This window comes from Cucumis sativus, chromosome 1 (genome assembly GCF_000004075.3).
Source record: "Cucumis sativus cultivar 9930 chromosome 1, Cucumber_9930_V3, whole genome shotgun sequence".
Classification (NCBI taxonomy): domain Eukaryota; kingdom Viridiplantae; phylum Streptophyta; class Magnoliopsida; order Cucurbitales; family Cucurbitaceae; genus Cucumis; species Cucumis sativus.
Window position 1 is genome coordinate 25,300,051 of NC_026655.2, and position 131,539 is coordinate 25,431,589.

The window sequence follows — 131,539 nt, forward strand, 5'->3', positions numbered from 1 at the left end:
AAAAAACAATAGTCTTTATAAAAAACACGATCGATCGAGTTATTTCTCTCACTGCCAACTAGGTATATATCATGTTTCGAATCTCATATTTTTATAACAAAATAACATAACACGTATGTTTAATAATATCAATTATCCAAACGTGTCAATACGAGCATAACTCAATTATTAACATAAAGTATAGACTTTTGAGAAGTGTTCGTCGAATTCGAGTAATTAGCTCTCAAATACAATTACACAGTACAGTAGTAATTAAAGAAAAGTAAGTAATATAAATGTAGGAAGAGAGACAGCAAAAAAGAAAAGGGAGACATAAAGTTATAGAAGACATTATTTGATGCCATAGATGATGGAGAAAAAAAGTAGGGAGGAAGGTTGCATGAAAATGAACCAACAAAATGAAGAAATGTGTTTATGCAAATTTGCAACTTTCAACTCTCTAGAGAATGACCAAAGTATACAAATTAAATATCCACTTTTTGAAAATAAAAAAATGAAATAAAATAATCCAATAAAGAGAATGAATAGCAATAAAGATGTTTTGTAATCATCACAAAGGTGACAAATTTCATGCAACTATTCATCTATATATATATGTGTATGTATATATATATATAATATTTTATATGAATGTGTTTTTTTTCTTTTTCTCTCTCTCTTTTTATTTCAATTCCTTTCATCTTCTCTTTTTCTTTTTTGTCACTTTTCTTTGGTGAAAGGGTCAATATTTATATCGGGTTCGGTCAGGGATCCGAAAAGGAAAATGGGTTTATTTGTGGTTTATCAATTCGGTCGGGTTATTTTTTAGAGACCCACGAGAAGAAATATATATGTATATATATATATAAGTATGAACTTTGACGTGGGTTTCAATTCAACAAGTTTGAAAGTTTTTTTTGAAGTACCAATGATGAGGGATATATGATGAATTTTGTGTTGGGTTTTTCGATCGAACTATCCGTGACCGTGGAGATTCGGGTTGTTAGGGTCGGGCCAAAACGATGAATACTTCATCCATTGATCTGTCTCTCGACCACTTGGCATGGATGATTCCTGTTGATCCAAAAACATAGACTTTCGTTAAACAAATATTCAGTGTTAGACAAAAAGTATACACATCAAATGATTCGTGTGAGAAAACATCACAAAATAATTCCAATGACCAATTTTAACCCATTGAAAAACTCACTCATTTTAATTTGTTAATATTTTTTTTATTCACCTTATAAACTTCTCATAATATTATTGTTTTACTAACACAACCAATACAAAAGAAAAAACACAAACTTTTAAGCAAACAATTGTTGGGTTGAGGATTCATCCTCATGCATAAATTATCGTTGAGCTTAAAATTCACTTTAAAAAATAAGAAAAACTTATAATAACGTAAAAAAGAAAAACATGCGACACTAGGAAGACTTTGTTTTCTATTCGTTCATATTTATATTTTCAAAGTGTTCAATTCTAGTCTATAACGACTATGTAGTAGATTACTATTGTTTTTTTTTTAAAATGTCTTATAAATATCGAAAACATAATACACATACTATATTATACTTTTGCATGAAAATTATTATTCTTATCTAACCAATTTAGTAAAGAATTAACTATAAGATGCTAAATTTAACATTATCGTAAATACAATAGACTAAAATGATAACATTTAACAAAATTAGATATATAAAAGTAAAACTTATAAATGATACTATATTTCTTTTTGTTTTTTTCCTTTAATTTTCTTTCGGTTCTTTCGAAACAAGCTTTGTCTTTCTAGGTTTTTGCATGTTCTATAAATAATGAAATAAAAAGAAAAAGGCAGTGGGGTTCATCAAATTCAGAGTCAATAAAGTAATAACTAAAGAAAAGAAAAGAAAAAAAAAGGACAAAATAATTATATTGTCATCTATTTAATTTACAACAACATTTTGATCTTTATGCTTCCACAAGCTAATGTTCTGAATCTAGTTTTTATACTCATTTTTTAACTCAAACATTTCAATGATATATTAACCTAATGTCTTCCTTCATAAAAATTGTAATTAACATCTATATCTTTAATAAAATCTTAAATTTAATTAGTCTCTCAAACTTATTATTTATTATAATTGAATAATAAAAAGTTTTTAAAAAATCAACTGTAACGAAACAAACAACAGAGATTGAAATTAAGATTTCTTAAAAGTAAAGAAACTATAAAATCAAAAGTTTAGAATGTATATGCACCTAACATAATTATTTATTAACTTAACAAAATTATTTTAAATAAAAAACTTTTGAAAATATTTACAAATATAACAAAATATATATCACAATCTATATATGTTAGATTATAATAAACTATGATAGGTTTTTATTAGTTTATTTTGGTTTGTCGCGGTTCATTTAGTGATATTTTGATTCATTTTACTGTAATTAAAAATAAATTCTTAAACTTTATCATTATTATTATTCAACCAATTTTAATAATAAAAGAGTTGGACCAATATTTCACATTTATGGATAGTAGAAAAATAAATAACTAGAATGCATTGATATGTACATCCCATTCTCTTTGCACACATAGAAACTAAACTAAAATATTTCAAGAAAAGTAAAGTTGCCACCTCGAGATATATAATGCATGTATCTAAGTTTTAAACTAAAGCACAGAGGTTAAAATGATATGTATATGTATATGTGTGTGTGTATATATATATATATATAGATAATTTATATATATTAATATTGTAATGGTAAAAAAGAAATAGTAGAAGTAATAATGATGTATATAGATAGAGAGACTCACAGGTTGGTGTTTGATGGAAGAAGAAGTGCAACCCATGATGAGTTCTTCCAAGCCTGATGCTGACCTTCCTCCCATTTTATGATGTTCACTTTCACCTTCTTCTTGCTGCTCCTGCTCCTGCCCATTTTAATACAGACATTTATCATTATCTTAATCATTATTATCATTATTATTATTCTTCTTTTTCTTTTTAATTCAATTAACTACAACCTAATCTAATTAATTAATTATATCTTAATTCCTTATTCATTTTGACAAGACACTTCCATGTCTTTTGTTGCCCCTTTTCTCCCCCCAGCCTAAACTTCTCTTCCTCCATTTCTCAACTCTTACTCAAACTCAATAACTCTAAATTAAATGTCTAGGTTTCAAAATGTATTACACTTTTGAGTTTAATTAGGTTGGTCCTATCAATTACATATTGATTGTTAATATCTATTAATTATTTTAAAATAATAATGAAGTGATGTATTATGATATTAATTTTAATAGAAAGAAAACAATATAGTAAAGAAACTTAATTAAATTATAAACTATTTTTAATCAATCAATAGGCATAGCATTATAGGTGAAAAGTGAATGTTTAGTGTGAAAAAGGAGACTAAAATTGAAGGAGTAATTGTATAACATTTAGAAAATAAATCCAAAATTTATAGATTAAGAAAGAATTAAATGATTTTATGATTAGTAAGGTTGAAATGTCCTTTTAAAAGATGAAGTTGACTACACAGAGAAATTCCCACACCCTTTATCTTTATAGTGTTTGTATATATTATTCTTTTTTAATCTTTCCACGTTAATAATGGAAAAAAGCTATTCAACAAATGAACCAACTTTCAAAGGTTTTAGTTTCAACAACAACTTCATTTATGACATTTTATCCCTTCTCCCTTTTCCATGTAACTGAAAATACCTTCCAAAATTCAATCTTTCTCGAGAAATGTACTCAAAACCCACCAAAAACAAAAACACACACCCACATGCAAAATATTATTCTATTTCAATAATCCTCTTTCTCGTATAAGACCATATATCCAAAATCAAATGTGTGTACCGTACCTGATGAAAGGGTTGATTTTGGAGGATGATCGGAGAGTGATGATGATGATACGAGTCGTGATCGAGAAGAAGAAGAGGAGGAGGTGAGATGACGATGCTGGAGATTTGATGAGTCGGATTTGTGACGTGGAAGGTTGTGGTTGGTAGATGATGGTTAACAACTGAATGATGATGATGGTCATCGTGGGCCACCACAAGCTGATGATGATGATGATGATGATGATGATGATCTAGAGTTGCTGCTCTTTGATGACGGTGGTCTCGCAACTCAAACTCACCGCTACCACCTCTTCCATCCTTTGAACCTATTTTCCTTTCTGTTGAACCCTCCTCCATCCCCACCTGTGTGTACCATCACAAAATTTCATCAACAGTTCAACTATATGTTTTAGTCTCATCTAATTATGTTATTATTTGCCTTAACAAGTTCTACTTGATTAATCAGCTAGAATATAACTTAGACTCGTTATCCAAAGTCACTATTTTGAGAATCCAAAATCATTTAATTTCAAATGAGCAGACGCATATTTTCAAGTGATTTTGATGTGAAAATGAATAACCTCATCAAATGTTGTTCTAAATGGGACAAACCCAAAATGGTCAGATTTGAGATGTTGAATATCCAACGAACTAAAGCTAGAAATTGAACATCCAACACCGGTTGTGGCCGCCGGAGACACGTCGTCAGCCTGAGTCATAGAAGAACAACTCCCTGTCGTCACAGCACTCGTCTCCCGTCGACTCAAATTTGAAACGTCGAAACTTCCCTCGGCAGCGGCCATACTTCTCTCCGACCAATTGCACTGCCTTGGCTGTGTTTGATAAAATATCTTAGAAACCACAAGCTCCCCTTCTTTCTCTTCCTCATGCTGACCCAAATGATATTGATGCATCACCCAGTTCGTCTTTTCTGGCTTCCTATTCTTCCCAAAATTTGTATAAAGAACCAATATTTTCTTACACCCTTTTTGCTTCCCATTCGCCATCACCGGCCTCGTCTTTCCCGTCTTATGCCACCGTGTCTCCCCACCTTGTAAATCGCACTCCGTTTGTATCTTCCTCCGCTTTCTCGTCCCCGTCGTATATGCCTTCGATGGCCTATGAAAGAAATGCCTACTCAATCCATCTCGAGTAACTCCTACACATAATCAAATCCACACAATGTGATTAACAGTTTCACAAACAGTACTACATGTCGTACAAAATGGGGTTTTGTTAAAAGAGGAAAAAAGAAATTAAAATCAAAGTTAGGTTGACTTAGGTGTAACAAGAAACTGTCTTTTTATATACCTGAAAACCTAACTACATTGAATAATGCAAAAAAAAAGAAAAAAGAAAAATTAACCTGGAAGTTTCTCAGGATGGGTATAACAAATTCCATCTTCTCCTTCTATTGTGGGAATAAATTCATCAATCAAAGGATGAGATTTCATATCTTTTGATTTAACTTTAGCTTCTAGATGTTCTATCAATTCTTGATCTGTTGGATCAAATTTCACTCCTGCTGGTAAACCTACCCAATCCTGCCAAAAATTACAAAAAGAAGAAGAAGAAGAAAAAACCCATTTTGTAATTAAATAGAAATTAAAGCCCTTTACAGTAAATATCCAAAAAATTTAAAGAAAGAAAAGAAAGAAAGAAAAAGAAAACAGTACCGGCCTTCCTTCAAGCTTATGTCCACAACCAGGACAGTGCTTAGATCCACACATCTGATGTTGTTCAAGCTTTGCATCTAATAAAGAATCCGATCCCCCGCCGCTTCCGCCACCGCTACCGCCGCTACCGATGACGGTTGGGTTAACAATTTTAGTATTATTATTTCTCATGATACCTCAATTACTTGAGCTGTGGTTTCCCAAATCCTATCATCCTAAGAGTACGACATCAGAACTCTTCCTAAGTTTTAAATCAATATAATATGATATAGTTTTTTGATCTTTTTCAAAAAGAGAAATTGATGAAGACGAAGAAGAAGAGGAGAGAAACTGAAAAAAGGGAACAAATATAATTTATTTAAATGAAAATGAAAAGAAATGGAAGAACTAAGAAGAAGGAGAGAAGATGATGAGGAAAAAAAGAAAAAGGAGGGTTTTGCTGTTAATTCAACATACAAATCCACCGACCCTTTATCTTCTCTATGTTCAAAATTTTCAACAAAAAAAAAAAAAATTAGACACAAAAAGATAGAAAGTAAGAAGAAATTAATTATGAAAAAAGGGGAAATAATAAATAAATAAATAAATGAATAAATAAATAAAATAAAGTTTCTCTCTCCTCCCTATCTCTCTCTCTCTCTCTCTAGATACCCTTTTGTTTGAGCCTTGACTACAAAAGAAAACAAAAACAGAAAAAAAGAGCTTCTCACAGCTGTTGCTAATATATATATATATATTCACACATACACATACACACTTTTCTTGTATATACCTTAGTATAAATATTAAGGTTAATTACATTAGGTTAAAATATATTTTGGCGTGTCTATACTTTTATTCTTTTACCCAATTTCTAATGTATTGTATTTGTATATTTTGACTTTAAGATATATATTTTCTATTAGATGGAGAAACATAATTACACTGTATTTTTTATTGCATGAAAATTATTATTATTTATATATATATATATGAATTTTCGTTTCATTTATTTTTTAACTTTTAAATAAATTTTAAAATTAATATTTGTAGTTTGTTTATTACAACAATCGTCCGATAATGGATCGATTAAACCTCTTATAACTTAAACTTCTAAAGTTCACTTATGGTTATCTTTTACCTAGTGTATTTTCTTGCATGGAAGTTAAATTGTGATTAGATTTAGGGTTTGACGAGGATATATAATATGGACGTGTCAATGTAGTTGATGTAAGGTCTATTCCTTACTAATAAAAACAAGAAGATTTGTCAAAAATAGTAAATTTGACAAAATATTTATAATATATAGCAAAATTTTAGATTCTATCGATAATAAATATTGATAGATAGTGATAAAAGTCTATCTATTTTTATCATTGATAGAATCTAAAATTTTGCTATAAATATTTTAATTTATTTTACTATATTAAATAATGCCCGTGGAAATAATAATTTCGAATAAGTAAGTTTAACAATAAACAATACACAATTGTGTCTTAATTAATGAATGGATTAAAATACTAAAATATAGAAAGATATGTTTTTAGTAATTATTATTATGTATTGTTATTATAATGAAGTATACAACTTTGGTTTGCTTTTTGATAGCCAAAGACTGCGGTTGAATAAAGACCATATTGTATATAAAAAAAATGTATAAGAATACACAAAATCACATTAAATTAAACATCACATGTTTGTAGTTTTAAGATTAAAGTTAGAGAATATACATATATAACTTTAATAAAAGTTTTATTCGAATCAAGACGTTGGTTTTATTTGTCCAACACTCAGATGCAAAAATGGTTCAAACTAAGCTAAAGTAAATAAATAAAAATATGCTCATACCATATGCATAATATACGAAATTGGAATTAAAGTTTGAAAACTTTAATTTATACAACTTTAAAAACACAAAGTATTTTTTATTCAAATTCAATTCTAATGATTATGAGATATATTCTTGAACATAAACGGTTAGTTTTTCTTTTTCTTTTTCTGTCTTTTTTTTTCTTTTTTTTTTTTTGTTACTATGATGTGCTGTGAAAATTTGAATTAAACTCCAATTTATTAGATATAAATTATTGAAGCAAATTAATTATTACGAATCAACTAAGATATGTTATTGATCAAAAGATTAGGAGTTGATTTTAATAACAACTGTAAGTGAGGAACATACATGACAAACGAATTACGAAAAATAAAAAATAGATAAGTTACGAGCAAGAGATGAAGAGTGGTAGCTTTAACATCTTTCCAAGTCGTTAATTTTAATTTCAAATAATTATTTCTTGACGATTGTTTCTCACTTTTGAAACAACCAACAAATGATAATTTGAGAGATTTGAACGTATCAAGAACTTTCTCTAAGATAATTAAAGATTGACATTGGAAAAATCATTCATCGAGAGACATTAAATTATATATATCATGTTTTTTTTTAAACCTATGAATGTATATATATCTTAACCATAAGAATAGGCTCGTGTAAACTAAGTAACTAAAACCCTATTTACATTGAAAAAAATATGAGAAAATATTGAATATGTTATTTAATACTCGAATCATGACCAAACACCAAATCTCACACTAAATTTTATTTACGATTTCGAACTTAATTAGGGTTTAGAGGAATGTTATATATAAACCCACTAATTCCTTTGACACATATATTACAAATGTAACGTTGGTAAACCACATAAACTTCTATTGAATTTATTTTTCTTAATTTTGATGATCGATTTCATCTCTATCGTAACAACGAAAACTGTCTGCTATTTGTTAAGAGGTATAAATGAAGGTAAAGTAAAGTAAAGAAGTAGAAATAGAGAGTATATACATATATGTATGAAAACAATAATTAAAATGGAAATGAGTGTAGATATATAGGAATTATAATGGTGGGTTTTATTGTATTGAAGAGAGAGTGAATTATTTAAGAGAAGTGAGAGAAGTGGATATGTTTTGATGGGGTTTGAGCTGGACATGAATGATGAAGAAGATAGGTTGCTTCATAGGAAAGGGAAATGAAATGAGGAGGATGGCAAATAGTACATTAGAAACTTAGAAATGGACCACCACCAAAGTACCCCTTCTCTAATTAATTACAGCTGATTAAAAACCCTAAAAAGCACCTATGGAAACTTGGACCAGAAGCACACACACACATATCCATTAACTCTTTTACTTAATTAGGGTTTTATATTTTATAGCCTTCCTATTAGGTTAAAAAAACACACAAACATTTTTGTCTAATTCCCAACTTTTCCATACGTACCTTCCAATTTAATTACTTCTTCGTACTTTTTCTTCTAACGGTTAATTAATTAGTCTCCATTATGTCGAAGTAATTTATAGTATAAACGATATTATGTAAGAACTTTTCCGTGTACTTTGATCAATAAATCTTAAATTTAGTCTCTCAAATCTTATTTCATACAAAATATGAATAGGTTGATTTTTATAGAAATTGAATAAGCTCAAAATTCGAGAAACGAAAATAGTACTTTAACCTAATTTTTTTTACGATAACAACTACCACCATCATTATTATTCCAAATAATGAAACAGAGAGAAAATGAACATTTACTTAAAGATTAGTACCCAAAAGTACATGTGTTTCAACATTAATTTTTCCTTTAATAAAATTTAGAATAATTAAGTTGTTCTATTTTTCTTTTTCAAATGGATTAGAGTAATTAAGTGGGGCCATTTGTAAGAGATCTTCTTAATTTGTCTATAGAAAGAAATTAAAATGTGAAAGAAAGAAAGAAAAGTAAAAAAAAAAAATTAAAAAAAAAATGATAAGATGATGGCTAGGCTTCACGTTTTGTTCTCACATTCTCATTCAACAATATAGGAACCAAATGATGGGATTGAGAAGGCTCCACTTTCCACCAACCTCTCTCTCCCCTTTCAACAATTCCTATTCTAAAAATCACCTTTCAAACTCTTCACCTTAATTCATTCAATCTTTCATATTCTTTATACGAGAGTTTTAAATTTTCAAACACAATACTACCTAGTCTACTTTTAATTAAAATTCGAACATAAACAAGTAGATCTAGCTCGGTTGAAGTCTATCACCGATAAATCTTACTATATATTTGCAATTCTTTAAAAATTATATTGTTGTACACTTGATTAATATAAGCCTAAAAAGTGCTACCTCTTACAATTACTCTTGACAAAACAAGGGTTTTTCGATACCTAGTGAGATATGATTAAGTTCAACGAATCGGTACTTTAGATGAATTGAAATTTGATTGATACATCAAAGATCCTATATATATAGTCAATTAGTGATTTTGTATATATTTAATTTGATTGATGACTAGTCTCAATTTCTCCGCTTCACAATTTATAATGATGTAGTTGTTATATATATTAATAAATATCGTTTTGTTCTAGATTAATTATAAAGTTGGTTCAATTTTATTCATTTTATCTTTAATAAGTTGTTAAATTGATTTTTTCTTTTTATAAAAAAATAATTTAACTAAAAATTATGACAACTACTGTAAAAGACCTTCTAAATCATTTACCAAAAGAAAAGGATTTAATTTTTCTTTTTCTTTTTTGAATTAAAGAGGAAGAAAAGAAAAGAAATTTATTTTATTACAAATTAAAATTTACGGGAGAATTTTGGAATGTTCTTCTTTTCCTCTTCTTCTTCTTTTTCCTTTTTTTCCTTTTTCGTTTAATTTGGAGATGCAAAGGAAGCTAACGACTCAATTTAATTTTTGTGCATTTTTCTTTGTAAAGAGGCTTTTTGTTACATTAGATCTTATGATATATATAGAGATTGAACTATATAAATCATTTATAAACACCTTGATGTTGTTATAACTCATAACACTTTCTTTTGAGTGTGGGGTTATTCCTTCTTCCTTTTTTTTAAAAAAAAAATCCAATTTTGTGAATAAACTTTTAAATGTGAATTTCACTAAAATGATTAAGCTTTGAGTCTTGCTTCATTTAGTCTAATATATATTTTCAAACATCAAACTACCTTTTTGTAATTTGAATGAATCTTAAATTAGTATTCATCAATATCTTTTAATCTTTATCTACGTTTCAGAAAATAAAAGAAATAGTAATAGTGATTTTGAATTTAAAAGAGGGTAGGAAAATTAGTTTAAATGATAAAATTCATAAAAATAATAAAAATATCACTCTTTATGAGTGATGATAAATTGCAATAGACATACTACTATCGCGATATAAATTAACAATACGTTTACCACGATTCATTATTCATAGAAAGTAAAATTTTGTTATTTGGAAAAACTTTGATTTATTTTAACTTTGACGAGAGATGACTATACATATATGGAATAATTAATTTCTTTTCTAAAAAAAGGTTTACAATGAGGTGGTACAATTTCTCTCATTCTTTTCGATTACATTAAAATTTAAATTCAATTTTTTTTTTAAAATATTTTGAATTCGTTACAATGATTTAGGACAACACCCTCAAAACCTATTCAAAGATGTGCAATATAAAATTTTCTAACCTTGTGGTGTCTCGTGGACGACGTATATACAACTAATACACGGTTAATAAATCACGTTTATCTATATGTCAATCGATTGTCTATACGTTCTTTTTATTGGTTTGGTAACAAGGGTGGTGGTGTGTATTTATGTCATAAAGTATATATAAATTAAATGAATAAAAGGGAAACAAAAATTGATGAGTAAAGGAAAGTCAAAAAAATGAGATATGACAACTTAGGTGGGACGAAAATGTTGCTCCTACTAGATTGATCAATTTCTTTTTAACATTAATGAAAACGTCGTTCCCCTACCTATTCATTAATATTATTGTTCTCAAAATAAAATCCAACCAAATTTTTTTCTCGTCCCCAACCTACAACTACACATCTTTCTATCCTATAATCTCTCTCTCTTCATTTTTATTTTTCTGAATTATTCTCCATTTTGTCTACAATTTATCCCATTTTCTACTCCAATATAATACTAATTTCTAAACATTTATATTAAAAATCAACCATGATATCACGACATTCATACCTTATTTCTACTCATTTACTCATATACACATGCGTATGTATGTCTAATTATTATTAGTTTTATTTATTTCTTTCATATGTATCAATAATCTTTTTTCTAGTTCTTTCACAAAAGTTTGAAATTTACGTGACATTGCTAGTTTTTTTAGTATAATTAACGTCGTTAATACATTCATATTTTTGATATATTTGTGTTAGTTGGATGATGTTTTTTTAGTCAAACATGATTTTTTTTAAGTAGAAAGAGGTAAAGTAATAGCTTCATAGTTGTTTTAGGTTTAAGTCTCATGTTTAATAGAAGTTCTAAAACAACTAATTATGAATTAAAAATTGTTTTGATGTTAGTTAGAATAATAGGGAATGAAAAGGTATTGGTCATGTTTAATAGTTTCAATCTTGGTTTATTAATTAATGAAAAGAAAATAAAACTCTATTGAAGTATTATTATTAATTTTAAGTATTTTAATAGATATTTTTTTCCTTAGTTGTGAGATAATATATTTAAAACAAAACGTTTTAATTACTATGTAAACTATAATTTTTAGGTTTGATTAATTCATTTCTTAGATTATAGTTTCTCTTTTATATATATATATATAATTTATAGACATATACCTTCAACGCTCAAATTACATTTAATGTTTATTTAAGAAAGTATTTAATTTGATTTTAATTGTATGAAAAAAAAGAAAAAATAATAATAATAATTGGTGTGTAAAATGGAGAGATGGGCTATTTGTTATTGATTAATAGTGCAATATTATTGGTCACATTTAATTTAATTGTAACATTTAAATTGTTGTCTTTGGTTGTTGGAAGGATAAATTCATAATATTCTGCCATTGTTTCTAATAAATAGGTTGGTTTTTGGGACTCATTTTGTAAAAGTTATTGTAATATTATTCATTTCATTTTGTATATTTATAAATATATTCATGAGTTAGTTTTTACTCTATGTCCGTAAAAACATTTTTCACGTTATTCTTATTTATCTTAATATTTTTAACAGTTTTATATTTTATGAAATTGCTAGATAAACGACTTAGAAATCGAAGAGAAAGTATCAAATGATTCGTTTTTTAAAAAAAGAACGTTGAATGAGCATTTGTTGATGTTAATTTGGGTGAAATTACAAAAATATACTTATGTGCGGATGCATAGTAGCATTTTGCTCTTGCTCTTTCTTTTTTTCTCACTCACAAATCTCTATGTTCTCTATATCTCTTGGTCTCTCTTCCTCTCATTGTTGTTTTGTTTCTTTCTCACCATTTCCTCTCGCTCACAAAATTACTCTTTCTTGCATTACTCTTTGCACATTGGAGTTGGGTTGCTCAAAAGCAACTCGATGTGTGAATTTGTTGTGCTAAGGAGGAATACGAAGTACAGAGGAGAAGAATATCTAGAGAAGAAGACGACAACACACAAAGAAAGAAAAAAAGAGAGAGGGATAAAGATGTGTTGGAAAAAAAAAAAAAAGGTAATACCGTAACTTCACGTGGTCATATCATCAACAAATTAAGCAAAGGGTCGACTGACATTTTTTTCAAAAGCGGGGTTTAGGGTTTAACCCTCAAACGGTAACTCTAATTATCTTTTATCTTCTAGACTCAAATCTAATTAAACTTTTTATGTGATAAAAATTGTTACATCTTACCTTAATTTTAAAGTGTTGTCGTATTCTCACATAAATTTTTATAATAATAATATAATTACTATTAATCTAATAATATTAATATTTAGTTCAAAACATGGGAGAGAAAGAAATTGTCAAAATTAACCTTACTTGCTAAATTATATAACTCAATAAACATAGCTCTCGTGTATTATCAACTTTGAAGTTAGATGTTTGATATTTCATTTTCGAGTATTTAAATCAATGACTTTACAAAATGTAAAAAAAAAACATGAACATTATTACTCAATATGTATAAAAGTTGCAATTTGAGTTCAGATTACGATTTCGATTTTTCCATCTACACACGGTAAAGAAATGTATTATTCTAATGAAGGAAAAAAAATTGATATGATATTTGAAAAGTCATAGAAATTAGATAACAAAGAAAAAAACTAATAATTATGGAGCGAAATCTAATTTGTTGATTGAGAATATAATATAAAATAATATTAAAGTGAATATAAACAATAAAAATGTATCGTAGTTCAAATTTCTCACCATCTTTGATAGGGAATGAAGAGTTGCATTTAATAAAATTCAGTTTGTTCTCTACTTTTGTGGCTTTAACTACTAAATAGAAAAGACCCAAATGAATTATATATATATATAAATGTCATATATTACATCATTATATATTAATTTAAGATCTTTATAATGATTCTATGCATGTGACATTAACTATATATCAATTAATATACTACTAGACCATTATTTTATTTATCAACCTTATAGCTTCCATATATAATTGAAATGTTATTTAATTTCAAACTTTGTATATGGACTCATCAAATATTTATGCCAAATTAAAGATGTATATATAAAAATGAAATAAATAAAATAAAAAGAAATTGAAATTCTAAGCTCTCTGCCATTGGATAAAATATTCTGAGAATAATATAATTACTTTCCAATGGTTCTTTATTTGAATTTCTGTGTGTTTATATGTATATATATATTAATCATCTTTTTGAGAAATTCTCCAACTTTTAAACTAATACATATGTTTGGAATAATTCACTTTATGTGCTATATTTACATTCAATTTGTAGCATTATTCTTCATTTTATTTTAGCATTATTCAGATTCTAACAATCAAACCATGTTTTAAAAAGAAAAAGAAATTTAAGTGTGGTCGAAAAAAATGAGAATAATATCTTATATGTCTTAAATCTACGAACTATAAAATATACTTTCTATATATATATAAGTATAATTAGACATTTGCTTTTATTTTTCAAATTTATTTCTAAGAACTATTGCTTGAGTTGACTTTAAATTATTCATACAATCATGTTTATTTTGTTTATTTTCTTTTTTTTTAAAATTTTTTAAAAAAATACTTTTAATATTGTTATGATTATTGTTCATATAAAGAAAAAAAAGAGAACTATGTATTTGAGATATTTTGAAGATAACCAAAAGTTGATTTATGTTGATTAGAGAATATATATTTCAATTCGTTGAAATTATTATACATTGTGATAATTGTGGATTTTATTACAATCGATTTTATACATTTATAATTTAAAAGATGGTATCACAAATATAGTTAATTCTCCAGCTTTCGAACTTTATATATATATTTTTATTTCTCTTAATGTCACAACGTACAATTGTTTTGAGTTTTGAGTTAAACAAACTTAATTTTGTAGTTTTTATGATTGAGCCACTATTTAATTTTAGAGTTTCTATGATCGAGTCATCGATAAAAAAAATACATGAATTTTTTTAAAATTTTTCTTAACCTTACTTCCATGTATGCGAGTTAGAACGTTACAAGAATCCATCCTATGAAATCTAGATTTCATGTTTTCACACTTTTCTATTAAATTTTGTTCTTTTATGATTTTAACGTTGTTTTGTTGATCTTGATTATATTCCAACTCTTCAATCAGATCCGAATGTGTAAAGAAAGAAGAGTATGGATGTTGACAATTACATGCAATGGTTGTTGTTTGTATGAAATGAATATCTATTTTATTTGATCATTTTGGAAAGATACAAACTTAAATATAATAAGTGAGAATGAATACATGTATGTCAATGGTTTTTTTCTCTTTGATTTTTGGGAAAAAGAAACTATATTTGCTCGCGCTTCTTTTGAATTATCGATGGAAGAGCCCAAAATTCTCATGGGGCCAGATTGGAGTGCAGGCCGAAGATCACGACATTGTCTTTAATCTAGCCTTCAAATTCCAGTGCTTTGTGTGATCAGACTTGAAGAAGGACATGGCAGAGCATAAGAATATTTTCCCACATGCCACCAAAAATTGCAGCACAAACCCAGCCAAATTATTCCATATTCTTCTGATGAAAATGCCAGGTAAACCCTCGACATGCTTACTAAAATGCAGCATATTCTCATTCGTTATCTTATAGAGAACGTCGATAAGTGGGTGTAGTGGGGAGCTTGGTACTTACAAACGGCTGCTTCCTTTTTGCCCATCCATCAGATGTTTGATAAAATGGCTGAATCATTTTTCAGACGTACTGGTTCCTCTGCCGATGGTATTCTTTCTTATATATTCATATTCCCTTTTATGTTTTTGCTTCTGCATCATCACCCATTTGAATATTCCATCATGTCTGAACATATTTATACATATGGAATGAAAATAAGTTATCTGCAATTTTACAGTCAATTCCCATGGTGGGGTTTATCCTATTGTCTGGTTTCTTCAAGAGGAAGAACAATGCGCTTTCCTTTGTCAAGAAGGCCCTCAGGTTTCTAAAGGTGCCCAAAAAGGTTGCTTTTTCTTTTCCTCCCAACATTCAAGATCACTTGAAATTGTAGTGCTATTGACATTTTCTAAAAGGATTTCCTCTAACTTCTGACTTTTTATTTCTTATGTTCTCTGTGCTCCTTTTATGGTGGGTTTGGTTTTCAACTTCCAATCTAATCATTCCTTCATTCCTTTAAGTCTTAAAGAATATAAATTAATTAAAAAAAATTCTTTAATGTGCCTTTCCCATAATCTAGGTGTCTTAAACAAGGATGGTCCACCAGAAGCTTCGAGTACTAGAAAAACTCATTCCCATCAATGGTAAAATTGGACTCAAAAGACCAGCACTTGATGTTTTGTCTCCGACATTTCTACACCAAACATGGCCATGGAACTATTAGATCACTGGAATGATGACTATGAAGGGATCATCATTAATTCAGAGAGCCTACCCTCCAAGCATCTCTCTTCCAATTGAGACTCAAGGTCTGAAAAAGAAAAAAAGTAGTGTTTCTTTTTCTTTTTAATACCATGGTGTCCCTAAACAAGTTCTTTCCCATGCAGTGGAGAAAAGGGATGTGGCTCAAACTTAGATACAGAGCAGGCTGAACTAGTTTCTGTGGCTATTAACGTGAGATATTAACTGTTATATTGATTTCACGTCATTTCGCTGTAAAAGAAATGGCATCAGATTTCCAATATGACCTTCCATGGCTATTATGAGATATTCTAGTGTTGTAATTTTCAGGAAGGGTTCAACTATCATCATGCTGAAGCAGGATATGTCATGCTCACTTACTGGATTCCTGATTTGCCCTCCATGCTTCCTTCTGGCCCCTCCCATCATATTGGTGTTGCAACATTCCCATCAATGACAACAAGGGGGTACCTTTTTTCTTCTTTACATCTCATTTTCTCTCTCTGGTTAAAAGAATAAGATCCTCTTATATCCTTATTGCTATGATATATTATCATTCACTTTAGATAGTAAGCATTTAGTTCATGAGTGTTAACCCTTGAATCTATGTAGTTTGAAAGTGAAAAGCTTAAATTGGTCTAGCACATGTTTGACTTTGGATTTTATAGAAGTATAAATATCTCAAGTCTCAATTTGTCTACCAACTTCTAAGTGATAGGTCTCATATGTCTAGTCTCAATTTGTTTGACTATGTAGTATGCTCACCTACCCCAAATTCCCAACTTCTAAGTGATAGGTCTCATATGTCTCTTTAGGACTAAAATACTAACGAATTTGCTTTTGAACGATATCAATACATATACCACACACGTTGCTCATATTTGTAAACTATGAGCCTATATACCTTCTAGTTTAAGCACTTTCTCTTGCAATATGTTCGATAAAAATGTTCTTACAACTTTCTATGTATTTAAAACATACTTTAAGTAGTTGTTATGCTAGTTGGTTTGACTTGGCTTGAGTGGGCTCTTTTAGCCCAACCCACGTTCGGCCCACTGGCTTTGAGAACTGGTGACTTCATTTAGCAAGTCAGTGGGTTTCTCTTCGACTCTTTCATATTTGGTTGGTTGTTCTACATTCTAAAGTATGCCCATTAATTACTAATAGCTTTGTTTTCTATTAATATATTTTGAAGATTTTCAGACAATCACTTAAAATCACTTTCTAGTAATTCATCTTTAAAGTGTTCCTAAAACAATAGAAAGAACACCTTTGAAAGATGCTGTACTAAACACACTTGTAAAGCAGTAATGTTCCTTAACATATTCCTCAACTTACTAAAAACATACTTTAAGTAGTCGGTTCTATCATATTCAAAATCACTATACTATAATATCATTTTCTGAGAATTGCTTGTTTGATGATGTGCCCAACAATTATGCATATGACCTCTTTGTCGCGAGTCAAGCAATTTGATGCAACTCAAAACATACTGTGAATGCCTTCTCTTCTTTATCACTACTTTATCTTTAATCAGGCTCTAAATTTTCAGATGGATTCAATGTTCTTGCTTCTTGGGAATTGCGTTCAGGTATGGGTTCCTTCATTTATTGCCAAATTATGTTCTGTTATTAGAAAAATATCAAATTATCAGACTATCATTCAGGAATTGCAAAAGAAGGAAATTTGAATTGCTTTATTATGTCGGTTGGGGCTTGTGTGACACACAGATCCTTGCATGCATTTTTGTCCATTAGTTTTAGTTTTAGTCCTTCTAACGTACATTATACTTCATTCTTAGTCCTGGTTGTGGAAAAAATATATTGTTTCAAGTAATTTAAAATGTAATCTATCATACATAAATCATATCTAGATTATCACTTCGATGATAAGAAATAAAGTGTATGCGTAGGAGTATTTTAAAAGAATATAGACTTATTTATTCCTTTTATAGGCAATCTAACTTTTTTCCTCACTTTTCTGAGTTCTATTCACATTAGGGAATAGATAATGGATGTAATGCCTGATTTTGGAGATAAATGAATGAACGAGGATTGCAAGTTAACAAAGGCTTAAACGAATTGATAGCTACCTGTAAATCCTCTACCAACAAGGTGTATGTTTTTTGTTTATGGCTCAATAATAAGAACTTCAAAGTAAACCTAGGGAGAGGAATAAGCAAGTTGGGAGGATTCAAGACAAACAAGGATGGGAGTGTGAAGAAATTCGGATTCCAAATCTTGATACAAGGTGTTAGAATTGACATCTATATTAACAGAGTAATTATTCAAATAGGTCACAGATTTAGGTATTAAAACTATATTAAACCAACCAAATAAACTACACAAGAAAAGTATTAGTGAAATTAATTTGAATGATGAAGCAAGATAAGGAAACTGAAGGGGATGATGATTAGTGAGGGTTTTTTTTGTAGAACCAATGGATGGGCTTTTGATGAGTTTATTAGTATGAAGCCACCAGTTTTAGGAAGAAGACTAGATTTTCATAGCCGCCCATGAGGGCCACTACACTGGATTCCTGGCCCATTATCTCCTTTCCAAGTTGGACCTAAGAATTTCTTCTTAGCTTAAATCATAAAAGAAATTTCATTTGTTATCTTAGTTGAGAATTCGTGTTTTTTTTAGGACTATTCTAACTTTCACATCAATATTTAACATAATTGATTTTTGAAATTGTAAACAAAATATTTTTTTAATTATCAAATACCAAATTTGTTATATAATTTATAACTTCCATAATTATTTTCACATTTATAGTTGTATTTATTATTAGAATGTCATTTTAACGTGGATATACTTATAATAGGGTATAAATTCTTATATAGTATGGTAATAATATGTTTATTATTTCTATAAATTAACTCTTTTCAATTTCATAATCAACCCAAAACTATTTTTCAGAGATGTTAAATTTCTCTAATCATTATTTCATTTTGATTTACCGATTTCGTTCTTCCTTCTTCCTTCTTCCCTCGTGATTTCCTTACGAAATATCTGGTTAGTTGTGTTTTTTCTTCTTATTGTTCATTCTGTTGGTCTTTTAGCTATTATTTTGGGTTCTTCGTCTTCTAGTTCATTTCAAACCGACATCTATTTAGATGGAGACATTTTTTTTATATAAATATAAATGTCTAAGATAGATTCCACCTTCAAACTTAAGATACATGACATATTTTCAACATAAGCTTTGTTGAAACAGTCATCTCTATTAGAGGCAACTTTCAATATGTTACAACTAAATCAGACAAGGGGGTTTTGATTTTGCACTGCGTAATTGAAGATTGTTTATTGTCGCTATGTGCTTCTTGTTGTTTCATGGGATAAGACATTATCGGTTCTTACTAGGTTCAATTATGAACATAATGTTCCTTTAACAGATCATAGATCACAGATAGGCTACTTTTTCTAATTAAGTACTTAATAAAAAAATAAAATAAGTTTAGCTGGTTCGAAGTTGTCCACATATATAGTCCACTACATTTGTTTTGAGCATGATTTAAGTATTAGTTACCAAAAAGCATAGTGTGCGCGTGAGACGCATTTGATGAAGTTAGAGGATCTCCAAAAGACTCTTACAAGATGTTACCAAAGTTTGCTTACATGCTGAACTCAACAACCCATGTATACCTTTAATAACATTCTTATATAAGAAATAACCATGATAACCATCACAGTCCTCATGGTTATTCCAATCTGTGATATTTTTTTCTTGAACTGTTGCAGTACTCTCATCTTTCAGAAGTTTTTTCAGGCCTTCAACCTCCACAGAAGGTTTGTCTAGATTCATGTTCAATGTTTTATTCTTGGCCAGCATTATTTCCAAATTAGGAAGTACTTAGAAATTTGAACATTAATATCCTCAGCTTCTTTTGAGCATTATCCTTTTTCAAATTTTCTAGTTTCACATTCATAGAACGTGCTTCGTTCCATGAACTCTTCTTCAGAAAACATGCCCTTGAATTCAAAGCATGAAATAAATACGTATATGAATACAATATATTGTGGTATATTATAATCAATGCTCGTTTTCCAAATAACAAATGCACCAAAATGCATCATTAAAACTTTTGGACCCCTACTGATTATAGATTTTAACTTTATACCCATTACACCAATTATTTTTAAAAGTTTTGAATGCATGACTACAATTTAATTTCACTTCAATAGTTATATTGAGAATAATTAATTTAATCCAGGACTTCCACAAAAAAAAAGAGTATATATATAATCCTAAAACCATACCATAATTTATTATACACTTTCATGTACTAATTTGTAATGCATATGTACATGTAGATATACATTACATTACATTTTGCCATTTTAATACAAAACTTAGATAAAGAATAAAATCCAAAGAGAGTCGGTGTCAGTCCCAACTTAAAGAAGGCAACTTCCACGAACTCCACGTGGTTTTCCTCTATCACCTATCACACTTTGACACGTGAACTCTGATGTCATTTACACTTTTTGGCCAACTCGATTCTTTCACCAACTGACGTGGCTGCTTGGACTTACCAATACACCCATCTTTATTTTATATATATAATACATTTCATTATACTCAAACTTGTAAATGACTTTTTGATTTCTTACATACATATATATATATTATTTCATACAATAGACTTTGTTAAATTAAAAAGATGTACTATATTTTATATGATTTTCTAAAACAATAATCAAACAAAAAATTAACATAAAATAAGTTTATATCTAGGGGCTTTTTCAAAAACAATAATAAAATTTGAGTATCTAAATATATTCTCAATAAAATCTTGAAAAATTGTTTAAATTAAAAGTAGAAAGACGAAAGTAAAAGATAAATGGACACACCATGTGATAAACATAATTTGTAAAAAAAAGATGATTGAAGAAAAAAATACTTTGAAAGAAAAAGTCAGAAAAGTTATTCAGAAAAAAGTTTTTTAATTAAGGAAAGAATCTATTTTTAATTAAAAATGTTTCACTTTTTGTCCAAAACATCAATTTATGAAATTCAAAATCTAGAAGAAAAGAAATCATAAAAAGTAGGTGAAATTTTCACACAAGAGGCCAAAGTTTTCATTAAAATCATACCTTTCCTTTACATAATATGTTTGGACTAATATCATTTAGTATTTTCAAACTAATAATTATATCGAATTAAAATATTATACGAGATGATATAATTTTTAAAAAATATAAATTAAAGAAAAATACATCAATCAATAACAATTTGTATTTATCATTAAGCAATTTTTTTCGTTTACATGAATTGGTAGAAAATAACTAATAAATGATCTAAGACCATCGTCTACCTATTTTCACAATGATATTTTTAATATAAACTTTCACTAATCTATCTCTAATGTAACTAAACAATCTCACTATACAAAACCTTGTTTGTACCTAACATATATTTCTAACAAAACTCTACTTTAGTGTAAAATTAAATGAAAAAAAGACAAGACAACAAAACCCACTTAAATTCGATCCACTTCACGATCGTGTTCGAACGTATAACAACACAATTATACATATATAGTTTTATTTAGATTTGATAATTTTGATAGGTTTAGTTCAATTTTGATTAGCTAGCAAAAATCAAGTAGGATAGTTAGAAGCATAGCATTAATTACTAAAATTATTAAAAGGGTATAGTGATTGATAATTACATACATAGAATACAAGTTGTTCAATGAATTTTCCTTGCCTTAGTTGGCTATTTTATATTCATAAACATATAAAATTATATTATTGGTCAATAACTCCTAAAAATCAAGCCTAAAACTACATGTAGTTTTCATATTATGGAATGGCTAATATGTTAATATCAAATTATTAAATAGATAGACATAAATTATTGGGTTTATATATGAACAAATATTTATACATACATATATTATTGGGTTTTGATAAAGATTTTTTCTACTTACATACCCTCTTTTAACATCAACTCCCACGAAAACCAATTTGGATTGATGCAGTGTATAATATTTAGGAAATTAATTAAAAATAGTATGAACTTAGACTAAAGAAAGAAAAAGGTTAATTGTTAAGAATAAATGTAACATTCGACACTTAATTATTGCAAACTCAATAATAGTTTATAAATTAAATATACCAAAAACCTTACAACCATACATAAAGATTCCATAATTAATTTTGTAATAAATAACTAATATCAATATTGCTTATGGGCCAAGACATATCTCTATATCTTTTATCTACACATTTCTACATTTCAATCTCTACTTTCCATTTTCTTCTCCAAAAAAATTCCATCTCACTTATGTTTTGATTTTTTTTAACTACGTATTAAAACGAGCATAAGTTTCATTATATGCGATAACTTTGATATTAAATCTTTGACCTCTCATCCAATAATTGTAAAGAAAATCTGAAGAAAAAAAAAAGACTATAAATAAGCCACTTAAAAGATGTTTAAGATAAGAATAGTTTATTTAAATACTTTTTAGGCATGAAGTTTTGAAAGAGAACACATTTCTCATATTAAGTATTAGAACTCCTTAATTATATCCTTAGTATGAAGCTACACTCAAAACTTTCTTTTCACATTCTAACACGTTGTAGTGTGTACGTATAACTCGGTGCTACATCGGTACGAATTCTCTTACAGATTATTTAGAATATGATCATAATTATGTATCATAAGTGTGAATCCAAAACTACAAACTTTAATCTAAGAGTATGAGTACTTGAACCGATTTAATTATGAATGAATAAAGTTTACAAATTATTAGCAAAATAGGCGCCAATAAGGGAATCTATATATCATATTCCCTTACCATTTCATACACTTCTTTTTCAGTGTCTTATTATAATTATTACTACAACTAGTTTTGAAATTCCAAGTGAATCATAAAAAGAAAAATGAATAAGTTCTATTTTGGATGGATTTTGTACAAATTCAATTTCAAAATTAAAATCAAAGCATCAAATTTCATCAAAGACAAAAAGAAAAATGATTCCTTTTTTCAAAATTTCCATTTCTTCTTCCCTCAAAACCCCTTCCTTCTCGGAACCATTCCATGGTAATTTCTTCATTTCTTTCTTCCCAATAATTATAAATCATATGGCCGCAGAAGAAAGTGGTCACAAAGTTCCTCCAGTTTTCAGCCACCAGTTTTTCTCCCGATCCAATTCAGAAAATTCCAGACTCTTTTTTAGCCCCAACAACAAAAGAACCCTCTCTTGAATTTCTTCTACTTTTGCGGGTCATCTTTCACTATTTGGTCAACACTGCCCACCTATATATTTAAATTTCTCTATTGGGTTTTCTTTTCAACCAAATCAGATTTCTGTTTTGTCCCCCCTTTTCTCTTTTTCCTTCTGATTTATTGTTTGTACATCAAACTCTCGGATCGTGATGGCTACAACTGGTAATAACATTGACAGTAGCAAGGCTAAGATCGTCCATGGCGATGGTGGTTACGTTCTTGAAGATGTTCCTCATTTCTCTGACTATATTTCCGATCTCCCCGTGCGTTTTCCCCCAAACCCCGTTTGATTTTGATTTCTTATTTTGTCTTACTAATGTTTAAAATGGTGAATTAGAATTACTCTGTTGATCTTAACGAGATTTGTAATCTGGGTTTGTTTGTTTTAATCCACTCTGTTGATTCTTAATAGAGGTTGGTACTGTTAGGCATAAATGATGAATCTTGGCAATACCCATTTATTTTAACTGTTCATATTATTGTTTGGTGGAGCCGTTAGTCGTTTTGATTCTGATGTTGATGGTTTGTTTTACTTGCAGACGTATGCTAATCCATTGCAAGACAATCCTGCATACTCTGTTGTCAAGTTGGTGCTTCTTCTTCTGTGATTTTTTTTAATCTGATTTCTGTTTTTATTATGGTTTGTTGTGACATTGGTTGATTTCCATTTGTGATTTGATGAACTTAATCTGTGTTTTGCAGGCAGTACTTCGTACATGTTGATGATTCCGTTCCTCAGAAGGTTAGCCATTTTATTGAGCCTTAACGTTCGTTTTTAGGAAATTTTCATGTTGATGTTTATACGATATTTGTGAATTAGTTAATCTTAAGATTTGGATTTTTGTTACGAAATGCATAGGGAGGTTGTGTTTAAAGATGATCTGATAAATGACGCATCTCCCGGTTTCTTGTGTGAGAATTTCCTTAACTCTAAACTTATCAAAAGGTTGGCTTCATGTGGAAATTGTTTTACATCTATCTAGCCACCTTTTAGCAAAATTTATGAAGGATTGGGATATGAAAATTATAGCATTCTCACGAGCAAGTTGCGTCATTGTGTTCTTCTTTTTTTTTTGCTTTTGCAGGTTGTTGTTCACAAAAGTAGTCCAAGAGGAATACATTTTAGGCGTGCTGGACCCCGCCAACGAGTAAGCTCTCTCTCCATTCCTCTCTCTACTTAAGCATGGTTTCTAATATCATCTTTTAGTTATTGAGTTGCAATTGCTTCTTGTTCAGGTATACTTTCAGGCGGATGAGGTTCATGCCTGCATTGTGACATGTGGTGGTCTTTGCCCCGGACTCAATACTGTGATCAGGGAGCTAGTATGTGGTTTATACAATATGTATGGTGTCAAGAAGGTTCTTGGAATTGAAGTACGTGGTTGCTTTATTCCCCACTAGGAGTGCAGCTTTTCAATTTCAATGATTCACTAAATTTTTTTCTTCTAAATCTTCTTCCTCAAACTAACCCTTTTTCAGTTAATAAAGTTCTTTATTGGTAAAAAAGAGATCAATTTAAAATATCTTCTTGAATTTATTAAGCTAAATGTGATTTGCAGGGTGGATATAGAGGTTTCTATTCTAAGAATACCATCCATTTGACTCCAAAGTTCGTGAATGATATCCATAAACGTGGTGGAACTGTCATTGGGACATCACGAGGTGGTCATGATACCTCAAAGATAGTTGACAGTATTCAAGATCGTGGCATCAATCAGGTTGGAATATTATCCTTTTGCAATTTTGATGGAAATTGGATTCTTAGATATGTTTCATTACAATGTACGTACCAAACTGCAAACTCAAATTCTTGGACCTTTGTTCATTGCTTTAATTCCCTCAGGTTTATATAATTGGTGGAGATGGAACTCAGAAGGGAGCAGCTGCTATATATGAGGTAACATGGTGAATGATGCTCTATAAGTAATAAAACTTGGTGCTTTAGTGTTCTATGTTCTTGCTTTTTTGTTTTCTTGATGCACAATACAGAATGTTGATCTCAAGTTGCACATCCTCTTTTTGTTATGTGGTTCTCTTCAGGAAGTCAGAAGGAGAGGGCTCAAAGTTTCAGTTGTTGGGATCCCAAAAACCATCGATAATGACATCCCGGTACATTGTTCATGTTCCAACTTTGACTATTGTGGTAAATTAGATTGTCACTGGATTTAAATGGATTTTTCCTGATGCTGATGCAGGTCATTGACAAGTCATTTGGCTTTGACACTGCTGTTGAAGAGGCTCAGCGGGCTATAAATGCAGCCCATGTTGAAGCCGAAAGTATGGAGAATGGTATAGGGCTTGTGAAGTTGATGGGTCGCTATTGTGGTAAGTTTGTGGCTTTAGAAAAAAGCTAGTAGTTAGCTACATTGCACACTTTCTCTTTTACATTGTGCGATCTCACCTTCCATGGCTTGGGTCGCTAAAGCATTTATGATTAGTAGAACTTCTAGACTCGAACTTGTCAAAGTGTATTTTCCCATTACTTTTACTAAGTTTTATTGTTTGTTTCGTGGTGACGAGCACAGGGTTCATAGCGATGTATGCAACTCTTGCAAGCAGGGACGTAGACTGTTGTTTAATTCCAGAGTCGCCCTTCTATCTCGAAGGACCTGGTGGACTTTATGAATATATAGCAAGATGTCTCAAAGACAACGGCCACATGGTCATTGTCATTGCAGAAGGAGCTGGACAGGAGCTTCTTTCTGGAAGCTGCGGTTCTGATAAGCAGGATGCTTCTGGAAATAAGCTTCTTCAAGATATTGGGCTATGGCTATCACAGAGAATCAAGGTTTGGTTTTCAATGTGCTTTTTGTTACCCAAAAAAGAACACTGTTTAGTGTCTACAGTCTTTTCTTATCCGCATATTGCCAACGTTTGTTCAGTTTGTTAGACTGTGTTGTACATTGTGATTGTTATAGCATGAGCTAAAATCTCTTCACTTTTCTACAACATCAATTTTGGAATCTCAGTGATCATACAGTACTTGAATCAAATCCTTGTTTGCTGAAAATTTCAATTTTATTTCTGCAGGATCATTTTTCTAAAGAACATAAGATGACCATAAACCTCAAATATATTGGTAAGTTTTAAGCCATAATAATTCAACCTTTTTATTTATTTTATTAATACTATATGATTGAGATGTAAAATATTATTCTTCTGACAGATCCAACGTATATGATCCGAGCTATTCCAAGTAATGCCTCAGATAATGTTTACTGCACTCTTCTTGCTCAAAGTGCTGTACATGGAGCAATGGCTGGCTACACTGGCTATACTAGTGGACTCGTTAACGGAAGACAGACATACATTCCCTTCTACGTACGACCCTGATCCCGACCTCCTGCATATAAAATATAAATAAAATACGCATGATGCATGCATAACACACATTTGATTGTCTTATGTTAAGTAAGTCTACAATCTTAAAACGATTTAGTTGGACAATGATGTTTTACATGTTATGTTAAGGTGAAAGTCAAAACCAACAACACTGACCCTGAGTGGGTTGGTTAGTCTTACTTTCCTTTTGTTATTAGAAAGTGTGGATGTTGGTCCAGTTAGTTAGATGTAGCCATTGGCACTGATTTCAGTTCTCTTCATTTCATGTGCATATGAGACAACCCCAATCTGTCCATCATTGCGGGGCGAGTAAACATTCATTCGTTAAGTTATGCCTTGAATGTTCTTAACATTGATTTGGTCCATCTTGCAGCGAATCGTAGATAAGCAGAACAAGGTTGTGATTACTGACAGAATGTGGGCAAGGCTTCTATCGTCAACGAACCAACCAAGCTTTTTAACTGTGAAAGACGTATCGGAGGAGAAGAAAGAGGAAGAGACATTAAGCCAGATGAACCAGTTAAGCAATAACACCGAGGACGAAACGGTGAGCAATCCTAGTGTAAAGTAGTTGTTGAACTCAATTGTGTGAAGAATTTGAAAGATGGTTGTGTTGTAAGTTAAGTTAAGTTGAGTTAAAGCTAAGCTAAGGCTGTTATTTTTGGGCCTTTCAGTTCTTCTCTCTAGCAATTGCTGAAGTCCTAAACCACTTGTGAAGAAGCTGTTCTTTATGGAGTTCTTTATTTATCACTCAGTTTGTTTGTAGTCTAATTATAGAGTGGAATTCTATAATCCATCCATATCTAAGAAATGGACCCTCCCATGCTCTCGGATTTTTAGGAAAAAAAAAATAGATCTTTCTCTAATCTTGAATTACATATATGTCATCAAATAGTGAATGAGGTCATCCTTTGGTCTTTGGATGAAATGAATTACTGTTGTATGCAGTTTTGTTTTTCTTCTTAATAAAATATCTCATTTTTGTCATTAAATTTTATGTCAAATAAGTTTCTTCAAGACTCAGTTCATTTCATGACAGTACATCTAGATTAAGATTCTCAGCAACTTATATTACTCTGTACAAAATCATAAAAATATATACTCAAAATATTTCATATTTCAAGAGCATGGAAAGTGATGATAGATTGACATGTGAACCTTTTGGAAATTGTCAATTTTTGGTATGAAAAAGAATATACATGAGAAAAGCCTACTTCATGATGTCACCCATCACACTTCTTTCCTCAATATTTGTTTATATATATATAGTACATCACCATAATAGATTATTAAATTTAATTCCAGAGCATCACTTTAAATTCAACACAACAATAATTAATATTTATACACCTTTCTATTGATGTAATAGCTGACAAAATAATGATTATTATAATCAAGGGCATATATTCATCTGCCTTCTAAAGAAAGAAATACTTGTATTAATTTAGTGAATATGCTATATATAAAAGTATATATCGACTTTCTTTTATTTATTTTTTAAAAAAAGTAGGTATCAACTTTATTATTATATTAAAAAAAAAATTAAGAAGCATTCAAACTAATGAGTTTAGGTTAGTGCTAATTGCTACTCTCTTTTTTTTTTCTTTCTTTCTTTAGAATTAGAGATGTAAATTTTGTCCTACGAAATTAATTAATTACATGTCATATAAAAAGTATTAATTAATGTTTTTGAAGAATACCCCTTTGGACTCAATTTTATATCAATAAGTTAAGAGAACCATTATGAATATTATAAATATAATTAATTTTATTAGAGAAATGTACCTGAGGGTAGCTCTTATGTAGTCCACCAATTGCCTAATTTAAAAATCGCTATGTGACATATTTTAAACAAAGTACAACTATTATTTTCTACTCATATTATATCTATTATATAACTTACATACTTTATATGGTATATTAGTCGACATATACTATTGATATAGACGTTCATTCGAACACCAATTACGTCAAATTTAGACCAATCAAAATCATACCATTATTATTGATATTACTTCTAAATATGATAAAATGAATTAAAATATGTAGGTATTGTTAAATATTTTTAGGATCGATATTAAATAAATAATTTTGAAGGGTGTGTTTGTTTTGAATAATAAAAAATAAAATAATTCGGGAGATTAGTTCTTGGTGTTGGGGATCGATTAAGGGGGATTTTTGGTCGCCGGCGAGAGTCTCATCGAGATTGTGAGAAGCAGAATGGGGATCAGATTCATTCTCATGGTGAACAAGCAAGGCCAAACCCGCCTCGCTCAGTATTACGAAAATCTTACTCTTGAAGAACGTCGAGCTCTTGAGGGTGAAATTGTTCGCAAATGTCTCGCTCGTAACGAACAACAGGTAATTTTTTTTGTGAAAAAAGTTGGATTCTTTTATCTAGATCTCAATCCAATACCTCTGAATTTCTCTTCCATATCATCTGAGTCCTTCGATTGTTTTGAATTTCTCTTGATCTGTAAATTAAATTCAAATTCTGGAATTTTACGCTGCACTTGACCCTAGGTACTGTTAGAGTGCAATCAAAGTCTTATTAGTTTTGCAAAGGAAGTGATCATGGATGGATGTGTAAGTGAGGCCAATTTTTTTCTATTTGTATAGGGTCTTTTAGGGTGGTAGCAAGGGTTTGTACTCTAATTGGGCAATATCATCGTATTATGGACTTGGGTGGAGATTGCATAGTAGTACGTCTTATGGATGGATTTTTCAGGTCAGACAAAAATGAGTGATACTTTGTTCGAGGGAGGATTGTTAGGAGGATAAAAATGTCTCATATTGGTTAGGGAAGGAAGTGATTGTATGTCTACATGTGAGGACAATTTTTTCTATTGGTATGAGGTCGTCAAGGGTTTATGCCTAAGGTCGACAATTTTTTCTGTGTGGGTGGGATCCTCAACGATTTCAAACAAAAATAGTGAGTTTGTTGAATCCCCAGATCAGGCCAAAAGTGTTTAAAGCAGCAAGGAAGTATTAACTCTATCAAGATCACTGATAAAGGAGTAGCTACTTGTCGAGGGTAGGAGATTAAGGGTGCCACAAGTGGTTGATTGATCCCCAAAACATTCCATAGAAAGCCCCACATTGGTTAGGAAGGAGAGTGATCATGATATATAAGTGAGAACAACTATCTTCATTGGTATTGAATTTTGGATAGTACTAAGAATAGAGTTATGAAGATTTATGCTCAAAGTAGACTGTAGCATACCATTGTGGAGATGAGGTGAAATTTATGTTGTCCTTATTAGGTACTAACATGTTATTTATTATCTCTAGTGTCAGTAAAATTTCTCTTTGGGTGCACTAAGTTGAACGCAAATTGGATATGTGAGCTAGAACTGGTCACTAGTTGACTCTGGATTGCTGATCTAGATGATATTGCACTTTATGTTGTGAAAGTGATATGTAGCACTTGAAACCATTTAGTTTGCATCTAATTTCGTAGATGTTTTATTGGATCAATCATCTTCTATTTCAGCATCTGATTCCGGTTAATTTGCGCGAGCAGTGTTATCTATGTTCCCTTACATTAGTGTTGGTACTCAAATCTACAGTATGATTTTCATTTACTCAGATGAATAATTTGGAGTTTCATGAGCCACTGTCTACCAAATACTATGATATCTAATCCATTTCTTTCCCTGGAATGAACTGCATAAGAGGAAGCAATGTTAAAGAAAGAAATCGATAAACTAACTAAATATGGTGTGCAGCCAGGTTTTCCGGGTTGACCATAACAAGCAACAGTCATGCAACTGCACTTTCCTTGCTTTGGTCGAAAAGATTAATCTTGTACAACTTTTAGGAAGCTATCGTATCGTATGAATATTAGTGACGTTCATTTATTTTCTTGGTATCCTAACCTGTGTTCTGTTTTTTATCCTCTTTGAGAACGGATTTTGTTGCCATTGGAGCCTCACTTACAATATTTTCTTTGGAACAGTGTTCCTTTGTCGAGCATCGCAACTATAAGATTGTATATAGGCGATACGCATCTCTGTTTTTTCTGGTTGGAGTTGACAACGACGAAGTAAGTTAATCTGTCCATCCTCTACTATTGATAATTTATTTATCAACTTATTCTATCCTTTTGTTTGGCAGTGATCAGTATACCATCATATAAATTAAATGCTTAATAACCAAATGAGTTTATTGTGACCTGGTTTGTGGAATCTATGAGTTGAAATTGAAAACGCATGTGCTTATGTGCTATGAGTGTTAATTCGAGAGCTTCTAGATGTCACTGTTAGACCTTGCTTATTGCTTCTGTATTTACACCTGCCTCTATTAAAATGCTTAGATGGGTTAGGTGCATTAGAGACGAGTCCTAAAAAATAGTCGTTAAGTTTTAGATGGGGTACAGAATGGAGCTTTAATTTTTCTTTTTGATTCCTCTCTCAAACATCCACTTTCCCTTTCTTGGTATCTCAATGTTGCAGAATGAACTGGCAATTTTGGAATTCATTCACCTTTTGGTTGAGACCATGGACCGTCATTTTGGGAATGTGGTAAGCCCTCGTGTTCGATCCAAGAATATATCTTATGAACTTCGTTCTCTTTCTTGGGAGATTGTATCCATAAACAATTTCCTTTTCATATATTGTCTTCTAAATGATGTTTTCCCTATGAGTTTTGCTGAATTGTTGAATTGGTTTACGACCTTATTTGAACAAGACCTGTTCTATTGATTGTACAACTGTATTTTGAGTTCTAAAATGAATCTTCGGATTGATTTGCAGTGTGAGCTAGATATAATGTTCCATCTAGAGAAAGCACATTTCATGCTGGAGGAGATGGTCATGAATGGGTGTATTGTAGAAACAAGCAAGTCAAACATTCTATCCCCAATTCAACTGATGGAGAAATCATCATGAAAATCTACCACTTGTTTTCTTTGGTGCAAAATCTTGGCTCTCTTTATACAGTACTTCATTAAGGTATAAGATCAATGTTGATGAATTCGTTTGATGACGTTCAAAATGAGTAAATATTTTGAGTCTACTCCCATCTCGATGAATTCCTTCAATCACTTGGAGATTTTTTTTTTTAAAGTTTATGACGTGTTAATTTGTAATGTGTGCACAAAGATGGATGGATGCAATTTGAAATGCTCCCAACACCAATCCATTATTATGTATGTTCTCAAAGCTCTAGGATCCATTTAAATTGATGAGTTTAATCAATGAAATTTTTGGCTTGGCTATTTGGTTTTTGGAATTCTTAAATTGCATTTGTTATTGTTTTGATAATGAGGTGTTTAATGAAAAGAAATAATTATACAATTTAAATCCTAAGCTTTTCAGAAAGAATCAATTTAACTTATTTTGTTAGTAATTTGTAACTTTGTTTGATTCTGTCCAATCAGGTACAAAACCCTTCTACAAGTTTAGGATACATTAAAAGTTTATTCCCTCACATTTGAGTTTCATGTCTATCTTATCTATGACTGAATGGATCGTAACTTCTTAAAATTAATTGTTTCGTTATATATAAACATAATTCCTTGGAACTTTAATTGTGTCTAGTAGATCAAGTTCAACAATTTCAACAATGAAATTTGCGATTTTGAAAGAAAGAAAACTATACAAACTTTTAACGTTTAGAAAATTTAACCACTGATTTATTCTTTTAAGTTAATAATTATGAGAGGAGTTAAATAACTATTTGAGTATAATTTTGCAACAAATACATTCATCTCTAACAAATACAAACTACAACTTAGTTCTCAACTTTGAATAATGGAATGTTATAACTTTAGATTACTAATCCTTTGAATTGAAAGGTAAAAAATGTATAAAAACATTTAATTCTCCACTTTGAATTATTCTATTGATTGGTCTCAAATTCATTTAAAAACTTTGTCAAACAAAGCTAAACCGTGAGCAATAAAATTAGGGTTTAGCTTTGTTCGTAAGATCAATCAAGAAGTTGTTTGAATTGAAGACCACCCTTATGGCACATCTACTCTTTATTGATGGCTTTCGTTTTCATTGCTCTATTATTTAGTTTTCTTTTTTGGGTGTTCATCTTCCATGGAATCCAACAATAATTGCACTTTCAATCTTCCTTCTAATTGGGAGAACAAAAGGTTCGGTAAAGGTTGGGGGATGATGATGTGATCAAGAACCTAAATTACAACTTTGTTATTTGAGTCTTTTCAATTTAATAACTTTAAATGGCAGAGACAATTCATAAAGTAGAAAAGTAAAATTCTAATTTTCCCTAAATCCATAATCAAGTTTTTAAGTTGGCTTAAGCTTCCAATTAATTACATGCCTTACACGACACGTCAACAATATATTTTTTTTATTTTTCCATCAATTTAAGTTATAAACTCTGCTGTAGTCAAAGTCAAACACTTGGTAGAACAAAAGTAATCAAATTTTGTAATTAACATTTTTCATTACATTTCGTAGGGAAAAAAGTAATAATATAAACTCATTGAAGATTAAAAAAAAAAAAATACAAATACAAATACAAATACAACTAAGAACTTTATTATGTATTAAAAATGTGTCCTCCGTCGCCGGCGGTAGCAATCTTTAATTGTATTTGGTCACCATCTGAGCTTTTCCGGGAAGTACTGAAAATTTCAATAATTTAATAAACACCATTTTAGTCACCAAAATAATTTAGAAAATAATTAATAACAAAGAATAGGATTTACCTTGTTAATTAGGGAAATATAATATGGTTTAACTTTTTCTACGTCAATAAGTTCTTTGCTTTTACTGTAGAGATCATACTTGCTGAAATTTCATAAATAAAAACAATTAGTTCATAATCAATTATAGTAATTTTCAATAAATAAAAATTACTATTATTATTGATATTATTAATTACTTGAATATATGGAGCCACTTCAAATTTTGTGCATCTTCCTCGTTCATTAGATGTTTATAAGCTCCTGCTCTATGTAAAGCTGAAACCAAAAATTAAACATTCAAATTTTAAATATTTTTGTTAATTCTACTATATTTGAAAATGCTAACGAAATAATAGTTTGATTTTTCTTACGATAGAAAGAGTGGTATCTAATTATGAACAATCCAGCTGAAGGTAAAGTAGAACCATTCTCTTTGGCCACCTGCAGATATTAGTATTAGAATTTGATATTTTTTTAAAAAAGTTAAATTATATTAATGACATAGATTGATAGAAAAAGAATAGAATTAATACCAAATACATATAGTCATCATGGCCCCATGAAATTTTAACATTATCGAGTCCACAGCCCTCAGAGTAAATTCCATTTTTTGTACTATAAGTTGGATTCTCCCAATCTGGATTCTCCTTGAAGTACTGAAATTAATTCAAATTAATCCATTAATAATTATATATAAATATGTAATATTTTCAATTTCATTATCAAAATTCCACCATTCTTGGAAATAAAAAAAATTATAGAAAGTCTCAAATTCAATGACTGCTACCAAACTTTGTTGTCTTGTGTTTTATAAAATTATTCACTTTTATTTAATTTGAGAATTAGTTCAAATCAAGGATTGGAAAGTGCATTAATTAAAATGTAAATGTGAAGGTAACTCTTGAATTTAGCACCGTAGTAAGTTTTTTTTTGTTATACTCACGATTTAGAGAACGTAAAATGTAGTTTTGCGAATACATTATAATCCAATTTGAAAGTTATAATTAATTGTGTTTAGTTTATTAACTCAATTTCGATAATAGACACTAATGACAAAAGAAAATTATCTTACTAAAGACTTTTAAACTTATACTTAACACCTAAATAATTAAATTGAAACAAAAACTCAAATCTGGTAAATTTGCAACTAAAACTAAATTAAAGCGAAATTCAAAATTTAAAACTTCCAAGACTAAATCCAAAGCAGCATTTGATGGAAAGAAATTTAAAACTTATATGTAACTCCAAAAATTACCTTGTGGTGAACAATGGATTCATCAAAAGCACATCCAACAGGGTGTGTATCTCCTACAAAACCAAAACATGACAACAAAATTATTTGAATCCTATTTCTTTAATGTAAAGAAAACTATAATTTTTGTTGTTTGTTGTTTGTTCTTAGTTCTTACCTACAACAGCCCATTGAGGAAGCCCACCAAAGCTAGGAAGAAGAAGCACTTTTCCAAGATCTAACAACAGAAGAAATTATTCAATAAAAAAACAGAGTATCCACATTAAGAAAAAAGAGGATCTAACATTATTAATCATACCATGGATTAAAGCAGTCAAGTGCAACCAATCTTCATCAGGATAATCTTTCCTGATTGCTTCAGCAGTTTGCAACAAATGCTGAATTTGTGGTTCATCCAAATCGGGATCGCTATCATCCACCACGTCGTTTAGAAGCTCACAACATTCCCATATGCTCATTTCCTCTCTATCCATTTTCTTATACTCTTCTCTCATCTTCTCCACAAATTCATAAGTTTGATGAATGTGATTCTGCCTATAGAACTCCTCAACCCCCTTTTGTCTCTCACTTTCCGCTTCGTAATCTCTAAACGAATGCCCGAACGCATTCATTTCCGGTGCTGCAAATCCCTCCGTCTTCGCATTTGGTACCACAAATCCCCCGTCTAACACCAATTCCTTCAGCTCTGTAATCCCAACCTTCTTCTCATCTTCCCCTTCTGCAAGTCCATGGAAATTGAAAACCCATAATTAAAAAGCTTATAAACTCAAATTATTCAAAACGAAAAACCCAAAAATTAAATAGCTTTTGACAATGCATTCAATAACGACTATGGTAAAGGTAATCAGAAATGGAAAATAGAAGAAGAAGAAGAAGAAGAAGAAGAAGAAGAAGAAGAAGAAGAGGATACCGAAGTGAGGCTGTTCGATAAGGATCGTCATGGGTACGTTAGTGTTATGGAAAGAAAACAAAAACGAAGGAACGAATGAACGAATGAACGAATGAACGAAAGAAATGAGATATGGTGTGAAGAGCAATGTTGGTGGAAAGGGTTTTTTTATAGTGTCTTCAAAATGTCCTTTGCATGAGAATTCGCAACATTTGGAGTCCTTAAATGGAAAACAAAACTTTCATTTTCCACTTTTTATTAAAAAGATATTATTATTATATCTAAATCCCTCCGAAAGAAACGTTAAAAAAAAACAACGTTTTTTGGATAAATATTTTATTCTCTCTAAATTTTAAAATATTACACTCACTTTAATTCCTATCTAATTTTCTAAATTAAGAAATGTTACATTTTTATCTTTTTGTTTTATTATTTATAGAATTTAGATTTTAATTTACACTTCTATATTTGTGTTTTTTTACTAAATATTAATTTCGAAGAAAAATCCTCAAATAATTCCCCAACCATATTAAATTTTACTCGAAAAAACTCTACATAATTATGTTAAAATTAATTAACATTATTATAGATGAAGGTGAGCATTAAAAGTTTTAGGATAAGAGCGTATAATATTTAAATTGAAAACAAAACTCAAAATTTAATAATAAAAATGAAAATTTTCTAACCTTTAAAAACCAAATAAAAAAAAATGTATCAATTTATGGGTAGTAAAAGAAAGAGAGAGATCATATGAAAGGCTTACCAACCACTGCTTAGCCACAAATGTCTTGAAAAAAATCTTCACTCTCTAAGCTCATGGTTGATTTTCAACCACATTTATCTCATTTCACATCATCAAAAACACACACAAAAAAAAATCTCCAATTTTGTTTTATATTTGAAAATCAGAAGATTTAGTTTGATAGAATAGAGAGTAATGTTTATGTTTATGATACTCAATTTTAGTTTATTATGCTTTATTTGAGAATATCATATATTTTTTATCTCAATGATGATTACGATTTAGGAGTGGTGGGTTAATTTCAGGTGTAAAATATGGTGAGTTTTAGTTTTGAATTATATGATTAGTTTGAAAGGAGAAAGTGTAAAATTGAATTGAAGGGATAAAAAAGAGAAAAAGAAGAGAGGAAATATGAAATGATAAAAAAAAGAGAGCCCTGAAGTGCAAAAGAAGAAGAAATTGAAAAGGAAAGGATGAGTCAGCAAGGCGTGTCATATATATCTCATCAAGAAGAGAAACAGTAACACCAACTACAACTAGTAGACGCGTTGACGCAGCATCTACTCATCGCTGAGTAATTCTCTTTGACATTCTTTTAAAATAAATAAATTAATTAAATAATTTACTTTATTTATTTATTATTATTATTATTTTGGGCAATTTCATGCAAATTTCCCCTTCACGGCTGAGCTGAGCTGTCATCTCCTATTTCCGAACCCTTTCTTGCCGTTCAGATTGACTCCAGTCTGTCTACTTTAATATCCAATCCAACTCCTCCATTTTGCCACCTCATACTTTTTCAATTTTTTAAAATCAACTTGTTGAATGTCAATTTTTGAAGGAGGATTTTTAGTGGGGAAATATCTATACTCATCTTGTCCATTACCATTGATTTTTACTATATATATAAAAAATAATAATAGTAAAGTAAACTTAGGGTGGGTGTCCATTATCATTTTTAAAAATGTGGTTATAAGTAATTTTGGAATTTTGTACCCACTTGATATCTATAACCCTATTTTTTAAAGAACTAACGTTGATATGTTGTCTGTGATGTCAGTACGATGTGGGAACAATGTGATTAATTTAATTGTTGGTTTGGCTCTTCTTCAGAGATGATTTGTAGAGGAGATAGGTAAAGGTTGTTATCATATATTGTTTGGCGAATTAAATTTGGTGAACTGAACGATTTGTTGTGGACGGAAATGTGATTAAAGTCTTATATCAATTAAATAAGGAGATGATTGTGGATTTTTGTAAGTGAGAACAATTAATGATATAAGCTTGTTCGGATGAAACCAAAAGCAATGTCATTAGTGTGTGTACGACCAAATTAAAGTCGTTGTCAAGTTGTAGTAACTTTTTTTAGATGGTATCATACATGGTCATAGTATATGTCGTATGTGATTAAGTCTTTGGGCGATGTGCTCAAGTGTAATTTGGATCTCATGTGACTATTTGAAAGAAGGCTAGGTGTAGGTGTAGTCATTTGTTCCAGGGGAGGATTTGTTGAGTGAAAATGTGATGAAAGTCTTAACTCATATTTGTACTTAGGAAGGTTTGAAATTATAGTTGTTTTTTCTCTTCTAATTTTAGTAATAGTTAAAATAATTTTCTTTTTTTTGTTTGTTGAAGAAAATATAATTAAAATTTTCGAAAGCAAGGCTTCTTAAGTTACAAATTTATTTACTTGAATAATGTCGAAAATGGAAGAGCTAATGAAAAAAATAAAGTATAGTTGGCATTCATACTTCAAATATATATATATGACAATAAATAGATCATTCATGTCAAATTGTCAAGAATAAATTACATCTCCAAGTAATTGAGGATTACTATTGTCTTCCTTAACCAAAACTCTAAATGTCTTTATTGAGATTTTTCTCTTGATGAGATAAGACTGATTGCTTATTGTTTTAGTATATTAGGGACCATAACCCTAAGTCTCTTTATATACTAGTTCAATTAGAATCCTCATTAAATCCTAATCAATCTAATAATAGGCTTCTATCCGTTTAATTCATACTCAAATAGAAATTTTGGGTCTTAATTAAATAGATAACGTAATGTAACTAATTTAATAAAATAACTCAAGGCAATAAATTATCAATTCACATATATAGCCCACACACTTTAATTATACACAATACGTTTAATTAACAAATCTAAACATAACTCAATTGATAATTGATATATGAATGTAGCTGCCACTAAAATATCTATAATTCGAATTTAACCGATGAGTATGTGAGTAGGGAAGGACCAAGGAGAACAAATAGCAAAGAAAAAAAATAGAAAAATTAGAAGATATAATATTTTACCATTATATTTCCTCTGATTTTAAAATGACATAATTATTAAATAATAAAAATTACTTTTAAATTTGGGTAATATTTTAGAATTTAGATTTAAATATTATTCTTGTCTAACTGTTTAATCATTAGTACATTTTGATTATTATACTAAAAATATATATAATTTCATTCCTTTTATTTTTAAATGAACATGAATACTAAAAGAAATGATAGTTGAAAGTACTACGAACAAAATATAAGATCAAATTGAAACAAAATTTTAAAATATGTCAAAATAAAAGTATAGTGTACGTCAAAATTTGTCCGTATTATCAATTAAACTTACTTCTCTTGAAGATTTTTTTTTCCTTAGATCACACACAACATTCAAAATTAATAACAAAGAGTTGAATGATATCGAGATTCACAAAAGTAGGAAGATGAATGTCTAAATTAATTTAACAAAGTCAAACATTACATTTTGTAATTAATTGCATATCACGTTTTAATTCATTAAGTACATTGTATCAACTTTATGCTGTTACTTGATATAACATTTTTATTTTCCGATATTATTTAACATTTTAATACTTTCAAAGGATAATTATTATTACTTTATCACTTTAAATTACTTTATTTTATTACTTTTATGTAGTAGATGTAATTTCTTTAATTACGTTTAACAACACGAACATAATTGATATTAGGTGATTAATCTGATTGTTCGATTTGAGTGTTTGTATTCATTGTTTTAACTTTTAAGTGGTTTGTGACTTCTATTTAAGATAAGAATTCAGTTCATTTTATTTTCTTCTTTAGTCATTTTTTCTTGAAATGTGTGTCTTTCCTAATATATTCATTTTTGTTTTGTAATTGAATGAGTAAGTTTCAACTACTCAAACTTTTCAACTACTCAAACTTTTGCTATTTAAATAATCTATTTTATTAAACCTGTTTGATATTACATGTTTTGCACGTGTTGTATATAGTATAGTATGGGTGTTCAAAAAATAGTTGAGAACTGAACCGACTGACAAACAAAACCGAAGTTGAATCAAACTCGAATGCTTGTAGTTCGATTCGATTTGTGTTAAGTTGAAATTTATTCTTATACGACTTAGTTTGGTTTAAGATATTAAATTGATTCTAAAACATAGCTGAACTACGTTCTATATATTTATAAAAATAATTACATATATAGGTATAACTTACTTAGAATAGACGACATTAGAAGTGGAAATTAAACGACACTTGAATTGAAAACATAGGACGACAAAAACGACACCAACACATAAACCCTTATCTTCATAAGTAATTTGATTCGATTTTGGATGATTTTTTTTTTTTTTTTGTATTTTATGGTTAATTTTGTTTTTAAACCTACAAAAAAAATATATAATATTCATCAAAAAAACTAAAGTCGCCCACCGTGGGGCTCGAACCCACGACCACAAGGTTAAGAGCCTTGCGCTCTACCAACTGAGCTAGACGGCCTGATTGATGCTGTTTGATATTAATTTATTAACTTAATTACAAATTTTATGTAAAAAATATTTTTGAATTTTAATTTGATTTAGTTCACTTCTCTTTTTACTTTGATTTAGGCTTTGGAATTGTACTGTTTCTAAAAATTTATATCCTATATTTTGGGTTCATAAATATTATTATTATTATTATTCACAATAATCTTTTGAGTTCCTTACAAAAAAATGACAACAACTATTTAGAATGAAGTTGAAAATGCGTAAAGAATATGATGTAAACTAGGATACAACAATCTTGAATTCTATATAAGAAAATGTGGCAGCGTTTAGTGTAAAGGATTGCGTAGAAAAAAATAAAATAAACGAGAGTTAGATTCATTAATCTCATATAAAATCTTTATTAGTATTACAAGTTATTTGTTTGTGTGTATTTTTTTTAACTTTGTTATCATGGAAGCTTTTTAATTTTGATTTATATTTTTTATTTGTACTTTGTTGTCACGAAAAAATTATTTATATATATATTTTTGGTAAGGTATAGTTTGATAAATTGTTTTGATTTCTCCCGTTAATCAACCTATGACAAGCATTACCCTAAGATAAAATTGGTTGATGCAAGTAGTTTTCTCCTAAATGTTCATTGGGTAGAGTGATTTGGCCTATTATCATAATTAAACTATGTTTCATATATTGATTTAAACTATGCTTATGTCAAGCATGGAGTCAATGTCTAATTTATAAACTGTTGTATATATATATATATATTAATTAGATTATTGGAAGTTACATGAAATAACACAATTTATAAACTAAACTAAAAATATAGCACAATAATAAAATATTAAAAAAATAACAAAAGTTGACTATTATGTTATTAAAAAATTTACAATGTCAAGTCTACTCGATCTTGAGTGGTTATGATTGATAAAAGCTAATTATCAATGCTAGCTTATAGTTTGAAACAATTAAAAAGAAGCACTAAGTGACAAACAAAAAATCATCACTAATACTAAGTATTAATTATATAACATATATTAGTGATAGCTTTTAATAAGAGAAATTATAGAAGAAGCATCTACAATGATGACAATACGTGAGTTTTCTCTTTAGTGTTTTACTAATTTTTGTGTGGTATGTTGTAAATATATATATATATTGCTTTAATGCTATTTATGCATGTATGTGATCAATGACGAATCCAGAAAATTTATTGAGAGGGGGCTTCGACAAGTAAGATTTGAACTATGACTGAAAGGGGGTTGACAAGCATAGTTACCATTAAACTGTCTACAAATATTAAGTATTAATTGATTTTGTTTATACATATTATATAAAAACAATAAAGTTGAGGGGGGCTCGAGCCCCTCCTGGACCTATACTAAATCCGCCGGTGCATGTGGTACGAAACATTTTTTAAAAATCTAACAAAATGTTATAAGGTATATTTAAAATAACCATGAATCTTTCAAAACAACCAATAAGTTGGTATGAGAAAACCAAAGTAAATAGAGAATAAAATTTTATTAAATGCATTTTCTCTCTCCAAATTAAAAAGTAAAATATTGCGACAAAAACATTTTCTCTCTACGTTCTTTGTCATTGTAATATTATATACAATCAAAATAAATAAATAAGCGTATAAAAAAATACTAAATTTAAACATGAGGTTTGTACGTAAAGATCCTGTCGACAACATGGATTCTAGACAAGATGAAGATGGAGAGGATTTTTAAACACACAACCCAATTAATATATATATATATATATATATATATATTTATTTATTTATTTATTTATTTATTTATTTGTACACAGTGATATATATAATAGTTTATTTTATATAAACGATGAAGATTGTTGTCATCAAACTAGTTGTATTTGAATATATATCAAATATACTTATAATTATTTTCATATATTTGTTTGAATATTTTAAAATGAACTATAATAAAATGAAATGATATTATCATTTCCTATTTTCAAATGAAAATGAAATTTTTTTATATTAAATATTTTTTCACTCTCCAATTGAAAATGAAAATATATTATATTAAATGTTCTCATAATAAATGTATATTTATCTCTCAAATTATTAAGAGAACTTTGAAGTTAGTAGAATTAATAAATATATTAAGTGGTAGTGAAATCAATTATATTTTAGTACATATCAAATATATTTATAGTATATTTTACACAATATAAAAAATCAACATGAAAAATAAAATCATATTAAATGTCATTTTCTCTCTCATGGAAAAAATTATATTAAGTGTCTTTTCACTCTTCAATTAAAAATAATAAAATATTAGATTAGATACATTTTCTCCCTACATAATAAACTATAATAAATGTATATTTCTATCCCAACGTTAATGAAACTTTGAAAATAAAGAAATATATATTAATAAATGCATTAATTTTTTTAGAAACCAACTATATTTGAGTATATATGAAATATAGTTGTCATTATATTTCATATATTTGTTTGAACACTTTTAAATAAATGAGTAGGTTAAGTACGTAAATCAATGTAAATCACATTAAATATCGCTTTCACTTAAAATAAAAATGAAATTATTTATACTAAATATTAAATGATTTTCTTTCTCCAATTGAAAATGAAAAAAATATTATATTTAGTGTATTGTCTCCAATAAAACAATAAATATCTCAACAATTATACTTTGAGTAAATACTCCAGTTAAGAACTGCAAATATAGCAAAAGGAATAGTAAATAGAAGCAACAAGAATTAAAGACATTGTTGGTCCAATTTGATAACACGACATCTATATCTAAAGGGTCATTGACCCAAGATCTGAGATTTGTTTTACTTTGAGATATGAATCATAATTACATCCTTATGATTATAAGTACATAATTTACAATTCAACAGTAAATCAATCATTAATATATTTCAAGAATAATATAAATAAAGATCTCTCCTTAATCATTGTATCTCATCAATCAACAAATTCAGGTGTTTTTACTCTTTAACATCGTGAAGCTCGACCTTATTCTTTAAGCCAAAAGACTTTTCTTCACAATAGAAACTTAGGAAGATTAACTCTAGGCAACTTGCAAAACAATTTACTTGCTTATTCGATTGCCTCACATATTACGAGAGTAGTACTCCAATTTTATGCCCACCCACAAGCCAAATCAAAAAAATAAATAATAGGCCAAGATTTAATCAGTCTTGCAGAAAATTGTCAAATTGATGGGAGCCCAAAATTTATAAATTTGACAAAGTGGTGGCCCGTTACCACTAATACGGCCCAATTTAATCGGCCCAAATGGCCCGTTACCACTATTCTAATTGCTTTATAATCTCATCCCACCAAAACCCTAACTCTTGATCTCCATCTCCTCAGCGGCTTGTTATCGGAAGTTAAGCACCGGGAAGGTTCCGAAGCAATCAATCAGCCATGGGTGAGCAAAACCCCAACTCTTGATTTCCTCACATTTGATCAGTTCTCTTTCTTGTGTCTATCGGTTCTTTCATCCGTATGAATCTGTTTGTGAATTGCGTGTATTCGTGCTTTTATCGATTTCAGGGAAAGTACACGGATCTCTGGCTCGTGCCGGTAAGGTGAGAGGTCAAACTCCAAAAGTAGCGAAGCAGGACAAGAAGAAGAAGCCCCGTGGACGTGCACACAAGCGGATGCAATACAATCGCAGATTCGTCACTGCAGGTAACATATTGTTTTGCAAATTATTTTGTTTATCAGATGTTTTACCGGTTTAGCATTGATGATTTTGGTTTAACATTGTATTCAATCACTATTCTGAGAAGTAAGTTAATTGGTTTATTTGTTAGCCTAGATGCAGTTCCTTACCAGAACAAATTTTTATTGCATTAGTAAGATTTTTGTATCAGAGTACGATAAGAATCATTCTGATGTGAGATTTAAATTTGTTTGATCTTTACAGTGGTTGGTTTTGGAAAGAAGAGAGGACCCAACTCCTCTGAGAAGTAAGCAAATAGAGCGACCTCATCGGGGGAGCTTTGCCGCTAGAGAGGCGTGGTTTTGTGCTTTACTATTAATCTTTTTCTTCCTATTTCTCATAGATGTTTTAGTTTATTGAGGTTTTTGACTGTGTAAAAGATGTTTATTTTGACAATATATCAGAAGTAATGTGATTTGGATCTGAATTTTGTCCTTAGTCCAACATTCTCTTTCTGAATTTTTATAGGTTTTCTTGCTGTATGTTGTTGCGTACTTAGAGTTCTCATGATGATAATATTCATCCACATTTAAGTTAGGTTGTATCTAATAACGAGTGAGTAGAATTGGAATAACAATCTCCGCATGGGTATAGTTCAAAATACCAAGCTATAAAGAAGCTGGTACTTGCATTTAGCATATTTGCAATAACTATGTGGAGGCAGTTCTTAATGATTTTTAGGAGCTGAAAGTAATATTGGATTTCCCAAAGCAAGTTGGGTGTTTGTTGCAAAAGTTTGGAGTCAATATGTTAGGGTTATGAAATTTGTGTTTGGAGGGCATAGTTATCTAGATGGAGTTCCTCGAAGATGGTTCCAGACACCCCTAGAGGAGGAAGGCTGTGCATTTGTTAACAATATTAGGTTTTTTAGAAATTACACTTGCTGTAAAATCATATCCATAAGTCCTGGATTTTCTAATTTCAAAGTCTAAGTGTTGTTTGGGTTTCGGCTATGGGTTTTTTAAACTTACAACTTCTTTAAACTTGTATGAAATAGAGCTAATACACCTTGAATTCAATTCAATATGTGAAGTTGTAGTTTGAGCTAGATGTGTGATTCAGCATTTGCCTGAATTGCTCCATCTTGTATAGGGCTATCCATGCTTAGAAATTTCAATACTACTTTATCCAAAAGCTTTTGCATCATTCTAGAGCTTCACAAAGAGATGTTGGACAGCTCTATTAGTCGAAAAACTTTGTAACAAGTTCCTAGTATTGTTCTTTTGCAATAAGTTCTTCATATTTGCTTATTTTCAAAATAGGTTTGAGGAGGATATATTGTCATTCATATAGATTTCTGGAAGAAAATAGAATTGAAATCAGCACTTTTTGACATGCTTTATAAAGACAACCAACCTCAAAGCTTCTATTTCCTTTAAAGTATTACACATACAAAAATGCAACATCTATATATGCTTAAGAGTTGTCTAGGAGTGCAAGAATTTTGGTTTACTTTAGTTATTGTGCAAATTTTTATCCTAATTGATAAGTTCTAAGAAAGAAAACAGAAAACATAAAACATAAGAGTCAGTTTTCTTATAAAGAATAAAATAAAAGTGTATCTCAATTGTTAATGTAGTAGAATTTTGTCAACTAACGATTGTCGATTCTATTATATATTTCTTATATTATTATTATTTTACTTTCTAGGCTTCCAAATACAAATTTTCAAGTTTTCTTTGGATGTTGGAATGAATTTGGTATAATAGTCTTTTCTCAAAATGAAGGTCCAAACAAACGTTGATTGGATAAAAGATACAAGAAGATTAATTTAATAAAACTCATTCTTTCATCGGCACGTCGTACCTCTCAAACCGAATGGGGATCGAACAGACGTTGCTTTTGGCCAATTTTCCCAATTCTGAGTCATACCAACATTGCAAAAGGGGGTTCTCTAAAATTATGTGTAGAAACCTTTTAACTACATTCCTACATGTACTACTATGGTGTTTGGTATCTAATATGTAACAAATGATATTGAGATGATAATCACATCAAAGAACGACTGCAGAAAAGGGTCAATACTTGGATGACACTATACAGTGATAGATTCACTTCAAAAAGAGCTTAACTTGAAATACACGATAAAGAAATTAGGAGATAAATCATGCAATAGTTCACTAACTACAACAAAACATTCTCCTTTCTCAAATCTCACCCTCTATTAGCTAATTACTAACAACTAACGACATTCCTATCCCACAACAACAAATCGTTAAAGCTCATCATGAGAGTGCTCTTTAGTTGAAGTAGATTTAGGTGAGTGCTCTAGAAGGTACCTTGTGGCGATTGATGCCTGCAACGCTGCACCATAGGGAAGAACATCTTCATTTACAATATAATAAGGTGAATGTCCTTGTTCAAACTTTCCTACAGTTTCATTTTTCATCCCAAGAAAGTAGAACAATCCTGGAATCACTTCACCGTAGAATCCAAAGTCTTCTGCTCCCATTAATGGTTGCATATCAAGAATGTTCTTAGTACCTAACATGTCAACCGCGACTGTTCGAAAATGCTTGTAAAGATTATGGTTATTTACTGTAACTGGAAAAAAAGGCTTTTGATCTTCATTGAACTCAACAGTGGCATTGCACCTTTGAACTTTGGCTTGATTTGTGATAACCTGGCATTGTTAATTCCAAGAAGAAAGAATCATCATGAGAATGAATTTTGACGTAAAGGAAATATATATTTCTTGTAAGATAGATACCTCTACAATTCTTTGTTTAAGTTGAATGAAGCTTTCTTTTGAAAATGCCCTGAAAGTGCCTCCAATGGTAACAGAATCTGGTATGACATTAAATGCACCACCGCCTTGAAACTTTGCTATTGTAACGACCTAAAAGATTCAAATATGTTTAAACATCTTAACTAAATTATAAAAGTAAGCAATCATAGTGGTTCTTTGCCAAATTGAAAATTAGGAAGAAAAGCCAAAATCCATGTAGAATAATGGTAAGCTTACAATGACTTTTGAAAAACGAATTCAGCAAAGAAATTTGGGAGTTGTTTGATTGGTAAAACGTGCTTTTTAATAGCCTAGAAAACATATAAAACTCAACCTTAATCCAGCCTAAACCTTTGAAACTCCTATCTTTTAAGCTAAACAAGCAGTAACTCTACTCTCCAACTCTTACTCGGACTACCGTTGGAGTGCTCTCAAACTCAGAGCATTTTAATAACGAGATCTGATTCTTCTTGTACACCCGAGAAATTTTTAAAAGGAAAAATACCTGTGAATCCAATGGATCGGCTTCGCGCGAGACGAGATGTTGCAAACTGACAATTATGTTGGAAGCTGCTAAAATTGGGTCAATTGTGTGTTGAGGAAGAGCAGCATGACCTCCCTTACCACCAATAACTGCCTCAAAGAAACCACTTGCGGCCAGAATAGGACCAGGCTTTGAGATCGCCATACCAAAAGGATAACTGGAACTTACATGTAAACCAAAAATGGCATCAACTTTATCCAGTACTCCAGCCTCTAACATTTTCTTTGCTCCCCCACCTCCTTCTTCAGCTGGTTGAAAAACAAGAACTACTGTTCCCTGTTAAAATTAGGACCTCAACACCAAAATTTAGAATAGCAGGATGAACAATATCTAAGCCAGTCATAAGCATAAACATCATGCTGAGAGAGTGTAAAAACTTTACAGCCAATGATTTTGGTTTCAAGTCATCCCAAATTGAAGCATGATAAGCTTGACTGACTAACTCATTTGTGTGATTGATATAATGCTTTAAGAGAGTGTTTTCTTTGTGATTGGGGTCGGGGAGTGCTTTTTGTGTGATTGTAACAAATTTTCTCCATGGAATTTCTTTTTAGTCCATGGTTTTTTCCTTTGGGATAGAGTTTTCCATGTTAATTCTTGTGTTCCTAGTTTTATTGCTTTTATGTTATTTTTTCTTTACTCCTATGGTAGTAGTGGGAGGTTTTTTCTCAACCGTTATTGAGTCAGGGATTCCAGTGTCGTAAAAAAAGAGAGCGTGTTGCTATAGGTTCAGGTGCATGAATTTTAGGTGTTGATTGGATTGCTGGGGGTTTGATATTAATCTCCATATCAATATCCAAACTACACAAATTTCAAGAGGAAGAAGAACCTGTATTAGACGGCTGTTCTGTTGAAGAATCTTTGCAGCACCTAGAAGCATAGCAACATGAGCATCATGGCCGCATGCATGCATCTTTCCAGGAACTTTGCTTTTGTGTTCCCATTCAACACCCTCCTATATTACAACCAACATTACACAAATAATTTCTCTCAAAGTTCAATGAAAGGGCATTTATGCAACAACAGGTGAAATGTTGAAATAAATGGGTATGTAGCTCTTTAAAGGATACACCTTTTCAATTTTTTTAACAAATTTGAAAAAGAGATACGACTACTCAAATAACCACAAATTATGATATGTTCGGATTGATTAGGGAAAAAAAAGTAAAAACTATTTAAGATTACACTTTGAGAGTGTTTAAAGAGCTATGTTGAGTGATGGTCAACAACTTCAATTCTTCTAAAAATGATATGTTTTTAAAATTAATACTTGAAAAGTTAAACCAAATACACTCTTAGTCTATAAATATGTCAACACTTTTCTAATAAAACTTGCCTTCCATTTAAAAATTTGTTGAAGTTTGGTTTACTCTACAAAAGTGAAGATGGTCGGATCTTGTGGACAATTGTACTGCTTTCATAGGAAAGCTAATCTATTGTATCCTGTGAGACAATTATTGGCAACACAATTATTCCCAACTCAGCACTAAGGTAAGTAAAATTGTGTTAAAAGATGAAACTTGAATTCATTGGGGTTGTATTCTCTTTTAGGTTTCGTATTTTATAATCATGTAACATGAAATCCATTGAGTTTTCAGTTTCAAAACCATCCCCACAATCACAATCAAACAAAAGAAACAGAAATGAAGACTGAGATTAAAAAGTTTTGGGGTATACCTGGAGGGGTAGAGCATCCATGTCTGCACGAATAGCAACGAAAGGAGGATTTCCAGTTCCGATGAAACCAACGACGCCGGTGATGGCCACTGGATATTCATAAGAAACGCCTAAACGGTCAAGCTCCGCTCTGATAAGCTTGCTAGTCTCAAATTCCTGGAAACCCAATTCAGGGTTTTCGTGTATTTTCCTTCTGATACCAACCATCCAATCAAAAACCTCTGGATGTTGAGCATATTGAAGGAAAAACGAAGGGATTTGAGATAACTCATCTGGGATTGGAGAAGAACTCGAAGGAATTAACAGTGAGATGAGGATATGGAAAATGAGAATCAAATTCAAGAAACTGCGTTGAGGCATTGATTTGGTTGTAATTTGAGAAGGTGGAATGATTGAGAGTAATGGAAATGGGTATTTAGTGATGAGACTCACTGTGGAAAGAATGACCTCTTAGCACCAACTTAGCTCAACGAAAGAGAATATTCTCCCAACCAATGAGCGTATGTTTTCTTCCTTCCTTCCTTCTTTTGGGCAAATTGTAAACATTATTCTATGTTTGATTTTTGCTATGAATCAAAGATCTAAAGTCATTTCCAAATGCTATACTCTCGATTATGAGTTGAAGTAAGCCGTTGAATTTTAAAGAAAACATATCCGAGTTAAAATTGAGTTTTCTCAAATAACTTCTTCTTTTTGTGTGTATGTATATATAGTTTTTAGGCTCATTGATTGATACCAACTAACTTTAACATATTAATGCATGTTTATTATCTTCATGAATAGATATTGTTAAAGAGAGGATAGTTCAATTGAACTAAAAACCACTAAATATGAGGATGTGACGGTATGAAAAAATCAACGGCAGTGTCAACGCCGTTAAAGAAAAAGGCTATGAATTATGAAACTTCCTTCCTCTCTCTCTCTCTCTCTCATCCTAACACTAAACCAACACGCCTAAGCAAAGCCGAATCCTATTCGCCTCTCTATCAGATCTGTTCTTAATTCTTTACTCTCCATTTCTTCTCATCAAATTCCTCTTTGATTTCCGATCATCACTTCTCAGGTACATACTTCTTCATCATTTTTTTAGGTTTTGATTTTTTTAGTTTGGTAGTTGACCAACGTCTTCTTTTTTTGATCCAATTCACCGACTGTTTCAATCCCGATTCTAATCGATTTTCGAGAATTTATCTCTTCTCACACCGGATATGATCATTTATTTTCTTGCTATTGTTCTAGAAGTTCGAAGCTCGGGTCGAATCATACATAATTCACCATGTCCATGTTCAATAAGCTTTTTGGTAAACCTAAACAGGAGTCTAATGCCCTGGCCACGCTTGATAAATTAAACGAGGTATCATCATCTATCATGATGGATTTATTCTTTATCTTTCAATTTTGTTTGTTAGGTATTAGACCAGTAATTTGGGTAATTATGTCGAATTAGTTGATGGGAACTAGAGGGTTTGTTCTAAGGTGAAATGAATTGTTTTCTTTTAATGCTCTGTAATTTTTCAGACACTGGAAATGCTGGAGAAGAAGGAGAAAGTACTTCTGAAAAAGGCTTCCACAGAAGTTGAGAAGGCCAAAGATTATACCAGAGCGAAGAACAAAAGGGGTATGAGTTTTATAATAAACGTCCAGAGTATTGAAATATAATGATGTGAGTAAATTTGCTTAACTTGTTCGTGGTTAAGTCAAAGGTGACATATCAATGTAACACTATAGAATTTACTTTCTTCTTTTTTTTGTTAGGGAGTTCTTTAGATATTATTCATCTAATTTATTTTCTTTAATGTAAGGTCTATCTTCTTTTCCTACCTATGAACATTTTCCATGTGAAATGTTTTGTAAGCTAGAGATTGTTTGGAATCTCCGGCACCCTTACATGTAGAAAGTACTAAAATATTTCCTAATTTCTAAAGCTGTGCCTATGAAGTTGGATGCCTTCTAGTCAAGGAGAAACCTTGTTGATTTGGTTGCAGTTAGATTTTAAGTTTTAACCATCCATGTAATTGTTAATGTTAATTGTGTTTTGGCCTTCTTTCGCACCTCTTTGTCAAATTTCGTTTTATTTGTTTGTTGTGTTTGTTAAACATACAAATTTGGGATGTGTTTCGTTTTCAATGTGGGTATAAGACATTCATTTGTTTGTTCTTCTTGAGTTTGGGGTATCTGCATTTCATTTTTCACATTTCTCATCAGTTATCACAAATTTGTAGAGTCTTGCTGCCATCTTATGTTTCAATTGTTTTTGTCTTGGGGCAGTTGATGATAGAATTTTCCCCATATTGTTACCTTTATATTGGGTTTTTCCCACTTTCAATTTGCAATTTAAACTGCAGTTGGCAATGTGGCATCAATTTTAACTATTTTAATTTTATAGCTGCTATACAATGTTTGAAGAGGAAGAGGTTATATGAACAACAGATAGAGCAGCTCGGCAACTTCCAATTGCGGATTCATGATCAGGTTATCTTCGATGCTATATCTGATATGATACTAGACATTAGGTAGACGTATTAGGCTAGCATTTCCTTTTGCTTCCATGTTTATGCAACTTTCTGTGACATAAATATGTGTTGTAGATGATATTACTAGAAGGTGCAAAAGCCACAACTGAGACTGTAGATGCACTGAGGACCGGGGCAGCTGCAATGAAAGCAATGCAGAAAGCAACGTGAGTACCACTTTGTTTCAATGTACTTCAATAATTTGTTAAATTTAGATGTTTGAAGTCTGTCCCGATCTTGATTGTTAGTCGTTTGAACTATGTACTGGCAGAGTATAACGACACATGAGACACCTGTGTGTTTCCATTAAAATCTATTGTTTAGTGCAGAAGGAGTTTAGATGACGAGGTTGGGTTGATGATGGAACTTTAAATATTCTCCTTTTGCAGGAACATTGATGATGTGGACAAAACAATGGATGAGATCAATGAACAAACTGAGAACATGAAACAGATCCAAGAAGCACTATCAAATCCAATTGGTGCTGCAGCCGATTTTGATGAGGTTTGTATTCACTTTCAATTTGTCTTCTCATTTGTACCTGCTGCAATTTTATGAAGTTCATCCACTAAACACATCATTGTAACGCTTCACAGGATGAACTGGAAGCGGAACTTGAAGAGCTAGAAAGTGCCGAGTTGGAAGAACAACTTCTTCAACCTGCAACAACAGCTCCTGCTGCTCCAATTCCAGTCCCTGCAGGTCGACAAACTGCTCGACCCGCTCCTCAGAAACGAACTGCTGAAGAAGATGAGCTGGCAGCTCTACAGGCTGAGATGGCACTTTGATGCGACATCCAACAATATTCCAAAGCAGGTCCTTCAGTTCTTTTCCTTTGTTAGCAATGAATATCCTACATACTTGTTTAAATTTCCATCTAGAGCTAAATCTGCCAAGGCTAAGAGATTTCTATGGTTGCTTGTAGGTGGCGTTGCAGGACGAGAATTCGAAGGAGAGGCGATATGAAGAATTGGCTATGAGGTTGTTCCGAAGAATTGAACATTTTTTGCTATGTTCTCAACAAAGCCTGATGAAAGGTCTGTTTGTGATAATATCAGACAATAATGCAAATTTGAATTAGGTCTTGTATACTCTGTAAATGAATATGATAACATTATTGTGGTTAGTAATGACCTAATATGGAGCTAATGTGTAAGTGTCTCAATTACACGAATGCTGTGTGTTCAATTTGAGTTGGTTATTTGAAAATCCATGCTCAATTTTAGCGTTTTAAAAGATAAGGGCATTGGGTTTGGTTCCTAAATTTTAAGATTTGTCCAATATTATCTCCAACTCTAAACTTTGTTTGTTGGCATTGTCTATGGCCTTCCACAATTACAAATATGGGTATCTGGTGCTATATAAATATTTTAGGATACAATTTACATTTTCTTAATAAATTTGAAGTTAAAAATTTAAAAACTTATTAAATACTTTCTTCTAAACATTTCTCGAATTTTAAAAACTAAAACTTCTTTTTACAATCACTTGTTTTTAATTCTTGAAAACTAAGTCTACAAACCGTTCTATCTCTAAGTTATATATTTTTACAAATGTTACAAAAATCAAACCTCTTTTTAATTTAAAATGTAGTTTTAAAAAAATTGTTCTTGAGTTTAGATATTTGAATTCAACTCTTTCAACCATTGAGAGTACAACCAAACACTAAACTATGATCCAACAAAGCTTTAGTTTTTGGTTTTTTAAAAATTAATAAACCATGTATTTTGTGAACTTATTTTTGTTTTAAAAACCACGCCCAATTATTCAAATATAAGTACGAAATAAGAAAAACATGTGTAAGAAAATCCATAAAAACTGAACACATTCCAAAAATAAAAGGGTTCTATACCTAAACCACTTTTTTACCATGGATTTCACAGAAAATCTGTATACTCTGCTGCGTAGCTCGAAACGCAGGAACTGATTCCAATACATTTACTGTTCCCATGCTGATAGCGACTAAGAGAAGAAAACAAATCAGAAATTCAGGAGCCATGAAGGTATGAAGGTTTCACATAAGACGTCTTTTATAGTGTCGTGGGAAGGGAACTAAATACTGATTTAAGAATTGACAATTTTCTTATTTACCACATAACTAATGAACATGCCAACAACTGTACAAATCATGGATGTTTGCTTCAGAATATTATTGAGATATAAACCATGGGGTTGAATCGGCTGTAAAGCTTCTCTCCATTTAATCAATGACGGAACTCAGAGGGGTTGGCGACAACTCCAAATAATCAAAATCCTCCGTCATCCCAACCTGCATTTACACAACCGTAACCCCAAGGTTCTTAATTAATACCCTTTTCAATCTCTATGTTTTCGGTCTAATTTACATTTAACTTTTGAATTTGGTTTCAATTTAAGTTTCAAAATATTATAATCTGAGATGTGAGCTTTATTTCAATTTGATTTCTAAATTTCAAGATTTACAATTTGTATATGCATTTCTAGTGAAGGGAGTGGTTTACCTCTTTGTACAGGTTCTCTAGTTGTTCTTTGGCTTGTGGAAAGTTGTTTGAACACCATTGTCGCAAAGTGAATATGTTGTCTGTGCAATAAAGAGAGTTTCCAAAGAAATTAAAAATGGGAACCCGAGAAAAAAGAAATAAAAAGAGAAGAAAAGAAACATCGAAAACTAGTTGGCAGTTTATGTGCAGCGGAATGCATACCTGTCCATCGGTTGGCTGCAGCATGAGCATCATCAATTGCATTTTCTGTCAAATTCACACAACCATTAAATCATCATTAAGCAGCCGATACCCATTTCGATCGCGAGAATCTAAAATAGCTAACGAAACTCAACTCATTGCTTCAAAGGCTGCTGGGTCATTATCTGCATATTGTAACATCTCATCCTGGGAGTGACTAGATTATCAGAGTAAGCGCGAAAACTGAAAGGATCGTCGTGATCGAACTGTTCTTTAAAAAATAAAATAAATGAAATCCAGAATACAAACAAAACCTTTAGCTCTTTGTGCTTCAGGTCAATGGCTTTTAATTCAGCTAAGGCTTCCTCTCGTTCTTCCTGGCATGAAAGAAAGCATTCGTGACCAAAGGGAAAATATGTTTCATAATTACCTTTCGTTTAAAATATAATTACTCACAGATTCCTCTCTCCCTTTCTTTAATTGATTACACTGCTCAGTAAGTTGTTCCAGTCTATTCTTACTGTTTTGGAGATCAGATTCAAGTTTACGACACACATTACGTAGCTGGTAAGAATAGAGTTATGAGATCTTTTGAAAGTAAAAATTAATGTGAAAATTCAAATGAGTTCAAATCATGATGCGAATAATTTCTTTCACCTGATTACCAGCACAGCTTGGTAGACTCCAAAAATACACCTGAAGTTTACAACCAAACATAATATATAGCAAATTGAAAATCACATTCAACGCACGAGAGACAATAATGTCCAAAGACTAAAACCCATATGCAAAGAATAAGTCATGGTGCAAACAGGAGAAACACAAGAATAGAAACTGGAAGTCTCATCTCAAAACTTTTACTCACCGAAGTTCCAATCTTCTCTTTGGAAACCAAATCATCATCCACTAAACTTTGCACAACATCTTTCACTGACTGAGAAATCACACCTTTCCTAGGACCCAATTTTTCAAGCTCTTTAAGCTGAAACGAGAAAATCAGAAAAAAGAGAAACTTCTTATAGTATCTAATAATGTTAAAGGGATCCGCTATGGTCTAAAAACACGAAGTCCGTCAAATCAAACAGGAATAGAAAATGAAATTGCAGAACTTCCTAAACTCACAAGGAAAAAGTCTTGAGACTCATAAAAGATCTGAAGCATCTTCTCACGCTTCTCATCCAGGGAAAGGCCTCTTTTCTTAGACTGTTTCTCAAATAAAATTTCAACAAGTGCATAAATGTTAGACCACAAACCCAATATCTGGAATCAATACATTATAAAAATCATCAAGCAGAGAGCAATAAGATCCCTATCTAATCTAGTCCGTAGTCTCAACTGAGTGAACCGTATTAAAACCAATAAATCCCTAAATTTTGTTAGATGAAGAATTACTCTCCATAATGAAGGATGCATCCTAATTACACGTTCAATCAAATCAAATATCCTAAACTATGAATCGTCAAGAATTCAAATCTATCTAATACTAATCTTCCACATAAAGTTCGAAATTATCGAAAAATCAACTTGTGAAACACATAAAAAAGAAAAAAAAAAGTATGGAATACGATTCTAACAAATGAAGTGGGTGAAATGAAAGAAGAAGAATTTAGCAAATTAGGGTTTGAGAAGAAAGATTACCATGGATTGGATTGTTTAAGCTTAAGAGTATTGGAGAAGCCTCCGGAGAAATGCGGGAAGAGTGAAGACGTTTTGCAAGGCGGGAAAGTATTTATTGAGCTCAAATTTATTGTAAACAAACAAAATTGTGAAAAACAAATGAGTAAATAATATGTCACTAATTATTTTTATTTAAATTTTAACTTTATTTGTTTAATTAATTTTTAGTATGATAACTTAGAGTAGAAAATTTGAAGGTTTAAAGTTAAATAAAGCTAACACAATGTGGTTCGTTATTGAGTTATTTTTTAGACTTTAAGATCTTGTTTTGTTTGATCAACGGAAGAATTTCTCTTTTATAGAATGAACTTTTAATTTATTATATGTTGAGCCAAATTTAGATATGAAAATTTTACTTGACCTTTGAGTAACACTACTAGTAAATTTGCTTTGTGTTGTTTTTTACCATAGGTAGTTTTTCCGACTTGGGTTGTTCGTTGTGGGTCTGACCATGGAATGGATTCTTATGCGTTTTTTTGTTGTTATTATAAATAGTGTGTGATTACGTGTTGTAATAATTAAGCTCTCTATATAAAGAGCTTTTAGGATGAAGCTTTCATGAAGAGAAGCAAAGAGAAATCTAGGCTTGTGATTTTTTTAGGGTTATGTGTGATCATCTTCTTCGAGAGCTCTTTTTGATGTTCTATCTCTTTATATATTGATATTTATTTCGTTGTTGCTAATAAAGAATTCTACCTCTAATTTGTACAATGACGGTAGACTTCGATCAAACCACTATAAAGATATGTGACAATCTTTTTATTCTCCTCCTTACTATTTTAATTCGTTTGAGTTCTCTAATTTGGATATTGCATTTGGTCTTTGATTTGTTTCACGGTATGAAAGAGAGAAATGATGGTCCGTTTGGATTGAATTAACAACAAAATATTTTTCAATAATATATTTTCTTTTAAACACTTTTTTTGAAAATGAGTTTAAAATTTAAACACTTAATGTTTGATTAGACTTTCTTTTATAAGTGTTTATATGTGAATTTGGTTTTTAAAAATTTCTCCAAAATAGATTATTTTATAAATGAGTTTTTAAAAATGCATTATTTTAATTTGTCAAACACTACTATTATTTTCAAAATAGTTTTTTGACAAAATTAAACACTTTATAATCCCAACCAAACACACCCGAAGTCTATAAAAGAGAAATTGACATATTAGTGTGAGCTACACACTCTAATGCTTAAGTCAGATAGTGAAAAAATGTGAAAGCTATGTTATAAGGATTCAATTTACCTCATATGGAGTTATAATGATTTATTTTATAAAAGTGATTGACTTAATTTATTCCGATAGAGTTTCAGAGTTACTTTAGGATAGTCATATACAACTTACTAGATCGAGAGGGACATGCTTTGTTTTGTGTTTGGCTAGAATCAACCTTAACCATGGTCCTGACTACGACCAAACATCTCCCTTAGACCGACTTTGGTCTTAAAAAGATGGTTTTGGGTTGGCACATGCGTCAAACATATCCCATTAGCTATTTTTGCTAAACTTAGTCTTATCAAAGCAAATGCAAAGTACATTAATTTAGGCTTCAACAAGAACTAACTATCTCTCTTAACCCTATTTTGGGTCTATGGTGCTTTTCATTACCCTAAATATTTTTATTTTCTCTAACTTGTTGTTTTTATCATTGTTTAATGTTGATTAGACTCTTCCATTTAAAATCACCTAAGATAATTGTTTAGTTGGTCTTTGAATTGAAATTTGAGTCTAATAGGTACTCAAAAGTTTAAGGACAAACATTCAATTTAATAGACTCGTAAATTGAAAACCATGATGGATTGATCTAATAGACTAATTAGAAAAATATAAGAATGAACCGCCTAGTTAAAATTTTCTTTTCTATTTTTATTTAATTTATAAAAAATTATTTGATTCAAATTTTATATTTGAAAAAAGTAATGAAAAACATAGATATTTTATATTTTATGCAATTATCCTAAAATTTATCTATCTAATTCAAATTTGGATGATTATGTTTTGTTGAAAAACAAAATCCATAATTAAAAATGTGATTTAGTTAGCTAATGGTTTAAAAAAATAGAAAATCTTCATTGAAACCCTAATTTAAGTTCTAACATTTCACTGTAGATAACTCGAAAATATTATTTTAAACAAAAATTAAAATATAACTAAAGACTTGAATATAACGTTGTAGTTTCTTACAATTAAATATTCTCAAACACACATTACAATTACACCAAAGTAAACAATAAACACTCATGAACAAAGACTTTTGAAGTCTATGAAATTAATTATATCCCATAATAGCAAATAGTTATTGACTTTATAATCCATATAATAAAGTTATAAACTCAAGAAAAGTACAAAACATATATAAACACAAGGGAAATTACATTATTTCAGTAGCCTTTGGTTAATCCATTAATAATAGATTGTAGACCAAAAAAACAAATCGAAAATTAAAGACGGGTTTGATTGGTGTCAGTTTGAAAAAAATATAAATCGATAACATTTTTAAAAAAGTTTCAAAGACTTAAATCGAACTAAACCAACGACCAATTTGTACAACTTTATAGTCGATTCAGTAGCGATTTAATCAAAAAATCGACTCCAATAATTGATCGAGGTTGACTCTAAAATAATAAAATAAAATAATAGTAACAATTATGGTGGGATTAATTTCAAAAGAAATTAAAGCATAATAGTAAAAAATGAAATAATTGTGGTGTAATGCTTAATTATGGTCAATGTAATTAGGCAGCCAGTCCACAAATGTCAACATGATTAAACTAATAATAATGTAATGCCGTTGTTAATTAGTCGGTAATGAAGAGCCAAAATTATTTGAATTTTACTTTTTTTCTTTCCTTTTTAATTTACTTTATAGTTTATGGTATATATTTGTTTAATTAAAGTACTTTGTGACAAAAGTTTATTTATAATTATTATTATATAGTTTCTTCATGTGGGTCTACAGTTTCTCACAATAGTCAATTTAATTTATTTTTTTTTCTGATGGGTTTGTAGGGAAATTAAGTAAATACAAAAGAATACTATATTATATTTTTCTCATTTATTTTTTTTAAAAATTGAATAATTAGATATTTCCATGGAATATTTTAATTGCAAAACACACAAAAAGAAAATTCTTCTTCATTTATGTCCATATCAATTCAGCACATATTAATTTACTTTGAATTATCACAACCAAATTTAATTTATTTAAACAAAGAAAATAACTTTCAAAGTTAACATATTATTTCAAAAGAGTATAGGAACGACTTTCACTCTTGACTTTTTATGTAAAAGGATTTAAGCTTTTTTAATTGTGCTAGAATTTTCTTCTACACGCGTTTTGTTGTTCTTGGCGTAGGCGAACGAGCTTTAGGTGGTTGCACTCTTACCTAAGGATAACAAACTATCTCAAGTAAAAAATAGTTGATATTTTATTTCATTTACCAAAATCTTATCATTTAAGAGTTACTTAGGATGTGTAATTCATATCATGTTTTTTAATCTAAAACCACTACTTGATTTGTGAATAAAGAAACAATGGTGAGAGTAAATCTAAATCATACTCTAAAAGAATAGGTTGCAGGTTGCTGGTTGCTGGTTGCTGGTTTCTCTTCTTCTACCCGTGAATGTAGTTATTAACATGACCCACGGTTAATAAACCAGACATAAATTTTTTGTATTAATTCTGGATCGTTTACATATTCCTGCTTATCTTTGATTGCCGAATGTATTGCTTTTGAGTGGAGCTTTCCTTCTGGAATGTCAACAACAATTTGTTTCAAATTACTAAAGAGGACACAAGACTTTAATGGTCATACACATGTTAATATATTGATATGGAGAAAAGAAAGAGACCTTTTTTTTTGTGTAGTAGTTCAAAAAGGAAAACATACACATGACCCATTTTAAGGCTAATGGTGAGAGAATGGGTAAAGCAAACACAAGGTTTGTGAAGCACTGACAAGTCAGAAACAAACATAAAAAAGTCTTTAGATGACTTCATATGATGATATGAATCATTAAATTGAAAACAAACACATAAAATGTCCTTTTCCCCCTTTGACCAAGTCCTCAACAATAATTCTAATTCATTAATCATCATAATCCCATGTAATTACTTACATCAAATCCATCCATAACATCATCTTCATATGGGTATTGATTATTGTTCTCATAAACCCCATGGAAATAACTTTGTAGGATATCTGCTGCCTCGTCGGAGCTCGGACCGGAAAATTCGAGGTGGTTTTGCTCGATGGGTAGTGAAATTGAAGATGAGGAAGTGGATAGTTCTGGTATTATTGGATTATTGTTATTGTTCAACATCGGAATTTGATCAAAAGGAGGATGGCTTGAAAACATGTTGAAGTTGGTGTTGATGTTGTGTTCATGATCATCATGGAGTTTTAAGGAATTTGCAGTACTTGTCGCGGAATATCGCGGCGGGTCAGTGACAACCACGATGGGATTTGGTGGTTTAGAAAATGAACTATTGAACTTCTTCTTTAACTTTGTATTCCAGTGGTTTTTCACGTCGTTGTCCGTTCTTCCAGGTAATTGTGATGCAATTACCGCCCACCTAAATCAAAACAAATCACTACGTTTCATATCACATATATCTCAAAACGTACCAACATCTTTTTTCATCCATTAGTTTCTTTCCTTCGTTACATCTCTACTTCTTACCATTTCCTTTCATTATCAAAATCAAATTTTCAAACAAGTAATTTTCCATCAAGTTGGTTTATAAAATAATTACAAAGAAATAATGAAAAATACATATACAATTTTATCTGTAAACGGAGAAGAAACTTGCCTACTTCCAATGGTGGAATAGAGAGAACAAATAACATTATCTTCCTCTTGAGTGAAACCTCCATGTTTAATATCTGGTCTGAGATAATTCAGCCACCTTAGCCGGCAGCTTTTTCCCGCATCGATTAAGCCCTAGAGAAGAAAACTCGTACATCATCAATGAACCCAAAAGCTTAAAACACACCAAAATGGTTACAAAACGAACCTGCTTTATGAGGGAGAGCGATCCAATTGCCACCGGTGCCATGTTTATGAATAAAGGCAGTGAGTGTGGCGTCTTCTTGAGGTGACCATGGCCCTCTCTTAACACTGGCTTTGTCACAACAAGGAGCTCTTCCCATGGGGATTGAAGAAAGAGAAAGAGAGAAAAATATCAGAGAGAGGGGGCTGCCATGGATGGAAGCTTTTTGTTAAATGGGACAAAATTCAAAAACTTTTTGAGTGTGTTTCTTTTGGGGTTAGTTGTGGGACTTGTGAACTACTACTGTATAAGTTGTATATAAATACAATTTTTGGTAAAAGGGTCTCTTTTCTATATTTAAAAAAGGAATTAAATGTTATTTTACTAGTCATGTTTGACGAATTGACTTGGGTTTGAGATCGATTTATGTTAACTTTAATCTAATTCAAAGTTTGCCTCACCAATTTTACAAGTCGGTGTTAGCCTCGTCATTAATTTGAATGATGTTCATTATTGATATTTGCAAATTTATTAAGTGATGTCATAATTCTCTCTTTCACTCGTCAAAAATACTTAAAAGTACAACATTTATTTTTGTGCATCCTACTAAATTGTTCGATAATATCTTATCATGTGACAAATTCTCTGGTTTTTTCTTTTTTTTAAAAAAAAAATATTTTGATATTTCCTTTACGTAAATGGTGAGAAGAATTACACAAAGTTGAATGCATACTGTATTACACCCCTTCACTTTCCTTCTCTTCAATGTTTATTATGATTAAACTCAATCTACTTCTATTAACGACCAACTCTGTCGATAATCATTGCAACGACATGCTCCAATCTTCAACTCCAACAACAAATATAAGTGGCTTTATATTTTAGTAAAAACAAGCTAAGTTAGAAGAAAAGGAAGGTAAAGAGTTAAGCTTGACATTGAGTTTAGCTAGGACTAAAAGACTAAATTACCACTTGATCAACTAACAATATATATAACGAGCATAATATTGGGGCCTTGAGTTCCCTTTGGCCTATTTAATTAAATTATCAAAAGTGCTTTAAATGGTTCATAACTTTCAAGGTTCCATCTCCAAACTAAATTGTTAATAAAATCAGCATAGTAATCCTTCTATCATATAAGAAATATGAGATCCATTATTGAATTCTCATAACTCCATTTTTTGATCGACGAATTCAACAACAAAAACGAAATACACTTAAAAAATTAATAGGATATTTTTTTGAAGTTTAAAGCTACAATCAACACCAGACCCACAAGGTTTGAAGGATTCAAAACAACCGCTTTTAAGATACTTGGACGAATATGAATGTTTTAAAAATACATGGACTAAAATAAACAAAAAGTTAAAACGTACAAAGACGTACAAAATAACCAACATAAACTATAGTAAAGAAATGTACCGAAACCAAAGTAATATTGAACGGAGAAAAGTATATATATATATATATAGACACACAAAAGAATCACCCATGAGGGATTAGTGAAAGTGAGGTAGGATATACACATGGGGTGGTGAAAGGCATGGAGATGGCATGCATTGCTTAACGTTTTTACCAATTCAACACATAATACCAAATGCCCTTTTGCTTATATTCTTACTCTTTTCTTTTTACCCATTATCCCATTTTACCCCGTTTTTTCACTTTTTCTTTTTCTTTTTTACCTACTTTATTTATTTACTTTTTTAGGAATCTTTTAAAAAATATAACAAAATGGTAAAATATTTATAATTTGGAAAATGAAAAAACGCACACAAACATACAATATGGAAAATACCAAAAATACGCGATTAATGGGCATCAATGTTTAATATATTTAGAAAACATGCGCGTGGGAAACAATTTTTTAGATTTAGCAATTATTTGCTAGATGATAATTTAGATTTGGCTACCTAAATCTGACAAACTTTCATTTAGATTTAGTACCCGATCATTTAAATTTGGTATCCAAATCTCAACGAAATTTAAGATTATTTGTCACATCGTTTAGGTTTAGATTTGATCACTTAAATTTGGATAGTCAAATCTCAATGGTTTTTTTTCAAAATATTTTGGTACACAATCGTTTATATTTGAAAAACTATTGTTTAGATGTTGTTATTTTTTGTATACGATCGTTTACATTTGCCAATCAAATATCTGATTTTTTTTTCACAATATTTTATAGTTGACACATGATCTTAAATAACCAAATAACACTTTGAAAAGAAAATTAATGATAGAAGAAGAGAAAAAGACGATGGAAAGAAAAAAAATTAAAAAAATATATATAGAAAGAAAGAGCAAACGAAAATATTTTTAAAAAATGCAAAAGAAGAGAAAATGACGATTAAAAGAAAAGAATGGAGAAGAAAAGAAAAGCACGATGGAAAAAAGAGAAAAACACAATGAAAAGAAAAAATTGTGAAACATAAAAAAAATTCACGTTAGAGAGAAAAAGAAAGACAATGATAAGGAATGATAAACATTAAACTTTTTAAGAAAATTATTTTCATGCATTTTTTCATTTTGTTACATGAGTCGAAAATATTTTGTCGTTCGTTAGATTTATGAAAATTTCTTTTTTTAACAAATTTAAAACGAAAAAGACAGTTATTATAAATAACAATATATAATAAAAGTTTATAGTCTATAGTTATAGTCATTAATATATATTTACCAACGTGTATTAATAATATTTTGTTATATTTGTATTTTTTATAAATAACAGGGTTGATATTTAGTTTATTTATACATTTAACTATTTCTAAATTAAAGAAATGAAATAAAGATAAATAAAGTTAAAAATAAATGTGATTAAGAGTATGGCATCAATGTGAGAAATATTTAAAAAGTTGATTCAAAATCCACAGCCCCCTCTCCACCAATTTCCCATTTCATCTAATTTCCCTAATCCAAAGCCAAATATTTTCTCATAACAAGATTTTAAAAGTTTATTCTTAGAGAATTAGTTGTGGGCTATCTACATTCAATGAAAGCCCATTTAAATCTATTTTGGGCTCAAGATTATTCAAAAAGCTAAATCTGATGGAGTTGATGCAATCAAAACATACTTTGGAATCGTCAAGAACATCAACGACGAAAATACAATTTCTTTAAACGTTTAAATTTTGTCAAATTTTTTTCAGCTTGTTTAAGATGCTGGGCTATATGTCGTGATGAGGTTTGACCTTTACATTTGTGTTGAATGGAACTACATAGGCTTTTCAATATGGTTGCACAACTAACCAGAATCTCATTTCAAACTGACAATCAAGTAAAATTCAAACTTTCACGACAAAAATAGTGAAAATGTGTAAACAAACTAACCGATTTGCATCACAAGGAGGGCAAACAGTTATATCTTAAATTAAGAATGACTATGGATAATGTGCTTAGGACTTATATTTTAGTTTTTTTTTTCTTGGTATAGATGACTCATTTATAAGCGTATTTATTGTTAATGACATATCTCACAAATGTATGAAATCTATTAGTATGTTTATATTAATTAGATTGTACTACTGCATTTTATAACGTATCATATTAGAGATAGTCGTGCCTAATGTAATCCTAACGTGATGATAATCTCTATCGAGATTAAAAAAAAAAAACTTTGCAACAAACTGTGAGAATAATTGAAAAACAAAAAAACAAAAAACTATATGTCAGGCTAAATAGTAATGTAAAAGTGCACTTTTACGTAAACAAGAAGTTAGATTTCATACGTTCGTGAAAAACAAATCATTAATCATAATATGACATAGGTGTGGAAAGAAAGAAAAAAGTTATTTTTCCTTAACCAAAATATGAAACATAAAAATAACTTAAAAGACTAAGTTACTAAAAAAATACATATATATATATATATATATATATATATATATATATATAATCTCGTTTCGATCTTAACACTTCAGGTTAAAAAAACTATTGAAATTTCAAATTTTCAAAATTACCCTTAAAACTTACCATTCATGTATATATGAAATTATGAATTGACTTGACTCTATCTTTCTTTCCCTAATTTGTTTGGGAGAGCTAAAGAAACTGAAGTTGAAAACTCTTTTTTACCATACTCGTTTTGGTAATGGAGAAATATATGGTAGAGAAAAGAGTTTAGGTTAAATTGAGGGTAACTCACTGCTTCCCAATCACCCTACAATCTCTCTTCAATCTTAAAATTGGTCACTATCTTGACTTTGCTCCTCACCATTCACACTTCTCACAATAAATGGACCCCAAACAATACGAAAAATAGACCTTAACTACCATCAACATCCGACTATTTCAATACATAATGTAATACAAATTCATATTTAGATTGATTCTTTCGAGTCCAAATTATAATATTAAATTCACTAGCAACACCCCATGTATTTTAGCCAAAACCAAATATCTAATAACCAGTCTATAACCAAACTTTATTAAGATACTAAAACGAAGTCCAAAAGTAGACCAAAGCTCGACCAATATTAAAATAATTCTTTGATGGTTAAAAACAGTGTTAGACAAACATATAGCATGAAGATGAGATCTAAAGATTCTAGGATTTAGTCTTCTATCTTTTATTTTCTTCTTTGAAACTAATACCTAAACTTTTTAAATATAAGCTACTTAAGTCCATCAAAACAGATGGCACCAAATTGCATGCAAATACATATTCGAAGATGTCAATTTCTGATACGAATTCTTCATTTGTATCAACAGGTGGTGTCAAAAATGTCAAAGAGCTTATTTGGACAAACTAGGTATCAAATTTAGGGTAGATTAGGGGTTTAATAATAAGAAATAAACGGGGGAGAAATCCCCCAATTTTGGGGTGCCTAAAATAAACAACCTAGAAAGTCGTAGGAATTGCAAAAGCTATTCTTATCTTCTCAAATATTCGAAACAATCTTACAAACTTTTACAAATCCAACAGCCCAGCTTTGTTCTTATCTCTTAACATAATTGTATTTAATATTAACATATTTTATTACCAAACCTATTTAATTAACTAACTAAAAGTAGGAGAGGGCTATATATATAACAAAAAGGTTAAATAGTTCCAAATTCTTTTAGGTTCCGAACTAAGTTTGGAAGAGTCAACATTTCACATTTTACTTCAATTTTTTTTTGCTCTAACTTGTTAAAAAAGAAGAAAAAAGATATTCATCTTCCAACAAAGTTCTTTGTCATCATACAACCAAACCATTAACATTTTCTTTACCACTCCATAAACAATCTTTTTAATAAAGATCTCAACCAAGACGAAAAGCAAAAATATGAGGAACAATATCAACATTCCAACCTTAAAAAGAGAATGAGGGAAAGAGTAGACAAGAAAGAATAAGTATCAAATATAGCCAAATTTCATAGTCAAAGGCTATGAACTATGAACACTATCCGATATTTTGTATTTTTCATTTTCATTTACTATATTTATAATATTTTGTTTCATTTTGTGAAAATGGATCAAAATTGTTTCCCCTAAAGAAAAATCCTCAAACCCAAAAGGAAAAACATCGTAATCATTCGTGTGTTTTCTTCCACAAACTCTCACAATTTTCAATAGACAGATGAGAAGAAAATTATGATTATTGTACATAAAAAATCAAACAAAACCATCCATCATCCAACCCAAAACTACTTAGTCAGCAAGAACACAACCGTTGATGTCAATAATAATTATTATTATACCAGTGACTCATCACAATTCAGGCCACCTTTATCAACAACAACACAATTAACAAGTCAACGACAATTTAAATCAAGTTCATCCATATAATTTGCATTAACACAAACATTAACTTACAATATATAATCACAATGATCAGAAAGTAGAAAACTATCATAACCCCATGATCCTATGGATCATCATATCTAGTTCACTAAAATTACTACCTATACATTGAGAGTTAGATGGAATTTTCATTTCTCCATCAAAATTCTTATCAACCCATTTCAAAATTCTAAAAACAGAGCCCATATATACATATTTAAGGCTTACACAAGTAAAAATTAAAATCCTATTGTCTTCCCAGTTTTAGTTGCCCCCATTTTGTGTATTTACATATCAAACAAAAAGATTCGGCTTAGGCTTAGGCTTAGGCTTAGGCTAATTTTTTGTTTCCTTAAAATCAGAATCGAATAATGATTAGAGAAAAAAAACCCATTTGAAGAACCAACCAAAAAGTTCAATTTCAATACTCACTTCACTAGCTCTGATACCCATTCAACATCCGGTGTGCAGGTTGAAGGATTTGACTCAGCCCAGTCCAGCGAATTTTCCTTGCTCAGCTTCTCCAGCATCTTTGCCCTCAGCTCCCTCCCCGATTCGACTCGCTCCATCACCGGCTCCTCCTCGAATCCATGCTCTGTGAAATCGAGCAGTCCAACACCATGACCAGTTGGAGCCCGAGTTGGAGTTGTTGGAAGGCTGCAAAATCCATGGCAGACTCGAGATGGATAACCAGGAGAGCCAATTTGAACATTCCAGGAAGATGGTAACGATTTGACCTTGCTCAGATGTAAGTTCCGGAGGGATGCGACCATTTCGTTGATGGAAGTGGAGCCAAGTGACCGGCCAAGCGAACGAGTCATGGGGGATAACGGGGGTGAGTCCACCGGAGTCGCTGTCGGTGAGACAGACACAGGAGAGGACAGAAACGGCAGCGTTTTAGAACAGGATCCATCCACAGACTGCCGAAGAGGAGATTCATCATACGAGTCAGGCGAATTCGCGCTTCTCGGACTCTGCTGAGGCAAAACCCTAAGTTGTTCAGGAGTATGAGCGAAGAAACAGACTCTCCTTCTACAGTTGGTTCCATCTTTACACGGCTGAGTCCTGTAACGAGCAGGATGAAGCCAACACTCAAAAACACCATGCGCAAACTCGCATGAATCCCCTTTCTTACAGCTACCTTTACGAAAATCGGGACACGCCGTACCAGAGTAATGATACTTCCTCGGATCCCTCCGGCGAGCCTTCTCGCCGGGATGAGCGTACGGACACTCCGTCCAATCATGAGAACGTCCACGAGTACACTTCCTCACCTTGAACTCAAAAATCCGAAAATGATCACACGAATAAGCATTCAACGGAACGTCCGCTTCCCGTCCAGACAACTCCGAATCAGACTCAATCTCCGACTCATTCGTATACCGCTGAAGTGCCGCTAAAGCTTCCTGAAGATAATAAGGAGAATAATCACCGCCATTGGCATTGCCATCAGAACTAACCGAGATTCCACTCAAAGGATAAGGAAACCGCGTCTCGGTTGCCGTAGGTTCCTCCGGTATAGTCAATGGAGTGATGTGAACCACCGGACCAGGACGGTGTCGTTCACTGATTAACATCTCGTCGGCCGGAGATCACGGTGGTTGATTACGGTTACAAATTTTTTCAGACAACACTCCTTGCCAAAACCACCGCCATACCCATGGCGTTTATAAACTACTTGGGAACCAAACCATCCACCAAGGTTAGGTTAAACTAACCATAGTTCGGTTACACTAACTCAACTTCATTCCAATTTTTACGCCAGTTAAAAAAAAAAAACAAAAAAACAAATAATGGAGACGGTGACGGTGACGGGGGTGGGGATTCTCTAGCTTCCTCCAGTCGTTACCGTTAGATTAAAAATAACGGTTCTAGAGACTTCCACGAGGAAGATATTCTGAATAGTATAATAACCACAATCTCCCACGTGTCACCATCTTAAGCTACTGTTACTCATCAGACGCTCACCGCACTGTCTTAATAAATTCCCATTTCACATAATTAATAACATCATTTATTAATCCTCACTTACATAACCATACAAAATTAAATACAGCTGACGGATTGCTTTCCTTTAGACCTTAGCTTAGGTCACCCAAACCCTAATCACATTTCGTTTAATACTAATAATCATTTTTATCAATTCATCAATCATATTAACCCTAAATCACAAATCTAATTCTAAACTATGACTTTCTCACACCAATTTTTATGTTCATATTCTTACCAACCTTACATTATCTTTCACGTAAAATAACTCGTCATCCTTATTGAATGGTATAATATTGATTAGGCATTTGTTTCCCCTTCCTTATAGAAAAGGGACCTATTTGTTTTAATTTTAAGTTTAAGATTCGACTTTATCATCTAATTCTACAATAGTAAAAAGCATAATATAATTTCAACAAAGTGTAAATATGTTAAAGAATTTTTTTCCTATGTTATAAAGTTACTTTATACGTTAAATTTTGTACGAATCATATGTTTAAATCTCTACTCACGTGTTAAACAAACAAAAAGAGAGGGAGATTATAAACATATTAATCACTTCTAAACTTGTTTGATGTGAGAGGTTAAAAATAACTTTTCAATTAAAATCACATTAGAAAATGGACTAATATATTAAAAAAACATTGCAACTCCGAATGTTAGGGCATGATAAACAAATAAATAAACAAGAGAATTATAAAAAATTTATTTTACCTCTTTTTTCTCGTAATAAGATGAGTTTGTAATGTAATGTAATTTAAATTTTATATGTCCATTCACCAATTTGAATTTAATGTGTAATACAAAACTAATTTCGTTCCACCGTTTTATATATCCAACCAATTTATCAATATTTTCACAAATCACAATTTCATTTTCGTTTCATTCCGTTAAACACTCTTCCAACTTTTAGTAATATAATTACATTCCAACTTTCTAAACAAATCTCTCAACTTTTACCGATAGATAAGTTTTTCTAAAACATGTAACTAAAATTATTTTTAGGTATAAATGAAACCCTTTAATTAAAGTTGGAGGTTTTAATCCATTTCAAACCTAACAAAAAGTTAAAAACAACCATCCTTTTTATTTTTACACAACATTTTACCTCATTTCATAAATATTTATTCTCTTTCACAATAATTTTTTTCTCCTATTCTCACACTCATTTGTAAATTTTTAGTACAAAAATTAAAAGTTTAAGCAAATTTCAAAAACAACGAAACAAATTATTTTCAATTATTTTTCTTAATTTTAAAATTTAACAGTACTTTACAAATATTAATAAAAAAATAGATAACAAAACAAACAAAATATATAGTTTATGAATATTTATAAGTTCAATTTTAAAAACATAAAACTAAAAACACCCTAACTTGTTTGAATAATTTAAACTCCCATTTTGATACTCATTATGATTTTTATTTTAAATTAAGTTGAAAGATACTATTTTTACCTCCAAATTTCTTTCTATATTATCTATTTTGTATACTTAAAAGAACTAATGTTCTAAAAACGTATATATATATTTTTAATTAAAATCGTCAAAAATAAAAAATTTGACAATATATTTATATTTTATCAATAATTGTCATTGACAGCCGCTAGTGATAAAAGTCTATTATTGATTATCAATTATAGAATTCAGAATTTTGGTATAACTCGTAAATATTTTAATTTATTTTATTATTTTTTAAAATATTATTTTTTAATTTGATTAACCATCTACCTATTTATTGTATTTAGAAAATATGGACATGAGATAGTGAGAATGATGAGTCATTATAACTTTTGAAATGAAAGTAGCACAACAAAAAAAAATGCACATTTATTTTTAATTTTATTTGGAGAATAAGACAAAGAATTACATTATGTTAGTTAGATATTATATATATATAGAATTTGTGAGGTTAAATAAGAATTAAAGAAAGAAGAAAAAGAGGAAAAAGGAAAAGGGGAATGACTGACAAAAGGTGGGAGAGTGAGCATAAAGAAAGGCAAGAAGAAGAGATGTTGGTAGTGATGGAACAAAGGACACTTGGCCACCCCAAGCAACGCCTCACTGCCCTTTATTGCGGCCACGTAACTCATTCCTCCCCCATCCCCTCTCCCTATATTACCATTTTACTTGCCTATATATTACAAACTTTACCCTCTTCTTCCAATTTTACAACAGTTTTCTTTTCTCTTTCTAGTCAAGATTAGGTGTAACATAAGTTGTTGCTAGACCATACAACCTAGCAATGTCGTTAACCTCGTTCATGTTTTATTTTCACTCATAGATCGTTCAGAAGAACAAAAACTAATTAATGTTGAATAAATATGTTTTAAAACTGTATTGCTATAGTTAAATATAGGTTACAACTAGAGATTTAACTGCTAGGTATACAAAAGACAAACCATTGTTATATCTCTAAATCAACTTTTGCACAATCCAATTATATAGACTTGTAATTTAATGTTGACAAGTGCTATACTTTCATGTTATACTCTCCTTCCTTTTCATGCCAAGAATTGACATCAACAATCGAATCAACCATATTTTTCTTAATAAAATCGATTCGATAGAGATTTGAATTTGAAAATAGAATAAACATATATCAATTATCCTCGAGCTAATGAAACGTCATGTATCATATTACTGTAGAATGATATACTAAAAGATTTTGTAGAGTATATTTCTTTAATGACAAAACGAGCCGAACATATATACTCTTCAATTCAAATATCGAGAAGAACCGTTGATTTTTATTTTTTAATATAAAATCTTAATTAAATTTCATGTTAAGCAAATATTAATTAATTGATGTGTATTTTTTTTCATAGGCATACATATAATGAAATTAAATTAAATTAGCTGGCAATATCAAATCAAAGGGAATAAAATCAAAAGGGGATTTGATATCCTTTTTTTCTTTTTTTTTTCCTTTTCAATGTTCAAATCAAACCAATTTGTTTCCTCTTTGCTTTGTTCCATTTTTTCCTTTTTTCTGATGAAAGTACCAAACCAAGTTCACTATTGGTCAAGATTTAAAAGTGATTTTTTATTTTAATAACCAAATAAATATCATCAAATAACCTAAAAAAGAATATATGTTTTTCTAAAATTTAAATGGAAATTTTATTTTTTTTTATTAAAAACACTTTTAAACCCTAATTTAATGATAATTCTTGTATAAATAAATTAGATAAACTAATTAATAAACTAGATAGTTTTATAAAGTTACAATGTCTCCACGTGGTGACAATGAATTTGTTTGTGTTTAAAAATAAATTGTTTTTCCATTAAAGTTTGAAAATTAAAAGCGTATTTTATTTTATTTTTCTAAAAAATAATGATAAATAGTTAAAAATGAAGTTAAGTTTTTTTAAAAAAATAAATAAGATAAAAATAAAGTTTAATGAATAAATATCAAATTGTATGAAATGAGTTAATAACATAGGTGTGTGTAAGTTAATTGAAATTTATATGATTTGAATATATTAATATAGGAATAGCAAAAATTAATATAATGTAATTATAGAGCACATAGAATTAAAGATAAAACTATATATATTTCATTAAAATTTTAAAAAAAATTATAGATAGTGGATTTGGTCAAATATACAATGTCAGAAAGCATAGTGTATATCATCAATTTTTTTATGACATTATGACAAATAATTATTCCCATGTTTAAAATCTTCACCCTCACCTTGGAAAAAAAAAGTGGAAAACACACTTTTATATGGTAGTTATATATGTTGTATTCATTTTAACCTTTTTTTAGTATACTAGAGAAAGATCGATATGAGATTTTATTATAAACGCTAAATTTGTTAAAAATATTTACCAATACAATAAAATTTTAGAATATATCAATCATAGATGTTGATAGATAACATGTATCGTCAGAAATTAGGACAGAAACATGAATGAGCGAGTATGACATCTGAATGAGAGATCTTGAACACATGAAAGTTATGCTAGGAAAGACTTAAAAAATTAAAATCTAACATCTATACGAACAAGATGCACAATCCTTTTCAATGACTCGATCATAAAAAACTTGTGTTAGTTTGTGGGTAAAGACGACACTGCCAGATCATGGATCTGGACTGTTACATAACAGTGAGAAAGTCCAATCAATATTGCTATGATTTGTAAATATTTTAATTCATTTTTGTTTATTTAAAAATAGCTCTTTTAATAACCAATCCATCATTTTATCGGTTGAGCTACGTTTACGTTTACTTTAGATTAAGAAGAAGAAGAAAAAAAAAGGAAGAAAAGAAGTTAAAAGGAAAAGGAAACATTTTGTTAGTTCATATATGGCAAAACATGGGTACTTGACCATAGGACAAGGGTAGTGGACCATACTTTAATGTAATTATTTAATTTTTCCTATACTAAGGACAACATGCTCGAAATCTGTGGACCTTACTATGATATGACCACCAACGTGGCATGCTTCTTTAATACTTTTATTGTATTCATTAATTCACACTATATATTTATTTATTTATTTATAAAAAAAAAGAACTTTTCAATATTTTTTTTAAAAAAATAATTTGTTTACTTAGCTTGATGGTCTCTTCTAATATAATATATTTTTAGTAATATCTAACAAAACTTAATTAGATTTAGAGTTTAATTTATTTAACTGAATAAATCTATTTTCCTTCTTTTTTAAAAAAATTAACTTAAATTTTATACAAATTAATAAGGTCAATGTTATCTTTCTTTTTCAAGCTTAATCTAAAAGCTCATCTACAATTAAACAAGTCCAAAAATACACACATAAACCTGTCAACATCTATCAAATCAAAACACAACCCCACATCACATTTACATCAAAAAGAAAAAGAAACTCACCTATTTGCAACAAATACCCTAAATCAAAAAGTTCAATTCACAGGTTATTTTCTTAATTAATTTTTTAAATTAGGTCTATGATCATGGTTAAGTAATAATTATGCGACTCTAACACTCACATTACAGTAGTGGATTGGAATTTCTTATTTGGCCAAAAGTTTGAATTTTATTTTCTTTAAAAATTTGAAGTCCTATTTTTACACGAAACTTCATGTTTTTTTTCTGCCTCATCTACGACAAATAATAAATATGTAATGTGCATAATATTAAAAATGAAAATTAGGTTTAAAGTAGTATATGATATATGAAATATCATATAATATAACAATATAGTATAATTTTGCCAAAAGAGTGATGGTAGAAGAGATCATAAGTCCAATCTGAAAATAGAATAGACTGACGTGGCATAATCACGTGGGACAGAAGGATTTAAAAGGTGACACAAATACGTGCTAAAGGGACACATGGCATAAATATAGGACAACGGAAACAAGCGACGGCAAAAATTATAAAAACAAAAAAAAGTTAAATAGAGTGATGGTGATGGAAGAAGGACAGTTGTCAAATATTTAGCGATGGACGAAGGACACTTGGCAACACCAAACAAGGGGTGAGTGCCCTTTATTGCGGCACGTAGGTCATTTCTCCCCATGCCCACCCCTACCCCACCTTTACTTTTACCCCCTAACACTTGCCCTAAATTTTCTTTCACCCCCTAACACTTGTCTATGTTACAATTTTAGTTAGGAATATATTAAAATTTTACAACAATTTTATTTCCTTTTTTTCATCGGTGTAGAGCAATGATTAGGTGCAACGTAAGTTTCGGTGATCATTTACCAAAAGGAAAAGAAATATCACGCCATATGGCTTCGAACGACTCTGTGTGTACCATGCAACCTAGCAACGTCGTCGGTTTTGTTCATCTTTTGTTCTCATTCATATATTTTTTATGCTTTTTTAGAGATCATTCAATATGGAGTCTCTGGTGTTTGTTATTATAATCATTAGTTACATTGGTTTATAGGTTATGATAATGTGTTTTTCAAGTGTAAACTACTGTAATAACATGTGTTTAGAACGTAAAAGATTTTAATACGAGTAAAAATCAGTGAAGTGTTGGGTTAGAAAAAGAGAAAAAAGATAGATGAAAATAATAAATACGGCAACAAATGGACTTTAAAACAATGTTGCTAAGATTAGACATATGTTACAAATAGAGATTTAAGTGCCTAGCTACACAATTTAATGTTGAAAACTGCTATATTTTCATGGGAAGAATTGACACCAAGAATCAAATCAACCATCTTTCTTAATAAAATTAGTTCGATAGAGATTTAAACTTGAAAAACCAATAGACTACTATATCTTTAACAATATTGTCTTAATATCAAATCGGGCATCGATATTCAAAAGAACATATATACTCTTCTATTCAAATATCCGAATTGTTCAAAAGAAACCTATGATTTAATTATATTAACCAAACTCAATTCATGGATTGAAATTTCTTATTTGGCCAAAAGCAATTAATTAAGGCCTACTTTTACACGAAATTTGATGTTTTTGCCTTATGCTACAACAAATAATAAATAAGTAATGTACGTAATATTAAAAATGAAAAGTAGGTTTAAATTAGTATATGACGTATCAAATATCATATAATATAAGGAAGTGACACGTAGGTCCGTAACCTCAAATCTTAAGCCCTCGAGATTGCCGTCAATACACTCTTCTTCCTAACCTATTATCATCACACACACACACCCATAATCGAAAATTAAAATAATCATTTTTAACTAAATTTTATGATTCTTCATTTTAAAAATTTAATGTCATAATATTTGTTTTTGAATACTGTTCACAAATTGATATATTTATAAATGTTTATAGATGTTTATAGCGTTGGTTATTTTGGTTTGGAATAAGCAATATTTGAGGTAACATTGGCACTTGGGGATGGAGTAAAAAAGACAAATTAGAGAGGGTGTGATGACAATCTCTAATTAGTAGATGTATATGGACTACACATAATAACGCCAAAATAACCTTTCACTTGCTCTACTAATTAGATTAGTTTGACTCGGTCATACCTAAAAGTAAGAACATAAAAGCTACCTCATTTAGAAGAGAGGGAAATTCAATAGCCTTTTTAAGGTAAAAGAATGTATGAATATATATGAACTTGATTGACTTCGCTCCAAATAATTTTTTCAAAACGAAATCTCAACTTATATCTCTAGATGTTACTCACTTTAATTCAAATTAAAAAGATTAATTGTGTTAATATATGCTTATCGCATGTAAAATTATAAGATAGTTTAACGTGATGTGATATCAACTATTGATGAAATAATTGATCACTCTCTATATACATAACCATGATAAATGTATTGCAAATATAAAAGAATCCAATAAAAAGATTTTGTTAGCGTCATAGATTTTCGATCGAACATGTTTTACAGAGTTGAGCTTGGATTTACGCTGACGTAGGTTTGATGTGGATGTCGTTCGATTTATAATATTTGATGCTTTGATTCTTTTTGTTAAAAGTTAAAAAATTTCATTCGACAAATTTTAGATTCGATCATGACATGTACACAGAAAAAAGTGATTCAATTTTTAAAAAAAACTAAACTCTAATATTTTCCATTCGATAGGAAATAGATTTATAATTTAATTAATTGTAAATATTATATTACGGTGTTGTCATTATAACAATGACATGTTTCACTTAATTAAAATAATGAATGGGTGTCACCTTTTTCGCTAAGAAAGAAAAAAATCAATCGGTGTCACGTGGACGTATTAATATTATTTTGTGAGAGACTTAACTTAGTTGTATTTGTGTGATTAAGTGAAGGGGCATTATTAATTTAATGTTACAGGTGTATAGTATATGTTTGAAAAATGAAAACATAGGATATTAAAGTAATTTAAATTAAACACACACACACAAAAGTCTATAAAGTAGAAGTCACGTAGCTTTTCATGTCACATTGAACTTAGAGCATCGAATAATACTTTCTTTTAAAAAAGGGAAAAAATTACTTCCTTGTTCATGAGAGAACATTAGTGAGATAAGAAGTTTTCTTATCTTAATCACAACAATGGTACGACTGAACTCGATACATGTACGTTAAAATATCATTTTAGTTAATGTATTAATATATATAGAGACAATTATTGAGTGTATTGGAGATAGATTTTGTTATACACTTGTACATATAAGGTGCTGTATAGTTGTTCTTAATTACTTGTTTGATTTTACGGCTTATACTATCAATTGTCCAATTTTAGTCTATATGCTATCAATAATTCTTAAAATTAGTTTATGGAAGTTTTTCTTTTTATCGAAAATAATTAAATAATAATGAAAATTTTTATACAAGTCATTTTACTTGTAATAAATCTTAAATTTTATACTCTTAAATGTTCATTTTAGCTATTCAACTTAGTGTTTGAATGAGCGACTTTTTTATTTTTTCTTAGGTGGTTGAGACTATGTTCTCGTGAAAGGATTAAAATGGTCACTTTTTGGAGTAGGGAGTTAGAAAAATAAAAATGAAGACAAAAAATAATTGAAAAGTAGAAATGAAAAAAAATTTAGAAGGAAAAAAAGAAAGGGGAAAGTGAGAGAGGCAGGAGAAATGTTAAAGTGAGTGGTGAGAACACAAGTAGATGAAGTAAAGGTGGAATCAAAATTGTTTGAGTGTGACATATTGGTATTAAGAAACCAATTCGGGTAATGTTTAAGTTAAAAGCGGGTGACTTTAATATCTTTCTCCCCCCCCGGTGTCGTTGTTATTCAGATTTTGCAAATCTTTTAACTTGTTTGATTTGATACCCAAAACCATTCCCTTCTTTTCTTCTTTTATTATTATATCTCCTTTTCATTTGGGCCTACATATTTTGGGCTTCAACATCCATCCACCTATATATCTATATAATTACACGGGATACTTCCCAATTTACCAACTAAATTCAAATTAATTAAGTATATAACATAATTTTAAAAAATTTGTAAATAATATTAAAATTTGATATATCATATAAAGTTTATCAGCGATACTTTACTATATTTCCAATTTTTTTAAATATTGCTATATCCTTAATTATTATTGCTAAAATAGTCCTCCATTGCAATTTCTCGGATTATAAGACATAGCCATTTTAATAACAAAACTCAATTACACATCTTTATTATTAATAATATATTAAAAATAAAATAAGAAAATAAGAAAAAATAAGAAAAGTGGACTATCACATAAATTAAGATTTACATTTATTAAATATTCAATGTAAATATGGTATTGATTAATTTTATTGAAGTAATATTCTAATCATAATTACCTCTTAATTATTTTTCTTTTGTTGATTTTGTTAAAAGAATTATTTCCTTCGTCTGATATTACTATATTATAAATATTGGGATGAAGATTTGAACCCAAGACCTCTTATCCACAGGGAATACAAGTGTCAGTTGAGCTAAGCTCATGTTGAGATCAAATAACTTATAATATCAGTGTTTACTATATGACATTCGAATAATGACTTATTTTTCACCGGCTAAACAAATCTTCAAAAAGAAATTAGATAATTTTTTTATACTCTTTTCATAACGTTTTTCGAAATATCAACAATCAAACATGAACAAAAAATATGTAAAAACAATATAAAATCTGGTTCACTAACGATATATTTAGCTATATTATCCACGAGTAAAGTGAGAGGTACCAATATGATTATATGTTCATATAAGATACTCTTCTAAACATTAGAGCGTGCTACTTTAAAATAGACAAACTTTTAAATTAAATTTTTTATCAAACATTGAGTGTTATCAACGGTTGGATTAAAAAATAGCCCGATAAGATATAAAATTTTATAGTATAACATAGTGTTAGACAATAACATGTGGCCTGAATTAAATGATCTTATAAATTAAATCATGATGTCCAATGTTATGAGTTTTGTCACTTTAAGATGGAAAGAACTATATACTATTAAGTTCATAAACATGAAAGCAATGATGATGCAATTCTTGATGTTGGAGTCCATTAATGTAAAAAGTAGCCCTCTTTGCTAAGATTAGACGGTGAAAAAGTAGATAGCAAATTTTACCTAATATTGATACCCATCATCATTGATTTTATCAATCCTATAGCAACCATATAAATAATAATGTTAATGTTATTTTAAGTGATTTTTTTTTCAAGAATCAAACTTAAAGTAGCAACCTTATTGATATATGAATTGACACCTCCATCAAGCTCTAAATATATATATAAACCTATATATGAAAGTCATGTTAAAGAGAAGGGACAAATCATCACTTCAAACTCTCGAAAATGGTGCATATTTGCCTTTTTCTATACCTTTGAACATGTCACTATTAGAGATATTTTAGACTTTTTCTATACGAATTAATTGAATTTTCTATTCTCCATGTTAAAGAGGATAGTCTACTCATTTTCACAATGTTTATCGTTGAATTGAACTAGTTCTCGTTATTGAATGGTAACCTTTTTTTTCAAATCCTTTATTGAAGCTGTAGAAAACTAATAAGTGTGGTTCATAATCCAGATTACTTTACGACTTTAAGATTTTTGTTGGCTAAGAAGATTATATTGTAAGTACTTTTACTCTATCTGATTTTAGTGATTTTACATTTAAACTCAGTTAGACTCTTTTAAATTCACTTACAAATCAATTTCAAACATGACTTTAATCAATTATTATTTTTGGTATTGAAAAAAAAGTAATGAATACCTATTTTCTTAGTGTAATTTTGATTTTTTTCAAATCAATTCAAAGTATGATTTCAAACACATTACTTTTGAAGGTAGATGATATTTCTTCGGACCGAATGACGAATTTTTGTACTCTTTTTTGATTTAAGTAGTTCTTTAAGCAATGCTCTTTACTTTGTTAATTAATCATCATATTGCAATGTAGTATGTGACTTGTAGCGATCTCATTATTTTTAGAATTTGGGCCATTTGACATATCTTTGATACAATAATCTCAACTTGTCACCACCCTTTACCTTAGTATGTGATTTGCTTGGCTCAAGTCTCCGGTCTCCTCCAATATTTGCGTTCTTCAACGAAATCTGAGGAGCCAGATCACGGCATGGTGTAGCAGTGTTGAAGAAGATGGCGATCAAGAAGTTAGCAAGAATTTTGATGAAATCTCGGGACCACGATGTGTCTCTTCCCACTCGGGATGATCCATCCTTTGATGATTCTCGTCCTATCGATTCCCAAGGTAGTCAATCCTCTCTCAAGTTCTTTCCCTCACGTTTTGTTAAAACCCTAATTTGGTGTTCGATTTTTACAGTTCAAGAGGAGATGGTTCGTTCGTTGGAAAGGGCAAACGATCAACAGAGTGTTCTATGGAGGGTATTGTTCATTTCTGTGATTTTTATTTTATTTCTTAAGAAAAATTAGGGGTTCTCATGTCTGATTGTTTTTCTCTCTGTCCGATGTTCGTCAGACTGTGTTTGCGGTTTTTCTTTTTGCTATGCGGGTTTTCTTCTATACTCAATCCGTCAGCAGATTTCTTCTCCATGGGAATTGGTATGTCAATTTAGCTGAGAATTTTTTTAAGCCGATATCATGAAATGATGAAATTTCAAATTCTTCGAAGATTTAACTCCAATTTCATTGTTTTGCTTCTATATGGTGTTAGTTAAGGACTCGGTACTTGTAAAGGATGCATTGAGTTGATGCTCTTGGCAACTTTTCATAGTTTATTTCCCTTCTGCAGCGTTATCATGCTTACTTCATGGAGGATGTTGATTCATGGATGATTATAGCTGCAGGTTGCTTTCTTACAAATTTCTCCATTAGTTTCAATTCATTAATTGCATCATTGATTCTCACTCCTTCAAATTGTTTCAATCGTTAAACACAATTTTATGGCGAAGTTCATTCTTTATTTTTGATAGACCACAACGACCAAGTTTCATTTCCTTGCTATATTGATGACGATAAATGCTTCAGATCTATTTTTCCTGCAAATGTTGGAAGTTCGTAGGAAATGTTGTCACAATTTCTTCAAGTTATGCCATCACACCATTTTTGGGATCTTGCTAATGTCAACAATTGAAAATTCTACAGATTGGGTTGCTATTTTAGCTTGTACATTTTCAATCATTGGGATTGTGAGCAAGTCAAGTCACCACCGGCGATGGCTTTGGTGCTCATTCTTTATTGGCATCCTACTCTCAGTTTTCTGGTTTTATTTCATGATGAGGTACGGTAACAGAATTCATAATCATCTTATCAAAGTTATGCTCCTAACTGAAGATGTATAAAGTATGACTTTTCACTTGTCACTTGTTAGATGCAAATACTTCGTTTTGGTTGTCTTACTCTTTCTCTAATAGCAATTACTAAAGTGGATACATGTTAGTAAGTGAGGAGAGGGGGTAGTTACGTGAGAAAAGCATGCTTGTATGCGGTTTGGGGCCAAGAAATATTGTTAGTTAGAAAGGGGTATGGAGAGTATACTTAAGGGTGTTTGCTTGCTTTGGCAAGGTATAGCAACCAATACACACGTCTCCGGTCTCTCTTCTGACAAGATGAGATTTTCATTGCTGAAATATACATAAAACAGGACAGTAACCTGTTTTCAACCAAGCAAGCCGATTGAGTTACTAACTTACAAGAGGCTATCCCTCTTGTAGTAATTGGGAGAGAGAGATAGTATAACCAAAGTGTAAGTGCTTATAAACGACATAAGATAGTTGCAAGGTACTTGGATCCTTCCAATCTCGATTGCACTCATGCCCTACTCACTCTCCATAGATATTGCGTATCTTATCCATTCACCTCCCTCTCTATTTATTGCCAACAAATATGATAAACTCTCTAGCTGATCACTAATATACCCTTAATACTCTAGCAATACCCTAGTATTGTTCCTATCATAACGCACAAGGGATAGCAACAAAAGAGTCCATGTCATCTCTTGGTGATGCTTGTTGGTTGCCTCTTTATAAGGATGATGATCAATGAATTTTCACTATGTAATCATGCCATTTTGATTGCAGTTTGCCTAAGTTTCGATGGGATGTTATCTGGCTTCCTTTGGGTCCTCTCAGGTAGTTTCTGGAAAATGATAAATGATTAATTATATGACTCTGAATTGTACTTTGGAACTCATTGTGTGTTCATACGATTCAATTTATTTGCAGTGGGGCTGGAATCTGTTTGTATGTAGATCATTTGCTAGCCGAATCCTCTGAGGAAATACGAAAGCTTAGAGGCTATATGTATTCTTATAAAGCTAACTGAAAACTGAATGAAGGAACCTATTATAATTTTGTATTTTATCTTTTGATCTTTCTTACTACTTAGTGTAACGTTAAAAGTCCCATGAAGTAGAATCTGATTAGCCAGTTTTTCCTTTTTCCTCTTTCATTTCACTTTTTGTTTAAAACTTGATTGTTTTGGGTTTGACGAGACGTTAGATCAAGATGTTACCATTTTTATTTTTCAAATCTTATACTAAACTAAAAACTTAATCCAGTTCATCTCTGGAGAAGCGAATAAAATAATTTTATAAATGGGAAAATTTGATCTGTTATAGGTTTAGTGTTTTAAAATGTTAAAATGTTAAAATCAAAGGTTTGAGTTTTATTCTAATTCAATTCCTTCTATTCCAATTCATTTTGGAGAATAAATGCCAAAAAGGTAATTTTTTTCCCAGAATAAAATTACAGTTGGCGGCTTCTTGAAGGAATTTTTTTTGACCTCAAGAAACTCAAGTTTTATAATGATTTGCTATCAATGCTTGATCCTAAAGTTCATATTTATAGGTCAAGTGAGCTTAGTCATTAAAAAGATGTGAAAAGTTGAGGAATGAAAGGTAAAAATTAGTGTCGCCACGAACAGAAACAGAAGAAACTCTAAAGTTAAAAAACATTGCAAGTTCTATTATAACTAACAAAAAGCTGCTTCAGCTAAGATTTCAAAGTAAAATAAACAAAGCGCACCAAAGCAAGGACAATGAAGAATAACTCTTGACTCAAACAAGTCTTGTACCAAAAATTTTTACTAAAAGTTGGAAATAACAGATAACAAGGCAAATGGGTGTGTGTGATAGATCAATCTTCTTCATCATCGATGACCTTAGTGCCTAATCCTTTCAAACCTTCTGCTGGAATTTCTGCTACGGTTACGAGAGAATACAGTTCTTCCTTTGCATCTTCATCATCGTTCCTCTTGCGTGCAATTCGAACTCTAATTCTCCTTGGAACACTTCGAATTCCTCTGCTCCAAATATGCTTGTTCAGTTTCACGTCCACTCTGACATCCTTAGTTCCCATTGCTTTCTCAGCAAACTTCCTTATCTCTTTGATGGCCTTGGGAGCCTTCTTCTTGAAGGTACTATAATTTAGAAGTAGAGTAGAACATGAGATCTAGAATTGTTACAGTAATAGAATCCTCTAAATGAATCCACAATTTAACCTTGGATCTAAGATCTACCGATACAATGAGAGGGAAAACCTATAAAAGACTAGAGATTACTCATGAAAAACGTGTGCGTTGAAATGAAAAACAGCACATACACCATAACCAGCCCGTTGAAAGAAAACGCAATTTCCATTGAGAAATACAGAAAATCATAGAAAAAAAACAGCACATACAAACTACTTTTTTTATATAGAAAACACAACTATCATTGAGAAAATTGAAAGAACTCGAGGGAATAAAAAAAACCCACAAAACAAACCCTCAAAGAAACAGGATCGGACTGACTAAGATTTTGCCTAAAGAATGGTTAAAAGGCATTCAAAATCGAACCCAAAAGAGACATAAAACTTCACCAAGGACCAAACAACACTAAGGTCCCCCTCCACAAACATCTAACACCTCTTTTATTTCTCTTTCCATAAAACAACCCCGCTTCCTAAAATATTAAGACCTACACGATAGACTCTAATGTTTAATCTTCTTATCGAAACCAAGTGAAATATTACAAATGCCTATGATGAACAGTAAAATTACTCCAAAATTTGCTTTCATAACTCTTCTTGAACTCTCCAACAACACACTCCACAGAAACATTTAACAGCCAGCTTATTCTAGTTTCTACTATCCTTTGTTCAGTTTCATGTCTTAAAAATCCCTGATGAAAGTCATCTTTTGTCCCCAAGTTCAGATCTTATACAAATGTCACAATTAGCATATCGGTTGTGACCGACCAGGCCAGTTCCCAAATTCTTAATCTATAACCAAACCCATGAACAAAACTAACATCTCATCACAAAGATATCAGTTTCAAAGCATAAAAACTGAAAACATCTCGCCAAATATATTGAAAAAAACATAAAAAAAGTACAGCATGTTAATTTAATTAAGCGGAAAAAGGCATCAGTTCATGAAGATGAATGAGATGGTACCAGCCATGCAAACGCTTGTGTAGATTGATGGTGTACTCTCTGCTAACCACCTCCTCCTTCCTTCCCTTCGTTTTCTCAACCATATCTGCAGTCGGCTTCTTCGATTAAACTGCAACAAGTTGATGAAAATCAGAAACAATGAAAACAAAGTAGTAACCAATAAAATCAGTTTCATAGAAAAACGAACAATGTCGGAGGAAACAAATTGTTGGAGAAAAGAAATCGAAAAATGGGAGATCGAGAGGAAGCTTACGAGGGTTAGAAGCGATGAAGCAGGCGTTGAGTGAAGATGAGAAGCCACGGAAACCCTAATTTCCCCTCCTTTATGAATGTGTTGTCCATTGGGCTTGATGTAGTGGGTGCGGCCCATAAAGAAGAATAAGCCCATTTATCTTTGTAAAATAATAATTGTTTTTTTATTAAAAATTTGTGGTGCTTTTTACAATTGGTTGCTATGATTTCTATATTTTGAATAGAAATATTGAATTGCTGGAAAAAAAAATAATATATATTATATATAGTACTAAAATTATTGTAAATGAAAAAATAGTAAAAAATATTTACTAGCAAAAATTTCAGATTCTACTTATCAAATTTGATAGATTTGAAATTCTTCATTTTAGCCCTAATTTCTTTTATTACTAACATTTTCTTCTTCTCTAGGACACAAATGTCATTTTAGTTTATTGACAATGTCTAAAAGAAATTGAGGAGAGCGAGATTTTTATTTTTCTATATAATCATAAAACCATTGCATGTTTTTGCTATAAAACTATGTTGGTTCTAAGGCGTCATTTTTTAAAATCTAAAGAGAAGAAAAGGTCTATTTTAAAAAACTTCAAAGAATAAACGCACCTAATTCAAAACTTTGAAACTAAAACCAACTTTTGTCGTTTATTTTTAACCCTTACACCTCTTTATTGAACTTGGGAGTGGACCTAACAAGTAACAAGAGAACAAGAGATTTAGAATTTTCATTTAAATCATTCTGCACCTATCTAGTAAAATGTAAAAGTAAGCTTCACATTAATTAAAATGGACGCCATACCTCAAGTCGGAAGTTTGATACACATTCCTAAATTATTGTACAAAAAAATTGCTCAAATATCCAAAATCACAAAGTACAGATGAAAACCACTCGACCTAAGTAATTTGTGTGTATTTATAGATCAATACAGATTCTTCTCGTAGTTCTTAGAACTGACGCGGTTACCTCTTTCATGAGTATACTCCACCTGAAGGACTAATATTTGTACATAGAACAGCTCAATTGCTAGCAAGCAATTCATCCACCACTCACCTTAACCTGAAGTTTTCATTAGGGAATACAACATTTGGGTTCCTTACAAGTGGATTTAATGCAGAAAAGGCTTTCCATTTAGACCCAGATGAGATGCTCCACAAGGAATCTTTGTCTTTATCCCAGGAGGTTGCACCTTCGTTGGTTCGGGAGCCGATGACTTTGGAGCAGCCTTTGTCTTCACAAACGGATTTTTCTTGCTCTTTCCCATGCCGTTGGCGACCAACCATCGTGAACCAGATTTCTGTTGGTTGGATGTTGAGGTACCCCAGAGTTTCTTATTGGGCTCAGTTTTGATACCCGAGAGATGAACTTCTGTGATTCTGAACTGAGGAATGCTTTGTTGTTGTTCAGAAGCTTTCTCCTCCGGTTCTTCCTTTATCTCTACTCTTGCAATGATCTCGTCATCGTCATCATAATAGTTGTTTCGTATCTCCGAGACTGTGTTGTATATTTTGGGTTTTGGTGGGATGAACACTCTCTCCACTTGGATAAGAGAAAGCATTGGGGCACCAACTGGTTCATAATTTCTCAGCGGATCACGAAGTTGCACCATGAGTGCCACTGTGAAGTTGTTACCCAGTAAACCACACTTTCGGCTAGAACTCTTTCCTCGCCTTCGGTCTCCCTTTGTGCCACCACGAATGAAGTCTAAGGAATTAGCATGATGAGCAGCGAGTACTTTAGAAGTATGTTCACTGATAATTTCTTCATCATCAAGTTCACCAGAATCCAATCTCAACCATTCATCAAGAGAGAGAGAAAGACCCATTAATCCATCAACATCATCACCATTGTCTTTTACATCCAACAATTGCAATCCAGCAGTTCCCTCCAGTCCAAGCGACCCACTAATGTCAATTCCCTTGCCCTGAAGAGCTGAAAATTCTCCTATAGACTGTGCACTGATGTTAGAAGGTGCCTCGTCCTCAGACATTCCTGACTGTATCCTCAGCCCTTCCATTGAAAGAGCTTCAATCTTGTCCAAGGCTAGAGGAGCAACATCTTCTAAGGATACATATTCCGTCTCAGGCTCACCACGCATACAGTTTTTACCATACGTTTCATGCCTAGAACCAGATGATCTGCCCGTGGAAGTTTTTCGTCTATCAAATGGATCTTGCTCAAACACCGGTTCACTCTGAGGTGCACATTGCCTGTTCCAATGTAGAGAAATAACATGTAATTAAACAAGATAATAAAGAATCTCCCATAGGGAGAGAGGGGTGGGGGAGTTGTTGAAAAATGAGACCACAAACCTCTCAGAACCCTCCAAAGTAGTAATAGCTTCCCACGCTAGCCTGTTGCATTGTTTTCCCAGTTATATCTTCCAAAGGCATTAACTTATTTGCTTGCATAGAAAGTTTCTCAATTCCAACTGAGGCCAGACGGGGTAGTATTTCCATTACACACGAACCCATTTCGGCAGGTACTACCACGGGGGTAGAAACCTGCATAATCAGGTTCCCACCGCTCTTAGCATTCTGGAAAATTGCAGGATTCATAGATCGCAAAAAACCTCCATTCTTTGTCTGGATAAATGAACCCAGTCCTTCTCCAAGAGGAGGCAATTCAAATGGGTCTTCAGAAGGCATATCAACTGGACTTCCAAACCCATGAGAGCTGCTTGATGGCGACTGTTGAAAGGCTTCCTCATTCAAGCCCCACTCGTGCATCAAAAACCTCTGTCTCCAAATCTTCCAACATCTTTGCCTTCATTTTACTCCTCATTGCTTCATCATCTATGAAGCACCTGCCTTCATTATCACTGACAGTCGACGGCATATCAAAAGCTGTATCAGCTATGTCTCCAAACTCAGAACTTGCATTAAAATCATAATCATATGCTGGATAACTTTCATCTTCATCATCAAAATTGAACAAAGAATAACCACCTGCTACAGCTTCTTCCTCAAATTGTCGTAATAGCTGCTCTCTTGGAGACTCTGGCTCACTTCCAGAACACAAACCAAATGGACTTTGCTCAAGCCCCAACATACGTAAGAAATCACTTTCCAAATATTCATCATCTAAATCAAGGGGGATCCCTTTACTTTCCAAAAATTCATCATCTAAATCAAGGGACATGCCCTCTCCAGTTGGTTCATCACTTGACTTAAATTTTAAGTTCAAATGCTCTTCCTCGGGAGACTCCATTGCTGCCGTCTCCAGTTCACACACACAACTCAAAGCTGACTCCAATTCCTTCAGGATGGATTCTTTGGTATAAATATCATCGTCATTGGAAGAACTATCACATGCAGCAACCCTGCTATCCTCTTCATGAGCCATCGATGATACATTGTCAATTGCAGAATGTCCAACTGCAGAGGAATCAACATCTTTTACATCAATTTTCTCCACCTGTTCCTCAGAAGACACTTCAACCCCTACTTCAATTTTCTCCACCTGTTCCTCAGAAGACATTTCAATCCCTCGTTCAATGAATGAGAACTCAGTTCCACAATCAACATCAGCATTTTCTTTCTCAGGGGCAGAAAGGTAAGAATCAGATTTCATTGGATGAGAATCTTCAATGCATCCATTGAGCTCAGGGTTGCTGTTCTCTGAAGCATCCAATTTACCATCATCAAATTTTTTGTATAATAGATCTACCGACTTGGCAAGTTCTAACTGAGGTACTGGCAGAACTTCATGAAGATCCTTTATATCATCTACTGTCTGGGATGATTCAAGAGAATTATAGTTCATCCTTCCAGGAATACTCTCAGTATTCCGTATTCTGCTTCTACTACCAGATTCACCAACCACCATCTCGGATTTCTCGATACCATACTTATTCTGCTTCCCCTTTAAGGAATCACCGATATGATTTCCAGGGCAGGTAAATTATCACCTACTACTGTGTATCCAAAACTAACATTCATTGTGGCACCTTTAGCCCTACCAGATAATTTAAAGCTAGTAGCCCACTTTCCAGAGCTTTTTTCTTCTTCTAACTCCTCCAATGTTAGGGGAAGAAACCTCGTGAGATCAACCCGATGCTTCCCCAAATCAACCTCTGAAGCACCATATAAGGAAGCATAGAGTAAAAAATGCTTGGCCTCATACTTTGCAGAATGATGAGGTCCATTTCCACTACCATGTACTGTACAAGTACAGTTCAACACCTCTTCAAATTCTACCTTGCCCCTTATGATCTTCTTAGGGTTAGTTACCAATAAACCATCCCGCCTCTTCCAGAATACACTTAGACTAAAATCGTCCAAATCAGAAGGTAACCCCTCAATCAAGTGAACTTGGAGAGAGAAACAACAATTAAACCTGCGGTTTCGAACATGGGAGAACGGCTTTAAAGACTTCCAACTCCATATAGATTTCTTTTCCTTGCGTGTTGGATCTTCATTACTGCTTTTTGGCTTCAACTTGGATCGGGCAAATTGGTTTTACCCGTATATCTTTGTCGATTATTGGCTACAGGATTTGAATTCTTAGATAAATGTTTGTTCAGATAAAGTGCTTTGTTTATGGTCTCTATCTCATTCAACAACTTCTCACTGCCAGAGCGACTCCCAATCTTCTTTGAATCAATTCTCGACAACATCGTCTCTCATCAAGAGCTCTGAAATTAAATTAGAACAATATAAACAAGTAATTAAAAAGTAACTCACACGTCACAGATACATCCAATTCAATCGATCTCCTTAATTCAAACCATACAAATAAAACATCTCTCATACAATTCAACAAACAATTTACATGCCTCCCCATAAACCACCTCTAGATGTATAAAATTCATTTCATCATAGTGCATAAGTAAAACCCCAATGAACAAACCTTTACCAGGTTCAAGCTGGCCGGAAAATTATACTGGTCAACCAAACGATGAAGGAACCCAGAACTACCAAACCAAAATCACAACCTCTGAATTTGATAAGTAATGTTGAATATCTTTTGTTCCCAAGCTCTAATATTACACAAACTTCAATCTGTCGTATCAAAGGAAGATAAATAAGCCGCAAATGGCATCAGTTCATAAAGAGAAATGAGTAAAAAAGTATGAACGAGATAATACCAGCCATGCAAACACTTAAAGTAGATTGATTGTGAACTCTACTAACCACCTTCTCCTCCTTTCCCTTAATTTCTCAACCAATCCCCAGTCGACTTTTTTAATTACACCAGCAACCAGTAAATACAAATCCGGTACAGAAGCAACAATGTCAGAGCAAATCAATCTCAATCCGTTGGAGCAAAGAAATCAAAACTTCAGATAGCCTAAAAAAAACCGTAGATCGGGATGAACTTACAAGGGGGGAAGAGAAGATAAAGAGTTACAACAAACAGAAGGTCGAAAAAACAAGAATTTCTGCACCGTACAAGAAATATGAATTTGAAATTTGAAATTTGAATATGATGAAGAAATGGGGAAAGTGAGGAAGAAGAGTAGAAAGGTATGGACGAAACCCTAGAGAAGACGCGATGGTGGTGGCATCGCGTTTATTCTCTCTATCAATTTTCTTCGTTCCTTTCTTCCCCCAATTTGAATTGCCGCTCCCCATCTCCTTTTATTATTCTTTTCAATCAAAGTTATTTTTTTAAAAAAACAAAAGTTTTCTTTTCAATAAGCGACATTATTTCTCGTTTATTTCCATTTTCTACCTCTCAATTTTCCATATTCTCATTTGTTGTCAACTGAATTTAATTTTATTCTAAAAAAAATTTAAAATTTAATTTCTACATTTAAATATTTTTTTATGAGATTATATTGTGTTAAATGCTATATAATATACTCTAATTGTATATTATCACGTCACTATTTTATAATAAATATATGTAAATATATGTAGTACTCTCAATATATAGTAGTTTATTATGATTTATTGTAATTACTATATATTTTATAATTATTTTTATTCAATTTACTATATTAAAAAACAATATAAATAGTTTACCTTTCTAATATTTTGTTTTTCTTTTATATATTTTTTATAATTTATTTTATATAAAAATGTTGATTAATTATATATGTTATATTTCATGACATATAAGATTAAAAAAAGAGTGTGAATTCAAAATTTAGTAAAGTTTATGTTAAATAAATATTGGAGCATGTTTTAACAAATAACTTTACCTTTAATTTAATTTCAAAGCATAATAGAGATGAACAAACTCCTTTCTTGATTCCTTGTTTAGATAAGGGAAAATATGAAAAAAATTTAAGATCTAAGAACAATTTTGAAATCATGTTAAAGTCGCAACTGCGTGAGTAACTTTATCAGTGATGAGAGTGATAAATAGATACAATGTTAATATAGAGGAGATTAGCAAAAGACTATTTGTTTTTTAATGCTACATTTTCTAGGTGCTTGAATCAATTTGAAATTCTTTAACTTTAGCTCTTTGAGCAACTTGATTTGTTATATATGTCAAAATGAGCATACCTCAATAGCATAATAATCAATTTTTTAAGCATTTCCAAAATAAAAGAATCGAGTAACATATATATATATAACTTTCAGATGATATTATGAATCTACAAATCTTTGTTAGAATGCCAACACATTTTAGGAACTCATCTCATTCTAACTAATCTATAACTTTCTTTTTCTACTTACTACTATTTAAAGTAAACTAATGCATTGATTACAAGTCAATGAAATAATTGATGGGTCTAATCTTAATAATGTGATTACCTTCCTATGACTTATCTAATTAAAAAATACTATTAATGAAAAATTCAAATTGTATAGTATATAAGTTTATCGAACTAATATTGTGAAATACATAAGATTAAACTAAAGACAACCTTATGCTCCAAATTTAGATAAAAGTATTATACAAATTCTCAATTAGTATGGTTAAGTAATGCCAAACACGATAGACATGTACAATTGTCTGTTTTCATTAACAAAATTAGTTTGGGATTAACTTGTATTATACAATTTTTTTATGATGAAAAATAGTAAAAGTAGTAGTAATTCAAATTGTCACATCTCACACATTTATATACTCGAAGAAGAAAGAGGCAAACCTTCTCTATGCATATGACTTAGTCTTGCATTTTAATTTTAAACCTTCGGTGTTGAATTTCATTTCATACTTCTTAGTTATGATATTGCAAAGGATTTTAATGCAATCTCAAAATGTTGAAAAATGCATTAAAATATCGAGTTAGATTGATCAAAACATGATTTCAGATGGAAAAGAGACGATGATAGAACGAAGTCGAAAAAGAGAGACGAAACTACATTTTGGTTGTGGATGTATTTATTCAACATTGCTTCCCCAATATGTTTGGGTCATCCATAGTCTACAATTATCTTCTTGCCTTCTATCTTTTCCGGTATACAAACCCTGTGGAAAAGATATTTGAACACTAAGCTTGTTAGAGCAAGAGCTAAAATCAGCACCACCGCTTTGCTGGTTCATGTCCAATTGTTTCGAACTCTCATTTCTTTCCAGATTTGAAGAAGGTTTTATCTTTTAATTTTCATCGCTCAAGGTTTTCAAGCTCCACAGACAAAGAAATGGTTGTCTTGCAATTCCACCATTCCATTTTCTTGCCAATTCGTCTTCCCATCACAACAATTGGCGCTAAAATTTCCCTCCCAACCAACCATTTATTGCCCCATACACCCTCTCTAAACCCCTTCACCGGAATTTTCTATCCAGAGCTACCCGCGACCAAAAATCGGAAATTTACAACATCCCCTCCACTGAAATCGAGGTGGTGGATGAAGAAGGTGAAGATTATGATGATGGGGACGACAGATTTTGGAGTGAGAGTGGATTTAGAGGAAGAGAAGGAGAAAAGGACTATGATCGAGACCCTGAATTCGCTGAAATTATAGGAACTAGTCTTGATGATCCAGATAAAGCTCGGTCCAAAGTAAAACTTTCTTATCTCTTCCTCGTCAATCGCTTTTTCATGTTTGTTTTTTCTATTATCCCATTGTGGGTTTATCAACGAAGTACTAAGTGGACATTTTATACTTCAACTTCTTGCTACTGTTTAATGGCAATAATCTCTTTTTGGGTCATTTGTTTGTTTTACGAGTGCAAATATGGTGGCTTAAGTTGAAATGTCTAGATAAACATGTATTGTTGCTTATTAGAAGCGTTCTTGTTTTTGGCTTTTGGTGTTTAACTTGTAAGAGGTACATACTGCAGATGGAAGAGAGGCTGAGGAAGAAAAGAAACAAGATACTTCAGCCAAAGACGGGATCAGCTGTTCCAGTAAAAGTTACATTCAACAAGTAGGATTAGTTTTACCACTTGAATAGATGGATTGTCAATCTTTTCATTTTATTGAATTAACCATGCTCTTGCTTTTCCACCTAACATTTATTTAGGATTTCAATCATTTTTTAAACAAAAATGTTTCAATATGTTCCATTTTACTATGAGAATAAATCCTTAAACTTCTGGTCCTGAAGTATCTAGCTTGGAAAAAACGACTTGGGATGTGTTGCTTAAATCATTGATCCGGTACTAGATGTAGCTTTTCTCCAGGAAAAAAGGCCAAATATTTACTTTGATAGTAAAAGGTCAAGATATTGACAGTCAAGTAATTAATGTGACTTGTAATCTATATGGATGAATGCATTTGATTTGACTATGTCTGAGGCAGTAGAACAGAGAACCCCAATGTGTGGACTATCTATACAGCCACAATTTCATAAATGCATATTGTTTCTTCTTGGTTTCCACTAGAGTAGGGAGCTAAATTCTAATTTAGGAAGAATTTCCGTAGCCAACAAGCATATAACTTGTGTGTAGCGATTGCACTACGAATAGTTTTGGTATAGTTCTGATAACTGAGAATTTTATTGCTTCTTATATGCTGAAGCCTGAGTATATGAACCGTTAGAATACAAGCATATTTCCTAGTTATATTCCTATGTACTTAGTATCCATTCTCTCCTTAATCTCTAAAACATATTCAGTTGAGAATAAAAAAACTTATTACTTTTTTGCGTGTCTTTTCTTTCTTCTATATAATTTATGTGAATTATCTGTTGAAGATGTATCTTCTGGCTTAATTATGCATTGAATTCTCCCCATTCCGTTACATATATTCTCTCTTTAGTTTGGAATTGGACATATGAGTTCTCAATGTTTCTTCCAGATTCGATTTCTCAAACTCGTATATATGGTTTGAATTCTACAACACTCCACTGGCAAAAGATATCACCTTAATTTGTGATGTAAGTTTTTGTTTCTGTTATCTTAGCTTCTGCCTAAAAAACTTCAATGAATTAGATCTATTATCTTTGTTCACAGACCATAAGGTCATGGCACATCATTGGACGTCTTGGTGGATGCAATTCCATGAATATGCAGGTAAACTTCAATTTCACTCACGTTGTTATAGGATTGCATGATTTTGTTTGGAAAATTAGCCTTCAGCAAATTTTATGAATCATATTTGCTGTCGATGATCATTTAAGTTAATCTTTACAGCTGTCTCAATCTCCTTTGGATAAACGGCCAAGTTATGATGCTATTCAGGGAGCTAATGTTAATCCAACCACATTTTATAACATTGGGGATTTTGAGGTTCAAGACAACTTGGCTCGCATATGGTAATATCTCTCAATCTAATTTTCTGGATGTTGCTGTCATTTTCACAACATTTACGGAGGTGTTCGTGATACCAGGAAAGAGCTTAAGATGTCAGCGTTCACTTTTTTTTCTCATTTATCTATTTTACTTTATGCACAGGGTTGATATTGGGACCAGCGAACCTTTGCTACTAGATGTTTTGATAAATGCATTAATCCAGATAAGCTCTGAGTAAGTTCCTACTACACTTCTTACCAATGTTTTCTTGCCCTAATTTAATTTCCATTAAAGTAGTTTTGCTTATCTGCTGTCTGTGAAGTGTGTAATCGAATCACTAGATTTTTGCCCTTTTAGAGCATGTTGGAGAGTGATCGTGAAATTGTTAAAATTACTTTTGTCATAGTTCTAATCACTTCGAATCACACCAGTAACCAGTAAAAGTAATTTAATATTTAATTTTACATTTACAAATGCAATTTTCATGTCATCAAAAGTAGTTTTGAATGATTAAAAACATGTTTCAGAGTGTTTTTTAAAACAACAAAAGTAATTTTAACAATTTTAGAATCGCTCTTTTGGTTTGGTTTTGCATTTCTTCTAATGTCTATATGTTACTCATAATAATTTTATGTGCCTCATAATAGTTTATGGACATTGGGTTTAATATTTACTTTTCTAATGTCTATATGTTACTCATAATAGTTTTATGTGCCTCTAAAATTTTCACAAAACAGCTATGTTGGAATCAAACAATTAGTGTTTGGGGGATCTGAGTTTGAGAATTGGAAAGAGGATTTGACAACTGAAGATGCTGGTTACAGCACTCACAAGATATAGCAACTTCCTTCGAAGAAGAGACGTGGGGAAGATATTGTTGAAGGTAATAATACAATATGATGACTAAACTGATATTGTATTGAAATTTGTGCCTCTGTTTTTCAAGAATGGGAGTGGATCATCTCATTGTTAGCCAGTCTCTAGGGGAGTAGTAAGAAGGTTTTTTTTTTTTTTTTTGGTAGCAATTTTGTAGCAATGGACGAGAAAATCTGACCCAAATATTGTATATTATACATTTTAGTAAGGTTAATAGTATTCCAATCTTGGTTCACCATTTGTTCAGCAACTCATGAAGAGCACATACATCGTTTTTGCCTACCTCACTATGATTTGGAAACAAAAACCATGTTTTCAATAATGATATCTAAAATGTGAGTTATAGCCAAACAAAAATTCTCTACTATCCATGAGTTGTAGAACGAAGAACATGTTGGGAAATTCGAAGCCAAAACTCCTAGGCTCTATTTCTATTTCCTTTAACCCAAAAGAATTTCTATTTGATTGGTTAATGAGGGAAGCGGTGATTTAATTCATGAAGCAAATTTGGGTCCACTTCTCTTGTATTAACCCATGGAAGAACTATTTTAATAGGTTAATTTGGAGGCTTTGTGAATTCAACTTTAAAAAGAGAGAAGAAAAATTGCAGCACAAATGGTGTGTGTGCTGAGCTTTGCCGCCGCTGAAGAAGAAAAGGTAGAAGTGAGGTTCCTTTGAGCCGATGGAGAAGAAAAGGCCGAGACAATTGTGCTGAGAGCATTTGCCGGATGAGAAAAGGCACCAGACGGCGATCTGAGGAATTTAGTTCGCCACTAGTTTGAAGTCTCTCAGATTCCAGTGTATCATTTTTGTGTGGCAGTGGAGAGTTGGATTAAGTGTTTCTCTTATTCTTTATTTCAAGTTAGTACTTGAATTCAAATTCAAATAGTTCTCATTTGGGGAAGAAAGATTTGAAAGCGTGTTTTTCAATAGAACTTGCTGTTGCATAAGACTAAACATAGTCTAAGTTTGGGACGAACTAGTATATTTTTTGGTATGGTTCTACTCTTTTCCCTTTGCTTAATTATTACAATTTATGATCAATTATTTATTTGACTCTAACTTGTGAAAGTGGAAAGTTGAGATACAATTTAGTTTATTCCACATTTATTTATATATAACGTAAATTCTCACATAACGTGGAATTGACTAAAAAAAAAATTTTAAAAGATTGAAGAATGGAGTGTTCTTATGGATAGTTTTGTTAGGGTTTAACTTCATATTACTTTGTAAAAGGATAAATGTGTCTAGAATCTCGAAGCAAAAGGCGTTAACTCGTGCGAATGTATATTTCTTGAGTTCTTTTTGTCTCCCATATCTTTAGACCTTTTGTAAATTGTTAAAAGAAAATTTGAGTTCACACCACCTCTAACACCCACAATTGTACATATTTGTAAATTGTTAAAAGAAAATTTGAGTTCACACCACCTCTAACACCCACAATTTTACATATTGTATTATTTGATTTAATAAGAAACCAGAAAAACTATAATAAGACTTAAAAGGTATATATAGGTAACAATTTATCATTTTCAAGATTTTTGTTACTATTACTTAAAAGAAAGAATTGATTGACCTCTTTAATTTTTTAGGCTTATCAATTGTCTCACCCCAATATGATGAAATTGTTCCTTTTAAGTGCATTGATTTTTGTCCTTTTAAGTGCAGATTAGTATTGTTTTTGTTGTCTATATTGATTATTCATGAAAGCTTAGTTCGAGTTTTAACGAGTATAAACTGATTCTTTTAACATAGAAAAAGTCACCAAATTGGTGGAGCTTGGTGCTAGTTTTCCTCAACTACGTGGCACCATGCACACTTTTTTTCTTCCTATAAAAAAAACTATTTCTAAATATAGCAAAATGAACCAAAATCTTTACAACATATGATAATCTATCCATAATTGTGACCGTCTATCTTAATCTGTCATAAATAAACCATGATATTATACTATATGTATAAATATTTTTAGAAAATTTGTCGTTTAAAATAAATTTTCTAATAAATAATAATAATAATTTTAGAAAAAAAAAACAGTTCAAACATTTTAATTTATAGATGACGCGTTTTCACACACATATTTTGAAATGAACTCTGCACTTGAAAGTTGAAAGCACACAATAAATAACTAAAATATTCCTTTCTCATCTGACTTTTACAGGAGAAAAATACACTGATAATACCATTAGCTATTTCTTCAAATAACAATTAATGCATCTAAAAATACACACCAAAATGAAACTTCAGAACACTCCTACTTCAAATATTTAATGCATTAAATACACACCTTAATTCTTGAAGCCATTCTTTTGAACTAAATGATACTTTTTAATGCATAAGACTAACAGTTTCTAGAATTCTTATGACCTTGATCAACTAATGACACGTTCTCAAAAAACGACTTGAACTCATGACCTTTAACACCTTTAACAGGTTATGAGAATTTTCGAATAGGATTTAAACTTAAGATCTTTTAGTGACACCAATGTAACCTGGGTAGAAAAGCAAAATGACACGTTCTTTGTAGAAGCTCTTCTACCATAGGAAGATCTTTCTACCTTAAAGTAACCTCTCCTATCATTTCGGAGGCTTGGATCCTATCATCCTGGTTGGCATATTCCTTTGGCATCCAATATGGGAGTCTTCCATAACTTCGTTTTTGATAGATCATCCTTTTAGAAAGGAAAGGAGATCTTGTGTCTTAAGCCTGTCAGAGCCTTTTTTTTTTTCTGGTCATTATGGACTGAAAGGTACAATCAGATTTTCAACAACATATCTCCTTTTTAGTGGTAGATTCTAAGAATTGGTTCTTTCTCTAGCTTTATTGTGGTGTAGATACCTTTCTCCATTTACACATTATGGCCTATCTGACCTTTAGGCTAATTAATTGGGAAAGCTTTTATGTGATTTCCACAATTAGCTTCTGATTGCTTTTTCCTAAACAACAAACCATTAATCTAACCTGTACATCTGATGTATCCTTTAGAGTTCGAATCATGAATAAGAGCTATCTAATAAATAACCATGAACATGGACTAATTAAATTAATAAATCAAAAAATATATTTATGTCGTATGTATAACTGTATAAGTATAAATCAACGCCAAGAAACTAGATTTACTTGTTATTCTGTCTAAGAGCGAGGAAGTGAGCTGCAAAGTTGTCGTAGTCGGGTAGCTTTGGGTGAACATGACTAGCTTTCTCAACTGCCTCAGTCTTCTCCTTTTTCGAACTCTCAGAGTTGCCTTGTGTTTCTAATTTTGGTGAAGGAGTGGATGGCAAGTCCTTCGTAGGAGATTTTAATTTTTCTTCATGGATAGATTTTTTAGTTTCAGGAATTGGTTTGGAAGGTTTCATTGACTGAGGTTGCTCTGAGTTACTTGATTGAACCCGAGTCTTCACTGGAGCTGCTGTCGTATCCCTTGAAGAAGAAAACTTTGAACTCTCAAAATTGCCTCGTCTATTTATCTCTGGTGGATAATTGTATTGCTGTTCCTCTGCAGAAGGTCTAGACCTTTCCTCAATAAAAGACCTCTTAGTTTCATGAGTTTGCTTGAAAGGTTTAGATGATTGAGGCTGCTCTGAAATTTCCAAACGATCAGAGTATCTTGTTCCAGTTTTTGCCCTCAGTGGCGATGTAGTTGCATAGAAACTCGTTGAAGCTTTTCTCTCAATTATATCCTCATGACTCATGGTCGTGGGAGTCCTGTGTGAGTCCTCTAAATGTGGACTTGGACTTTTAGGAGACGCTTTGGTCCGTCTAGAAAGTCCAATAACTCGATGAGGACTGTTTTTCATATTTTGTTCAGGCAAATCTTCGTCAGAATCATCGTCATTGTGGAAACCAGGATACTTAACTGCAACTCTTGTTGGGGCTGGATTCTTCAAGATTTCATCAACCACGTTCTTGCTATGTGGCTCTTGATCACTTCTAAGAGTATAAACCGAGAACTTCTCCTTTGAATCATCAAGATTGGAATTAAAGCTATTAAGCTTGGTTTGTGATTCCTTTTCTTGACCTCGTCTCTCTTCTACACTTGTAGCATATGTCTCTTCAGAAGCCTTTGATCGCAACGAAGTCCTAGCTGTAGAAGAAGAAATGAAGGTAGACTGCTCAGTTTTTGAGGCATCGTTTTCGTATGCTTGTTTAGATGATGAGTCATTTCTTGATGAATTGTTTGCAAATGGAAGCTTATTACTTTTTTGGTTTCTTCGGCCACCTTTCAGTTTCCCGAAATTCAAGCCACTGCTGCCATCTGAAGTTGATTCTTCTACAATATCAGGAGAACTCAGTGGGCTGTCGTTCTTCTTCGATTCATGTACAGAGTTTAGCTCAGAAGAGAGGCGATGAGATGGCATGCTACTACTGTCCTCATCTGAAGATCCAGATAATCCATGACTAATGTTCCGAGTCCATTCTGATTTTTCAGAGTACAAATCCTGCTTCTTGCAGAATTCACTAGAGTTTTCTTTAGCAATGATCTCAGATTCTTTCAACTCTTCCTCACTTTCAGAACCAGATCCATCTGAATGGTCAAAAGTTGCCGGCAACAACTCATCAGAATGGGAAGGATCATCAAAAGCTCCAATACTTTCAGCAAACAGTGAAGTATGATCAGAAATTTGAGCGTGTGAAACAGCCTTCTCAGCAGAATCATTCTTGTTCCCGTTGAAGATCCAAGTATCATCTGGTGATGGATTTATTGGCACCTTTCCTTTAGGTGACGAAAGGTCTGGAATTGATTCTCTCCTCGGGATATCGTAGTCTGGAATATAATCATCATCTGGACCATAATCATCAAAGACCACACTGGCATGGTCATAAAAACTCATATCAACAGTACTTTCACTCTCATTTGGTTTATCCATGGCAAAAGGGTTCTCATAGGCATCATTCCCCAACTTCTCGTGGGAAGGCACTTTAATTGAATCACTTTCAATCCTCACATCTCCATAGGAACTAGTTCTGTCAAAACCCGTACTAAATGGCTGATCGCTAACATATTCTACATCAACATTTCGGGTTGTTTCTCCATACTGGTTCTACCTAAAGAGTCACTAAACCCAGATTCAGACGGCTTGTTGAGCGAGTATGTGTCTGATTCGTTGAAATTAGTGGAAGATATGTTGGAACTAAAATTTCTGGGTTGTTCATCCCCACTATCAAGAGAGCCACTGACCCCAGGTTCGAATGAATTCTTGAAAGAGTATCTATCTGCAGCATTGAAACTGGTTACAGACGTGCTGGCATCATGTTTTCTGGTTTGTTTCTCCAAAGTTGCACTACTACCAAGGGAACCGCTAAACCTAGGTTCGGATGATTTCTTGAAAGAGGATCTTTCTGCTGCACTGAGATTGGTCACAGATATGTTGACATCATTGTTACTAACGCTTGAAGATGGATAACTATAATTCTTGGAATTATCCCCCATGTATGTTCTTGTCTCATTGTCTCTCCAATTATCATCCGGCGTAGAACTTTTACGAGGTGCACTGACAACTTGGTCTTTAGGAAGCTGTTGATCACGTAAATGGACACTAGGGTATCCTTGAGTCCTTCTGCCCTTAAATTATAAGACGAAGATTTCTGAAACTCAGAAGAGGATGGTTGGGAGATGTTTCCACGACTGGAAAGTTCTGCAGCAGCTCGGCAGCTAGACTTGCTAGTTCTGCAGATTCAGCCGCTGCCTTTGCAGCAGAGGTAGCATCCTTAAAATCCATACTCCACTGCTGCCTACCTGAAGAGTAATTATTTTGTTCACCAGAATTTGAGTGCCTATGCATCCCCTCTGCATTAATTTACGCATATCACAGTTTCAATATATAACCAACAATTGCAAATTCAAACAAAAGTAACTGTCTTCAATATGTATGTGTAGCACGTACATAGAGAGAAGAAAGAAATGAAGATGATTGCATCAGATATAATTTTCACATACCAAAAGATGTTTCTGAATTATGACGGCCAGTGATGTTGCTTTGATTGGCATTAACGTGAGCAAAGTTGGATTGTTTGGACTGATGTTCTGATCTCAAACTGTGTTCAGGGATCTCTCGGTACATGAGGCCTTTCATCAGGTTTGAATGGAACATGTTTTCTAGAAGATTCTTTGTGATCAAATGAAGATGGGCCACTAATAGACTCCATCTGTATTTGACTAGCCTTCCCAAAAGTATTTGGTCCACTCTGCTCAACAAAGTTCATAACTAGTATTACTAAAACCGAAATTCAATATTAAAATAAAATAATTCAGGTAAGTCTTCATTTCCTGATAAAAACACCTTGAGCATTGAAGGAAATAGTTCTTTTTTATAAAAACTAAAATTACCAACAAATCAGCCGGAGGGTTGATGCTGTCACCAAAGGATTTTGGGTCCCATTTGATGTTATACTCCTCAGCAATTGCAGTCAAGATTTTAAGTTTGGTCTGCCCATCCGGTGCTTTAGCAGATAGTTTTTCGACTAACTGGAAAGTTGTAAGAATGGAAGGAAAGTCAATGGAACCAAGTTATCTTCATAGAGAGAACCCACACTCCCTAAGTTTATGAACACAAAACAGCTAACACATTTACCATGCGATTCACTCCACATTCTGGGCGCAGCTCCACTGCGGCCGAGACAAATTCTTTTCCATACTTTGATTTAAAGTGTTTACGAACATCCAAGAGCTCTGGAATATCTGCACATCTGGGTGATGCAAATATAACACTCGAGACTGCTTCCTTCAAATCTATGGGACAATTTCTGAACATGAAAACATAAACCGAATTAATAGGAGTACATTCATTATGCTCAGAAATCAGAAGTTAACACATACGTCACGAGGGCAAAATTTTGCTTTAAAAGAAATCACAACCATGTGAAGTCGAATACAAATGCACATTCTGAAATCAAAGCATACCCTATAGGCAGCGAAGTTCATGAGAAATCAACAAAAATAACTTCAATAAAAAAGAAATTAACATACTTTTGGGACTCAATCATTGGCATGCGCGCCACAATTAGCTCACAAAATATTTCAATGAGTTCATAAGCTTCCTTCGATTTCTCTTCTCTAACAAAGTGTTCAACCTGAAACAAGATGGAAACGTAAATTCTTCGGAAAAGGAATCATCAAATTGACGCACGATAAAGTTCATCTTCCCATATGACATTAGGTCTAAAAAACACGGTGACTTGATAAAGACACAAATAAATACAATCAATTCCAGAGTCAAAGAACAACACTAAAATACCCGAATTCTAGCAGTCTGGTCTTGTCCAGCCTCAAGCAACTTAGCCAAATCTCCCTTAAGCTGCTTAATATGAACATCTTTCTTATTCCTCAAAAGCTTAATCCGCGAAACCGCTAACTTCAGCGATGTCTTACTGCACCGACCCAACCCAATTCAAACAAAAAATGCAAAAAAAAAAAAGTCAATAAATTGATCCCAGCCAAAAGTACCCAACAACAGAACAAAAACTACAAGGATTAAGTTGAAGAAATCTCAAACCTACCATTTCGCAGGCTTGAAGCTCTTGCTTAGCATCGTAGAAGGAATCGAAAGAAACCAGATCTCAACGCGGTGGGAACAAACAACAAAGGTTAAGCTGGCGGGACAATTACGCACCGAAACTCTTTTTTCCTAACAAAAATCCTTTGAAGAAAGGATGTGAAATGGAACCGTGAAGATTAAGAAGAAGAATGAATGAATGAATTAGGATGATTGAAGAAGATATAGTAATGAAGAAGAATGAATAGGAAACGAAGTCGGAGCGAAGAAAGAGCAACTGAAAAAGGACTTCCTTTCCGTGTACCGATCATCAACTTTACGAGTTTTTTTTTTCTTTTTTTTCTTTTTTACTTTAATTGTTTATTTATTTATATATATATTTATGCAATCGATGGAAATTTGGGAAAAACAAAGTGCGGGAAGGTTCAACGTAACCCACCAATCAACGGTAGCTGACTTTCATTTTCCATATTGACCAAATCACCCTTTTCATTTTTTTTCTCCAAATATGAATAATTGAAAGTGTAATTATTTTAAATTCCAAAGATTTACAAAATATAAATACCATCAAATAACATAAACTATTTTGAAAATAACTCTAATTAAAAATTAAAAATTAAAAAATTATTTATAAATGTTAAACTGACCGATCGATCATTTCTCATAAGTGTCGAGATAGCTTTGCAACATTTACTAAACTGACTATGGTTGGTTTGATTATAACTTTGTAAAAAAAAAAAGACTATAATTAATCGATTATTACCTTGGTCCTAAGTAATTTGCTTAAAGTTTTGATTCTATCTCTATAATTTTCTAATGAAAATAAATAGTTTTTATGGATAAATTTAATATTTAGTTCTTATAGTTTTAAAGGTGAGAAGATTTGAAAAAATCTTTAAAATAACTCATTGAAATATTTTATTGAACTTTTATCACCTAAATTCTAACATATAAACTTTTTATTTTAAAAAATATTAATTAAAAAAATAACCTAACCTTAATTTTATTCACTTTACTTTTAATAAAAATTTGAATTTAGTATCTCACTTACTAGATTTGGTTAAATAATAACAAATATATGTAGTGAAATTTTAATAATACAATAACTTAAATAAAGTGTATTATTTTTTTTCTTAGGATAAAAAAACATTTCAAATAAAATAGAGAAAATGGACTTAATCGAGAACTTATCCACACAGATACAACAAAAGGATTTCGAAGACAACCCATAGTCGACAACTAACTTATGTATCAAATAATCAAATCAACAATTCCAGCATAGATAAATACTAACTAAATTACCATCGAGTAAAATTAAATCGTAATTATCTAGATTTTACTAACCATAACTTTATTGTTAATATTGGAGAAAGTATCATTATTTGATATCATAACAAACATTTTTACAAAATTATAATGGAATGGTTTATAAATACAACCATAAAATTGACCAAGAACAATTTTCCAAGATCTAACTAATATTGATTTAAAAAATGATAATATTTAAATTTAGTGTCAAAAATGTTGTTTGGGATCTCAACTGTTTTAGTTTTATCATAAACTGCATAAGACAATAAGGAAAGAAGTGGCCAACAACTTTTCTCCCTATTTTTTATCTACATTTTTAATTAATTAATTAATGACATGATGGAGAGGGAAAGTGACACCTATTTTGTCAAAATACTATATATATATATATATATATATATAAAATTAGATGATAAAGACCCTTTTATAAATAAATATCCCATTTCAAATTTTAAAATGTTTGGTGGATTATAATTTGGAATTTTACATTTTGGAATAGTCACCATTTTATAATGTTTTAAAATTGAAATTAGGGTACATGAGATGAGGAAGAAAAGGGAAGAAAAGATGGAAGAAGAAATCATATATTTAAAATGTGTTGGAGAACGAAAATAAGATAAATAATGTTAAATTGGAGTGAAATTATAAAAAAATGAACTATGTATAGTGAAATTATAAAAAACGAGGTTTGTGCACTTTTCACTCGCTCTTGCTCTTTTGCTATCACTCTTTCTTTCCCTTTTCTATGTCCCTTTTTTCGCATGACTTCACTCTATTGTTCTTGTTTCTTGGTTCCCAACTTTTCGCTTTGCAATATAAGTTGAATAGAATTAGAGAAAAAGAAGAAGGCAGGTAGAGTTGCTATTGTGGGCATAGAGTTGAGTTGAAGCATGGTCCAATCGAAGTTAGCATACAAGAGAAGGAGATCGAGCACCAAGAAAAAATAATAAATAAAAGTAAATTTGTAAAATTGCTTGATGATGGGTAGGCAAAATAAGATTCTTAAAATTTTAGAAATTGGGCAAATACCATCTAGGACATTGAGTAAAGATGTGCAACGATAAGTGAGAGTCAAGTTTTCAATCAAATTGTCACCAAATAGACTGTAGTTAGTTTAGTAAACGTTAAAATCCATCTCGATCATCAAGGAGAGAAAACCGATATAAAAACCAATCCAACACCAACCGATCTCTTCTTTATCTTTGACTAACCGACTTCCAATTGGTTGATCGATTTGGTATTTTAGTCTACCATGATCACCTGTGACTGTTCTTCTAATCAATTTTTTTATTCAAGAGCCAATATTTTTAGTTTGTGAAGAAGGAAGCTTATTATTTCTAAAATATAAAATTTTGCAAAATTTTAAAAATAAATAAAATATTAAGGTATGAAAGAATTGGGCAGTGATTGGATGGTCAATGCTTAGGAAGTCGTGTTTATTAAAGGCCCAATTTCTATGCACTGAAATGAAATAATTTGCCCCAAATTTTACACCCCTTGACTTATTAAATTATTACAATGTCAAAGCATCCAACTTTTTTACAAATATTTAAATTGTAATTGCAAAATTAGTAAAATAATATGAATGATTTTTCTAAAGTTTATTAGTTTAAAAGGGTAGAGGGCATTGTTTGTATAGTGAGGAAGAAATATTTAAAATTAAAATTAAAATCTACATAACACTATTTTACATTCTACCAACGTAGATTTTTCTAAAATCATATCTTTGCAATTATTTTTAAAGCCACAAGAACACAGATTCCGAACTAAGCCTAATCCCAATAAACTTGTTCCTGTGCTACAAAAAATTCAATAAATTTGTCTCAATAGGTTGGCATCCATAAAGATTTTTTCTTCCATGAGTAAACGAAGAGGCAATGATTCATTAACTAAGACCTTAAATCAACTAAAAATTTAAGAGTGAATTCACACAAAGATGAAAACAAGAGAGGTTATTGACATGAAATCAATTGAAAGTTATAAAATGATTCTAGAAACTTTGCGGGAGATTAAATAAAGCAACAGCATCATTATCCATCCAAGTCATTTTGGAACATGGATTATTATAAGTAATCAACTGATTTCCTCACCAAATACTAAGCTTCTAAAAATTTTTGCAGGAAAGCAACAAAATTTCATGCAGAATTCAAGTAATTCGAGTGGTACAAACGACAGCGGAAACGATGCTGGAAACCGAGCTTAAGAATGAACACTAGAAGCCATGTTATCCCAAAGCAAAAAACCTCAGACATAGTATCCAGTGAAAGTAAAACCCCTTCCCACAATTTCACCAGCACAAAACCATGCAAAGCACTCCAGACCAAATAAAGCAGCAATGCCTGCATCTTCCACCTTCAGATCTTGTCTGTTCTTCCATAATTGTTTTACGTAATCAAGTTCCTTGTGGAACGCTTCATATCGACCTGGAATACTGTATTGATAAGATGCATGTCAGAATGATATTCCTTTGGCCTCACATGTTCCACGCACAGAATTTGCTTTGAATTACTTTAGATATAAGATTACAAAAGAATATAGTTTTGCGTGACAATAATAAATAAGGTTTCGCCATCATAAAGTGTTTTTTAAAGTTCAAAGGACAAATACGGTTCAAAAAAAAAACACAAGCATTTTTTTGTGAGGCATACTATATATACAGCTACTACAATAAAAAGAGAAAGCATGGTTCAAGTGAGAGAGCATAGTTGAAGTAAGAGAGCATAGTTGAAGTAAGAAAGCATAGTTGAAGTAGAAATATGGGGGGAAAAAAAACTCCAAGATGCATGAAATATTGCATTTAGGCTTTAGTAATTTTGAAATCTTTTAGTTAACAAACAAGGAAAAACTCTAATTATTGCCATTTTAAAAAATAATGAAAAATTTCCAAGCCCCGGGGTTTTAACCTTGGGGCTTCACAAAAGGGGCATGACTTATTTTGTGAAGGACAAAGCACGGGACCAGCGCCTTGAGCCTATGAGACTGCCATCATGCGCAGGAAAAAGTAATGTAGCGCATGTGAAAAGAATACATTAGAGTATCTCACATGTGAAAATATGATTTCCAGATAGCTGATGTACTGTGTTCAACTTAATGATCAATTTGTATAATATGTAAGGTAGTATAAAATATATTCAAAGGCAGTTCATAATAAATATAAATGTGGAGTTGTTATGATGCTTATTGTGTGTTTCTTCGTATATTTCTAAGAATTTTTAAAAAGCTAGGACATAAGCAACACATCACGTGTAATTACAGAAGTATTCTAACGAGTTCAAGGTGCCTTTCAAGAACCATTTGAACTCTAAATATCATCTTGTACATAAAGTAAATCTATGGACTCGTATCTTAAGGAAAACTTACTATGCAACAAGCCGATGCTATATATATTTGAAAAACCTTACATGAATTTTGAAGTTCAAAGCCAGCAATGCCTATTATGACAACACACATTGGCCTACAACTATTTCTTAATTATATTGTTAGGATCCATAGACTTTTTTTTTTCTCTACAACAGTCGGACATAACCTCATAAAGGTCGCAGCACCACAACTATAAGTACAAGATTTCTATGAATAAAAAATAAATTAAACTACATGTGTAAAAAGGGACTCTAGAAGCCAGAAACTACATCGATTAAAGGCTGGAGAGGAGGCTTATACTCATCCAGTCAAATGGAGTAGTCGAATGATACCATATATTGAGAAGACAAATGTAAGATTGCAACTGGAGAGGAGAGGGGAGGAGAGAAGACATTTGCAGAAAAAATGAAACTAGAGAACACAAATGACTAAGCACAGAGGATATTTTCACCAAAAAGACCAAGAAAAATTTGAGGCTGCATTATTATGGGAAGAATGGGTAATCTTACCTAATTACAAAAAGATGCAAAGCGATTAAATCAAATAATATGCCAAAAAGAGTGTAGAAACTATGACCTTGCAAGGCGAGTGTAAAGCAATTGCTTAGAGAGCTCGTTGCATTTCTCCACTGTAGGTGGCTCCTGAATAAATTGCTTGTTTTGTTCCAATAATTGCTTGTAGTAAGAACACCCATTTTTTAACACAAATTGTGATGCTTGAGTGGCCTTGGATTGTAACTGAGCCAACTTGGATGCCATTGGTTTAAAGTCTTATGCCCTGAAAAGCAGTATACAGATAATATGAGATACTGTAACAACCGAGTACATCAAGGCTTCTGATAGTTATGGACCTATGGTTCCCTTTCTTCAAATTGGGAAAACCTTGTAACTATCATATATCAACAATCCCCTTTGTAAACTGATGTTTATACATCAATGTAATTGTTTCTTTAAAAGAGAAAAAAAGGACTCAAGAACGTGAAAAAGATGTTTATAGAATATCCTTATTAACTAATCATGATATTATATTACTTTATATATTTACAAATCTTTTATTTCTCCAAAAAACTCATCAAGCCCTCAAAATCAGTTGTTCAAACGTGCACTAACATTTGACATCGTAGCATTTTGGTCTTAACCTAGGACCATATGATATGACCACCAAACCCTTCCCTGGTTTTAGTCTCTACAAAATCAAACATAAAATATAATCTAATGAACGTTTACTAAATGATTAACCACACATTGACTTGGATGAGATATGTTATGAATTTTCTAGATAGTGCCTCCTGCCTGAAGTATTAAGAAGCTTTGACACCATAGTTTCTTTCAAATATCATAAGCCCAAATAAGAGGAGAGATCGAAGCCCAAGTTGCAATCAGAAACAGTACAATCAAAAGGGTAAGGTAGCTTTTGCCAGGCAGTCCACACAAACCTCCTCATTAAGGATTTGATAACAAATGATACGGAGCTCCACTCAGTACGCTCACCACAAGCAAAATAATTAATTGTACTCTGATGGAATTGTTACCACGGAGTACACTAGTCATAGACTCATCACTAGTAGGTTTATTGGTGTAAATATGGACATAAATAGCACTATTATAAGGATCAGAAGGAGACGTGTAAAGTAATATTGAGTGAAAGACATGTGATGTTGCAGCATTTGCTTTAATTAAAGATTCTATCTCGCTTGTACCCAACTCGGGACAGCAGCCACTCCCTCTGTTTTCTACTCATGAAACAGGTCCAAACAAACAACTTACAATTGGAGTGAGTCATATGAACAGATAAGAAAGACTCTTCAACACGCCACTTGATTTACAAATAACGAATCAAAGAGCATCCTCACATCGACGGCTGAAACAGAAACAACCTACGAAACAGACTCCACGGCAGCGGACCTCTTTGTCATACCTCTTTGCAAGCTACTTTGTTCTTCTCAAATCAGCCCATTTCATGGAGTTTCTGAGGCAAAATGACAATTTCCTAACTTTTAGCCCCAGGGGAAGGTTAGAATATGTGATACCGATAGGGCAAGGGGACTGAGCAGTCTCACTTTAAATTCGAAAGGAGCAACGAGAGAGAGAATTCCCTCAAAAAGCTGCAGACCTATGTATTTTACATCCAAAAGATCAATCTGCACTCATGAATTTTTAATTCTACACCACCGATACAGTTCTGGCCCTGGATCAAAACTTTGAGAACAAACACTGACAGAGATGAGTATGTTGATGTTGGAATTGGAAGGTAGTACTAGTACCACTGAGTTGATTAGGAACAAAGACAACGAAATTTGTTTAGAAACTTTAAACTGCTTTGATGAAACAACCAAAACCAAGAGACAACGTTTTTGTCTTACTCATCAATGGGTTGGAACTTTGTGGGTAGGTCTCTCATTGGTACTTTGGAGGAAACTAAAAAATTCACGCCTACTTGCTGAACTTGCGAAAAAACTAAGATTACCGAATAGGAGCTGCCTCCTCTCATTCTTCCACGTTTTTCTGTATCTGCAAGTTTCTAGACCAGTGATTATTTTGACGACCCTATTAGGCCAACCCTTACTAATTCATACTTTCCCAATTTTATTAGGTTAAAAATGTTGTATGACAGCAGATCAAAGTTACAGTGCAGTCCAAAAAGAAAACTATGAGTCAGGGAAGCGTTAATAGTATCTGTCAGAACTTATAGGAAGTACAAAAAGAGATAGAGAACCAAAACTACACTGACTACGACTTTATGATGACGACAATATAGAAAGAGCCACAACCAGAACCAATATCCTTGCAAAACAGACACCACATTCCACCGTAAGATATCTACAATGTTGAGGTATCAAACAATTCAAAATCGCCAAACAAAAAAAGGTCCCCTCAAATTAAGCAACATAAGATTCAAAATTCAACAAATAGAAAACACAACCAATAATCCATAAAACTAATTAAAAGATCTAAGAATAACGAAACCGCAAGAGTACATCAGCAACACAAGGAATTGAGATCTGATGAAAAAGTTGTTAAAAAGAATCAATACAGAGGTGAAATCACAAAACAATCAAATGCAAACTAAAGATGAGTAGCAGAACGTTCACCTTAGAATGTCAGATTAAGAAAACGAATAAGAAATTGAAACGAGAGGGAGTGAATTGCAGGTTGATTCTTCGTCGTAAACGCTAGCCTGTAGTGTGCCGCCGCGAGCTAAGCGGAGTTTTTTTGGTGAATGAGAGAAAATGAAGATACGATACGATGAGAAAGGAGGAGGCTATACCCACCAAGGGCCGTTTCGAGAATTCCTCCTCTTTTTTCGTTTTTTTCTTTTCTTAATACAAAAACTTCAACGACTTTTTCTTTAAAAATTAAATTTTAAAATATATATATATGGTTGTGATTACCATTACACCCTCAAATATTTAACCGTAAAAATTTGTGTCAAACTTATAAAGGTTAATATTTGATCCTATGGATGAAAATCGGATTCTTAAACTCATATAATTTATATAGTTAAGTAAGTTTGATGGTTTAATTTTTGCCTTAAACAAACTTTTCATTTGGTTAATTTTTATAAATATAACTTTCAAAATATCTAAGATTGATACAAAAATTTTAAAAAAAATCATTAAGGTTGATTTTTTGTCTCTCTTCCTCCCGGCTAACCAAGATTGTGTATCAAATATACAATATTTTTTAAAAGATAGTGTAAAAAATATATCAAATCATTATCTTGAGAAAAAAAAATTAAAATTTGGCAACCCAATTTTAAACCATCAATCTAAACACAAAAGAAATATTAGAAAATCATTTAAATTTACATTTGCAAATTGAGAACATTTAAAGTTTGAGATTTTGAGTTTATATAGAATTATTAATTTAGGTTTTAATGGAGGCAATTATTTTATCTTCTTTTACTGCTTCAACAAATGTTTCCTAAAAGTGTGTGAAAATTTGAACTTCCATGGTAGGTTGGTTGTTCCTTCCATTTGCAATGGAAGTGTTGTCTAGTTTGTTTGATTCCTTTTTATATTTACATATTCAATTTCGTTATTATTGTAATTAGATTTAAAGCTATTTGAAAGAGTTTTCAACATGTAACTAGTTGATGGATAATTCGTTCATTCTTTTTATTTGTTGATGATTTGATGATATTTGGTGTTCTAGTACTAATTGTTTGACTTTATAATATTTATGGTATGTTAAGGCTAATGATGGTAAGACCGTGTTATATTTAGTAAAAAAAAATGTACATATTAGTAAAATTCGAGATTTAAGCTTTTAACACATTAATGAAGTGGGTAGTTTAGTCATTTCAGTAAATTTGATTCAATACTACAAATATTAAGCTTTTAACTATTTTTACAATAAGAAAAGGATTTTATCATTTGATTTTGTTGTAGGAATATTGGGCCTGTGTCTCAATTCCAGGGCCCATTTATGTAGCTCGGAACCCCAAGCCCCAATTATGAGCATAGGATTAAGACTCAAAAGACTAAAATTGCACCAATTAGGGAAAAATATTTTAAAAAATGACAAAAATTTTAAAGATCATAAGGTAATTTTTTTAAAGGCCTATTTTGCCCTTCAATCTCGTGCTATTGGTGATGACTTATATCAATAATAGACTTTTGAGAATTTGATCTAAATTTTTCTAGAGTTTGATTTAAATTTTTCTATATTTACATATGATTTGGCATTATGTTACATGTTATTACTTTGAACATAATTGTTATATTTGTTGTTAGCTTTGTATAGAATTGTTAAAGGAATTAAATTTGTATCACCGATACACTATCTTGTTGCCATTTGCCAACGGATGGATAAACATGTATTAACTTTGGCTAATTGTCATCTAGTTTTCAATTTGTAGTTTTCTTAGGAAACCATTATCCATCCTTTACAATAATATTTTGTAGATTTAATTGAGTTTTATTTCATTAATAAAGTGTATAACTTTATTAGTAATGTATCTTTACTAACAATAACAAAAATATTTAAGTCCAATCAAAATAATTACGGAAAATAATAGACAAACAATTACAACCATAGACCTCATCGAGAGCATAAAGGAGGGGGTAATTGAAAACCCAACAAGAAGCCTTATGAGAAAGGTCCTCAAAAGGAGGGGGCTAGAATCAAGGTTGCAACACCACATGCCAAAATCACATTTATGCTTACAATGAACAAAAATAGCATCGTCTAAAAGAATTCAAGCAAGTCTTTTAACCATGTTTTTAGTTTCAATCAAGTGCGCGAATGACTTAGTAAGAACACGAATGATATCCACTGAGTCTAACTCCACCCATAGAGGACGACGTTACACTAGTAGCCTCCTCTTCCAACGCCTTGATGGGCCACTTTTGGTTCCACTTTTATTCGACTATTCTTATTACTATTCATAATATTTTATCATTAGCATAAAAAGATATCCCAAGAGTTGAGTCCTCCACTCGGCCACTGCAAAAAAAGAAATGTATGCTTTTTATTATTATTATCATTATTGGAAAAGAAAAATCCACCTGAAAGTTGAGAATATAAAACACAAAAACAACGTCCTCCCCATGCCTGGGGGAATACTTCCAGTTTTGATGCCATTCCATTGGCTCGTTTAGTAAAAATCAGAAGCACATTGGCATTGCTTTGGAAGCTTTGGGGGAGTGAGCCTCAAGTAATAAATAAATATACTCTCTCACACACACAACCCAACAAAAGAAAGATTAAAAAAAACAAAGGGTGCGTTTCCGAGGAGGTACATACAAAATAGAAACTTGCAATTCAATTCCCAATAGTTTCGAAGAAACAGCTAATCCTCAGTCTCATGGGGCCTGTGAAGCCAAAGCATGGGGAAGACTACTGTTTGTCAGCATACAACTACCCTCGTGATCCTGAGAATTTTAGAACTACATGAGTATCATACTCCATCTATTTGTTTCCACTATAAAATTTTCTTCATTAATATCATAAACATTAGCAGATTCTACATTTATGTTAGTCAACTAACGTGGATGGGGTATAGGAACTTTTTTATGGGCAATGGTTAGATACAACCTATATGCACCTAATCTCATGCACCCATGGCTTAGTACATAATAAAAGAATTTCACATGAGAAATTTTCAATGAAAAACTATCTCAATTGCACAAAGATAAGGGCTGCCTGATAACACACAAACATCTTTTTTTTTCATTTTTCGTACTTCCATATGGAAAATACTTAAATGTATTTTCTAAATTGTTCATAATTTGTCACATTATAACTTCTAAACTAAGTTTTTGAAATATTTTAATTTATTTTTATGTGAATGATGGTAGTTAGATGCGTATAGATGAATGCATCTGCAACTATGTATTTCTCTCCATGGCCTGCCTTTTATGTGTAAAGAAGTCCCATCAGCTTCAGGCACATGCTGACTAATGTGCACTATTTTAAGAATTTGGGTCAAGTCGGGTTAAAAGATACTTTTTGTATATGATTCTTATGTTAAGACAGGCTACGGTACATTCAACTCAAATTACTAAGGATACATATTAGAGAATACAAAAACAATCATCTATCAGTGTCTTTTGACAGCAACCGATTCCTAAGTTTTTTTAGTTGACATGACATCAAGATATGGATTCTTTTTTCCTTGTACAACAGTGACTTAACACCAATCAGTAGTGTTAGATTATTCTGGTCAAGTTATCTTAAATTTTAAAAAAGCCAAATGAAAAATATAAGTTTAATTACAATTTTGGTCCTATAAAAGTTAGATTTCAGTCTGTACAGTTTATTTTTGGATGTTTTCAAATATAATAAAATGAAACAAAATAATTAAAAATGTGGCAAAACCTTTTTAATTTTATTAATGATAAACATTGTTAACATTGCACACAATTGATAGAAGTTTATGAGTACCAATTCAATCTATGTAAAATCATAACTAAACCCAACAAAAATAGTTTGAATTGAATTGAAGCAAATTTTCTAACCATATTTTTTTTGACACCTCTCAGAGCAGCTGTTGACCAGTAAGATTTGAGCATGTGACCTTAGATTTTCCCCCTTTCGGTTTTTACACAGTTACAGCAGCCAAAGAAGATAGTGCCAAGTTGCCACTTTAATATATTAGAATGGGACAGCAGAAATACAATTGGCATACCACGCATGGCAATTGCCATTTGCTAAAACTCTGCAAAAAAAAAAAAAAAAAAAAAAAAATACAAACAAAATATAATTAATGAAATGTGAAGAAGAAGAAGAAAAGGACACTACCATGCTTCTCTCTCTCTATGTTTATATATAAATTCATCATTTGTTGTGCAGTCATGTTTATGCATGCAGTCTGCAGAAGAAGATACTTCAATTTTTTAAAAGAAAATCTCCTTTTGTTTGAGAAGAAAGAAAAGCGGAGAATACAATTAATCAATCATGTGGTTGGTTGAAGTTACGAGGCCTTTCTCTGATCCACAAAAAAAGAAAAAAAAAAAGAAGAGAGAACAAAAACAAAAGAATCCTAATTTATACAAACCCCATTTTCATGAGTCCCAATGCACGAGCTCATAGACTCTGTTGGCAAACGGCAAGCCAGCCTGGTTGGGTTTGGCTGGAAAGGAAAATGGGATACAAAATCAAATCATATACAATATAATTAATCATTATTAGCCTAAAGGGCTTGTCTCGCTCCCTCTTTTGGCATGCCTGTGGTGTGGAGGTTCTTGGATCACATAATTTTTAAAATTAATTAAGCATCATAGTGATAATTTAGGAGTTCCTAATGATTAATACTTCCATCAGAAAGAGAATATTTTGTATGATATTATTTTTTGTTTTCTGAAATGGAAAGTAGTTCTCCCTCTCAATTGTGTTGTCAGAAAAGCAACAAATTACATGAAATAAAGATATTACATTTTAGTATCTTTAAGGTGTCTGTTAGGTGTCTCTTCTGAAAAAAGTGTGTTTATACGTTTTTTTTCAAGTGATCTTCACAGCTCTGTAACAGGTAAGAATTAAGAAACTATTTTATTGATTAATTAATGTATATATTCATTTAGTTTAAAAAAATCCGCAAATAAAGAACAATAAAGGCGAGATCATAGTTTCTTATATTTTTCATTCACAATTGTTCTCACTAGTTACAGTCTAATGTACAAAACAAAACCTTCAAGCAAGAAGGAAATATGGAAAGGTCATCTTTCTCAATCACAACCATTTGTGTCGCTAGTGAGTGCTTGGTTAAAAAATAAATACACTCGAGTCTTTAGTTGTCAAGTTTTGGCTAAAAATTAATATGAACCAGCTCAATCATTCCCCTGGTATTCCAAATTGGTTTGACATTAAAAAGATATTTCAAGAAACAGATAAATACAACAAAACAAAATTCAATCTTTTTCCTTTTTCTTTTAAACGACAACGTTCAAGCTCCAGCTAAACCTTCTAAATATAGGACTGGGCAGGCCAGTTAACCAATAGATAAAGGGTTTGTTCAACAGAGTAATTCAAAAACACAATGGGAGTCAGATTTGAGGTAAAATTCTATAACAAAGAATGACAATGGGGAGAAACCCAATGCAAGAAATGCCCAGAAAACAATGAAACAAAATGGCAAATAGAATAAGATCAAAAACTTTAGTGGCACAGAATCAAAAGGACGGTGATGAATCAAACAGCTAAAAAATGCAAGTTGGGAAGCAAGCAAAGATTTTGGCAAGCAGCAGCATTCAAGTGGGGAATGGAGGGGGAAGGACGTGACAGATGATGAAACAAAACAAAAGAAAATATATAAAATAAAATAATGAAGATAAGATATTATTGGTGGTCAAACTCGTAAGTGAAAAAAATGGCGGTGGATCACATTATAATGCTAAACAGGCATTTCATCAAACAGTTCGTAGTCAGAAATGAAAGATGAGATTATAAATGCTAAGAGAAAAAAGAGAGAGGACCCAGAAGAAAATGGATATCTTACCAACGATTCCTTGAAGATTGAAGATGGAAGAACAAGAAAATAGGGAATTTCTTTTCTTTAAAAAAAAAATGACAAAGATTGGCGTGTCTCTGTTTCTACGAAAACTCCATGGGACTATCTTCTTGGAGCTGGGATCCTCTGTTTGCAAAAAACGTGTTCGTACAAACACGTGCCGCTCCCACTCCTTCACACGTACGCCGTAGGGACATATAACAAAGCGTTTAATGCAATAATTATAATCCCGTCCCTACCTCCACCACCTTACACTTACACTCATTACTAAAAAAATATACATATTTTTTAATTTTTGGCATGGTAGTTTTAAATTTCTAACCATTTCATACCAATTCCTGACCAGAAATTAGTTATTATAATTTGATTAGAATATTTGGTATATGAATAGTAGATTATTTTAGTTAGAGTTATAATAATATGTGTTTGGTACATAGATTATTTTAATTTGACAGATGTCAAATAGTAAAAATTGTAGCTAGCAAAAAGTGGTTAATAGTCCTAAATAATACTATTAAAATGATATTTCAGTTTATATATATATAAAAGACGTACAGTTAAGAAGAGGTTGAAACTCCTCCTTCACCTATATTAAATTCGTTGGTTTTTAGATAATAAATAAAAACTACGACATTTTTAGATAATAAATAAAAACTACGACATCTCCAACATTTTTTAAACAAATTTCTTGATTTTTTATCGTATTTACTCAAATATTTGATAACTAAATTAAAATCCTAAACTCAAAACTTAATAACTAAAATCTTGAAATCCTAATAATCAAATGAAAATTAAATTCAAAATCTGAAAAGACATTTTTTTTTCATCTAAAAACTAATAAATATATACGTGTATTATACTTTGATTTTAAATTAGTATTGTAGCTTAATTGTAGTGTAAAAAATGAAAGCAACATTAATCATATATATCAGTATGTGAATGCAAAAATAAACTGCATTGATATTTTCAAATACACTTCCGTACGTGAAAAAAATAAAAAATTCAATAGACATAAGAAACGGAAAAGAACAAATGCATCGAAAAGTACAAAAGGACAAATTGAAAATTAAATTATAAAATGAGAATAGAAAGTGAAGGAAGATTATTTATTTATATAAAATGTGGGAATATATGTATATATATAGACTTTAGATATAGTAAAATAAATCAAAATATTTATAAATATAATAAAATACTATTAAAATATGTTAATAAATATTGGTAGACTGTTATAATGTATTGTTGATAGATGTTGATAGACGGTGCAATTTTACTATATTTATAACAGTTTTGTCATCTACAACAAATTTTCTAGAAAATGTATTTTTGGTGGTTAGATTTTGAATCTAGTTTCTATGTTGTTTATGAGTTTCAAAATTTTACATTTTAGTTATTGATTTCAATATAAATATTACAATTTTACTTTTCAAGGTTCAAATTTTGTTTCATTTTTAAAGTTCAAAGTTGATTTTACATCTTTCTTGTCTTTGAATGTCACATCAATCGAATCCCATCTTCTTAATGCAAATATACTCAAGTGCATGAAAGGAGCTTTTATGGAAATGTGATAGATAATAATCTTGTTCATTTATTTTATAGAAATAAGCAATTTCATCGAGTTTGATCCCCGACTTTTGTTATATTACGTACTTTTGCATATTTTCTAGGGTTTGGTTGAGCGTTTTTACTTATATAAATTTGTTTGGGTTGAGATTCGTGACGACGTGCATTTAATTTCTTAGCATCTAACAATCTTAAATTCAATAAAGTAAATTGAAACAAAACTCAAATCTCAAGCGAAGAAAATGTAACTTTTAAAAATATGAAAACTAGATCCAAATCCTATAAATGGAAAAGAATAATTTCACAATAAATATAGTTCAATTCACATAGTAACCTCTTAAATTAAAAGTTTGATTTTTCTACCCTCTAAAAAACCTAAAATATATATATATATATATTTTGTAATCAAATAAGTTCGAGAAGATTAGTCTATTTTTTTCACATACTATATATACAATTAATAAAAATATTTATAAATATAATAAATTTTTAATAGATCTATATACACTTTATTATAATCTATTCATGTCTATGCATTAAGTATTTCAATTAAAAATAGTTTTTTTATAAACAAAAACTTAAAACTCATTCATATATTATATATATATATTCACTTAATCTTTGTGTGATCGATGAATAGATTTGGAGAATATTTTGACTTGACTTGTGTATAAAATGAGTCGACCATGATTTATTTATATCTTTTAAATTATATATATATATATATATATATATATATTACAGAAGTACATGTTCAATATAGATTAATTTTATAACATTATATCCAAGAAAGTTTTAATTTATATCGTATTAATTATACTCTTAAATTTTTAATTAAGGTAAAGTTGAATTTGTAAAAGAAAATGATAATTTATCAAATATAACAAAATTTCATATTATATAAATGTTTGGTAAATATTTTTCTTTCATAGATTATAATCTATAAAAATAATTACAAAAAGATAAATCACTATTAAATAACATCTGTTTTCTTGTTTGCCACTATCAATAGACAAAAAATCAAAATCAAAATACAAATTAAAGTTAGGGCATAGAACTGGGAAATCTGATGGGAAATAATAGCAATGATTCACTTCTGTATACCATCAAGAAGAAGATGTAATATTGTTGTGATGGGACAAATACACAATTTTCAAAATGCAACCTAACAAATTTAAATTCAAGAGCCAATCGTTTCGCTATTTATTTTCGTTTTCATATTGTTTCTAAAACTAAAAAAATACAAAGAAAAAAATCAATTAAAACATGTTTGGTATGTTTATTTTAAAATAAAAATAATTCATTTTTCAAAAATGATAAATTGTTGTTTAAAAAATTATGAACCTGAAATACTCTATTACATTTTTATATTTATAATTTTGAATCTATATTTTAAATTTTGAAATTGGAATAAAAATTTAAATTAAAATCAAATGTGTTTTATATTGAATTCTTTGTATTTAAAACAATTTTCAGATCCAGAATCAAATAAGGTCTTGAATTCTCCTAATTTGGTTTTTTGGTTTTTAAAATTAAATTTATTTCCTTCAAATTCTTCCCTGTCATATTTTTTGAATAAAAGAGTTAACTTTTATTCCTTTTTTTAAAAAAATAACAAGTGTGTTGAACATATTTGTTTAGTTTTTAAAAAATTAAGTTAATTTTTAAATTAAAACATTGGTAAAAAGAAAATTATACAACAAACTAAACCCTAAAATTTGAAAGTAAAAGAAAATTTTATCTACTCCATTTTCAAAACTCAAAATTCCATAAAATTTTAATTTCGTCTTAGATCGAAATGTATTATTTTAGTATAGAAAAAAATAGGTTTCACAAAAAGTTTTGAGTAATAAATTATTATTATTTAAACCGGTTTCATTACATTTTAATTATTATTTTCACTAATTAACCTCTTCTCAACCCTTCTAAAAGAAAAAGAAAAAGAAAAGTCTCACCTAACCAAGAGAATATTGCATTGGCATGTATAAATCTAAAACACAATATTTCATCTAACAAACACACAACATTTAATCCAACAACTAAATTAAATCAAATCAAATCTTCTAAAGTTAAAAAATTGACTCACTCAAAAAAAATTGTACAATAATTTTCTTATTATCCAATCAAAGAACAAAAGCACATGTATACCATACATATATTATATGAATATAACCACATCAAATCACAGTAATAAGTGAATAATATTCCATAATGATAATGAAAACAAAAGAAATAGAAAAAGAAGAAAGGGTTTTTGTGAAGGCAATAATAATAACAATAATAATAAGAGAGAAAAGGAAGGAATTTTGTTGTTGATTAGGGAAACATTAGAAGAGAAAATAAGAATTCTTAATTTAAGGTTGCTGGCCACAAAGGCAACAATAGAAGTTGTCATATTTTTACTTGTTGGAAAAATGAGCTGTTCTTTCTTTTATTTATTTTCTTCTTTCAAAATTCATTAAGAACAAAAATAAAATCATGAATGATGTATGCCTATGGATTCTTCCTTTTAATTTGTAACCTAATCTTAATTTTTGCCCTTTTTCAAACAAGATATGTTGTTGAATTTTTTGCCTATGGATTCCTCTATATATATATATTTATATTTAGTTTTTGGTTTTTCCAAATCTTTATGTTGTCATCTCTAGATATATATTCTCTTGCTTCTTCTATATATCTAGTTTTTGTTTTTATATTCTTTCCATATGTGTGGAGATCAATGAGATTTGGGATTAGATTAAATGATGATGATTACTATATATATATATATATATCTAAACGTTGGCTTTAATGACTAGCTTTAATGTTAAATCATGCATTATGTTATAATGTGTGTTAATGATATTGTTTAGGAAGTAAAGGGTTTTGATAATCCTATTGATGAGATGATATCTTGGTGGGAATTAATTGATTTCTTAAATAAAGTTATAATAAGATTAAGAAGAAAGAGTGCGAGGGGTTGAATAATATTAATTGTTTCTTTAATTTCCTCCAGGCTATATTTGTAAGAATAATTTGATTTTAGATATGTGGTTTGTAAGATAGTTTTGTCCAACGATGATCATCGAGTTCATTGACCAAACAACGAGATCAACTAGTATTTAACATTAAATAAAAGAAAAAAAAGAAATAACTTTAGTATTTCAACCGTTGTGGTATGCTCAACGTATGTAAATAGAGTTCACTATTAAAAGTAATTTTGGAAGAAACGTCTACTCATATAAGAGATTAGAACATAATTATGAACCGAGACACAATAATAAGCGTCGTGTTTTGGGATGGATATGCTCCTCGATTGAGCTGAGTTATTTGACACTCTACTTCGAGGATACACCAAATTCTTTGAGAGGCGAATTGTGTGGCATTGCTAAGCTCCCTTACAAATATATATGTAAATTGAATAGCTTGACATCAATACTAAAAGATTATTCAACACCTTTTATAAACACAACAAATTACTATCTACTATTATCAAGATCATCTATCAACATAAATATTAATCAACATCGATAATCATCCACGAATATCCCTTTAATGCCATTAAATCTAAGAATAAAAGTATCTTTCACAATGCTAAAACTTTCAACAATGAGAATAACTAACAACTTGGATCTTAATAAATCAAACAAAAATTTAAAAGATTAGTAATATGTAGACATGTCTTCACTCAATTTTTATTATTTTAAAAAATTGAAACACCGACATTTATTTTATATATTATACACAATTTGTAATAATAAAAATAGAGGACTACTCCATTGTTTAGGCTTTATTATATATAAGTCTTTTTATAGTCATTTAGGTTTTTATCGTAGTTTTCAAAAATCAACCTTATAAACACTTTCTTCACGATTTACTTTATATCAATACTTTAAAACATTAATCTAGTTTTTAAAAAGTAATATATATACCACTGTCAATTATTACTAATGGATGCTAGATGTCTAATAAACTGTGAAACTTTTATTATGTTTGTAAAAATATTTTTAGTAGTTTTTCATACACAATTTTTCTATAAAGAATTACACTTTTATTTTAAAATAATTAATTTGGCTAAGAAATTCAAATATGTATAAATATTTAAGTACATTTTGGAGAATTAGATATCAAATATCTCATCTCTAAGATAGAAGATTATGTTAGTTGCTATTGACTAAACTTATTTCTACAAATTAAAATTAGTAAAGAAATCATAATTTTGAAAAACTAAACGGGTATCAAACGCGTTAGCTTTTAATATATACATGCATGTATTTGTGTGTATGTATATATATATATTAAGTGAAAATAAAATTGAAGTGTATAAAGCCAAAAGAAGTCGTTTTCACTTGTTGAGTTCCAATTTCTAGGATGGTTCTATGTAAAGTACTTTCCTCTTCTAAAATTGGAATCCAACTCACAAACTTAGAAACATCATTTATTCGTCATCTTATTACAATACCAACTCTTATTTTTGTCTCATCTATCATCACACTCACTAATATTACCATTATCCTAACTTATATATATCATTTTATGAACTCATTAATTAAAATATACAAATAAATCACTTGAAGTTTAACTTCAACGTATTAATTTTGTACGACCACAAGAATTTAATTATATTTTATAAAACTTTTTTAAAGATATTAAATGCGCTATATTTTGATTGTTTATCTTCTATTCTATCGATAGTGTAAAAATATATTACAAAAAAGTAAACATTATAACTTAAATAGTTAAAAATAATTATGATGTCTATTCGATAGAATTTAAAATTTTGAAGACTAAATTTGTAATTTAACCCGTATTAAACTAATTTGAGATGTGTGGGTATTATATAATAATGAGGTTGGGAAGGTGAGGGCATGAGGCAGCTGGAGGGATAAGGACTAGGATTGTTTTATTATCCTTTTTCACATTTAATTTTAGATCCTAATTAATTTGTTGCCAATCATTTCATCACTTTGTTTTCTATTTATTTACTTTATATGGAAAATGAATAAATAAAGAAATAAAGAAGAAGAAAAAAGTGGTTTTCAAATCAATAGAAAAAACAAACAACTCCAACTTTAATGGCTTGAAAACAATTGCAATTCTAAAATTAAACCTTATGATTGATTTGATTTTTATTCCCTTTTTGACTTTTCATTTCATCATATTTTGGTAATCACTTATCTTCAGTTACATGTCCACCAATTGCACCATCAAACGTGGATTATTGGGATTCTTTCCTTCCAACATTATATTACAACTTTTAATTCTCTTATAATAATCTCTCTCACGATTTCATAGACGTAAAATTGATCATATTGTGCTATAGAGATTGTGTTATTTTTATGTTACATTCATACAAGGATCTGTATGAAGAGTTGAAATATAATTATTATACAAATAAACTTTCATGTAGTTTAGTGTCTAATATAATTATAATTATAATTATATGAATTATTTTACATGGTATATGTGGATTTAGACATACAACCTATAATAATTATTTTTTAAAAAATACACATGTTTCACCATTTGAGATAATTGTATTTTAATCCCCATTTGATAAGTGATGATTTTATCTTAATTATAAATTAATTTGATAGGCCTATACTTTCTTTTTTTGTTTTATTTATTAATGCTCTTTTTTTTTTAATTATAATTTTACTTATATCCCAAAACTTCACTAACAATTAATCCAAGTTTGAAACGATTAATTACAAAATTACACGTTGGGTTCATCGGATACATAAAAAATAATCCTATATTATTTGTGATGTTACATTTTTTTTTCATAGCATATTCTCCAAGAACTCAAGTTCTATATTCAAAAGATGTTAACAAATTTCCTATTACAACCCTAAATTGGTTATTTACAGCACTACAACAAAATAAGATAATTAACTAAACACTAATAATTAATTTGAATTAACAACACTAAACAAAACTTAGCTCAACTATTAACAAACTTAATATAGTAATTATCTTAATTGATTCTCCTCATCAATAAAATGAATATTTAATTAAAAAACGTATGTTTCTTGAAAAATTAAATTAAAATAAAATTCAAATTTGTTACGAGTATAATTGTAAAATTTGAAAACATAGAGAGGGAGTGGAAATTAGAAAAAAAAAACGAAAGAAAAAACAATATTTTCCCTAAAAACTATATATGAAAAGGTTAATTGCAAAGAAGTTTTTCCATGAAAAGAAAAAAGATAATAAAATATTAAAGTTAATGATTATGAAAATTTTGTATAATCCCATAAAGTTTGCAACTAAACTTAAGCATATAGTTTATGACATAATTAAGGTCACTAATAATAGAGAACAGTTAGAGCAAACGTCAAACATCCACTTTATTCACTCTCTCTCAATCATACAAAGAGATTTAATTGAATCTACTCATTACAAAATCCCCAATCTTATAATAATATTAATATCATTAATCTCTTTTATATATACACATATATATATTATCTCATGCACATGGATTTTCATGATCTTCAAACCCCACGTCGTTGATTTTCCATAAAACCTATATATTCCACTAATCATTTATATTCATTTTTTTATGTCTAATTTTAAACTATATGTTTTAAAACTCTATATAGTTTGATCAATTCAAAAAAAAAAAAAAAAGTGATGAATTTTACAATTTTTAATTTTTTAGGACATAATCTTGACAAGTATCTTTATCTCTCATACATGAAAGAGGGAGCATAAGATTAGCTTGACATTGTCTAAAATTGGAAGTATATATCTATAAATTTAGAAATTTAAAATAATGGGGTTTTTTTATAAACAAAAAAAATCATGAAATATATAATTAATTATTAGCTTAATTAAGGAACGTTTAGAGAGGGTGATTAAAGTGGAATAATATTGTTGATTTGATTAATTGTTTTTTTTTTTCTTCTTCTTTTTAGTCCCATAGAAGAGAACTTTTTTCAATGATAGGATTTGGGTTTTTAGTTTTTAGGAATTATTGAAAAGTTATAATTTCTGTTGCTAATGATGGGAAAATTATGAAAAATTATATATGCATGGGTTGGTGGGGTCATAAGATCTCAAAGAAGCTTTTCTTTTGTCATTGTTTTTCTTTAGAAAATCAGAATCTTAATCTTTCTTTTTTCTTTTTTACACATTGGTATTTTGGTCCCCTCTCATCCAACCCAAATTTAAAAAGAAAAAAAAAAAAAAGAAGAAACCTAATCTTAAATTAATTTCCAACCATGTCTAATCCTTAATTATCATGTTGAGAAAAGAAAAAAAAAAATTTTAATACAACTATTGAAGTAAAAGATTCACTAGTGTTGAACTAAGTTCTTAATTGACAATAAAGATGGATTCAAACTATAATTGTAAGTTAAAGTTTGATGTTGGGTGTTAATAAAGTGGATGCATTTGACTAAATAAAATGATTAGGTAAGAGAGTAGGGTAATTAATAACTAATAATGTAGAGTTGTGGGGGAATTCATGACAAACTCGGAGATGTTTATTTGGGTCTTAATGAAGTGTAGGAATTCAAATAATTTAAAAGTTATTAATTATTATTATTATTATTTTATTATCTTCTTTTGGGTCTGCATAATTAAGTACAAAGAATTGATTATGTAGAAAGAAGGATGATTAGAGAAGTACAATTATGAAGGGATTATGGATAAACACATAGGAATGATTTTCATTGGGGCCTTAACAAAATAATATTCAATTTTAAAAAATTGACTATTTGCAATTAGGCCTTCATCATGAAGATATCCTCGAGATAAATTGTGGTTTTTTTTTTCATATGAGTTTGTTCGAGATAACGAATTTCCCAAACATATCTCTACACTTAATAAGATATTGTATGCTTAAGATCGTCTATACTCGTGATTTATTCTATTATTTAACCAGTGTGATACTTTGACTTCTCATTCCTAACAATTTTCCGCTATTTGAACAAAGGATCATTGAGGCTCCGTGAAAAAATAGTAACTCTTATACCTAGGTTAATGATTACGTTGCATTAAGCATATATCACCTATTCGATAGAGTTCAACCGCACATCACACACCATGACTTCTTTTTTAGGCTAGCTCCACTACATCTTTGTTTGACACCCAAATACTCTATCTATGGGACTAAGTCAAGAGCATAAACTTTGATACCATCTCTCGTATATCACTACAGTAGTACGATATTTCCATATTTGAGATATAAACCTTCGTGACTTTATTTTTCATTTCACTCTAAAACGTCTCATACATAGTAACAGAGATAATTGTTTTCACATATATACTTATAATTATTCTATTACGTAGTGAATCTTTATACAAAGTGTACTTCTAATTAACAAAAGAGTGATTACACCTAAAGATAGCCTAATTAAATAATTAAAGTATAATTATGGGAGAGGATTATGAGAGAAATGCAATTCAACAGGGATTTTGCACAAGGGTCTTAGGTTTAAGAGATAAGGAAACTAAGCAACTAGAATATATATATATGGGGAAGAGAGAAGAGATTACAAAACTAATTTAATAATGAGGTAGTTGAGGGGCAATAAGCAAAATATAAGAGAGATTGATTTTTGAGAGAAGCCCTTTTTAGCAAAAAATTAAAAAGATTAATATAACACACAAACACACCTACTCCTTTTCTTCAACCACCAGATTCGATTTTGCCTCTCTCTCTCTCTCTCTCTGGATCTTAAAACCCAATTCAAAATATGATGACAAATTATTAATTATTATTCCTCCAAAAATATTTTCCGTATTAAAAAGAAAATACCAAGAGAGAGAAAATTCAATGATTGTTTTTTTCTTTTGGAAAAAACTTGCTATAAATAGAGGTGCTCTTTGTAAGAGCAACATTCAATTCAACAAGTCTTCACTTCAATTTCAATTTCTCTCTTTTTGGCTCTCAAGAAGGGAAAGAAATAATAATAATAATAATTGTTATTATTTCATCTTCTTTCTTTCCCTTAAATTTGAGCTCAAGGAAAAAAGAACAAACATCAATGGCGATTGAGATTGAGATTGAGCAAAATTCAAGTGTTGAACTTTCGCGAATTGGAACGTCGGAAACACACGGTGAAGATTCGCCGTATTTTGCTGGCTGGAAAGCGTATGATGAAGATCCTTATAATGAATCAACAAATCCTTCTGGTGTTATTCAAATGGGCTTAGCTGAGAATCAAGTAAGAATATACAACTTTTTATTTTGTTTTGTTTTGTTTTGTAAACAGATTTGGGTTTTTTTTAACTGGGTTTGTGTTGGAATCTATGAAACAGGTGTCATTTGATTTATTGGAGGAATATTTGGAGGAAAACTGTGAGGGAGAAGGGAATTATTTAAATTCTGGGTTTCGAGAAAATGCTTTGTTTCAAGATTATCATGGCCTTTTCTCATTTAGAAGTGCAATGGGAAGTTTTATGGAAGAAATTAGAGGTGGAAGAGCAAAATTTGACCCAAATCGAGTTGTTTTAACTGCTGGTGCCACTGCTGCCAATGAGCTTCTTACTTTCATTCTTGCAAATCCTGGTGATGCTTTGCTTGTCCCCACTCCTTACTATCCTGGGTAAGTTCATCATCACCTGTTCGTTTTCGTATTTCATTTCAAAAACCAATCTTTACTCTAATTACTATACCCTCAACAAACGTTAAAATTTAACTCTCAAACCACTTTCCAAGTATGAAGGTTTAATTTTAACGGGCTCATGATTCTTGTATTTCAGTTGGATTTTTAAAAATGAATTTATAAACATTTCATCTCCACAACATGAGTGAATATTTTGTTATCTACTTTTACTTCGTGGATGTTTTTTTTCCTTTCAGTTGTCCTATATTTTTACTGTCTTCTTGTGTTGTACTCATGTTTTCTATCCTGGGGTGGACTACAAAAAGATATACTATATCTAGCTCAAGATGTAAACAACGTGTATTTTACGAGACTACCGAAATCTTCAAAAATCCAAACCTTAATTTTGAAAACTAGAAAAATTGTAGTTTTTTAAATTGTTATCAAAACGAGATCTTTATTCTTCTTGCTATCAAAGATAATTGCAACCATATCACAAAACTTTATGAGTGTTTTTTTTTTTCAACTGTTCTATATTTTTACAACATTTTGAGTTGTATTCATTTTTCTGTTAAAGATATATATATATATATAACTCAATATGTTAACTAAGTAGTTTTACGAGACTCTTCGTATAATTTCATGCACTAATAATATAGTTTCTTTTTCCAGATTTGACAGAGATTTGAGATGGAGAACAGGAGTGAAAATTGTACCAATTCATTGTGACAGTTCAAACAATTTTCAAATAACTCCAAAAGCATTAGAAGAAGCTTATAATTCAGCAACGGAAATGAAAATCAAAGTAAGAGGAGTTTTAATCACAAACCCATCAAATCCACTCGGAGCAACGATCCAACGGTCCACAATCGAAGACATTCTAGATTTCGTTACACGCAAAAACATCCATCTCGTATCCGACGAAATCTATTCCGGTTCCGTTTTCTCCCCGACGAGTTCACAAGCGTCGCCGAGGTTTTGGAATCTCGCGGCTATAAAAACGCCGAACGTGTACACATCGTCTACAGTCTCTCCAAAGACCTCGGCCTTCCCGGGTTCAGAGTCGGCACGATCTATTCATACAACGATAAAGTCGTCACCACCGCTCGCCGGATGTCTAGCTTTACGCTTATATCTTCACAAACGCAACGGTTTTTAGCGTCCATGTTGTCGAACCGGAAGTTCACGGAGAATTATATTAAAATGAACCGGGACCGGCTCAAGAAACGGTATGAGATGATAATTGAAGGGCTGCGAACCGCTGGGATTGAATGTTTGGAAGGGAATGCCGGTTTGTTTTGTTGGATGAATTTGAGCCCGTTGTTGAAAGATAAAAAAACCAAAGAAGGTGAAATTGAGATATGGAAGAGGATCTTGAAGGAAGTGAAATTGAATATTTCGCCCGGTTCATCATGTCACTGCTCTGAACCCGGTTGGTTCAGGGTTTGTTTTGCTAATATGAGTGAAAAAACGCTGCATGTTGCGCTTGACAGAATACGTCGGTTCATGGAACGGATGAAGAAGGAAAACGAAGCTAATTAAAAAAATATTTAAAAATATATATATAAGAAGAAAAAAAAACAGATGTAGTTTATTTTATTTTATTTTTTACAATGGTTATGAGAAAAAGAAAAGAAAAAAAAGAGAAAAAAACCATTGTGATTCTTTTGTGTGGACAGTGCCCAATATTTGTTAGAAATTTGGGGTTTTTTGTCTTCATTTATACGTCATATTTTGATGGTTTAAACTGAGGAAAAAAAAAAAGAAATCCTTTGTTTTCTTGCTTTTATCAAAGCAAGTTTTATTTCTCAGTTATAATATATATATAAAGTTTCTATTTGTATTTGTATTTTTATGTGATATGAACTATAGTTAAAAATTAACGTAATACAAGAAAAAGAAAAAAAAATCTGATTGAGTATTTTAGAGACAAGTGTCAATTTAGGGAGAGAGAAAAAAGATGAATTATATATATATATATATTGAGGTTAAATTAATAGTATTTGTTATTTTCATAACATGCTCTAATAAGTAAGTAATATAAGTAATAATTTGACTTTAATTAAGGAAGAGAAGGTAATTATATATAATTAAAATCACTTTTAAGAAAGAATAACACTTTGCCGACTTGTGTAATTAACCACCTAACAATCCATCTGACGTGGCATTTAACTACTTAATTAATTGATTCTTCCTTTTCAAAATTTGGTCAACTGGATTCTTTGTACTAATTTAATGTGTCCATCTGTCAGAGAGCTACAACGTTTTTTATTCTTCTTCTCTTTTCTTTCTTAGAATTATTTTAAAAAGTCAATACGGTGCTTTTCGATTTTTATATTTGAGTAATATGGAAAGTATAATTAGATTTTTATTTTAAAGTAGAGTTTAGGAACTAATTGATTGAAAATTAAATATGTTGTGACGCTAAACAGATATTATTCCCCACTTGTTTTTATTTTAAAAAATATTCAAATTATTTACAAAATATAACAAAAACAATATCAATTTTATCCTTATCTTTAAATCTAAATTTAGTAAATTATGTTTTTCTTTAAAATAAATAGATCAACACACAAATATAATTATGTTTTTTAAAATGAAAATGTTGATTTAACAGGAGGAGAATGATTATTCTTTTAATAACTTGTACGAATAATCACCAATCCATTTATCATTATTGATGCATTTATAAAAAAAATGACTTTCCATTAGTTGTTAGTTAGTTCAGGGATAATTGTGTTCAAGCTTGATTTTGTATATATGTTTTTAGATTATTCTTACTGAACTATAAAGTTCTCGTTGACAAAGTTTACGCAATGGTATCTGAATATAATAGTTGAACTATAATTGTTTTTTTTTTTTATACTATTTCAAAATTTTAAATAATTTATGCGTTTAAAATTTTGTAATGATCAAGCATAGTAGTAAATACTATAATTGTTGTTAGAATGAAATAAAATAAAATAAAAATCCATATGATATGCCTAACAATGTGTTTTGTATTCAACATGGATGGTGTACTTTTTAAAAAATTGGATTATTTTTCAATGATATGATATTTTTTATTTTATTTAAAACTTTTTGATGACTTTTAAAGTTTAAAGTGCATAAATATAGCTTTCTTTACAAATATATGGTTGTTCTTGGATCTTGTGTATGTGTTCGTGTTCGTCTTGAATTTCTTGTTGGCTTAGTAAGTTTTATTTTTATTATTATATAGTAAAACTCTAACATTGTATAAAACAGTAAATACCAAAATGTTTGGACTAGATAGTTTTACAAATTAAATTTAGTTAAAAAATAACATACATATACATGAATAATCTTCTCGATAAATTGTGTTTATATCACTTGGCCTTCTTTAATTAGATTTCTTGATGAGAATAATGAAGTACTTAATGACAATAACCAATTATTAAGATTCTATTTATAGATATCACCAATTATTATATTTAATTATGACATTATCTTTTTACTTAATAGACCTAATAAAACAATAGGTCCAAAAGTGGTAAAGTAACATATAATGCATATGGACCATTTTAATAATGATACTATAGGACTGCATATAGTTCATCTAAATCAATAAAAGTTAAGATCACGAGTGCCCTTTGAATATGACTCATTCTTCACATTTAGGCTCGTCAAACAATCACATGTAACTCTACATTGTTACAGTTGTTTATAGCATTTGAGATTGAAAACAACGAATTCAATTACTTTCTAATTGATATACATCTATATGCTTGAAAAGTCAACCTCCAACCATCCAACCATTCAACCGTCCAACGCCCTGACCATAGGACAATTAAAAACATTAAAAATACAACTTCGATCATCCTTTAGTTCATTTTTTTTTCCAATTTGATACCTTTAAATTCCCCTAACGAGAGAATTGTAATTGTGATTGAACGTTTTTATAGTCAAATTTTGGATTTGATATCTCATAGGACCCATGTGCCAAACAAAATAAAAGTTGCAAATACATACATAATATATAATATATTATATGTGTGAGTTTTATTTTTTCAAAAAAAAAAAAGCAATTAATTTTGTTCTTAAAACGACATGGGTTCTCACGTGTTAAAGGTCATTGTTATCAACTGCGTCTTGTCGCTGACCAATTCATTGACAGCTCAGCAAGCTAAAAAAAAAAGTCAAAAAGTGGTTAAGGAAAGCACTTTTTGTGATAACTCAACAATAAGAAACCAACCAATGGGAGCCATCCAGGTCACTCTTTTGTGGCTCCCATCGCCACCTCATCAATTAACACGGACGTGTTTACAGCTCAACGAACAACCACCATTCCTTGACGTGGCAATTTCTTATCGAATAAAATTCCAACTTTACCCTTACATTACATTTTCTTTAAGGTCGGTGAATGCCGTACAATGGAAGCTCCTAGACATACTCTCTAGTTCTTATATATATATATATTTGTATTATTCATCCATCATTTATTAAAACTCCAATGTATGTTTGTGGATTTTACAATAGTTAATATTATTTGGTAGATGTTGAGATTTCTTCTTCTTCAATGTGTAGTCTTTTTCCAAGTTTGGAGAAAGTTTTTGATGAGGTTGGGACTTATTAATTTTCACGTGTGGGCCACGTTGTTAAATAAATATATGATAAATTTTACGAAATATCTATATATATGTGTGGTAGGGTTTCAATTACGTCACTACTTTGAAAATGTAGTTTTCATTTTCTTATTAATGTTTATAGACCGCAAACGAAGCGATAGTGATGCTTAAAATTGAAAGATGGTATAGAATATAATTTGAAGTATCATTTGTTAAAATTAATGTCACATCAATGTGTACAAAATGTATTTATTGAACGAT

The 131,539-nt window shown here is 30.8% G+C and overlaps 17 protein-coding genes, 2 long non-coding RNA genes and 1 other non-coding gene across 27 annotated transcripts; 8 read left to right on the forward strand and 12 right to left on the reverse strand.

The window, feature by feature from the left end:
• Positions 1 to 318: 318 nt before the first annotated feature.
• Positions 319 to 5,982, reverse strand: LOC101216381 (NAC domain-containing protein 75). Its single transcript, XM_004135762.3, has 6 exons — positions 5,500 to 5,982; positions 5,190 to 5,367; positions 4,405 to 4,982; positions 3,845 to 4,186; positions 2,786 to 2,902; positions 319 to 1,053 (listed from the first exon to the last, which is right to left on the reverse strand). Exons 1-6 carry the CDS (start codon positions 5,668 to 5,670, stop codon positions 955 to 957), a joined length of 1,485 nt encoding a protein of 494 aa, XP_004135810.2. The 5' UTR covers positions 5,671 to 5,982; the 3' UTR covers positions 319 to 954.
• An 8,924-nt stretch (positions 5,983 to 14,906) lies between these two features.
• LOC105436328 lies at positions 14,907 to 20,368 on the forward strand. 4 transcript variants are annotated; one of them, XR_004214834.1, is made up of 8 exons: positions 14,935 to 15,511; positions 15,591 to 15,696; positions 15,827 to 15,934; positions 16,169 to 16,397; positions 16,476 to 16,542; positions 16,660 to 16,796; positions 17,882 to 17,920; positions 20,073 to 20,368. It is a non-coding gene; the product is annotated as an uncharacterized LOC105436328 (long non-coding RNA). The 4 variants fall into 4 exon arrangements; XR_004214836.1 differs by having other exon boundaries at positions 14,907 to 15,511; positions 15,827 to 15,922; positions 17,882 to 20,368; XR_004214823.1 differs by having other exon boundaries at positions 14,943 to 15,511; positions 17,882 to 20,368.
• Positions 20,369 to 23,309: 2,941 nt separating this feature from the next.
• Positions 23,310 to 27,906, forward strand: LOC101202739 (ATP-dependent 6-phosphofructokinase 7). The gene is made up of 13 exons (XM_004135633.3): positions 23,310 to 23,835; positions 24,112 to 24,158; positions 24,275 to 24,314; positions 24,658 to 24,720; positions 24,809 to 24,946; positions 25,132 to 25,290; positions 25,416 to 25,469; positions 25,613 to 25,681; positions 25,768 to 25,897; positions 26,098 to 26,360; positions 26,603 to 26,651; positions 26,739 to 26,893; positions 27,288 to 27,906. Exons 1-13 carry the CDS (start codon positions 23,722 to 23,724, stop codon positions 27,483 to 27,485), a joined length of 1,479 nt encoding a protein of 492 aa, XP_004135681.1. The 5' UTR covers positions 23,310 to 23,721; the 3' UTR covers positions 27,486 to 27,906.
• Positions 27,907 to 29,000: 1,094 nt separating this feature from the next.
• On the forward strand, positions 29,001 to 32,146 carry LOC101203212 (AP-4 complex subunit sigma). Its single transcript, XM_004135635.3, has 4 exons — positions 29,001 to 29,275; positions 30,873 to 30,959; positions 31,369 to 31,437; positions 31,669 to 32,146. Exons 1-4 carry the CDS (start codon positions 29,135 to 29,137, stop codon positions 31,801 to 31,803), a joined length of 432 nt encoding a protein of 143 aa, XP_004135683.1. The 5' UTR covers positions 29,001 to 29,134; the 3' UTR covers positions 31,804 to 32,146.
• A 1,196-nt stretch (positions 32,147 to 33,342) lies between these two features.
• LOC101202978 (inositol oxygenase 2) lies at positions 33,343 to 35,932 on the reverse strand. Its single transcript, XM_011661659.2, has 9 exons — positions 35,738 to 35,932; positions 35,126 to 35,545; positions 34,985 to 35,044; positions 34,831 to 34,883; positions 34,109 to 34,231; positions 33,947 to 34,016; positions 33,773 to 33,851; positions 33,597 to 33,678; positions 33,343 to 33,512 (listed from the first exon to the last, which is right to left on the reverse strand). Exons 1-9 carry the CDS (start codon positions 35,766 to 35,768, stop codon positions 33,486 to 33,488), a joined length of 945 nt encoding a protein of 314 aa, XP_011659961.1. The 5' UTR covers positions 35,769 to 35,932; the 3' UTR covers positions 33,343 to 33,485.
• Positions 35,933 to 40,173: 4,241 nt separating this feature from the next.
• Positions 40,174 to 40,246, reverse strand: TRNAK-CUU. The gene has a single exon. It is a non-coding gene; the product is annotated as a tRNA-Lys (tRNA).
• Positions 40,247 to 43,526: 3,280 nt separating this feature from the next.
• LOC101203450 (40S ribosomal protein S30) lies at positions 43,527 to 44,402 on the forward strand. Its single transcript, XM_004135636.3, has 3 exons — positions 43,527 to 43,667; positions 43,793 to 43,930; positions 44,169 to 44,402. The coding sequence occupies exons 1-3, from the start codon at positions 43,664 to 43,666 to the stop codon at positions 44,213 to 44,215; spliced, it is 189 nt and encodes a 62-aa protein (XP_004135684.1). The 5' UTR covers positions 43,527 to 43,663; the 3' UTR covers positions 44,216 to 44,402.
• Positions 44,403 to 45,958: 1,556 nt separating this feature from the next.
• Positions 45,959 to 49,525, reverse strand: LOC101203700 (IAA-amino acid hydrolase ILR1-like 4). Its single transcript, XM_004135637.3, has 5 exons — positions 48,914 to 49,525; positions 48,066 to 48,191; positions 47,198 to 47,512; positions 46,675 to 46,803; positions 45,959 to 46,587 (listed from the first exon to the last, which is right to left on the reverse strand). The coding sequence occupies exons 1-5, from the start codon at positions 49,271 to 49,273 to the stop codon at positions 46,180 to 46,182; spliced, it is 1,338 nt and encodes a 445-aa protein (XP_004135685.1). The 5' UTR covers positions 49,274 to 49,525; the 3' UTR covers positions 45,959 to 46,179.
• A 287-nt stretch (positions 49,526 to 49,812) lies between these two features.
• On the forward strand, positions 49,813 to 52,696 carry LOC101203943 (vacuolar protein sorting-associated protein 32 homolog 2). 3 transcript variants are annotated; one of them, XM_004135638.3, is made up of 8 exons: positions 49,813 to 49,976; positions 50,153 to 50,267; positions 50,432 to 50,531; positions 51,300 to 51,385; positions 51,502 to 51,593; positions 51,816 to 51,930; positions 52,023 to 52,242; positions 52,352 to 52,696. In XM_004135638.3, exons 2-7 carry the CDS (start codon positions 50,190 to 50,192, stop codon positions 52,212 to 52,214), a joined length of 663 nt encoding a protein of 220 aa, XP_004135686.1. In that variant the 5' UTR covers positions 49,813 to 49,976; positions 50,153 to 50,189; the 3' UTR covers positions 52,215 to 52,242; positions 52,352 to 52,696. The 3 variants fall into 3 exon arrangements, with proteins under 3 accessions (XP_004135686.1, XP_031737801.1, XP_011659962.1); XM_031881941.1 differs by having other exon boundaries at positions 52,023 to 52,238; XM_011661660.2 differs by having other exon boundaries at positions 49,816 to 49,976; positions 50,156 to 50,267.
• A 557-nt stretch (positions 52,697 to 53,253) lies between these two features.
• Positions 53,254 to 55,840, reverse strand: LOC116402518 (meiotic nuclear division protein 1 homolog). The gene is made up of 10 exons (XM_031881945.1): positions 55,725 to 55,840; positions 55,209 to 55,289; positions 54,952 to 55,068; positions 54,744 to 54,782; positions 54,543 to 54,650; positions 54,401 to 54,463; positions 54,242 to 54,293; positions 54,108 to 54,152; positions 53,907 to 53,986; positions 53,254 to 53,695 (listed from the first exon to the last, which is right to left on the reverse strand). Exons 1-10 carry the CDS (start codon positions 55,725 to 55,727, stop codon positions 53,627 to 53,629), a joined length of 657 nt encoding a protein of 218 aa, XP_031737805.1. The 5' UTR covers positions 55,728 to 55,840; the 3' UTR covers positions 53,254 to 53,626.
• Positions 55,841 to 59,599: 3,759 nt separating this feature from the next.
• Positions 59,600 to 61,021, reverse strand: LOC101216625 (transcription factor RAX2). The gene is given in 4 exon segments (XM_004135763.3): positions 59,600 to 60,341; positions 60,579 to 60,694; positions 60,696 to 60,709; positions 60,783 to 61,021. Coding segments are annotated over 4 exon segments (747 nt in total). The 5' UTR covers positions 60,919 to 61,021; the 3' UTR covers positions 59,600 to 59,860.
• A 5,465-nt stretch (positions 61,022 to 66,486) lies between these two features.
• LOC101204432 (zinc finger CCCH domain-containing protein 20) lies at positions 66,487 to 68,177 on the reverse strand. The gene has a single exon (XM_004135640.3). The coding sequence runs from the start codon at positions 68,097 to 68,099 to the stop codon at positions 66,951 to 66,953; it is 1,149 nt and encodes a 382-aa protein (XP_004135688.1). The 5' UTR covers positions 68,100 to 68,177; the 3' UTR covers positions 66,487 to 66,950.
• Positions 68,178 to 78,980: 10,803 nt separating this feature from the next.
• Positions 78,981 to 81,866, forward strand: LOC101204679. 2 transcript variants are annotated; one of them, XM_031880454.1, is made up of 8 exons: positions 78,981 to 78,998; positions 79,421 to 79,636; positions 79,709 to 79,770; positions 79,865 to 79,947; positions 80,138 to 80,192; positions 80,491 to 80,626; positions 81,426 to 81,476; positions 81,570 to 81,773. In XM_031880454.1, the coding sequence occupies exons 3-8, from the start codon at positions 79,764 to 79,766 to the stop codon at positions 81,667 to 81,669; spliced, it is 432 nt and encodes a 143-aa protein (XP_031736314.1). In that variant the 5' UTR covers positions 78,981 to 78,998; positions 79,421 to 79,636; positions 79,709 to 79,763; the 3' UTR covers positions 81,670 to 81,773. The 2 variants fall into 2 exon arrangements, with proteins under 2 accessions (XP_031736314.1, XP_031736315.1); XM_031880455.1 differs by lacking the exon at positions 78,981 to 78,998 and having other exon boundaries at positions 79,263 to 79,636; positions 81,570 to 81,866.
• Positions 81,867 to 82,268: 402 nt separating this feature from the next.
• Positions 82,269 to 84,161, reverse strand: LOC101204919 (60S ribosomal protein L31). Of its 2 annotated transcripts, none has more exons than XM_004135642.3 (3): positions 84,034 to 84,161; positions 83,781 to 83,889; positions 82,269 to 82,764 (listed from the first exon to the last, which is right to left on the reverse strand). In XM_004135642.3, the coding sequence occupies exons 2-3, from the start codon at positions 83,861 to 83,863 to the stop codon at positions 82,482 to 82,484; spliced, it is 366 nt and encodes a 121-aa protein (XP_004135690.1). In that variant the 5' UTR covers positions 83,864 to 83,889; positions 84,034 to 84,161; the 3' UTR covers positions 82,269 to 82,481. The 2 variants fall into 2 exon arrangements, with proteins under 2 accessions (XP_004135690.1, XP_031736303.1); XM_031880443.1 differs by having other exon boundaries at positions 83,968 to 84,045.
• Positions 84,162 to 85,050: 889 nt separating this feature from the next.
• On the reverse strand, positions 85,051 to 89,573 carry LOC116403945 (protein PLASTID MOVEMENT IMPAIRED 1-RELATED 1-like). The gene is given in 8 exon segments (XM_031885897.1): positions 85,051 to 86,219; positions 86,340 to 86,380; positions 86,382 to 86,762; positions 86,764 to 87,914; positions 87,917 to 88,466; positions 88,520 to 88,663; positions 88,885 to 89,030; positions 89,117 to 89,573. Coding segments are annotated over 6 exon segments (3,333 nt in total). The 5' UTR covers positions 88,646 to 88,663; positions 88,885 to 89,030; positions 89,117 to 89,573; the 3' UTR covers positions 85,051 to 85,135.
• A 2,069-nt stretch (positions 89,574 to 91,642) lies between these two features.
• Positions 91,643 to 95,494, forward strand: LOC101205319 (the record flags this gene model as incomplete). Its single annotated transcript, XM_011661663.2, has 8 exons — positions 91,643 to 91,933; positions 92,215 to 92,300; positions 93,173 to 93,251; positions 93,328 to 93,387; positions 93,508 to 93,629; positions 93,769 to 93,840; positions 94,344 to 94,489; positions 95,038 to 95,494. Coding segments are annotated over 7 exons (813 nt in total), but the record flags the coding sequence as incomplete, so codon positions are not given.
• Positions 95,495 to 97,187: 1,693 nt separating this feature from the next.
• LOC101217093 lies at positions 97,188 to 102,312 on the reverse strand. The gene is given in 11 exon segments (XM_031886730.1): positions 97,188 to 99,525; positions 99,663 to 99,831; positions 99,873 to 100,134; positions 100,137 to 100,271; positions 100,422 to 100,536; positions 100,538 to 100,669; positions 100,812 to 100,949; positions 101,056 to 101,227; positions 101,451 to 101,554; positions 101,719 to 101,851; positions 101,981 to 102,312. Coding segments are annotated over 11 exon segments (3,318 nt in total). The 5' UTR covers positions 102,013 to 102,312; the 3' UTR covers positions 97,188 to 97,599.
• Positions 102,313 to 105,223: 2,911 nt separating this feature from the next.
• On the reverse strand, positions 105,224 to 109,917 carry LOC116404961. Its single transcript, XM_031888408.1, has 3 exons — positions 109,736 to 109,917; positions 107,221 to 107,421; positions 105,224 to 105,715 (listed from the first exon to the last, which is right to left on the reverse strand). The coding sequence occupies exons 2-3, from the start codon at positions 107,400 to 107,402 to the stop codon at positions 105,529 to 105,531; spliced, it is 369 nt and encodes a 122-aa protein (XP_031744268.1). The 5' UTR covers positions 107,403 to 107,421; positions 109,736 to 109,917; the 3' UTR covers positions 105,224 to 105,528.
• Positions 109,918 to 111,571: 1,654 nt separating this feature from the next.
• LOC116402145 lies at positions 111,572 to 115,724 on the reverse strand. The gene is made up of 5 exons (XR_004214564.1): positions 115,582 to 115,724; positions 114,145 to 114,219; positions 113,606 to 113,805; positions 112,392 to 112,519; positions 111,572 to 112,091 (listed from the first exon to the last, which is right to left on the reverse strand). It is a non-coding gene; the product is annotated as an uncharacterized LOC116402145 (long non-coding RNA).
• Positions 115,725 to 126,042: 10,318 nt separating this feature from the next.
• LOC116402703 (1-aminocyclopropane-1-carboxylate synthase 7-like) lies at positions 126,043 to 128,547 on the forward strand. The gene is given in 4 exon segments (XM_031882556.1): positions 126,043 to 126,311; positions 126,406 to 126,692; positions 127,365 to 127,639; positions 127,642 to 128,547. Coding segments are annotated over 4 exon segments (1,335 nt in total). The 5' UTR covers positions 126,043 to 126,131; the 3' UTR covers positions 128,235 to 128,547.
• The last annotated feature ends 2,992 nt before the right edge of the window (positions 128,548 to 131,539 follow it).

What these genes read in the sequence shown, in the direction of transcription:
- LOC116404961 (XM_031888408.1), bottom strand. Translation starts at nt 107,402, where the DNA reads ATGGCATCCAAGTTGGCTCAGTTACAATCCAAGGCCACTCAAGCATCA. An exon ending in CTTTACACTCGCCTTGCAAG is followed by an intron (nt 105,716 to 107,220) that starts GTCATAGTTTCT and finishes TTATCAATACAG; the next exon opens with TATTCCAGGTCGATATGAAG.
- LOC101203212 (XM_004135635.3), top strand. Translation starts at nt 29,135, where the DNA reads ATGGGGATCAGATTCATTCTCATGGTGAACAAGCAAGGCCAAACCCGC. An exon ending in TCGCTCGTAACGAACAACAG is followed by an intron (nt 29,276 to 30,872) that starts GTAATTTTTTTT and finishes TCTTTGGAACAG; the next exon opens with TGTTCCTTTGTCGAGCATCG. An exon ending in TTGGAGTTGACAACGACGAA is followed by an intron (nt 30,960 to 31,368) that starts GTAAGTTAATCT and finishes TCAATGTTGCAG; the next exon opens with AATGAACTGGCAATTTTGGA.
- LOC101203700 (XM_004135637.3), bottom strand. Translation starts at nt 49,273, where the DNA reads ATGCCTCAACGCAGTTTCTTGAATTTGATTCTCATTTTCCATATCCTC. An exon ending in AGAACAGCCGTCTAATACAG is followed by an intron (nt 47,513 to 48,065) that starts GTTCTTCTTCCT and finishes TAATTTTAACAG; the next exon opens with GGAACAGTAGTTCTTGTTTT. An exon ending in TTAAACAAAGAATTGTAGAG is followed by an intron (nt 46,588 to 46,674) that starts GTATCTATCTTA and finishes TAACAATGCCAG; the next exon opens with GTTATCACAAATCAAGCCAA.
- LOC101203943 (XM_004135638.3), top strand. Translation starts at nt 50,190, where the DNA reads ATGTCCATGTTCAATAAGCTTTTTGGTAAACCTAAACAGGAGTCTAAT. An exon ending in CGCTTGATAAATTAAACGAG is followed by an intron (nt 50,268 to 50,431) that starts GTATCATCATCT and finishes GTAATTTTTCAG; the next exon opens with ACACTGGAAATGCTGGAGAA. An exon ending in AATTGCGGATTCATGATCAG is followed by an intron (nt 51,386 to 51,501) that starts GTTATCTTCGAT and finishes TATGTGTTGTAG; the next exon opens with ATGATATTACTAGAAGGTGC.
- LOC101204679 (XM_031880454.1), top strand. An exon ending in ATGGATGATTATAGCTGCAG is followed by an intron (nt 80,193 to 80,490) that starts GTTGCTTTCTTA and finishes AAAATTCTACAG; the next exon opens with ATTGGGTTGCTATTTTAGCT. An exon ending in CTTCCTTTGGGTCCTCTCAG is followed by an intron (nt 81,477 to 81,569) that starts GTAGTTTCTGGA and finishes ATTTATTTGCAG; the next exon opens with TGGGGCTGGAATCTGTTTGT.
- LOC101203450 (XM_004135636.3), top strand. An exon ending in TCGCAGATTCGTCACTGCAG is followed by an intron (nt 43,931 to 44,168) that starts GTAACATATTGT and finishes TGATCTTTACAG; the next exon opens with TGGTTGGTTTTGGAAAGAAG.
- LOC101202978 (XM_011661659.2), bottom strand. Translation starts at nt 35,768, where the DNA reads ATGACGATCCTTATCGAACAGCCTCACTTCG. An exon ending in TATCGAACAGCCTCACTTCG is followed by an intron (nt 35,546 to 35,737) that starts GTATCCTCTTCT and finishes ATGGACTTGCAG; the next exon opens with AAGGGGAAGATGAGAAGAAG. An exon ending in ATGATGACTATATGTATTTG is followed by an intron (nt 34,017 to 34,108) that starts GTATTAATTCTA and finishes TAATATCTGCAG; the next exon opens with GTGGCCAAAGAGAATGGTTC.
- LOC101204432 (XM_004135640.3), bottom strand. Translation starts at nt 68,099, where the DNA reads ATGTTAATCAGTGAACGACACCGTCCTGGTCCGGTGGTTCACATCACT.
- LOC101204919 (XM_004135642.3), bottom strand. Translation starts at nt 83,863, where the DNA reads ATGGTTGAGAAAACGAAGGGAAGGAAGGAGGAGGTGGTTAGCAGAGAG. An exon ending in CACAAGCGTTTGCATGGCTG is followed by an intron (nt 82,765 to 83,780) that starts GTACCATCTCAT and finishes TCTAAATTATAG; the next exon opens with TACCTTCAAGAAGAAGGCTC.
- LOC116402518 (XM_031881945.1), bottom strand. An exon ending in CAAGCTGTGCTGGTAATCAG is followed by an intron (nt 54,651 to 54,743) that starts GTGAAAGAAATT and finishes TATTCTTACCAG; the next exon opens with CTACGTAATGTGTGTCGTAA. An exon ending in AGAAAGGGAGAGAGGAATCT is followed by an intron (nt 54,464 to 54,542) that starts GTGAGTAATTAT and finishes CTTTCATGCCAG; the next exon opens with GAAGAACGAGAGGAAGCCTT.
- LOC101202739 (XM_004135633.3), top strand. Translation starts at nt 23,722, where the DNA reads ATGGCTACAACTGGTAATAACATTGACAGTAGCAAGGCTAAGATCGTC. An exon ending in AGAAGGTTCTTGGAATTGAA is followed by an intron (nt 24,947 to 25,131) that starts GTACGTGGTTGC and finishes TGTGATTTGCAG; the next exon opens with GGTGGATATAGAGGTTTCTA. An exon ending in AGACATACATTCCCTTCTAC is followed by an intron (nt 26,894 to 27,287) that starts GTACGACCCTGA and finishes TCCATCTTGCAG; the next exon opens with CGAATCGTAGATAAGCAGAA.
- LOC101216381 (XM_004135762.3), bottom strand. Translation starts at nt 5,670, where the DNA reads ATGAGAAATAATAATACTAAAATTGTTAACCCAACCGTCATCGGTAGC. An exon ending in ATAAGCTTGAAGGAAGGCCG is followed by an intron (nt 5,368 to 5,499) that starts GTACTGTTTTCT and finishes AATTTTTGGCAG; the next exon opens with GATTGGGTAGGTTTACCAGC. An exon ending in CCATCCTGAGAAACTTCCAG is followed by an intron (nt 4,983 to 5,189) that starts GTTAATTTTTCT and finishes GATTATGTGTAG; the next exon opens with GAGTTACTCGAGATGGATTG.